The sequence below is a fragment of the Streptopelia decaocto genome (genome assembly GCF_964273445.1).
Source record: "Streptopelia decaocto genome assembly, chromosome: 7".
NCBI classification, from domain to species: Eukaryota; Metazoa; Chordata; class Aves; order Columbiformes; family Columbidae; genus Streptopelia; species Streptopelia decaocto.
In genome coordinates, this window is record NC_138661.1 from 44504374 (window position 1) to 44648552 (window position 144179).

Consider the following 144179-nt stretch of genomic DNA (forward strand, 5'->3'; position numbering starts at 1 on the left):
GAAGGAGGCATTATGGATTCGCAGCACCCGTCATACCTCTTCTATCGCAAACCCCAGGAGAACAGTCTTTTGTACTTTGCCAATACTATGGTATGAAAATTCTGGGTTTTTTAACCCCTTTCTGGCACCTTGTCTCCTAATTACTATTGTAGCTATAAATCACTATATGGAGCCATGCTAAGCCCATCAGTCATGATGAGTAGAAAATATATAGCTAGAATAAAATTATCTACAACTTCAAAGCTAACCAAAGCTGAACATCCTAAAGAGTTAGGTCTTATTTCCTAAAAAAAAACCACAAACAAACAAAAAAACCAACCCCACAAAAAACTTTGCTATTGAATTTAAATGGCATGTGCTCAGATCAACCTGGGGTAGCCCAACAGTATGGTATTCAATCAGATATAATCTAATCTCATCAAGAGTTTGAGCTTGAATATTCAAGTATTCTGTGATTAAATAACTATTGCAAGTAGCATGGAGACAGAGCAATTCCTGACACCACTATGGTTAATTAATAATGTCGTTGTTTATACAGGTGTTAAATGAATGGTTACATGGTGTTGACTGAACCAGTTGCCCTTTTATCTGAAGAGCTCCATCCTGCATGGTCCCTGGGGGTGGGAGGCCACTACCCATCCTTACCAAGGACAGCTTCCATTCATTTGCTCCTCAGCATCCAGCCTGAGGGCCATTACGTTTTGGAAAAGGTGATGGCTAGTTTGGAAAAGGGAATCGTAACTGGGGTAACTAGTAGATTCAAACTATTTGAGACCCACAGACAATGAACAGTTTTGAGCAATGCAATTTTTCAGCTTTTCTTGAAAGAAACACACATATTCTGCAGAAAAATAACATTTCAGGATGAAGAAACAGGAAAAAAAGTAAACCCACAGTTTATACCTTCTACATTAAAAAAATCATCACGCCTGCAGCAGGGAGCATACGAGAGGTAACTAGAGATAAATATGAACCAATGAAAATGGGAGTGAGAGGGGAAAGTAAAAGGCTGTGAGACACAGTTTTGGAGACACATGAGGAATACAGGCAACATGGAAGATAAAATTCAGAAGTGCTCTGAAGGCAAAGCAGCTCTTAGCACCTGCTCCACTACCCTGTATGGACAGGCTTAGATTAGGAAGTCTGGTGATGGCAGCAGAAACAAAAACCCCAGGCAACCTGCTGCCCTCCAACCCCCCCCAAATGCTCTGTGTACATATAAACCTTTGTTTTCAAATAAAAAAATCTATTTTACTTTAAAGTAATCTAATGAATTCTGAGTTTAAACCTTTTTTCAAAAAGCTTTTGGCTGGGAACATTGTACAGTCAAACAGTCTTGAGAAGGAAGAAAGCCTTATCAGTGGAAAATAAATCTTTTGGGTAGCACTCTTGCGCACATTCATTTTGAGAACTGTAAGAGTGCTTGCAGCACTCAGGAGCAAATTTCTGCCTACAGGAAAAATGTCCCTGCAGGGAGCTCTCCTGAGGAGATGTGGGTTGGAATCTCCTCTGCTCTCAGCCATTTCCTGCTGTCCCAGCAGGCAGGAGGTTGCAATCCAGGGCCACCTGGCTAGGTGACTTTTTTTGGAGGAGGTGGGGGGAGGAAGGAAGGACCCACAAGTTCCCAGCTGACAAAGAAACTTGACCTCTTTGCCAACTGTTCCTCTTGCAGCCAGGGCACTCAGGACAGGGGGAGGAACAACGCCACGTGCCTTCTCTCCACTGTCAACCAGATCAGGATGTGAGCAGTAGCACAGCCAGCACATGAGAGCGAGCAGCACACAGCAGACACCAGCAACAAAAGGGTATCACCCCAAGAGAGCTCCATAGCATACAGCATTTCTCTTACAAATAATTCTATTCCTGGAATTGAAACCTTGGTCTTCTCCAGGTCAAAGGAAGCAAAGAAACTAAAAAAACAATTTGCTAACATTATAAATTGGAACTGAGAAAGGAAGAGAAAAACTGTTCTTCTGCAGCAGTATCAGCCTGCAGAGCCCCACCATCAGTTATGTGCCACAGCTCCACTGAATCCAAATAAGTTGCAATTTCCATAGGCTGAGGTTTGAGGGGGTTAAAAGTTTCTGTCTAGTCCCCATCTTCTACTGTCTCTTGAGGCATGACTGCTCTTAACACAGTGTAAATAAATGTAGCTTGTACCAACTGATAAAGTCTTGTCAGAACACCTGAAGAAATTAGCACTGCCCCTCGGTGAAGGACAACCATGCTCTGTCAGCACAGCCAAAGCTCTGCACACACACAGGGATGTGCACGCAGCTCCAGTTACCCAAGGAAAGTAAACGTGAAAGTGTCTGCCTCCTTTAACACTCATTCTCAGGAGACACATCACAGAGCCTGGATCTCAGATTCGCATGCAAGGAATTAACATTTAAAATACTCACAAAACACATTTCTATACAAACTGAGATGAAAGTAAAGACATTCTTAGATAACGAAGTAAATTTTCTAATAACATTCATTCATTTTAGAAGAATAAGCTATTTCAAAAGCTGTATGGTGCTTCAATTAGAGAAGCTGCTTCTAGAGTTGTTTGATATACAAAGAAAATTATTTTGCCCAATTTCAGAGCAAAGAGATTGAAATGACCCGACAGTGCGTCCTTCAGGTCATCATTAAAACATAGGCATAATTCAGTATTAATAACTTGACTGCGCTCATTAAGTAAGAATTTTAAACTACAGCAAATGCTGGCCATTAAAAGACGGATATTTTCTAAACAACAAGTTATATTAGCACTGAGGCGGGACACTAGGTTGTGGCTTGTGAACCTGTTCCTAGTCACAGAGTATTTACCCAGGCTTGGATCGTACTTCAGGCAGAAAGTGAAGACAGATTACCAAACCCGTGTGTTGATCCAGTACTGTGGATGTCATTTAGCTGCAGCGAGAACTTAACCATGCAGGCAGCACCTGACTTACCATCCAGACAGCAGTTACCAGCTCACTGGTTCCTACCAACAGGTGAGACGTCCCTAGGGCAGGCAAGTTTGAAGAATCCCATCAAGTCAACCTAGAATCAGGTCTGAGCTGCTGACTGCTTCTCTGTAACAGCAGAGGTTCGAGAGATAACCCTCCAAGTAATATTCTTTAATGCAATATGCATTCACCGAGGAGCAACAGGACCAGACTGAGCACTACAGCTGGTGCTACGACACTCTACTTGGTGTAGCTTTGCAACTGACTGACACTGTGGTTATAATAATTTGAGTCCAAATCTTTGAACCAGTTATTCTGGGAATCAAATTTGGCAGCACAAGCCTAATTTTTAGAGATGCTGACATTTCCTGTCCAACCTGAAACCACTGGAAGCCACAACTTAGTTGTGCTAAAAAGAAACACAAAAAAAAGAAACTAAGAATTTGTTAGCAAATTCTGAAAGTAATGTTCTTCATGTCTTTGTGTCTATTTTCCTGCCTATGACACAAAGGTAACCAGTTTTAAGCCAGCAGGGATGGCGAACTGTTAATACTCCAGCAATGGGCAGCTTCAACCTGGCTGATAAGGCTCACGGTTAAGGTGTCTCTGTTGTTTCCCTCTGTCTGTCTTGACTGCACGGACAAACAGGATAAAGTCTGACCACAGAGTGCATAGCAGAAGGGAGCCCTGACCCTCCCTTCTACTAGACATTGGCATAATTCAAGTAGTTATATAAATAATGAAACTGACTGCTTCATTGGAAAAGACTTTGCAACCTGAAGATAAAAAGTAATGCACTGCCCCATGGTGAAGTGAGGAACACTCAGAGGTCAGCATTAAGTGCAGCTTTGTCATTTCTGTACACACAGCACAAATACAGTTGGCTTTATATCAGAGATTCCTGCCTTGTCGTTACTTAGACCATAGATCACTACCTAGGGGGAAAATGAGACAAGAGAAGGTGCAAAAATAACTGCTCACTGCATCTTTCTGCTCCAGTCGGTGTCTCTCAGATCTTTCATGTGTTTTGCGTTCTTTTAAGAATGATCATTGTTTTATTTCATAAACTTTAAGTCTGTGATTTAGTATCATACCATTGCTGAAAACAAACCAGCACTGTCCACATAACACAGGCAGCTTCTGATTATCAAAGACCTTCATGACATTCTTTTCCTCATCAGATATTTCACAGAACTCTTCCTGTATGTCTTTCTTTACATCTGTAGCAATCCAAAGTTATGGATCTGCTGTGGGTTTATATCCAACGATGCCCAAAGTGCCTCCTCACTTCCAAACTCCATCAGGCTCTGGATAAATGATCCTAAAGGTCAAGTTTATCCGTGCATCTCTAGAATGATATTCTTTAGGCACTCGATGCTGTAAGCAACATCAGAAAAAAAAAAAAAAAGCAGCATGACCTTGTGTATTTAAATACAGCTAATCAAACAATGTAAGAAACCTCCATTTCACTTCCTGTGATGGCTTTTTATTAACACTTCTAAACATTTAGGTAAGGCAAAAAATTCATGTTCTGACTGCTCAGGGCCACTGGAAACAAAGGGTCTTTGTAGACTTGTTAAATTAAGTTGCAATTATTTTCTATTCCAAGTTCCTAAACTGATTTTGCTCCTTCAGCTGCAGGCTGCAACCTTCATTGCCAAACTTAGATGCTGGAACATCTAAGCTGATTCCTATTACATCATTTAGCAGTAGAACAAAAAGCAATTGTTTCTGTGGGTGCTTTGAAAATCTGAGGCAGAAAACAATATTAATGTGGTGGGAAACAACTGTGTCACTGGAAGCAGAATGCCCCATACCTTTATGGGAGTGCCTCATGCGTATTTAGAAAACTACACTGCAAGAAAAGCACACAAATGATGTCAAGGAGTTCTTACCTGCCAATCCTCCTGAGTAGCTCCTTCCATCATCAGCAGAGTCCCATGATCAAGTGGGATTTTTAGTCTTTCTACGTAAGTATAGTCCCCATTTTCTTCCTAAAAAGAAACATTAGACACTGAAGAAACAGGCATGTGCATTTGGAAGAAAACCAGTTCTCTATAGCAGAGCTTAAAAAGCTGTGATGGGAAAGGAAGAAAGGAAGTTCTTACAAGATCTAGAAGTCTAACTAACCCCCTCTGTCACCATATTTCATAGAGAGTTCAGCAGCTGAGCATTTTAAGGATTAAAGAAGCCATTGTGTCTCACTGCCTGTACAACACAGATAAAGTTCAACAACCAGTTCCTACACCTAGTACAAAATTCTGGAGTGAGGTTACACACCTTTTGGAAACATCCACTCTTGAAATAAACAGTTCTGTTGCAGAGACATTCTGTGACAGCCGTGCTGACTGCAACAGTTACCTACTGCATCAAAAGTACATGTCTTCCTTCTATTCTGACTTTGTCTTGTTTAGGACATTTCATGTTGGTGTAGTATTATCTGCTAGATTAATAACTTTTTTAAAAAATCTCTTTTTTCTACAGTACCTTGTAAAACAGTCTTAAATTTTATCACCATTAAATAAAACAGACCGCTAAACTAGAACACAAGTAATTTGTGAACTTTTGTTAAGTCTTCAGATTACATACAACATTTTTTTTTTTTAAGTACAAATACAACTGGACTTAGTAACACTGCAGTATTAGTCTCACAGATGCCACATTTGTGGGAACAGCAACTTTCTGTTGCTTTGCACCATCCGGTCCCATTTTAAATAAGACTAATACACTGCTAAGTCAAAGTGCTCGGGCACGTCTATTATGCCAATACAGTTCTCTTTGTCAATTATGACAGGAACCTCACCAGGAAATCATACTATGCCTGTCATGAACGATCTGCCAGAATGCCACATGGGCAGGTATTACCATGCTCTGTGTACTCCTTTAATATTTTCTGATTTTTAGCCTTCAACAGCTGCAGAAAAAAATGCTGCAAATCTTGAACAACTTCCATTTAACATCTTACCTACTTAATGCTGGCACTTGGATTATTCATTGAAATGTGAATGGAAAAACCAGGATTTTCCCCAGATACAGAATGGCAGTATATATTTTGCCTTTTATAGATCTCTATTACCAACTTTGTGAGCTCTCCAGGGTGAGTGGAAAGCAACTCTCTGAAATGAGGAATTTAGGCAGGTTCCAGACAGAAAATCACCTGCAAAATACAGGGGTTCATTCAGAGAAAAGGGCAGTTAGAGTAGTATTTTAATTAGTGTTGAAAAGGAAGGGGCTCAAGAGGTCTTTTATTTTTAAATTACAGAAAGCCATAGATAAAGTGGATAATAAATGTCCTCCACTGAAAAAAAAGGGTACGACAGTTTCTGTCTTTACATTGTACAAGTACGAGGTTAACCTTTTTCTGAGCATACTGCATATAGCAAACGGATAGCCTGAATGCATATTGTTATTGTACCACTGCCTCTAGAAGCAGATACTGCCTTTTTTCCAAAGAGATCACCAAATTAGTTATCTGTTCTGGAAAGAAACTACAAAGAGATGAGAAAAAAATAATTAGGCCAGGTCTGAGCTTCTAAAGCATGATGGTGCTCCTGCAAGGGACCATACATCATGGACTGTTGCTGAACAAATGCTTCGGGTTTTTTTATTCTTTAACTAGACAGTATCTTCTCTACCAGTTTCTTATAATGGACTCCTGAAGTCACACTTGCTGAGTGTTTAGGAAGAGGCAGTGGTCAATTATTTCAGACCCAGCTGAAGGCAGCAATTACTCCAGACTCAAGAAAACCTGCTACTACCAGAGTGGCATTTGTCACATAAAATGAAACTGTATTTTGGAGGGGGACCAAAATAAAAAAAAAAAAAATATATATATATATATATATATATAAGAGAAGACTTATGACTCAGAAAATGGAGTTATCACTAAGATTTAACCCAGCTTGAGGTGCAGGTACAGCTGCTTCACACTGACACAAGTCTGGAGTTTCTGAAACAGAACCAAATGTTACAAGACCACCAGGCATCAGTTGTATGTTGAGCGACTCAGGAAAACGTACAGGGCTCTGCACTGACCTGGCAGCTACAAGAAAACATTAACAGGTCATAAAAAGGCAGACACAGTCTTCTGAGAACCATTAAAAGATCCAACAGCTCTCATCCAACACATTTTACTGCTTTTACAAAAAAATTCACATTTTACAAAATCTTAAATAACTTCCTTGAAGCTTAATTTTGCAGTGGCCAAACTTGATGCATGTTTGTCTTTTTTAAAGATCAAGGTTTGCTGAAAACGAGGCAAAGTCTCAGCTACTGGGAAGATTATGTCTTGGACTTAAAACACAGCCCAGTTTTCAAAAGAACAACTAGGGGTGGGGAGGTGTAAAAAAGATTAAGATAAAGAGAAGACTGCAAATCCTCTAAAATGCGAAGAGCCTGGTTGAGGTCAAATCAATTCCTGATAATAAAAAGCATCACTTGATATAACTGACTATATATTTGCACATTTGCCGCTTTCTGTTCATGTCTGGGACCAGAAGTCGCCATGTGATAGAACAAGGCTATGCAATTGGGTAGCACTGACTGGCAGTTCTGGATTTGTGCACTTCTTGGGGATACCTAAGGGCCCAGGGCTGCACCAGTGATGAATTAAGCTCATTAAACCTCTGGAATCAGGGAGTGCTGAAGGCACTTGGAATCATCTGTAACATGTATTCTTTGTAAAGACAATGTAAAATGTACTTTTAAGCTTCTAGAATTATTAGCCATTTATCTTGCTCTATTAAGAGTAAAGTGTAATGCCAAAAACATTTTCTTCAACTTCAGAGGAAAGAAGGAAAAAATTTCAAAAATTGTAAACATGACCGCTGATGAAAAGCAGAGAAATATCATTGCATGGTTGTTCTCTGTTTCACAGGATTACATCATTTCACCTGGTGGACGGACAACAGTGGACTTATTTTTATCTCTTGCTCATCTTGATTAAAAAGGAATTCTAAGATAAATTATTTAGGAGGAAACATCATTTTGGCTTAGGAAAGTCAGTGTGTAAAAGCAGTAGTTACTTTCTGCTTTAAATGGGGAATCTCTGAGCTTAGTTTTACTTAGAAAAAGAAATCTTTATGTCAATTGGTTTTGCAGAGCCGGTGCAGTTACACAAAACTTTTCTATTGTCTTACATGTTACTAACACTGTCCACCCAATCTCATTTCAGAACTTTATCTCTAGAGCTGATGTTAGACATTCAGAAAACTCAGTAGAGTTTCACAGGTCAAGAAGTTTATGAAGGAAATTAATTTTTGACATCCAAGGAGGAAAATACTTTTTTAAAATACTGACAACAAACACGGAAAGAAACGCACAGGATAACTTCTATGTGGTCAATTTGTAACTCTATGTATGTTTTACAAAACCAGCTGCTTCCAAGAACAGGTCAAGTAAAGCAACTATTCTGCCTCTTAGTATATTAGAATTTTCATAATCTTGAGTTGCACATTTAATACAATCGACACTTTACAGTGTCCAAGTACACTAGCTAAAACTGGTTTTTAATTTAAAAAATACTCAAGTAAATACAGTTAATAAGTGAGGAAACTTCAGCATGAGTTGATGGGAAGCTGTGAATATAAAATCTGTATGTATTCCAGGGCTTCATCAAGGTTTTCTTCTTAAAATGCTATCAAAATCAAGAAGGTAGGAAAAAGAAAAAAAATCTAGTATAAATGTACATAAATCAGCTAAGTTTGCTTTTTAAGTCTCAGAAAAGTTTATTGAAATGGTAGTAGGAAATGGGTTCTGTATAGTGTGGAAGCATTTTCTATAGTAAGGAAAAGTAAATGGAAATGTGTAAATAATAATGCAGTTACACATACAAATGATGCAAAATTATTTTTCAAGGCTAAAGTCAGAAGCTCTCATGGAGGCTGCTGGCTTCTAGTCTTCTGCTTTATCTATTTACACATTACAAAAAGAATTATCCTTACAACACTACTAATTTCACATTTTTCAGACTTCCATCTTGCTTGTGTCCTTCTTTTCCAGTTTACTCCTCTACCACCAGCTGCGGAAACACCCTCCTCTAATAAAGTGAGCTTATCTATCAATACTTCTGCATTTTTACTTGTTTATTCTCACTGCCTCTGGTGAAATCCTCACTGCAGCTCTTTTCTTTATGGATTCAGAAAGAATGAGTATCGGTCATACTGCCCTTTCCTCACGTAATTCACATGCCCGCCTCCACAGGACTATTTTAAACTCCCTCAGTCTTGCTGCAGCTGACCCAGCAGACTGCAAGTGCAGCAGCTCTGAAGCACCCACATCTTCCAGTCTGCTTGTCTATGGCTCCTCAAGTCCTGCCAGTCCTGGTGGACACCTCCTCCTCCTCCTCTGCAAGCCACTGCTGTTTGCAAGTCTGCTTCATGCCAATCTAAAAGTTCAATCTTCCTCGTCCTGATCCAAGCGTCAGTTTCTACTGTGCTCCATATATTCCCACGTTCGTCTTTAATTAGGCCTGTCAGGACATGAAGGGTTATTTGCTGTTTTCAGTACTGGGAGATCTTTCACTTCTGCTAGAACAGCTACTCAAGGACAGAAGAAAGGGACTGCGTTTTAGTGTTTCATTTGAAGGACAGACCCATCTGAAGGCTGATTCTGAGAACACCATGAACATCCTGCTATTATCTGACGCATGCATGAAGCTGCCTCCCTTCCCAGCACCCAGCAGTTTCCTTGGTTACTGACGGAAGACAAGCAACCTGACAGCTGCCCTTCTAACTGCATCCACAGCTCACACAGCACTTTGTTGGCCAACTGTACCAAACTGGTCCTCAGGTCACCCAGACGTCTGCTGCAGAGCTGCTCCCAGTGGGACCTGGGAGATTAGCGGGACACCAGGTATCACCCTTCACCCCTGAACTAACATTTCACACCCAGCTTCCAGAAAGACTTAATCAGATAACCTGGCATTATCTCACTGAGTTGAGCAGTGATAAGCAATAGCAAAAATGGTGGTGAGACTATCAGAAAGACCCATGTAAGACAGTGAAATCAGCTCCTCCAGAGTAGGACAATTAAGCCATGTGTGAGTGGGACAGGGGCCCTGAGGCTGAGGGGAGAACAGGAGGAGGTCACAGTGCTGCAGAGGCAACAGGTCTGATGTGGACAACTACAAGAGGACTTGTTGGCTAAACCAACAGATTATGTGTGAATTATGTATGAACCACAGCACCAAAACAAAGCATTTGCCTCTTGGTTTTGGTGTTGGCAGGAGCTACAGCAATGGGGGGGACCAGGAGGAAAGAAAAAGTTTAAGTAATTTACTGGAACTAGAAATAGAAAATAAAACAAACCAGATCACTTCACTGTAGACTTTGAACTACCAAGTAGGCATCCAAAACACTCTAGGAACCATTTAAATTAAAGGCAAAATATCAGCTACAACCACACGACAGGTCCAAATAAAGCAAAAAGGCAGTATTTAGAAGAAAGAATGCTTAAAAATAAAAACTCTAGCGAGTACAGTTTCAGGCATTGTGTTAATTTCCATGAAAAGTCTCCTTAATGCCAGTGGGGAATTTACTCCTGAGATGTATTTGTAGCTTTTTTACATGCACTGGGCTGAAATCTGAGTAAGAATTATTTCTACTTATCCACAAGGGATGCTTGTTAGTGCAGATTCAAATTGACTAGGCACTTCTCTGCACTCCTTTACCATCTATTATATGATGAACACTTACTCATCCAGTACAGTACTCACCAAAAGAAAAACAGAGGACTGAACCTTTCTTTCCCCATATCCTAGAACAATTTCCAGGAAAAAAAATACCACTTGCACCTACATAACTTTTTTTGCCCCACCACTCCCTCCATTTTTTGCCAAGGAAAAACGCACAGAAAGGATAGAAAGATTTCACTTTGTGACAGGTTTGGAGTAGCCTATATAAACACCACCAAATTCCTACCAGATGAGTGTCAAAATTCACACAAACATGCACAAAAAAACCCAATCCACCAACAGTACTGGTCTTCTTTGCAGATAGAGAAACACGATTTTATTCTCTCACAAGTTCATCCACATTTCAAGATACAATACAGAAAATATTTGTACAGATACTAACATGAACTGAAGTCTCTGAAGGCTCTGATCTAGTATTCTTCAATAGCCCTACACAATGTCACCTGACTTGTGGTACTTAGTGTTTTGCACCCAATACATGATCACACAGAGGCAACTGCTTTAGGGTTTTTTTCCAGTACCATTTATCTACAGTGAGCCACTACCATAGTATTTCTCATCTTCTATTTTCATTACATCTTTCCACCTTTCATCTAAGAATGCTTAAAAAGCACTTACAAGAACAGAGGGAAATGAAGGCCTTTGAAACTCTAGAATCTGCAATACTAGAATGATGGTCCTCAAACAGATTTAATTCTGGGAGGAGAAGGATTTACTTTCCCCTTCCCTCCTCAGTGAAGACTAACTCTGTACCCACTGTACTGACCCTGAGAGATCACAAACCAGGGAGAGACGGAATGCCTGTGATGACTGTTAATCTGAATCCCGTTTCCCTAGCCTACATTCCTCTTGCTGTAACTTGCTTTTGAACAAAGTAACGATCAAACTTCAAACATCTACCATCAACTTTAACTTAATGAAAGAGCGAATGCTACATTACAATAGAGTATGAAAATTACTTCTTTAGTGGTACATCCTGAAAGGCTGTAATTTCCATCAGAGCCTCTTGTAACTCCCACTTGGCAAACCATCTAGTGTCATAGGATGCTCTCAGAAAATTGCAGGCTTTGGGAATGTGCAAAGAATACATAATGTGTGCCATATAATTATTAAGTACGAGTTCCCTTAGGCACAGGATGCAGTTAGTAACAACTTATTCAAAGATCACCCTGCACATGGGGATCACACCTTAGAAACAGGTATGTCACGCTTGCAAAAGGAAGACACTTCATAGGTAGCAACACTCAGCTAGTGAGAAATATCAGATCAGAGGCACTGAAAAAAATGAGAAGAGCTTGAGAGACAGATCTATAGGAAATCATCCATCTCAGAAAGAAAACAGAAGAAATCGTGCAGTATACATCAAAGGTGGTGGCCAGTTATAAACAGCAGACTGAATTTCCTCCTTTGCTCATAGTAGGTGTCTTTTCAGGAAATAGAAAACAGAACAAAAAGACATCTTGGTCAAGAACTGGTTTGATTTTTAGGAGGGAAACAGCAAAGTTTATTCTGAAATCTAAGTGGCTTTGATTCTGATACATCACAGGGGATCACATGCACTTCTAGAAATAAATCCAAACATCATTTACAGTTTCCCAGAGGAATGAACTTTCCAGCTGACATTTTATTATCATCACAACGTCAAAGATACTTACTCATGTTATGCTCACTGATATAATGCACTGCTTATATGATCTCATGCTCAGGGACTAGGATTAAATTCCCATCAAACAACAAAGGATTTACAAATTAGACCACTGGTAAAAAATACAAAACATTTATTTCTTTTCTGGTTCAAATTCTGACCTTTGCTGTTCATGACTAGGTAACCCAAGGTGTCCATTGATGGGCAGACTTCAGTATGTCAGCACACAGTTTTCTCATAGGCTGATAATCATCACCTTTGCTTTCTGCATTACTTATTCAGAATAAGTAGCTACATAAGTAGACAGAAAACTTCTTCCCAAAGACAACACATGTAGAAAAGAAATCTGAAGCAGGATACCCTAAAATGAGGCCAGTATTCTCAGCATAGGAATGTGTGATTCCTTTACTTGGATAAATGTGAATTATAAAATTTAAGTTTGAAGTTGTCTTGTAAACACAGCATTCTCAAGCACAGCATTTTACCTAGAAAGAGTATTTGCTACCAAATCACCAACTGATTGCTGAAAGGATATTCCTCACATGCCTCCATACCAAAGTAATGATTTCTGTTTAGTCTGCGAAGTATGATGCGAGTGTCTGGTATTTTATGGAAAAGAAATGAGCTCCTTCCCTCTGCTCGCTATCCCTCCATCTGAACAGACACAAGTCAAAATGCAAACATTATTAAGAGGATTTTAACTTACAACAGCAGTCAGATCTGCTCTTCATCCCACATACACTAGTCACTACATAATATTTGTCTGAGTTTAAGAAAATTGTGTCAATTCTTTGGTTCATTTACACAGTGAAAGGCCCCTTCTTCCACCATCGCTAACTTCAGTTTAAGTTATGGAAAAGGCCCTTATTCGGGCAGAAGAGTGCCCAGGTTAGAGTTTCACTGCAACACTACACTGCTGCACTTTGAGTGGTGCCATTCCCATTCTCAAGCTGTCACGTTCCATGAAACGGACTTCTTGATCTCTACACTTATTCCACAGAACTTTATGAGTTGTGCTTTCTTTAACTACTATTAAACACTTTGAGTAATTAAGTTCTTTAAACAGAGGGAAAATACTAAGCATATTAGTAACTAAAGGACTCTCTGAATGTGATATGAACACTCACAGGGGAGGGTTTCTTCCTCATCTCAAAAGTCCGGGTAGCACCAAAGCTGAGGGAGGCAATGACGGGATTTTTTCCCAGTGATGGTTCATCATCACTGTGCCAGTCTACGCTGTCCTTCTCATTTCGGTAAAGGTTGCAGAGAAGAGAGTTGAAGGTATGGCCAGTGAACTCTTCAATGCGCTCCTTTAGCATGGTCAGCAGAGGATGCCACTGTAATCAGCACAGCAACAGGGTAAATACTATGAAAGCAGGCTGGCAGCAGATAACCATCAAGACACAAGGGCAAAACTACTAAGAAACAAAATATACTGCACCTCTATCACAATAAACTTGAAATCAAACAAATGCCTCTGAAAAATTCTGACTATATTTTTAGTAAAGCTGAGGAATGGTCTTTCTGCAAAATATGCATGTTACCTATGACCCGATACTAAATAGTCTCCAAAACTATGAAGCCAGTTTGCTTTTCACACCAATGTAGCCATCCACCCCAATTAACTGGAAGGTGAGAAGGCAGACAGAGTAAAACCTGCTTGAACTGACCATGGGTAAACATTGGGAGTTCTTATTGAGAGAAAAAGTGTGCAACTTGTCCCATGCATACCTGCTTTTTTAACCTCCTAGCAAAGCTAGAGGAGTTTAACACAGACATGGGTCTGAGTTACTTGGCCATTGCTGGTTTGCACAGTGCATTCAGAAAGTTCTAATCAGTGACTAAATGACATGCTGTCAATTGCCCGCAGCTGTTGGCACTGAACAAGAGACAACAGTTGGCCTAACACTGTCACAGTCCGACCTTCTGTCTCTGCTCTGTTAGTACAGCTTTTGAGCCCAGCTCCTGGGGTTTTGACTCTGACATTATAACTTTTCAGTGGTTCACAGAACCAGTGTCACAGGCCCTGAATTTCACCCTTCCCTCTGCTAACATCTTGCTGAGCCCATAGCAGCTCTGCACATTCCATTACAACTCAGTCCAGTGAATCACTATTTAATGTTATAAACTTACATCATGACTTTCATCTGACAGATGAGTGCTTTTATGTACTACATAAGTATATAAAAAAGTCAAAGCAATGTAGGCCAGAATTTTTGCCCATTATATAAGCGGAAACACAGATCAGGAGAGGATAAAGAACTGATCCAAATCTCCCAGTGCATCGCTGGTGAAAGGAATACACAGCAGGAATTAGTTGCTAGTATCCACCTCTAATAATCGAGTTTGCACCACCTTCTTTCCATGAATACCCATGTTTAAAAGATTTTTAACCTACTGCCTACACTGTAGGAGCCTCAACACACCATCTTTCTCTATCAGAGGTATTTCTAGCTAAGTCACCCCTTCAATGACTAAGCATCATGTGAATAATTAATTATACATAAACATAGCTTGCAGCTATGGAACATGTAAGGAAATCAGTAACACCCCAAAAAAGCTACAGTTTTTAATTGGTCTGCCTGAATGTGCAGATATGTGCAAGCCATGCAATGCAATGACAAGAGAGGCCAACAAGAATTACTGAAAGCACTTTTCAGTGACCAGCTAGGACTGGATTCCTTCAATTCCTATCACAAAAGTAGTTACTGCAAGAATTTTTACCATATGGTGAATTTTACAATTCAGTGGGAAGCCCACTACAAACCTGCAGCAATGGAAGTAATTTTGTCAAAACATTACTATTTCACCAACTATATCACTGCTTACAGAGAAACATTTTTCTAATACCAGAATCATTTAGGCACAAGCACTGGATTTTACCTGGGATGCTGCAATCATACCCAGTCTCACCAAACAAAAATGAGGGGCACAAAGGTACTTACTCGTACAGATCAAGTGTGCAAAACAGGTAACAGGTTTTGGCCAAGCCGTGCACTAAACTGCATTTTACTCAGGCTATTTTTGTGATATAAACCATATTCTTACACCATCCACTGCTTCTTCTAGGCTCCAGGAACTCCCACCTACAAAGCTGAGTGAGAGGACAGAGCATCTGTGCGTAGTCCCCCTGTACGTGTGTCTACGGGCAGCCACCAGCCGGTGCCAGCGCTGGCTCCCAGCTGCGTGAGTTTGCCACTGCACCCCAGTTTCTGGTGGAGTTCCTTTTGGTAAAAAGGACAATGATTCAGGGATAAAAGACTGGATCAGCAGGTGTGACTGATTTAGGCCTTGGACCTCTTGGATGAGAGAATGAAGCCAGTGGCCCAATGAGTGCTAACTCTGAACTTCATGCAAACCGAACTGAAACCATGAATTCAGGGTATATATTATACAACCTCCGAGCAGCAACGGCCTCCACACAGGCAATTCTGAACTGGATTTAAATCATTAGTATACAGCAGAATGATTCTGAAGAGGCACTTCCAATCCCTGAAGCCATTCAGGTTCTAGAAAAGTCAATTTAAAATAATATTCCACAAAGGAGTAAAAAAAAAAAAAGTCTACTTTTCCACCACAAATTCCATAGGTTACGGAATTTTTGAACCACGGTATTTTTGAGACTACCAAATCTTCACAACTCATCCTGTTAAATAACACTTTTCCACTTTTCCCAAACTGAGCTTTGCTAGGAGGTACCCCTTTTGGCAGCAGTTCTGGGACCTGGGACACCTCTCTCATACTATCCAGTCTTCAACAGTCACACTAATTTATGGTTCAGAACATTACAGCCTACTGCCATGGAAATTTCAAGCAAAGCAATACCAAAAGACAGGTCAATGGGACAAAAGGTTGGAAGCCAGAGAGAGAGAGACTGAACATGAATGAAACATCCATGAGTCACTCAGAAGGTTTTTAACTCTTTCAAAATAGCATGGGAAATTACATCATAATATCCAGAGGTGCTGAGCAGGCAGGTTGTGTGTGTGAATTTCATAGCACTCATATAGGAATCAACAATATGCCTACATTCTCATTTAAGCACTACTGAATCCAAGTGTTTCTGAAACTAACTATCTCAGTAATTGATATTACTGTACCTTACAACATAAATCTCAGTATGACTGTGTACATTACAATCTCCAATACAAAGACGCATAGAGTAAGTCACACAGAACAACTCAGAGTTTTGTCCAAAGCTACGGTGACCCCAAAGCAGAACATTAAACTCTGGAGATTCCTTTTGCCAACATTTAGCAATTAAATCATGCTCCTCTCAGTCAAAGCACTCATAATGCTTGTTTTATCAAGTCATCCACATTCCACTAGAATATGCTGCCGATCACAAATGAAATGCTGATAGATACTTTAGATAAAAAGAGATGACAGAGGGAATTTTTGTGTCTCATTTTCTGCAAAAGATTTCTTTGTAGATTATAAGAAAAGAAAACTGTGATCATATACATACGTTTGGGTTTGGCTGCATTGTTATCCTGGAGTATGTGTAAGGAAGTTCCCCGTACCAGGAGGTAAGCCTTGGTTCCTCAAAAGATACGTCTAAAAAAAAAGAAAAACAGAAGATTTTCTCAGTTGCCTTAAAGGGCTTAAAAATGGAAAGATGATGTAATTCTTCCAAGAAACTTGATCAAAAAGGGACTGTACACTCACCTAAAGTTAAAAAGCAGCCCCCCAAAATCCTTAGCCTGACATAAAGAACTCAAATGAAGGCCTGTCTCTGCAAGAGGAACTACCTTGCCAAAATCTTGGAATCACATCAGTTTTCTCATCCCTATACCAGACAGGGCAGGGACAGGACAAGTTAAAGACAGCAAAATGAAACTGAAATGTTATTTATAATTCTGGCTTGTTTTATAGTCTCCTGGTTCCAGTGCCCAACACACTGACATACGTTGCAAGATGTATCCACTGAAAAGGATGAAGTGGAAAGGACTGCGGCATCAATGGGACTTTACAGAAACAGAATGTCACAAGACTGGACAAGTAATATGTTGTCAAATACGTGTGTGCTCTGTGCTGTAATTCAAACATCAAGTTAAAAGAACTTTCAACTTCTGAAAAGTCTATCTTGGTAGCTACTTCTCATGCTTGACAGGTAACATCCTCCATTATACTGTACCTGTATTGCAAGCCAATAAACACAGATGTTGAAGGCGTTTTCCAGCCCTGTTCAATAACTAATCTGCTATCTTCTATCTGTTCTTGACTGAAGAGAAATTTAGCTACAACAGGTGCCCCTTAGTGAGCAAATCCGGAACTGCAGTCTCCTTACTGCATACTGGAACTAATAAGCAAAGACAAGGGAAAAGAAATGTGCTCTGCTGGGATTTTAAGTACAAGAGGCAAAAAACATTCCTGGTAACAGTAGACTCAAAGAACATAGTTTTTGCAGCATCACTGGGAGACAGTATGAAGGGATGGAACACAGACTTAATCTAAAAAAAGAGTGAGAAAAAGAACTGGAGATGACAGACGAGGCAGTAAAATTCAAATATTTTTAAGACAGGGAACATTGTGATAGAGACTAAAAAATAAGCAGCAGCACTCTTCAGATATGCATGGAAAACCTGGAAGGAAATATGTGAAGGAGTTGTAATATGTAAAATTAAAACCAATGATGAACAATGCATGGATTTTGCTATGGGAATGACCTGAAGAGTTGGTCTACGCACCCCTTACCCTGTCTGATGTGAGTTCTCTGACCCCAGGGTATGTCTTGGAGGAGCTGTTGAAACATCCAGTCTGCTTGTTCTGAGTCAATAAAGCCAGGAATCAAATGAATCCTAAGGAAGAAAAAGGTAAAGATGGAAATAATACACTCTTCTATATATGTTTTGATAAAATATTCTGATTTCTAGGATGTAATGCATCAGACCACAAGTCAAAGCCCAGTATCCTATTTTTGACCACAGCTAAAGGCAGTTGTGAAAGAACAGAAGGCAGCAGGAGCTCCTGATCAGTCTTCCCCTCATCAAACACATCTAATTGCTTTTAAAAACCTATAAAAACATATGACACCACCAATATCCTATGAGTTCCACAATCAGCCATATACTGTGTGAAAAATGGCATCCCTCTGCTTGTTATTAACTTCACGTCTAATAAATTACATAGCCCTGATTGTGGTACTACAATCAACATAAGTAAATAATTGCCCTCTATTCACTATCTCCATGCCACTGATAATTTGATAGCCCTTTATCACCACTGCCATCCTATCCTCTCTTTTCCAAGCACAAGACCCTACAGTATTTAACCTCTCCTATTTTTAAATTTTTATGTGTACATTTTATATGTTGACTGTACTAACAGCAGCATTCTAAAATTCCAGCCACTGTGGTGGGCTGCAGAACAGGAATGCTGTTCACAAAAGGTTACTCTCATGAGTATTCAGTGCTCCAAAGACATCGCAATAAGAATATATATAGTGAAGGTACTAAAAGAGATTCAAAATCTGATTATTAACTTTCCAGAAATGCATATATTCCACCAACATATTAATAAAACAAACTCCAGAAAATAGAAGAATAAGCCAGCTGGTTGTGTATCTTTTCTCTTTCCAGATGGTGCAAGGCTTTTACTTTTCAAATTGGTATAAAACGTTATTTGCAGCTTTAGCAGAAACCAAGATGAAAGCTTTGAAATAAATGCACAAAAAGTTACTGTCCTTGGCATTTTTCCACTATTAATAAAATCTATCAAATTCAGAAGGAAAGCGTTAATACTGATATTGCAGCTAAGTCAGCAAGATTAAAAAAAATGCATTTTAGTTAGTAGGAATCACAGTACAAGTAGGTTTTATTTGAAGTGTCCTGAAGCTGAAATAATTAAGACATAGCATGTAAGCAAAAGGGACAACCCTAAAGTTACCCAATCTGCCTAAAGTTAAATGCTTTTATTAGATTAATTTAAAACAAGTCCGATTTACATCTAAAAGGTGTTGGTTGCTCTTAACTACACCACACAGACATCATACCCTTGCTAACACAGGAATACTAATCCAAATTTCTAGCAGCAACTTACTCTGGATCATGAAACAAATGGATATAGCCCCTTCTCCTTATTCCAGATGAGAACACTAGATGCAGCAAGCATTAGACGTTAAGAGGTTCTCCTCGGTGCTCCTCAAACTGTGGACGTCTGTGCTACCTGATACTCAAAAGTATTTGCAGAAGTACTCTAAACAGAAGATACACAGGAAGGGCAACATGCACCTGCTAGAGTCCACATGCACAGTCTAGACTTGAGGAAGCTGAGTATCACCACCTTGTTCTGCAACAGCAACAACCATGTTTCAAAAAACATCCAGTTCACTTACCTAGAAATACCATTTGGTTCTTTGCTGAGCTCATACACACCAGGCTTGCTGAGGATGCAAGAAAGGAAAGAGTCATTAGATATACAAACAACAAGAAATTATCATTCACTGAACAGCATGGACTAGAGTTGCTGTAAGCCTGGACTAGGGAGAGTACTCTTTAAAAAGGAAAATAAAAAAGCTTCACACTACTAAGGGAAGCAGTAACGTTCTGGAGACAGTCAGAGGTCAGAGTGTGGCAGCGAGGGGTGTTGCAGAAGTTTGTGTGGACTTCCCACCCCTTGCTCTCATTTCACCAAAGGCTCAATACACAGTTTTAAGGGTCTAGAGTGTGGGATATCACAGGGAATCTAAAGGAAACAACACCACAACGCACCCTGTCTAGGCATACAAAGAACATAAGTGTAACTGAAGATGCAAAATCCAGTTTTCAGTCAGATGACTGATACCACCATCCTGCTAACAGCAAAGTGTTCATGAATCTGTGTGACACAGCAAAACTGAGTTACAGGTTATACGAGCAGTATTTTAAGTAGCGTAGCTGGTACAGGGGGTAAACAGTTCTTCCCTGTTACAATTGCATTGTCATGAAGTATTATTTAGTCTCGTACAATATGCTTGCTTCACCTACTATCTCATTTTCTTCTAAGCTATCTCCAACCTTTATACTGCTCTTTTTGCCAAGGACACTCCAGGAGTTAAATGCTCTCCAGAATTCCTTCTCCACCAACTCAGAGATGATCACACACTGTGTTTTGCATTGTGCTGTATTTAAGAAAGCTAAATAAACAGAAGAGTCTGATCTCTTCTATATTGCACATGCAGAGCATAAACCATACTATATTACCTACAGCACACTGTCATGATAAGAATAGCATCTGGTTTGTCTCCTCTATATTTTTATTTGATTCATAAATAAGTGTAACAGATGAAAGGTTAGTGAACCTTTAGAATACTTCTAAGTACTTCTAACATACTGAATTTACTTAATACCTAGATACTATGTTACTACTACTAATCATAAACAATATGCAAAGAACATATGGCTGTCTCATTCACACTGAAATGGCAAGCTAAAACATATGCAAATCTGTTACAATCCGTAGGTGCTTCTGGGAAATTCTGTAACTATTTCCAGCAATATTTTTCATTAATCTTGACAGAAACATCTCTCACAAAAAGTAGGTCTACTTAATGAAGTGTCCACTACCGTGCTGGCAGTGGGAGGGCAGCTGAACATCTCATCTGCATTATGCCTGCTCTGCACAAATACTCACGCAGCATCACACCTGAAGCTGCTACAGAAAACTAACCTCAGGTTCCTCCATGTAAAAACAACACACAAATTCCAGTAAAAGCTGAATCTGTAACTTGCATCTTAGGAAACTCTAAGTAAGAAAATTCTACCAAGATAACCAAATTGAAGCAAATTTAATTTTCAAAACCTGTAACTTCACCATACACCATCACACCTTGTCACATTTCACGGTAAAGTTATTCTGAGATCCCAATTTCAACACAAAGTGTAAGTGATCTACGAATATCTAGCTTCACTGTAACACTCACTAGCAGCTACTTTTCCAGACCTCCAAAGGAAGTGATGTTGAGCTGCCCTATCAGCTATATTTCTGAATAAGAGCAAGTAAATTCCAGCATAGTTTACACAGGGACTGTTCTAGAAAAATGTATACTGTTAATATATTTGAGATATATTTGAAGTTCTACTTATCTAGGACGTCCAGTCGTTCATTCTTACCAGCTCCTATAGCTACACTAAAGCTATGAAAAACAGTTACATGGACCCTCCTGATCATAAATCCAGTGCAGGATAAGAGGGCTGAAGGTCCATGTCCTGTATTGAAATCTCTTCCAAAGGCATGGCAGTGGTAAGTGGAGAAGGAACTTTTCAGCAGACTCCCACTGACCAACAAGACAGAAAAACCACAGGAAGAACAGTTAAGTCAGCAGTATGTACTCACTCTATCACACCTGCCTCAGGAACTTTGCGCTCCAGCTGAAAGGTAACAAGACAATACATGAGGAATATTAAACTTTTAAGTACCTCGCATGGTCTAGTCAAAGAGAGCTAACTGCCATCTCTGGTGACCCTATATAGCCGCATACTAGTATGTAAGTGAGAAAAACAACCCACTCACTCCCTCCACATCCCAGAAACTCTCAAATGCAGCTACCACTGCAGGTGGTTTTTAGCAATCAACTGCCCCCTAAGGGACATTAATTTCTAAATTATTTAGATTATTCCAATACTTGTTATTTATCAACTGCAACCAGAAAATTGCCTATCCTTCCATTTGGAAGTAAAGTTCTAGAGCAACTATAGGAGGGATTAACAAGTCTCAGGCCACAGGCAATGAGCAAAACAAAAGACAGACCAGACACAGTAGGAGCTAACACTTTAAAATTGTCTGCACAGCTTGAGATAGCTGGTTTTTGTTTAAACAAAACCAAAAAAACACAAACAGTAGTTTAATCCAGCCTGGATTATCATTCTGGTTGTCTCAAGGATTTGTGCTTCTCTTTGAGCTCAGTGGAGTGCTGAGATGCAAGCGGTCACTGAGCTGCGCAAACAAGAGGGTCAAAATATACTATTATGTAGATGCCAGGGCTCTGGCACAGGGAAAAGAGAATCTTCCCAGACCATCTCCAGTCCTTCCAAGCCAAGAGGACAGCCTTTAGAACACTTCTGGCTCAGAGAGAAGTGTTCAAGATTTTTTTCCCAAGCAAGGAACTGCCCTCTCATTGCACAGAGCACGATATCCTGTGTCTGCTTGACAGGACGTGAAGCAAAGTCTATAAACCAAACCCCATGCTCTTCCCCTGTAGCAAATGAGACAGATATCCCAACTGAGGGAAAAAAACAAGCTCAAATTATGCCTAGGACATTGCATCATTCTTTAGGAGAAGGTATTCTTCTGGCTCTCTGAAAAAAGGTAGTTACGAACATATACAATGAATACTCGAAGTCTGAGGTTAAACACAGAGACCATAACTTTGTCTGCCATACATGTAAGACAGTTGCAAACTCTGCTTGGCAAAAGCCCAAAGAAGTTCAGCTCAGCTGAGTTTTTCATTTGTTTTTAAACACAATACTATAATCTCAAAGTCTGATATTTTTCATCATTTCAAGTTGAATCAAATTCTTCTAGTTGCCGTGTAATTATTACCTCTGACGGCTTTTCAAAGACAAATTGCTTTTGAGTGTGAGAATGATCTTTCCTCCTCCATGCTGGTCCGGCGGCTGCAGGGGCAGGGCTGCTGGCCACAGGTGCCTCAGGTGCTAAAGCAAAGAGAAAAAAAAGGAGCACATGAAACAGAATTTCACCATTAAAAAGTAGTGTTTGGAAGAACTTATGGAATCATTCTCTGAAGTATTTTCCTCTGCCTGGCAGAGACTCCAGGGAACAGCGAAACCTGCACTACGTAACAGTTAAAAACTGCATAGAAACTGGAATTTTTACACATATATATTTGTTATCCATAGGCAAACAAAACTGAAAATCTCCTTTTATCAGAAAGGATGACCTTTCAATTCTACCACAAACACAAACTCCAGCCCTTTCAACTAGCGCTGTTTTGCAATGTTTTCACTATGATAAGAAAGACACATGATACATTTTATGAAGAAAAAACAACTAACAGTTATTAGAGACATTAGTTCCACCAAATTCTATTCGTTCCATCCAACTTGCCCCAGGACGGCAACAGCGCACTCACTGCGGCGGGTGCGCTACCGACAGCCCAAGTCGGTCACCCCCAAGCACCAGACCGCCCCTGGGGGCCTCGCACGCCCCGTCACACGGACAGAAAGTTCTGTCAGGGGACCCGCCCCGGGGGTGTCACACACACCTGTCCCGGGCTCGCACACCCCGCGCCGACAGAGGCTTCGCAGCTGTGCCGGTTGTTTCCGGGCCTCCCCCCGCGGCAGCACCTCGCTCCGCACCACCCGCAGGACACGGGCAAGGCAGCCCCAGCCCCCCCCGGTCCAGACACGGCGGGTGAGGCGGCTGTCACCGCGGCGGAGCAGCAGGGACCGGGCTCGCCGGCACAGAAGGGCCCTGACAAGCCCCGGACGCCCGCTCGCGGCGCTGCGAGCCCGGCGGTTGCGGGGCGGCGGACAGGGCCCCTGCGCGCCAGAGCCAGGAGCTGCCGCGGCGCCGGTCGTTACCTGCGAGCCGGGCCTTGCCTGCGAGCCGCCCCGCCGGGCCGCCGGCCCAGCCGCCCTGCACACGGGCCCGCTGCCGCCTCTCCGTCATGCGGCCGCCTCCTCGCCGGCAGGAACGCCGGCACGGCCCTCCCGGTGCGCTGCCCGGTGCGCCGCCCGCCCGCCTCCGCCGGCGCCGCAGCCCGCGCTGGGAGTTCCGCTCCGCGCCGGCTGCTGAGCGCCCAGAGTCCCGCCCGGAGCAGCGGCTGCAGCTGGCCCGTCACGCTGTTCCGGGCGAGGCGGCGGCTGAGCGGGCACTGCCCGAGCCCTCGCCCCCTGTCGCGGCTGCGGCGCACGGTGGTTCCCTGCCCCGGGCGCCCTGCGGAGACACGGCAGACGCCTCACTCAACTCACACCCTGTTTCTCCCATTAAAACAAGGGACTGAAAATTCGTTCCGGCTCCTGCATTGCATCAGTGGCAAAAGCACTGCAGGAACCCCTCCTGTGTTATATCGCACCCCCAGGGTATTGCAAAGTACACGTGAAGGTATTCAATACATGGCTGAGGTGAGCAGACATTCAAAAAAGTCAAGGCAATTTAGGTGAAAAAAAAAGGGATTCCCTGCTGCAGTTTGGGAAATGCAGATGAGAGCAAGGACCCAAACCTCAGCCTGGTACCACCACACAGCCCGGGGCAGAGGCTCCACCAGCCCCTGCTGGACACCACCTCACTGCCCCAGTGCCAGGCGGCTGCACCTGCTGCTCCCTCAGACACAGCTTTCCAAACACCTTCAACAGTTAGAAAATCATTATTCGTAAATAACTGCTTCTTCTTAATAGCTTAATTAATAGTTTATTTTGTATTCCAGTGATTTTAAAATATCAGCACTGTAAACATCACTGCCAGGAAGACAGATTAATAAAAGCTTTAGTTTTGGCATGTAAAAGTATAGTCAGTTTCACTGCATTATTATTTATGATAAAGGATAATCAGGCATTTGAATATACAGGCAAACATTTTAAGGAAAAAGAAACACATTAAAGATTCAGAGTAAATTCCATTTTATTTGTTTTACAAAGTCAAAGATACAGGTTGTTTAGTCCAATGCTTCCACATCAGATCCAGAGCAAACCAAGTCATGTGCTCTTACAGAACTAATACCACTGACTTCACCACCCCGTTCAAAAAAAATTAAGAAAACTATGGCGTAGAGTCTGTGTCTCAGATTTGATCAGCACCATTGCATCGGTATTCAGGTTTTTTCAATGTACAGAAATGTTAGCCCCAAATCATGTCTCAGTACAAGATGTTTCACTTCAAAATCAGAGCTTGAAATTATTCTCTCAAGGACGGAAAACAACCTCCACTCTTCAACCACAGGAAATCACCACAGAAGACACTGGTAGCTGCTTGCAATTTGATTTGCCTTGCAAATTTCAGTGCATTTTATGGTTATAAAAAGGAATGTCAGAGACCAAAATCTTTATTTAGACAGTGGGTAAATACAGACAAGTGCATACTTCTCATTTACTCTGATCCTTTTCTCCTGGAGTCAGGCAACTCAAGCCCCACCAGAGCACTCAGTTTTAGAACAAAACCATGAAATAGATCAGTTAAACACAATGGAATTTGATAGTGTTCTACATTTAAAGAAGTTTACTGGTTCTAATTTTTAAAGCCGTCTCAAACATTTCAGATTCACATTTCAAAAGGCCTCACCAAAAAGACAAACTAAAGGAATCATGGCTGACAAGGACAGTAACTCGTTTCAAGCTCTGCATTTAAAGCACCCATAATCTTTTACACAGCAACCAGCATGTAACACATTACTTGTGACATTTATCTACATTGTGTTATCACCATCTATTACAAAGATCAGGCACTGAACTTTTAAAAATATTATTTAAAATAATAAAGATTACATATTACCGAAAAGTTAGAATCCATATCCAGGAACCAAGAATTTAAATACTTTTTGCAATGTTATTTTATGTATATATTTATAGATGAGCAATTACACTCATTCTGGCTTTTGGCGCACTTCCCTCAAGTCCATAACCAAAAATCACATTGGACCGTGTAAGCAGGGGAACGCTCACGAGCTGGCTGACAAGGCAGAATCCTTGCAAGTACCCAAAACCTGAGCTGGGAAAACGTTACACTCTGTCAATAATGCTGGGTCACCTTTTTTTTCCCTGCTTCCTTCCCACTCATCCCCACCTGTCCAGGAAATACTTCAGAACTACTGTGTTTCTGTCCATCACCCGCACACAGTATGTGTGATGGACACTATATAAACCCAGTTGTTCCTCAACAGCACAGTGTGTGATCAAGTCCATGTAATTATTTCTTAAAGCATGGTGCAATTTTAGTCCAAAGCACTTCCCCCCTCATAATGTGTATAAACAAATAAAGCCTATTTTAAAATCAATATTAGAAGTCAGTCTTGTTTCATCTCTATCCTAAAAACAAGACTTATGCTTGTTAGAAAGTACACCTACAATTGGAGATGTTTAAAACATTAGGTCTACTCTTGGTGCTGCAGCACAGGTATGGAACCTGCAGGAGCTCCTTGCTTCCAAGGTCAACTTGCCTCCAACTTACTTCTCCTTCATTTTTTTCAAATAACGAGCCCGTATTCCTTTGTTTGTTTTCATGAGGAAATTAATGATAGTAGGTGCAGGTAGAAGAGAGAAGATCCATCCCTAAAAAAAAAAAAAAAAAAAAAAAAAAAGGAGGGAAGTCTCAGCTTTTTATAGCCCGTACTAAATGAAAAGTAACAGTTAGCAGCACACACAAACATTGCTAAATTATGATTACAAGCTAAAGAATATTTAATATTCAAAATTATTCTTTACTCTTCTTCCCTGATAAACACATTCCAGATTCTTGCGTTTTCCAAGGTGACTTACCATGAGCGCATGGGGTAGGCACCCGTTGGTCTGGGACTGCAGGCCGACCGTGCCCAGCGCAGCTCTGACATACGTTTCGGGACTGGGCTTATCAAAGGTTGGCTTGCGGATTTTGGACATTTTTGTTGCCACGTAATATGGTAGAACACTCTGCACATAGGAAAGATCATGTTAAGCAGAGAATGCTTAATGAAAGATTAACTTACACATCCATCAAGGAACTAAAATTGTTGGAAATCAGGTAACCTGTTTCCTGAATTCTAGCTTGAGCTAGTAGTCTTTGCCATTCTGGTTAAAAAAAAAAAAAAAATCACAATGTACAGTATCAAAAGCATTTTTAATCAGATATCTCGTAGGCCACATTTGGAATGTGAAGGATAGATGACTCAGTGGTCTGTTGACAGTCAGCATCCCCAGTTGGGGCCCTAGAAAAACTACCCCTGCAAGCCTATGGCTGAAAAGCCTTTCTTAAAATTTGTAAGTGCAAAACTTCATTCCAGCTGTTTAACAGGTAATACTGCAGTATCGCTTCTCTGTAGTAAACCCCCAATGCTTGCTTGGGAAGGAGGTGCAGGATGCAAGACAGGGAGTTTTATATACTTTAGTAACAGCTCCTCAGTTTGGTACCTGTACAAAGAGAAACATGGAGGCAGGAGGAAGAAGGAAAGGGAACGTCAGAAGCCTTGGAAAACTGAGCTTTTAGCTCCACAGGAGGGCTTGGAGGAAGGAGGAGGTGTCAGTACTAGAGCAGAAGACCTCAAGGACAGAGGGGGGAAAAAAAAAAAAAAAAAATCAGAAAGTGGGGCACGGTTAATGCACTTTTATAGCAATGCTTGGAAGAAACAGAAAAAGTGATGGTGGGTCTCAGAACTACCTGGCCCTGACATAATGGAAAAGCAGGAGGAAGCAGCATGGGTGACAGAGGGACACTGGTACCACAAGGGCATGCCTGTGGTAGGGCAAGATAGACCCGGGGGATCCAAAACCACATTCCACCTATCTTCAGCTCATGCTACTGGAGAAGGAACAGGAAATGCATGTATAGTTGCACACAGGGAAGCAACCATCTTTCCTCATAGTTATGGTTTTGGCATTGCTTTTAGCTTGTCCTGAATCTAGACTTCTAAAAAAAAAAAAAAAACCCAAACACCAAACCAAAAAGTCCTGGTCTATAGCCACTCAATCAGATATTGCCATAACAGATCTCACAAGCTTCGAAAGGTTGGAAGGTTACCACTTTGAAACGGATCTCCTAAAACACTGACAGTTTGTCTGTAGTTATACTAGTGATTCAACACATGCAGTCACTACTGCCCATCACAGTAGCGAGCACTGTGATCCATGTACCTTTACAGCAGATGCCCAAGAAGTGTGTGTCCAATTACACTACACTAATAGATCTCAAAATGAGAACACCATTTCAAAACTCAGTATATTCAGGCAAGTTACAGCTTGGAAACCTGCTTCCCCTTGTTAGCCTCTTAAAGAACAATGGCCACACATGCTTGACCTCAGAAACATCAGCTTTACTGTCATGCTCTCAGAAGCACAGCCTGGGGGGAAAGGATCACATGAACTCTCATTGACTAGCTATCCATGCCACGGCTGTGCACATTTCAACAGGAATCAGACCACCGCAAAGTATTGGTATATCTGCTCATTTCTTCACCTTAGAACATTAAAATTGTGCACTTCTCTCTATACATAGGACTTTCAAAAATATACTGCATGAGTCCACTTTCAAATGGAGACTTGAACTGCAGAAGCATAAGTGGTTACCATTGCCTTTAAAGTTGCCAAAAGTTTTCTTATCCAAGCATTTATAGCTATTCATTCTGTTACCATAACAGCATAAGTACCTATAGTTTCAGTTCCAGAATATGAACCTCATCCATTTTACAAATTACACTTCTAAACTCAATCTCTAGTTTGGTGTTAAAAACAAAAAACAAACAAAAAATCCAAAACCAAACAAAACCACCCAAACCACAAATAAACAAAAACCCCCAAAACAAAAACAAACAAACAAAACCCCCCACAAAACAAACCAACCAACCAAAACAAAACAAACAAAAAACCCAAACCAAGCAAACAAAAAAACCCACCAACCCAATTCTAAGCTTCTTATTCATGACCAAATTATATCTGCAACATCCCCATGCTGGCTGGCATGATGGTTATGGTTAAGATTTATTTCCTGTCTTCCTCTGCTCAAAACAGACTTCACAGGTGAACTGCAGTACCCAGTTAAGCCACTGGATAGCATGAAAGGGAAAACAATTGTGTGTGAGAATATTTGAAAAAAGCAAGCATACAGGAGCACTACTGGATAGCTATTTATCCACAGACTTCAAGGCACACAAATATGGATTACACTCCAGCACTTTTTTTTCCTCCCAAATGCTCTCTAGAAAACAGAGACAGGTATTTAGTTTCAGAAAGATTTACCATCTTCCCTTTAACTGTGCTATATTTTAACAGCTATGAAGAAACCTGTTGAATCCATTAAATTAGTTTTCTTCCTTTCTTCCTCCCCACAAAGATCTCAGACATTCATGAACTGTATCTACAACTAGCATGACATTAAAAGTCTTTTGCTGCCTTAAAGCCTTTTGGCATTTTGTATTCAGGCAGGTATAAACACACACCACCTGGGGCAAGAAACTGTACAGAAAATTCTTTGTCTTTATCCAGAATGAGCTTCGCCTGCTCTCCAGTTTCAAAACATGCCTTAAAAGTAGCTTATGTCAATACAATATCTCTTTCTACCTTAAAACACTTCCTAGTGCTTAACAGCTCTCATGCTTATTGAAACTGGCCAGTACTCAGAACTGGGGTCTTGAATATTTTATAAATGCAAGAACTACCAATTATGCTACATTCAAACGAAAATAAGCCCCCAAAAGTCAGAATAGTTCATTTACACAATTTTATCACCTATTTTACCTTACTTTTTAAAAAGACCTGAACTCTCTGTTTCCAAAGAAGTCTCCTGCTACTTCTCTGTGGGAAAAAGGAGGATGGGCACATGAAAAGGAAATGGAATAATTGCAACAACCAAAGCTGAGCTGTACAGAACACTAAAGAGCAAAGCTAAAGTCTTTGGAAGAAGGCAATACCATTAGTCTGGTGAAATCACACTTTTGTAAATACCTGGAGAGAGAGATGGGCTTGTTCAGTGTGGTGAAAAAAAGGCTTGTGGTGACCCCATACCTGCCTGTAGTTATTTCAAGGGCAGTTATGAAGATGAGAGCCAAACTCTTCCTGGTACTGCCAGATAAAATAGCAAGAGGCAAACCCACCAATTTTGGCTGTGAGCTTTCAGACTGGACAATAGGAAAAAGCCATTTGCTAGGAGAACAGTGCAACTTAAATATGAGAAGAAACTTCTTCTCAGTGAGGGTGACAGAGCACTGGAACATGTTGCCCGGGAAGGTTGTGGAGTCTCCTACTCTGGAGACATTCAAAACCCGCCTGGACACATTCCTGTGTAACCTCATCCAGGTATTTCTGCTCCGGCAGGAGGATTGGACTAGATGATCTTTTGAGGTCCCTTCCAATCCCCAACATTCTGTGATTCTGTGTGTGAGAGGTCACCCCCGCCCTTGAAGGCTTTCAAAGTCTGGCTGGATAAAGCCACAACTAGCCTGTGAGCAATCCCACAGCTAACGCTAGGAGAACAGGAGGAGACTAGAAAACTTGCTAGAGATCCCTCCAAACACACAATTCCATGACTCTGTCATCTGATATTTTATATAGTGGATATGGTAGAATAAAACAGGTGGAAGCTTTCAGTATTCCACTTTTACTATGGATAGTAATGAAGTATGGAGGGGGAAATGCTAATAATGACTGAAGTTTTTTAAAAAAAAAAAAAGTAAAAGAAAGGGGAAAAGAGCCAAGTATAATAATATTTTAGACATACTCAAAGACCAAAGGTTTCACAAGAGTCTGCAGAAACCTTTCAGAGTTTTTTCAAAAAGTCTTGGGACAAGTCCTTCTTTTCTTCATCATTCCTTTTATTTGCCTCTTTCTCTCCATGTAAACACATGCAGAATTTTAACCTATACTATTACTGTGCTGCTTCTGTAAAATTAAGCAGGACTGTCAGCCAGAAAGAATATATTTTTAATATAAAGATGCCTGCATTTCAATAAAAGCACTATATACTGTCAAAACTAAGGTTCCACAGAGAAGGCAATGCACTTGAGTAAAACCGATCTACCTTAGGTTGAAGTTCCGAGATTTGTAAAACATCACCTGTACAGTGTTTCTGCTTTTCGGGCAGGGGTACTCTGCAGGTATTGGCATAGTAAAAGTTAACTGGTTTAAATGGTGATCTCAACTGGAAGTGTAGGCCGGGAATTAAAAGCACTGTATTTCTGAGGGTCAGAGAGATCAACTTCAAAGAATCGATGCAGAGATGCAGTCTTCCAGAGGGCTTGAAGAAGATAGGTCAGGAAGGTACTTGTAATATTCATTAGTGGTTTATAGTGACTTAGGCTGGAACAAGAAGACAAGGACATGGACTGCAATAAAATTAGCATAACAAATTGAAGCTGTGACAGCTATCGGTCATCAGGCCCACATAACTCAGAATGACAATTTACTCTCTACATTCAGAGGCAAAAAAGCAGTGCTGTCAGGAACTCAGCACCCTTGGCCAATGCAGGAGTTACAAAGAGACAGATTACCACAACCTGTTAAGTTTTGTACAGGAAAACATAGTTGTTGATGCAAAAAGCCAGATGCAATTCTTCATTTGTTCAAAGTGTTAAAAATGTAAGACATTAAAAAGTTTTCTTCTAGCTTTTCCATATCCAAAAGCTACAAAAGCTTTCCCATACTACCTACATTCATATTGCGTTTAATGCCTTTAGCCAAGCACGAGTTACTAGGCTATTTACCTTTTCAGTTTCAATATGTACTCCATAGACATAAGCAAGCAGTACCTGCTCCTTCTTCATTTTCCTCTCAAACCTACAAACTAGTATTTAAGCAAAATTTGGGGAGGAGGAGACTGCCTGGTTACAAATGCACATAGGAACAAAATGTCAGAGATGTAACAACTCTCTCTCTTGCAAGCATCCTCTCCTAAATACTTTTACACTGAGGTAACTGTCAGCAGCTTTGTCTGAAAAAACACTAGAAATGAGAAATAGCTTAGATATCATACCACAGCGCGCACACACACACAAAAAAGCAAGCATCACACCCAGTTCCATTGCCAGTGAAGCTGTGTGGTAAAGGAGCCCATGCCTCCCAGTTCATAGGTAGGCTTGAGCAGGAAAGAAATCCTACCAGAAGACTTTGTATTATCGACGCAGGAAAGAGACATACTCTACTAGTTCCTTTGGTCTCATTTGGAGACTGTGACCACAGATTAAAGGAGGGTCTCATTGCATGTAGATGAAATGGATCAGAAGAACAGCTGTCTGATAATGAAGCTAAATCTGCACGTAATACAACTTGAAGCACACTGAGGAGAAGAGTAAAAGTAAAAAAAAAGCTGTAAGGAACTTCCAGTATGGTAAAAATTGACTTATAGCTCAATAGATTGTGGCTGAAGCCAAGAAAAGGTTTGGAAAGCTCTGTGAGAAGTAACAAGGAAACACAAACCACTAAAAATTGCTTCAACTTAATCCACTTCAAGAACTCAGAGCACACACAAACCACCCTGTATGCTGAACACACACCTGTTCAGAGTGCTGCCTCTTTGTGCATCCTCATTGCTGCACACTGATCTATCTGTAGGTACACCCCAGGTGCCAGGGCACAACACCAGGCACGCTGAGGAGAAGTCACGCTTTGGGAGCTCTGCAGCAAGTTATCATCTATTACCAACATTAATGTCACCTAGTCTGTCCTTGAGAAGGCCTATAACAACAGTAGTTAGAAGGCTTTCAGGGACCACTTTTGCTAGCTTCTCCACTGCCAACAGACCCCAAAATAAACAGCATCCCTTTAAGATGTTCGCATTAAAGGGTCAGTGACTGCATGGGTATAGCTCATCCAGCAATTGTCTTTTTTCTTAATGCAATCCTCCCTCAGAGACTGAGACAGGACATTATATTGAACATCTGGGCCTAAACACCTGGATACTAAACTGCAGGACATTTCCTGGTGACAAGTTTTTGTTTTGCTATGTATGCTTAAAGGGAAAAAAAAAAATCTAGAAAGTCAAAAAGGTAACATAGTCTTAAGGTGATAACTTCTCTATTGTTTTAGCCAGTAACGAAAGTCGTACTCTCGTACTTAATGATTGCACAAATAAGATAGATAACTTTGTGCCTTACTCCTCATAGGGCCTTCAGAGTTCAGATGTTTTTGAGAACTATGGTACAGAACAGGGGAATCGCAGGCACGGACATAGGCTAGTCCTCTTTTTAAGAAGATCTCTAACTAAATTTTAAAAAGATACACCACTATCTCCACAGTACAGGTAAGATCTTATACTGCCTTCATCAAACTGACTTGCTCTGGAGAGCAACAGGTGGAATAAGTAACGGAAAACCTCAGTGTTTGTGACCAAAGCTGGAAATTCCAGCTGCATTTTGGAAGCAAAAACTAAGAGTATGTGAGAAGTTATATTAAAGCAAAATCCCATGACGCTGTGCAAGACTGGCTTGGTTTCTTTTTATGCTCCAAAAATAATTAAAATCGGGGAAGGTAAAAAGTGAAGGGAAAAAAGCAAGACTTATTGGTAACATAGAAACCTAGTATTAAAGAAAGTTAAATCAGTCTATTACACACAAAGAGTCTTTGAGGCTTTTGTTTGTTCTTGCTACTATGCTTTTCCTAGCAGTTGATTCACTGACACTGCGGGGAACGGACTGCTACTGTCCGAGTCTTTTGAGCAGTTATCCATTTAATCTCTGTACAAATGCACTCCAAAAGTGCATTCCAGTAGATTAAGTTGTATAAAGATGTATTCTACAGAGCTGCATACAGTTTTATGATGTATTTTGTACTTAAAAGTTCAATTATCACCATCAGATTAAAAAAAGCCACACACACAACCCCCCCACCCCAATAAAACCATCACCACGGTTTTTGTTGCTTCAAGACACATTGTTTCAGAATAATTTTTAAAAGTTGCTCATGGGATCAAATTAAATCCTTACCTTAGTCTGTGTCACTTATTAATGAATAAGAGAATATGCTGATTCCTTTTTGTTACCAAGACACCGATGTTTCTGTGGTAACCACGCTCACACAAACAAACTACTCACCTGCACAATGATGCCCTTGCTCTTGTACTCCGCGTGGAGGCCTCGGGAGAAGTAGTCCACAAAAGCCTCGAAAGAAAAGGGAAACATGCAGCATGCTACACATTAAAATGGAAACTATAGTTTGCAAGTTCTTGTAAGCATATTTTATTTACTGTTTATAGTTCCTGTTTTCAAAGTGAAAAACCTTAGGTTTTCAAATAAACTTTGCAAATTGGAGCAATGCCATCTGAACAGAAACCCTATGCTTACAAAGCATTTTCACAGAAGTGAGGCTCAATCTAAACAAACAAAACCCTTTTTAATTTAGAAGGAAAATGAACTAGGTTTGTTACATAAAACCTACTTAGAAAAGGAAAATAAGACTTTGTATGTTCACATTATTCACTACATATGTCATCTCCAGAGACGACTTTTTAAGAGTGATTTCAGTAGGTTTCTCTTGTGCAGGGTTTTTTAAAGTGTTTAAATACTTCACCTTATGCCTTTACACTTTTAAGAAATGCCACCCTACGGTGATACTTCGTAGTCCTGATGTCCACCTCCACAGATTCTCTTTCCAACTTCTGGAAGTTTTAGAAATTACAAGACTAAGGGTTTAAAGAAAAAGTGAAAAGGCTTAAAAGGTGGATGGTAGTACCTGCCTTGAAGGTGCCCTCACAGCTGAAATAACCATGTCCATAACCATGCTGAGAAAGTATTGTCCTCATAGACCAACACAACTCAGCAGTTTAAACCAGCATAGATGCCCCTCCTGGAGTTCTTCTAAACCACCTTTCTACTCTTTTCTCCTGCAAAATATCAGGTTCCACTGTGGTTTCTTGTTTTAGTGAAACAATACAGCCAAGTAGGATGAATGGAGTACCTTCAACTGAAGGAACTAAACTATCTTATCCATGCTTGAAACTAAAACAAACACTAAATAAATTAATTTATGTATTTAAGAAGGAATTGCTTTAGACCAGTTTCAAAACAAACAGCAAAGCTCTAGTATTCCACTTCCTTTACAGTCTTCCTTTGCCGACCATGTCATCACTGGATTAACTGAAACCAGGGCTTAAAGTTTGCCATCCCCAGTGTTTTTCCTATTAAGGTCATCCTACTGAATTCAGTCTATACAAGAAGCTACTGGGCTGTTTCTACAGACATTTTTCTGAGCATATGCAAGATCTGAAAGAAAACTAGATTTTGCTGTGTAGCAAACAGGTCCTTTTATTCTTCAAGTTGCATGTACAAGCTAGAAGGAATCCCATTAAACCAAAAAAGCTTATCTTCTGTCCAACTGTTCTTTCCTTCTCCTTTTCCTCCAAGTATAAGTTCTTAATGAAACCCAGTATTCAACAAGTCTCTGAAAATCAGGCACAGCAGCAATGATGCAAGTGGGCTGGTTATGCTCATGTGACAATCAGGCAACTTGCATAGACATGCAAATAGTTTGGTGCAGTCCCCGAACACAGTTGCCAGACATTTGTGTGATAACTGCACAAAATATATCAATAAGCTATTGAAAATAAATTTAAATAACTATATTGTGTTAATCAAACAGCTTTGATCATTCAAATTTCTAACTATTTTTAAGTGGCAGAGTCCTGAAATCAGATACTGCCTCAAACAGGGAGAGACAGTATAGAGACTGTCACCTCTACTGGTTGCAAAGGGCTTGCAATAAGGAGAATGTTCATTTTACATTAGGAGGAAAAGCAGCTTCCAGTATCTAAATAAACATTGGAGTTTTTCTTCTTGAAGAGTTTAAGATAAGGTGTGTTTTCTGCCTCCAAATGCTCTAGCCTCCCAGCAGCCTCTAACTTAAAACAGTCTTAAGAACGTAATCTAATTAAGCAGCCTCTGAATAAGCAGACAAACATTGCATTAAGAAAACTTCTTCTTGGATATTCAGTAACAAACCCAACTACTACAGATGTGGTGGGGAAGGCAGGGAACAAAACCAAAAAAGTGCAGAAAACCAAGCATATTTCACTTCTCATTACTATTAGTGCAGGTAGATAGGTAAGCCTGTCAAAAATAGAACGATGATTACTTTTAAATTGTCTTGTTTCATTGTAAAATGGGAATTCTCCACAGCAAGGTTAAAGAGACTGTGTCTGTTCCTGTTAATTAGCCAAAGCCATTGACTTAGACCTGAAGGATACTATGCTTTAAAGCCCCTCTATACAGATGAGGAAAAAACATAGAAATTGCAGATACAGGCTTTCTATAGCTACATTAGGGGAGTCACTTTCATGCTTACTAATCTTGCTGTGGTAGAAGATGAGCAGTGCTAAGAATAGGCAAATTACTTAACCTGGAACTGAGTTTCTTAGGGGAAGGGGAAGAATATTCTTAATATTTGAGATTCTCATTTATAAAAAGACTAACTAAATCAGTGTCACTAAAATCAGAAGGTAAATTCTTTCCATAAAGCTGAAGGTACTACCACAACAAAAGTGACCTTTCATATTAAAAGAACCATGCTGTCAGGGAACAGCTATTTCAAGAGCAAATTTTCTCAGCTACAACTAATTCAGGCTTTCATGATTTCTCAACTTAAATATTCCCTCCTTGAGTACAAATAAAATAGGGTGCATCTGCTCCTTTCTGGAAATATGAAGACATTACTGACAGTCTAGAGGAAACATAGGTCTGTTCTGACATGAATGACACTACAGAAGGTTTCTTCATCGTGCCAAGGTTCTGCTTCGACTCTGAAATCCTTGAACTATTTAAGGTAATTATCAGGTGCACCTGAAAAAGCTGTAGTGCCATACAGCTTTAATACCAGTGTCAATGTGTCTTGCCTTTAGTTTTATCACATACACTTCAGTCCTGTACTGTGTACACATACTGTCTTTCCAGTGTTAACTAGAGATCTTTTAGGAGAACATATTAGAAGCCCCTATAATTATCTTTGGGAAAAAAAAAAACACAAAACCCAAAGCAATAAGACCAGCTGCAGAAAGACAAAACTGTCCCAGTGACACAAAGAAAAACCAAAGCAGATAAATTTAAAACTAAATATGGATCTAGAGTAGTAACTTATGAACTGGTAAAATAAACCAGCCTAGTGGGGAAGAAAAATGGAAATTTCAGTAAAAAGAGTGTTCGCTTAAGTAGGGAACTTCTTGATGAACTAAAATTGAGCATATAAGAGACAGAAACAAGGAGAAGTAACAAAAGAGAAGCATAAAACCTTATTAGGTAAAACAAAATCCAAGCTAGGAAAGACTAGCAAAGGACATTAAGGGTAGCAGTGAAAGCTTCAACAGGAAACTAGTTTGAAGAGGCCTTTTAAAGAAATCCGGCTCTGTTGATGAATGAAGGAGACAACCTAAAGGACAGAAAAAGGTTAACGTATTCAACACTTCTCTTGCCTTCACACAGCCAAAGCTTGCGCACATGCCTCTGCATGCACTATCTTTATTTAAAGAAAGGGATAGGCTGAGGCAGCAACAATTCAGGGGCTACTCAGAGAAGCTGGATGTATTCAAATTCATGGAAGCATCATGGATTTACTCCAGAGTGCTGAAAGAACTAGTCTGCATGTATATAAGTCTGCTGTCTAAGATATATGAAAAACTATGGAAATTGGGGGAGGTCTTTGATAACTCGAAGAAGGCTAATATATCCCTCCTTGAAAAGGCAAGAATGATTCCATCAGCTTTAACTCAGTTTGTGGAAAGATCATGGTGCCTTCCTCTTGGAGTTAATTTCCAAGCACATAAAGGACAAGACACAATCAATACAGATTTACCAATGGCAAATTGTGTCTAACTAAATTGCTTTCTACAATGAAGTGGACTAGCTTTGTAGATGAGGTAAACACATTTTTATTTTTTTAAATATTTGCATGTGTGTTTAGATATTTTCACCTCAGTAAAGCTTTTGACACCATCATCTACTGCATTCTCATTCTGAAGTCAAGCAGATATTTGCTGAGAGGACAAACTTCTGGCCAGACAGAAAATTGGCTGGACCACCAGGCTCAAAAGGGCCATGGTTAGCTTGACATCTGGCTGATAACAAGCAGAGAACCCTACAGATCAATATTGAGGCCCATATTCTTCAGTACCTCCTATCAGCAGTCTAGATGATGACACAGAGCACACCCTCAGCGAATCTGCAGATGACAACATTAGACGGAACAGCTGACAAGACAGAGCTTCAGTCCAGACAGACAGACCTTGATAAATTTTGATTGTTAAACATCATGAGATTTCTCGACTGGTATAGAATGAAGTGCAAAATTCCACATACAGAGTGGGATAACACCATGCTTTAATTTTGGTCAAGTAGCAGCCCTCCTGCAAAGAACCTGGAATTTAATGTGGCTGCCAGGGAGAATATAAGCCAATAATCCACTCACCGCAAGAACATTAAATGACATACTGGGCTACATTAGCAGGAGGTACAGTCAGCAGATCAAGGAAAGTTGACTGTTTGGTAATGGCAAGGCCCTAGAGCACTATCCTTTCTCTTACCTGAAACGATAAACTTAAGTCAACTAATAAAAAAGGAGGACAAATGTTCACTTCCAGCAAGCACCGGAGGAGTCCTACTTAAATAAATATATATACATATATATTGAAGATACACATTTTCTGTAAGATTAGGGGGAAAAAAGTTTTAAACTCAAAATAAGAAAGTGTTAAACTTAGTCAATGCCCTTTCTCGGTCTCACACTAAGCTTGCTTGGTACGCTAGCATTCTTTTCCATGTAAAAGTAGAATGCATGATGAAATATATAAAATAGTAATTCCTGTGCCAGTAAACCCTTGCACCCATCTTTCTCTTGACCTACCAGCTTCTACTATTGGAAAAATTTTGGTTAGAAGCTCAGTAGAGTAAGTTCACGAAAGCACCACTAGATGGACACCAAAACATTTATTCCTGTAGTGTTGGCTCATGTTTGACACTTGATTTTAGTGTGGAAAAGAACACTTACCTTGGTTGCAGAGTAAAGAGTCAGCAGTGGAGTTGGATACATCCCAGCAGCTGAGGAGATATTCAGGATTACCCCTTTTGATCTGAAAGGCAGCGAAGATATATTATCATGAAATAAAGGAAACATCTCTCATCTCTCTTCAGAAAATTAATGCAAGCCTAAAGAAAATCTTTAGGATGCAACTAAGATCTGTTTAAAAATCCCAATCAAATCCAAAAATCGAAATTTACTGATGTGACTCTAAGAACAATGTAAGTATTCGAACAGCTGGCATAAGTCAGGAACAACTCCAAGTCCAATATAGCAGGAGAATCAAGGTCCATACATATATATACACAGACACTGGACTGAACTATGCCAAACCAACTGAGTGAAACCGGCACAAATCCGAAATGCGACTTCTAAATTTTAGGCTAGGGTGGCAGAAATAGCAAAACAAGTTTGTTTCATAGTTTACACTTTGGATAATCCCTTTCATGTTCTAAATGTTACTTCATTATGAATCTTCAGGATAAGTAGTATCTGAATCTACTGCTCAAAACAGGAGTGTTTTAATATACTATGGAAGAATTCAGTGGATGACTACAAAAAATAAGAGTTGTTTTATAGCTGTACTACGGTAACACTGAGTGTATTCCACAATAATATTTTGGTAAGGGTACCAGCCTGAAATTTGCTACCACCTGCTCTGCCATGCTTTTCTAAAGCATGTGCAGGTAGGACAGAAAGTAGGACTCCTGGATTTCCCAACCCACTGACGGATTTTGAGCATATCTATTTCTGAGACTAGTTCTACCTACAAAAATAGACATATTATTTAGTACTAGGTAGAAAGAAGAATTAGTTTTAAAAGTTTCAAGGAAATTAGGGCAAATACATGGTTAGAAGGTGCTACCAGACAGTCCAACACAGTGAAAGATGCATCTCTGCTTCTTCCTACCCTGTACTACATTCAAGCCAGTTTACCTGAACATACTAAGTATGCCACGTTTAGTGCGGAGGGAGAACACGCACATGGGCAGGCATCATGCAGCTCAACTCCTTGCATGTTCACAGATTAGCTTCTCACCATATTTGTTCATCTAGGTGTATGCTATGCCACTGCTGCCACAATGATCTAAGCAACCATCTTAACAACAAACAGTTGAGTTTAAGAGACCATTAAAAATTAAAACAATATACCTCTTTCATGACTATAGGTTCAAACCTACATGGCTTCTGCCATGATACAAGTGTGCATTAAATCTGTGATTGATTCACCTCTAGAAACGAGATGGCTAACGTGACAGAAAAGAATCATTTTGGTCATTCGGGATTTCTAACACCTTCCTTTACCAATGTTCATTGTACTTTTCAGGAGTTTTCTAGAAGGCTTGGTTGGTACAGTAAACTAGCAACGTGGATCAAAATATGTGGCATGGAGAAAATAATTAATCATGAATTTTCATGACAACAAAAGGTTAATAACGGATGCCAGAAGTTTTTCGTATGAAGACAGGTGATGCTTGTGATATTTATTCATGAGCTCAAACAGGGATTAGCAGTGAAATGAGCATTTGTGCAGTTTTTAAGAGATTACCAGATTGGAGAATACTATAAGGAACTTTTAAAAGAGCTCAGACTGCTATGTGGATAGACTACAGAATGGCAGATTAAAAAAAAATAATAATAATAAAAAAAATCAGTATTAACAAAATCAACACTGCATACTACAGAAAATAGCTTGAATTAATCCCAAACTTTGTAGGACTTTAAACCAACCATCCACTCCCTGTGAAACCTGAACAAAGTCCACAGGGAGTTCTCTTTTGTGCAGCAGTCACCAAAAACAGACAACAAACAGGATGGTGGGAATAGCAGGGACAGATCAACCACCACTGAAATCTTGTATTACAGTCTACAGAACACTTTTATCCCTCTAAATATAGGACAGAAATATTAAGAACCTGATGATTTAAGAAAGGGGAAAAGAAGAAAAAAATAGCCCTGATACACTGATGAGGTAAAAAGATTGGTTCAATTTAGCTATTTAAGAAACTATTAAGAGAAGCCATGATAAGAGTATACAGGCTAATAAATGACAAAGATCAAGATCTTGATTTATCCTCTCAGAATACAAAAGAAGGATGACATTTATTTAAATGAGAGATTGAAATTTAGATCTGATAAAAGGAAGTGCTCTTCTCATATTCAGACTACAGGAATACTTGCCATAAAAATTAATTGAGGACAAAAACTTAACAGGATTCAAAAAAAAGGTAAGCATGTACATGGACAAAGACAAGTCTCATGCTTGTAAAACAAACTGTAGCTTTAGAATAAAGGTTGGCATTCAGGCTGTAAAGCACAGGTCTCACAGCATCTGGCTAGACTGCAACTTTCCAGCAGTAGCAACCATCATCTCAGTGCAGTGAATTAGTGGTCTGACCTAGTAAAGAAAACCCTCTTGGAAACACAACAAATTAATAGCAGCCACTTGCAGAAGCTCCCTGTATTGGTCTCTTTGAAGCAGTCAATGTCACTGCGGGTTTTGTGGTTTGTATTTTGTCTTTATAAAGAAAACAGTCCTAGTCTTGAAAGTTCGTAACTTAAAACCTCCAGATAAAAGGAAACTGAGAAGTGCACGTGTAGGATGAACACTTCCAATTACTGCAATTACAATTTTGCTGCTTAGAGGAATTGCAGAATGTTTTTAGGGAGGGATCTGAAGAACTACATGAGCATCGCTGCAGCAAAAAGAAATTTTGGCTCCATCAAAATCACCTGTGCACTTAATAAGAAAATAAATGAATAAAAAAAGTTGGTCGAGATGAAGAAGGCCAGGCCCACACCCTCACACCTCCCCACCATTCTACCTTAAGCGGTCCAGCACCAGGGAGGCTATATTTAGCCATCTCCCTGTTGCTGTGGTAACCAGCGCCTGCTCCAGCTGCACGCCAAGTGGAAAGAGCAAGCTTCCTCTGTAATGTAATTATGCACTTGCTACTTCCCTGGCAATAAATACCATAGTTTGATATTTCTCTAAAAACAGTCAACTGATTTTGTTCCCAAAGACATCGAGCCTCAGTTTTCAGTTTTTCAAGTCGCCCACCTTAGACAGTAGCCTGAAAATTTACAAAAGAACTGCTCATTTAAGCGTAATAGGAAGCCACAGATTATAAATTGTCACTTTAAGTGTTCAGAGCATGGGAGAAGAGCCACAGCAGAGAATCTAAACGCCATTACCAGAAGTGGCATTCACCTAATGCTGCTTTGTTTATTATAAATAAAAGATAACAAACACACCAAGATGCAGTTGTCTTTTCTCCTCACAGACCTGAGTGCAAGGCATGTAAAGTCTCCTCTATTTCTGTACTTGTCTTATAATGTATTGCCATAAAAGCAGCACTCACATCTGTAAAAGTATGCACTACAGCTGCAAGATGCTATAGCACAATACGTCACATCTATCTATTCAACACTCTATCCTCCTTGAACAAGTGAGGAATTAACAACGGGACTCCTAGTCTAGTTCTATTCTTAGAGGCTGGAGCCCTTCTTCCTAACCTAGGGTCCCGTGTTAGAAATCTATGGTTGGCCCAAAGAGCAGTCTAGTTCCTGCTCTTGGATCTGCTGGACGGACATGTCCTCCTGTGGTTACAGCCTCTTAGTGGCGTTAATAGCCTGTGAGCTATGACTATGTAGGAGCTGGCAGCTGCAGACATTGCTTCTGTGCACTGCGAACCCAACTGACTTCACAAAACCAAACAGAAAATGGAAGCTTTTTCAAATATTTTTCCCTGGGACAGAAACCAAGGCTTGATTCAAATGGAGCAGTCATTCAAAGTGGCTGCTCACACACAGGAAAAAGTTCCAGATGTGTACTTTTCTTTTTTTATAACTACTATTAACCTTTTCTTTCCAAGCTGCTTCTTAAACATTTATCCTTGAGATTCCCAAGGTAATCATGTAGTTAGGAAAAGTGAGAAGAAACATGACATAGGGTGCTCAAGGGTAGTCGGAACCAGAAGTCAGCAGCATCCTGGTTTGCTGCCTTTCAGTAAAATCATCTTATCCAGGTTAATACATAACAGAAAAACATACACAGGATATTCTGTAAGCAGAATATGCATCATTCTGTCCTAAGGAACTGAAAATATCAACTCTGCCAAACAGGTAACTACAATATCTCTTTAGACAAGGAAGAAACTGAGGCAAGAAATTGTTAGAGCTTCAAAGTTCCAAACATTGATAACAAAACAACACTAAATCCTTGGAAAGAAGAATGGCTTTGGTCATGTTGGTATCTTCAAAGGGCGGTGGTTTCACTAAAGGCAGGCCTCGTTATCTATCAATAACAGTATACAGACGAGGGCTAACTTCTGACTTACAAACCCTGAGTAGCTACCACCAATGTACTATAATCTTCATTCTATAGCTTTATTGGGAAATATTACACCCAGAGCCATGAGTCTTCTAATTCACATTTCTTTACATGAAATAAACTCCGTATCTCTTGGTTGTTTAACTAAAAATCTAAGCTTGCCATCACCCTGATGTGCTAGACACACCCATACTGGCCACTAGCTCTGATATTTTGTACCTACAAAGAAACTTCGTTTTAGATAGGAAACATTTGCTCTGCATCTGTGGAACTCTTCAGTAACTGAATCCTGATCTGCAATGAAGACTCCTAGACAGTGAGATGATGCAAGAAGTACCGGGTTTTTGTTGTTGTTGTGTTTGGTTGGGTTTTTTTCCCTGATCTTTGTCAGATTTGGAGGTTTGCCCTGTATATATGCTCCCCCTACAGTGTGTGTCCAGAGGCAATACCACTGGTGACTGTCACGCATGGTTCTACACAACCTTCCTCAGTATTGCAAGCATAGCTCAGATCTGACCTAGGGCAACCCCCAGCAAGCTGGGCTTAGTACCACAGAGACAGTGAACAGTCTGGCACAGTCAACATCAGCTAGAAAACAGCCTGGAGGGACTAGAGGGAAACTGTGCACCTTCTGGTTTCACCTGGGAGCTCGCTAGGAAGTCAGTACACATCTTCTGCAGTGACAGTGGTGTACATGAACTCTTATTATAAAGAGCTGGTCTCCAATTCTACTTTTCCAAATGATCACAGACTTTCCTCAATATACCTCCTACCGTATAATGAGAACATATTCTTTGCATCCATTTTACTTACAGTGACTTAGAGAAATAGCCTTAAGAAGGTTATTCCCAGGAACTGTAACCACCCCCTCAGAATAGCAGGTTGTTGAGTTAGTGCTGATGAGTCAGATGGGCTTTTTAATTCTGTTCTAAAAGGAATCACCACAACAGTGGAGAAGGGAGAGGAAAAATAAAAAGGGAATCGAGTGGAAAAGGCTTCCACCGTCTGATGATTCATGCACCATCAGCGTGACTCACCCGGCATTACTCTGCCATTAAAACATGGAGACTAGGCTGATTAGTCACAGTAATGAATTTTTCAAGAAAGGATTCTCCCCTATAAATAATGATGACTTTGTCTGGATAGTGTTAGTGTGACTCACCTTTCCAGCATGCTGGGCAGCACCAATCGTGTCATCTGCAAAAAGAAAACATTCGTGATGGCTGAGAATGCAGACACCAGACAGCCAGAGACCGAGGGAAGCCTCCCTTCCTCCCAGAAGCAGCTGCCGCCCCCTCCACCCTAACCAAGGCTCAGGGAAGCAGAGACCATACTTTGCGTAGGCAGTTTATTTTTATTCTACCTGGATAACTTGGCTCTGTCAAGTAGTGTGTGCACTGAATCTGGTGAACCCATCCAGCTAGTAGCTTAAGTACAATAAGAGTAAATTAAAAAAAAAAAAAAGTCTTCACTGCTTTGCAGTATTCATGGCCTCTGAAGAACATTAAAACACGAGAGTACTGTGGTAGGTGTATGATCTTTCTCTCCCCACAAAAAGCATCTGTCTTCCTCAAGACCGACTAAATTTTCCACCTATGCTAAGGCTCAAGATAACATCCAATGCATTTCAGCTAGGCTTACTGAGCTGCTGATTTTAAGTTAAATTGTAGAGCAGCAAAAGCACTGGACAGAACCAGTGAAGATAAGTTTCCTACACTACGTTACCTACAGAAAACACTTAAGACACAAAACATTTTTTTGCTGATGACACAGATGTTTTCAGACTGAAGAACCTTCACCCCCACAACGACAGTAGCTTTGTAAACCTCCTCACTGCTCTGGAAGCTTCTGCCTTTGTTAGGACTCTGAGCAATCTATTTACAACCTGGCTGAAGGATTCTCCAGAGCAGTGATCCTAAAATAAGCTTCCCCGTTGCAGACAGAGCAGCTCTGACAAGGGACGCAAATCAAGCATCAATCCAAACTTTGATGAATTTGTAAATAGTGTGAAATAGTTAATTTCCTTGTATTAATTGCTAACATCCTAAAATACAATTTAAATCCAAAATGTCTGCCTTTAAGAAATAACATCGAAGTCTGGCTTGTGCCAAACACTACCCTGCCCACAAATAACCCTGTTGGTGTCAGTGACATGACATTTATCAAAGACAGATCAGACAAGAAATATAAATTATCACTTTTCACATCTTTAAAAGATGCTCCAACAAAGTTCTTGAAAACAGTGAGGAGGGGGTAATAAAATACTAACAGCAGCAAAATGTAATATTACCACCAATGATACCAAATTACTTTGATAGCTTAAAATATGAAACATTTGAGTACTATGGGAGGAAAAACACAGAAAAAGAAATCAGCATAAAAAGGAACACAAAACTAAGAAACAAATCTTACTGTAGCAAGCTATTCATATTGCTGTCACCACTGCATTAGCCCTTACATATGACTGATTCTGGGTCTGCAGTTTGTTTTTTTAATTTTTAAAATTATAAAACGTACCTTTCCACAAAAGCGAAAAAAAAAATCATGAAAGAAACCCCCCAAAATTTCATTTGGTTACAGTTGGCACACGAAGAAAATGGTAGAGAAGGGCTGCGTTTTGTATTTTATTGGCATTTTTCAGTTGGGAGAGATTCTGCCACCAGCCATCCTGCATGACAGCTTCAACAAGGGACAGTACACGCAGGAGTTGAGCAGACCTTTCATGATGTCTGCCGTTCACATATTTAACTCTCAGCACTGGTCCAGACGTCAAACTAAATGTTCAGAGTTCGTAAACATCACCAAGTTAAACATATCTGATGCAACTTCAAAAAACCCTCTAACATTAAGTCTAAGTATACAAGAGCTTCTTCATATACTAATGCTTTAAAAGAGATATGGAAACAACTATTTATTTTAATGTTAAAGGATAAAGAATGATAAGGGCTAATTTTAAGACTAGTTCAAGATTGGCAGATCTCTTAACTGGTGCAAGCTTTATGATCTCTCCCACAGATCCCCTAGCAAACAGCAGCATGCTGTTTCTTGCCTCCCAGGGCAGTGTAATGCTGTGTATCATCTCCATAGATTGACACGTGGATGTGGACTGAAATTGCCTTACCCTAGGCAACCCATAAATGGTCTGAAAAAAACAGTACAGGATCTCCCATTGTATTACAGAGGGGACTCCACGTTTGAAACTTTGTGATAAATCCACACAAATACATTCATGGTCTAAATCCAAGTCACAGCCCACCAAGCAGCTCTAACAGCTTATCACAAACCTGCTGGTTATTACCAATACCCAAATCGGAGCACATAAAAACATGCCACAATAATTACTTGACTTACATAAATTCAAAAACTATGAAGCCATTGAGACATGAGATATAACAGGTACACAATTCAGGTAGAAATCAAGAAGTTTCTTGCCACCAGCTGTGTTAAGCAGCCTGTTTCTAAAGTTCAGCTAGACATGCAATCAATTTACCCCCCCACCAGAAAAACACTGAGGACAAAACTGATTTTCATACTCAACATCACATCCATTTGTTTCCATTAAAAATAATATTTTAAAGGAATTTTTAAAAATCTGTGAAATAGGGCAAAACTTTTTCCTATCTGTATTTTTACATCTTGCAATGTGTGAAGAAATATATGAATAGTCAGTATCTTTACATATAGAAAAAAACCCCACTTTTTCACGGAATAACATAACAGAAGGTATCTCTCTGAGTCAGTCTCACCTCATCCAGCAAAGTCCATGCTCAGACTGTTCCAGCAGTTCAAGAGCACTATTGGAAAAAATGCTGGCAGAGCATTCTGCAGCCATATTCTCAGCACTAAGTCAAATAAAATCTATAGCAGAAATGTAGTTTTGCTACTAATAAGTGTCCGTATGTGCTTGCATGATCTTTATCCAGAATAGCCAAACTCATTAACATTCTTGTCTTCTACAGCTATAATCTTAGACATGCCATTATGAAACAGGCTGTTGAACAAACACCTAGAATTGAATAAATATCTCCCAGATAAAGAATCTGAATTTTAGCTAGGTCTCATATAAAGACAGCCAGTTCTGTAATGGAGTGTATTTCATAAATGCCAAAGCATTGCAAGTCTGAGTCTATAGGAATTAGAACACAGGATGCCAGAGAACTCTATGGTCTATAGCAGTGTTTCTTTCTCTGAAGGTGATCTAAAAATGGAAGAAGTGGCAGGAAACCTAAAGGAGAGGCTGGGAACTACCCTAACAAAGTGCCTTCAGTTGGTGGTTACTAAGCTCACTCAGGCTTCCTTCACGTAACTTTTTCTGAACGAATGCTACTTTCTACAGAAATACCAGTGCTGCAGTTGAAAACAGGAATGTTCCCATTTCAGCCAAGTGGCCAGACAACAGGCTATGTGAAAACCACCAGCTCAAACAAAGCAAACTTTTTTCTTTCTTTAAGTTTGCATTAGAGCAGAGTGAGAACTCGCATGTGCATGTGTGTGCAGCAGCTGAGAAATTTGCTCAGGACAGTTCCCTCTACGTGAGAAGTTGTTAATCTTTTATATTTTATAAGGTCTGTCAAAAAAAGTTATATTTAGCACACAACCATTAAGCACTTGTTATGGAGGTTCTTGCTTGTTTGTTTTTCAATGATTTCATGTACACAGTATAGAGTTTGGGGTATAGTTCCTTTGGTTTGAGGGGCTGCATTATTTTTTTTTTTTTCAATCAACCTCTTTCACACCTAACACTCCAGCTCCTAAGTGTCAGGACACTCAGAGCAAATGGCTAACTTAAGGCAGAAATTCATTACAGACCATCCAGGTGGCCAAGAAGGCCAACGGTATCCTGTCCTGTATCAAAAATAGCGTGGTCAGCAGGACAAGGGAAGTGATCCTTCCCCTGTACTCTGCATTGGTGGGGCCACACCTGGAGTATTGTGTTCAGTTCTGGGCCCCTCAGTTCAGGAAAGACATTGAAGTGCTGGAGCGGGTCCAGAGAAGAGCAACAAGACTGGTGAAGGGGAGAGGCTGAGGGCGCTGGGGTTGTTTAGTCTGGAGAAGAGGAGGCTTAGAGGTGACCTCATCACTCTCTATAACTACCTGAAGGGAAGTTATAGCCAGGTGGGGATTGGTCTCTTCTCCCAGGCAGTTAGCAATAGGACAAGGGGGCATGGGCTTAAACTCTGCCAGGGGAAATTTAGGCTGGATATTAGAAAGAAATTCTTTACAGAGAGAGTGGTCAGGCATTGGAATGGCTGCCCAGGGAGGTGGTGGACTCGCCGTCCCTGGAGGTTTTTAAACTGAGATTGGACATGGCACTTAGTGCCATGATCTAGTAAACGGACTAGAGTTGGACCAAGGGTTGGACTCGATGATCTCTGAGGTCTTTTCCAACCCAGTCGATTCTGTGATTCTGTGATTTCATTAATCTTTACAGGCAGCTGTCATTTCTTGACATCCATTTATCTGCAACTGCATTTATTACATGTCTGGCAAGCACTGGTTGTATTGCCCACTCTTTCTCATCAGACCCGTCTTCTATCCTCTAATTTTGGAAAAAAAGACCACCACTGTAAGCCTAAAGGAGGAGAAATTCCTACTAGCAGATTTAAAAATGCACAGCCATATGGATAGATTTATGTTCTTAAACAGGTGCTAGTCTTAAAAGATCCTGTTAGAGGACTAACAAATAGTTAAGTTACAACCATGTATTCCCAGTGCTTTGGGTTTTTTTTCCAGAAAAAAAAAAATCTCCCATTCTTAGTGATGACTGAGTTGTAGCTTTTTCTCGCTCCAATCAAGCAATAACTCAAGAGCAGAGCTTAGGAAAAGAATAATAATTGGTAAAGTTTTGAATAACTTTCAAGTGGTATTCCCTCAGACTGCTAAAATACAGTAGGAAACACTGAGGTAAAAATTCAAAGTCTTCCTTCACATCTTATAGGCCACACAACTGTTATACAAAGTCAAAAACATACAACTACAGTTGTATATTTAGAGACAAATCATTCTATGGTAAGATGTTAGAACTACAAGTCACTCTTTCTACTTCCAAAAGGTATAATGATCTGTAATTAAGCCTATGCAAGTATAAAGGATGAAGATAGAGAACTTGGACAAGTTTCTGCTTTGTTATGCAGCAAAGAAGCTTCCTTCAGACATCATTCACAGATCTGGGGTGAAATTATAATAGCTCAAAACAGCATAACTTTTTAATGATCAGCAATTCTCTGTGGTGCTCCCACTCATGTACAAACACATCACTGCTCCTTAAGACAGTTCATAGTGCCTGGGCAGAGGATTCACACAAGTTCACAAATGCACTATGTGTTTCACAAATAGTTAACTGACACCATGTCCATGCAACCCTCCTCTGCATTCTTTACACTGAAAGAAACAAGGACTGTCCATATGCACTGGTAGCACCTACTATTAAGTGTTTAAATGTGTCCATTTCAAAAAAATTCTTAATGCAGCTCATGCCCCAAGCTGAACAAGAATGATTTATGTTTGCAAAAACTGGCAAGTAAGCCTGATGTCAATTCAACACAGTAACCTGTGTACAAGGTCAGTAACCATAAAGGGGAACAGGACATACAAAGGGAACTACAAACAACATGCTGCAAGCTTTGTTCATTGTCAGTGACTTTCCTTTGATCTAGGAGAAAAAGTTTTCCCTATTTAGACCCAAAAACTTTGGACTCCAGTTTACAAGAGAAAGCTCTCAAAATAAGCATCTTCCCACCCCTTCCCTTTACATAGGAAAAAGACTACTCAAATAATAAGACTGAACTTTTTATTTTCAAGATGTGGAATATGTATCTGTCTCAACTCCAAATCTACAAAAAGCCACAGAACTCCAGGATTTCCTAAATTTCTCCAAGTTACTTGTATTTTGAAGAAAAATCTCATGTGCTTCCCTGACTATTGCTGAAGAGTGTTTATCACAGCTACATTTCCCTTGTTCCAGCTGCCTGTGTATCATGCTCTCAGGTTCAAAGTCAGCAAGGTGGGAAACTGCAGCTTTTAATTTCTCCCTCCGGACCATCTGAATGATACTCATGACCACCTTCACAGAACACTTGCTCCTCTTCCAAGTGTTCGCAACTGTCCGTCTCTGTTATAAACTTTTATTATGTACTTGGCTAAATCATCCCTCCTTTGATTATGACTTTGAATATCAATGTAAAGAAACCTCTTGACTACATTAGAACACACAGAGTGATTTCTTCTCACAAGACAGGATTGCCACTCCCCTCAGAACTAAGTTCCACTTGCTGTGATCCTCTCCAATACTCAGCTAACACAGAAATTCACATAAGATTCTAGCAGAGCACAGGCAACTATCATCCAACTTCTGGTAAGGTACCTTTGCAGACACGGTGTTAGGCTGCACTAGTCCATCTGAACACTCATGGGAGAGAGATACGGCATTTCCTACTGTCTTTCAGGATTATTACTCCCCAGACTTTTCTTCTATCTATGTACAGGCCCACAAAACAATATTTTCCTCTGTCTCAAATACACTAACTTCTTTCCCCTTTTCAGTTTTATATCAGCTGCAGGTGGTTGTGGGGTTTTTTGTTTGAGCCTTGGGGAGGGGGGGGGTGTGTTTGGTTTGGTTCACAGAGTATTTATGTATTTTGAAGTCTTAAGCAAATTATAAGTTTTTCAAATACAGTGATGATAAAAATCCTCCATCTTGTAGGCCTAAATCCCTTTGTATTTGACACACAGTATACAACACAAATAAGGTGATCAAGGCAAAGATTAGCACATACACCAAGCCACATACATGTGTGTAATTTACTCCTCCCTTCCTCTGTCAACACCCATTTCCAACAGAAGCCTGGCCTGCAAGCCTAAAATTTACATTCCCCCACAACATAATACCTTGCAAACCAATTCAGTACCTTGCTTAATCAACTACTAAGCCAGCACTCCCTGAACTACTTAGTCTCTCATTTTTCAAGAGAACACAAGTTCATGCCTCACTCCCAATGCAATTACCATATTGTGATGCTGCAAACAGAAATAACTTACTTGCTGTTCCTCACATACTAAGTATCTCTTGCAGCTTCCCAAATGAGAAAGAAGGGCTCCCTGAAGTATGGGAAACTATTCTTTATGCTCATTATCTGCCCTGTTTTTTCCACTGGACAGCAAGCCTGGCATCCTTGGCTTTCAACACATTAATCCAACAGCCAAATCAAGGTCAACTGTTTTTCCAGGTTAAAATAAAGGCTGTAGTATACAAAGGTGAATTGACACAGGAAGATGCAGTTGATACAAAGGAACTATAGATGACAACTATACAGCACAACTATAATTTTGGCTCTTCAACACTGGCTGGTTAGTGAAGAGCCCCAGGACTTTTAACCTGATATTTTTTCAATGTCAAAAATAAGTTTAGCTTGTGTCTCAAAATTTGATGAGACATCAAAAAATAATACAAACCCATGTTACCTGAACTACCATCAACAATCATTAAAGTTCTGTTTTTTAAATCCCCCCAGAAGCTTGAGATGCAATTATGACAGGAACCATGAAACTTCACATACTACCCTGTCTTCCTCATTTATCTGTCAACTCAATCCTTGCACTAGGCTGCATCAAGTCTCAAGCTTTCCTGAGAAAATACCACAAACAAAAATTCTTCATTCTGTTTATGGCATCATCAAACCCAAAGCACTTCTAGTTTTGTATATTAAATGAAGAACAGACTAACTCCTGCACTGCACATGACCATAAAAATGTGGTATTTCCTGGAGAGCTTAAAAAGAACTTACTGCAGTGAGAGGGGGCACAGTGGTGTTTGACTGGGTTTTTAACCAGTATTTTATAAGATGTGAGATTTCCAATGTGTTTTCTGCATTTTTACATAGCTTGTTTTTGGTGGTGTACAGGGTGCTTTGAAGGCAGATCACAGTAATCACACCAAACTGTCCAGCCCAAAAATTGCAACACCATGGGGTTCATGGGAGACCTAATCCATCAGTGCTCTAAGGACACGATAGGAGCAAATAGCATCAAACAGGATTTTGAAAAGAAACATGTTTAAAAGCTCTGATGGGAAACAAGTTCTCAAACACATAGGGAAATTTCATAGTATTAGATTTTCTAACGGTTTGGGAAAAGTATGAAACAGCAGAACCAACTAGGCTGATAATTTATCCTGGGAGGTGAAGATGGAGGTCTTATCTCTCATTGTATCCCCTCCTGCTCAATGCATTTCCCCTAGGAAATCATTGAGCTGCCCAACAAAGAAAACAATGGGTCAAGAGGTAAGAGATGATTATCCTTCAAACAAGCTTTCACTTGTGGCAACAAAAGAGACCTTAACAATTCTGCAGAATCAAACTGTGCTGAATGTCTTCACTTTCCCACTCCAAGCCTAAGGAGCATTTCAGCCAGAAGCAGAGGTATTTGACATGAGTACCAGAAATGTTATGGTATCCAAAGAAGTGTTGCTGACAGCACAGGTGCAGGTTACTTAAAAGACTTGAAATATTGTTACCCTTTAAGCACTGAGGAAGTTTGGTCCCAAAGGCAAGGAAGTAGGTGGTAAAGTTCCAGAATGTAACAGTAGACCATTTCTGTAACACTTCTGAGGAGGATCTGAAGATACTCTGAGCCCAAATGGATACACAAAACCTGCTTTGCCTCTCCTGTACCTTTAGCTCTTCAGCAGGTCGTCATCTCCTTGCTGAAGGACCCAGTGCCATCCTCCATCCCAAACTTCATGTTTTTAATCAGGCAAGAAGGGTTGTTTTTGGTTTTTTTTTTTTTAAGCACACTTATACCCATGGGTAAGAGATTAAATCAGCCTCAAACACCAAACTACATGTTCACAGGATTATGTCCCAAAAAATCTAAGTGAAAGGACACACAGGCTTTCCCAAAATTGTTTTTCCTACCATGATTCCCCAGTTCCACGGGTTCGCCTGAAAAAATTACTTACAGATGGTATATATCTCTAATGTGTTCCTCTTCCCAAAACAGTAAGCATCTGGCATGCCTACTGTTTAATTACACAACAGGCTCATGCAGGATGAAACATTTTCAAGCCTGGAAGCTTATGCTCAAACTGATTATACGCAGTAACAGAAGCTGCTCACAGACAAGAAAAAAGTTTTCAAACATAAGGAAAAACACTGTTAAAACACAGCAAGTAGATATTTGGTTGACAATGCAAATTTTACAAGAACCTGTACAACAATTTTGTTAAATAGTTGAACACCACTGATCACAAAGACTCAAGCTACAAAAGACACTAGTTTACTCTGGAAACCAATACAATCTGGCTGCATCTCTGGAATTTTAGGTACATACCCAGTAAAGCAGACCTTAACAATTATTCTAGACTACCATCTTCAGAAATGCATATACAAGTAGTTGATTTGTAACTTTCATAGTCTAGCAAAATGCTCCCAGGAAGCCTGACACCCCAAATTCTTTAATCACTGAATAGTGCACTCCCTCTGCTGGCACAGCACGGATGTCACACCTTAGCAGAGGCATTCTTCTGATGACACTGATCTCTAGCTAAGAGGGCTACGCACAACACCACTTCACATTTACACCTGGTGTAGCTGTGTTAACATTAAAAAAATTCTGCTAAATTACTTTCATAAGAGAAACTTTAAAAGGTGCCCATTAATAACCGAATTCTCTGATTAAAATCTTTCAGGAACGCAACAAGACACCACAGACCACAACCCTTCTCAGTCAACTAAAAATCTGTACTTATTAGGCTAGCAGTCATTTTCAAGATGAAAAATTTCTGAAGACTCACTGTTGCAGCATTTCTAACTCTGCAACAAGTCAGTTTAAGATGTCAAGTAAATCACGCAGAAGTGAGTTAGCAGCAGCAAGCTGACATTAACAATCCCATTTAGTCATGCAAGGGTTGCTTTTTCACTATTTGCCTATGTTTACTAAGGTGTGAGAACCTTACAGAAGAATTATTTCAAGAGGTCCCGTGCCTCCCCACAGGGAAACAGAACACCTACACTTTAGACTCCCTGAGAGCACCATACTATATGAATTTAGTACTTAATCCAATCAGAACAGCTACAAGAATGTCAAATCTTTCAAGCCAGCTTTGAAACACGTAATATTTTAGCTTTGTGGCAAAAAAGTTAACCCTCGGCTAATGGAGATGCAAGGTGTGTTATGCATAGGAAGAGAAAGTTAATGTTTAGCAGTGAATAATCACAAGGAGTTTCTTCAGCACTCGCTGGTAATACACTGGCTCCCTGTGTCATGTAAGCAGCTGCTATTCCCTCTGTCCCTTTTAAGCTTTGAAACAGTAGGATGAAAATCTGATTTATGAGTGGGCCTCATGTTAATAAACGAGGAAACAGCCATATATTTTAGCCTCAAGTCAGGTTGATTTCTTCCTGATTAAAAAAACATACAGCTTAAATATCAAAAAGGGAAGCTCACTACTTCAAAAGTTAATGCACACTTCTGTGAACTTCGTTTTTCTTCTTGTTCATATATTTCACACAAAATATTTAAGTGCCTTCTCACAACAGTATACAAATCCTTAGGCGTACAAAGATAAGGAAAGCCTACCCCAAAAAACACACATACAAGTGGAGAAGAATAAACAATTACATTAGAACTAGAACAACCAGCATGAAGCAGCATTAAGTGTCGTTTCATGCACCTACCTGGCTCTACTAAATAGAATTTGTTGCAAAGAGACTTATCAGCTATTTCACACACCAATCAGAACAATCGGATACAACAATCAGAACCTCTGGGTTACTCCAAGATGAAAAATGAACCTGTGGTTCAACAGGTGAAAGTAATTGCTTCAAACAACTGGATTTTAATTGTTTGCTGCTTTGAATTAAGGCATGAAGAACAGGTGTTGGTAAGACAGCACTTACCTTACAAACAGCCATGATGTTAATGTTGATCATTTTGTCAACAGTCTGCAAGAAAACAAAGTTTTGGGGTTTGTTGTAAGTTATTTGATCAATATTTACACACCCTTGGGGTTTAAGTGCCAGGATAAATTAAACCTTACACTTACACATCCACCTGTACTCCTTGCCTTCCTGCTTAAGTACCAGGAACAGTGACAGACTTTCAAAGCAAAGTCTGTGAATGGCTGTCAGTCAAGTTGTATCTCTGATTAGGAACTCACCCCAATAAAGAACAGCATAGATGTCTCACGTTGATACTGTATTTCCTAGCTCTATTTGCAATATTTATGAACCTAAGTATATTCTGGTATTTTAGATATGTTCATAAATTAGTGTCTGTATTTTGCTCATAAGCATTTCCTAACAGTGTTTTAGTAACTTAAAGGTCATGGGGTAAAGAGAAAAAAAAAAAGTATTTTTTTGCTAAATATTATGAAGCTTATTTGAAAGTGAATGAAAAAACAGATACATCCATCAATACTTAACCAGAATGCACAAACCCACAGTGGATACAGGAGCTACAGGGCTTTTGGAAACAAAATCACGCACCACTGAAATTGTCCAGAATCAGAGTTTTCAATGTACCCAACACAACCAAGATTGTCCCCACATTACAAACTGTCTAAACCAGTCATGTTTAAGTTTCATACAGTGTTATGGAATATGCAGACAGGAGTGAAATTCAGATATTGACCCCACAGCATTTGTCTGAAATAGAAATACAAAATGAAAAAGCAGGGAACAGCATGAAGTAAAAAACAACACAACAAGAGAGACTGCCATAATCTGGATTGTGTTATGTTGTTTATGTAGATCTCCTAGCTTTTTGAACCCTAAATTCTAATCAGAAAACATAATTATGCGAGTACCTTCACCAAACCTAAATACTTTCGCCGTATCCATTAAGTATTTAGTGCTAAAAATGAGAACACCAGAAGGTACCACTAAAGCACTTACTTTATCCAGGTCTGGCACATCAAGAAAATATTCAGGATAAACATATGAAATTCCCACGTTGTTGACTGAAACAAAAATATGAAGTTTTAGTTAGATAGCTTGCATGAGATTTGATTTGTCATGCTCTGATAAGGGACAATTTTCAAGCAATCCTCTTGAAAAGTTGCATTTAAAACATTGTAATGAACACCATCACTGAGTTCCTCAAGGCTGTGGAAATGGGGTTTCAAGCCAAAGAAAAGCTCTTGGTGCCTGAGAGGGTATTAAGGAAACTTAATGCAGGCCATGCATCACGATCCCTCTCCTCAGCCCCATTCCCGGAGCAGCGGCTGCCGGGCCCCAGGCGCCACCGCAGCTGCCGCCGGCAGGTGGCAGCCGGAGCCCGGGCTCCATGTGGGAGAGCTTCTGGTAAAGTGCACAAAAATTCCGAGATTCCCTCGAATGACACGTCTTTTAGACCAGATCTCAGTGTATTTACGGAAAGCCTTAGTTCGTTAGGCATGTGCTGTGTTTCAAATTTTTAACTTTTAGATTTCAGCTTGGAGAACGGAGGGATTGAGGAGAATGGGGAGCTGGCAAATTCCCAGCAGATGTTCACTGTATTTAGAGAGTAAAGTTTTAAAATGAGGAAGGTTAAATCTTCCGGAGGGAGCCAGATTTTTTTTTTCTTCTTTGCATCTAAAATAAACTGGTTTTCAGTCCATCTCTCTGAGAAGAATTTTGGCTATGAACTGGCAGAGTTTTGGGAGTAACCTTGGTTATTCTCTCCAAATTTAGAGTATTTATATGATTCATGCTACAGAGACAGTCAGAAAATTCACACGTTTTACTGCAGACTGGGTCCCAGATATGTACCCTTCCACTTCCAGCTATCATTTTTTATTTTGCTGCAGTTTGGAAGAGAACATTTAAAAAAAAAAAAATCAGTTTGTACAGGCATATTTTGCCTACAGAAATCTCGATAACAACAGAGTAAGATCCAGTCCGGCTCAGACTCCTTTTGAGAACCACAGCAAAATAAAGATTTCCCACCTCTGCTTGTTTAACATATTGCTGTAGCTAGCACATGTTCGAAGTCACTGACAGACGCTGTTTTGAACACACAGCAAAACATTATGCAAACTCTTTTAGCCTTCCTATGTGGGTGAGAAGAAGCTTCCAAATAAGTTTACAAGGATTTCAATCTGTAAGTACTTTAGTTATACGCTGTGCAACTATATAATCAGAAGCTCGATCTTGAGGACTATATGTGGAGACTCCTGTGTCTCTAAGTATAAGGTTAAAAAATGATCGGCATTGATCACTGACAACTATGCTGTGCTACCAACGTTTCTCATACCTACTGTTCCAGATGAGACCTGAAAGAAGAAAGTACACTGGAACCTGAGACCTCATCTCTTATGGCTGTTCTCATTTAAACTCATGTTTTCTCTCACACAAATGTGAAAAATGCAGGTCAATAAGAGCTACATTCCAGAGTGCAACAAATGCTACAGAATTTTAAATAAGGTACTAAAAGCATGAAATTAATTGCCATAAAAAATTAAGATACAGTCTTTCTGGAGAAGCCATCATTTCTGTTGAAAAATTACATTGGCAAATGGTTTCTATAAATACAGCTGTATCTGGAGAAAAGGAAAAACCTACATATCAAGTAATCCGATGAACTCAAGCATGAGATCTACTAAAACTGCTAGTGATTAGTGAGAAGAGAGATGTCTGTAAACCTGCACTGGCAATAGCTGCAAGAAAAAAAAGCAAAGGAACTCAGCTAGAGAATACACAACTCCAGAACATCTCGTTGACTAAAAACATGGTAAAAATAGCAAAGTGCTCATGCAAATAAAAGCACGAACCAGGCTGTTTGAGGAACAGGCTTGTTTTCCTGTAATAAGCTTACATAAAATCCAAGACACATTCACTGCCTTCGTGTCCACTTCAAGCAAGATGATTAAGAGTCAGATTAATTATTTCGTGCACCACCATAACCTTACACAGTTTAAGAAATAATAAAATCCCTTCCAGTGTGGATACGTACCTCACACAATAAAAGGTTTGCTAGTGTTTTGAGACATATAAGTGATACACCATTCTGCAACAATCACTACGAGACAGGCAGCTTGCAAGTCTTGCATTCCCTGAATTGATTTTGATGAGACAGATTAGAAAAAACATTAAGTTTAATCTTCAAAATTTCCTTGGAACTAACTTCCTTGAGAAACAAGAAACAAGGCATCCACAGCTTTGTCAGAACTACTCTTCACACAAAACACACTGACAGTTGCAGTTACTCCAATGGATTTGGGTTTTTATAGCAATTAAGTACTGGACGTCGTGAGCTGCATGTGTTCAAATCCATAAGAAGTATTAAGGGACATTCTGAGATTTATCTTTTAATATTATTTTTAACTGAGTTTTTATAGACACTACTTTTTTGGTCATTATTTGCAGATGTTGTACAAGATTCATCTATTGGCAACAAAGCTCCTATACTGTATCGTCATGTATATAATGAACTTATTTTGAAATATGCTTTAAAAAAAAAAGTTTAGCTTTAATTAGTGCACTTCAGGTTAGTAAAATGAGCTGTCTAGTGAGAAGTACTCTGTCAGATGACTTAGACCAGTAGAAGTCTGAGCCATGTGACTTCATACGAATGTGAAGCCTTGTGTCTAACTATCATAGGTTCTCATCCCCATACTGAGTAACCATAAAAATACAGCATATGCACAGGTATATGTGCTCCTAAGGAAAGAACCAGAACACAGATAAGAAACTGCCTTTACCCTACTGTTCAGAAAAGATTAGTGTAAACTGTTCTTTGTTTGTGATAAATACTTTCTTGAAATCATGTAAGTTCTACATTTGACGTAGTAGCTGGAAGGATCATCTTGTCTTTTCAGGGACTAACACACCACCTACACTCCTGCAATATCACGAACCATACTCAGGCACATTGTGTTGCTACCAGCAGAAGAACCACAGCTTACCAACATGACCAGAACGCACTTACGACTTTTGAAGCAGGAGCCAGTTACTTGATGCTATATTGTAATGATTAAATTTTAACAGCTCCACAATTAAAAGTTGACTTTTTTTCCACCCTCACAGGACTCTACTGCTAAGCTGAATCTAAGTATCTGGAGCTTGTTTAGGTTGTAAGATGGCATTCAGTCAGGTCACTGTGCATGCAGTTGTAAGATAAAGAGCCTTTAGCAGTCACAGAACAACACATCAAACACATTCAGTAAGCATCACAGTTCTTGGAACCCAGGCACATGTGCAAGCACCATCTCATGTAGTATATCAACAGGAAGCTAAAAAGAAAAAGCCTCATATTGATTATGCAACAACACAGTTTTAGTCAGGCAAATATTAGCTTTTGTGAATTGGTTTCAATCAACTTCAATATGGGAAAAAGTTAGTAAGCATGTCAAGACAAAACATACGATGAAAGAAGATCAGATACAAACCTAAAACACCAATTTCCAGGCCTTCCAATCCCGCTTTGATTCCACTGTAAATATCTTCTCTCTCTCCAAAGTCTGCCACAATTACTCTTGTTTCCACTTTGTACTTCTCCTCTAGAAAAAGTTTTAAAGTTTAAGTTTGAAATAGTTGAATTACCATCCAGATACTAAGAATATATCAGTTATTACGGTTTTATAAAACATTAAGTTGCTAATATTACAAATTAACATTTTCATCTCTGTAATAAGAATCCTTGAATTTTAACAAAACCTGCACAAAAAGTTTGCAACAGTAAGCTGCTTTTGGTGCGAAGGTAAATTCTCAAATGATTCAGCATTTCGTTTGTAAGGGACAACGAAGATGGCAAGAAAAATATTTTGAATGGGTTTGGCACAAAAAAAAATGCAGAAATCTGAAAATGCATGAAAACCATGTTCAAGTACAAGTTGAAAAGAACACTTTATTTCCAACTTACACCAAATGGCAAATTAGTTTCTTCAGACCAAGCAAAACCATTCTTTATTTTACTGCACTCCATTTCCATTCTCCCTTCTGGTGCCATAAAACTTTTTGAATATTTAGTATTTTGAACATATATCAAAAAGGGAACACATGGGTGTAAATGAACAGAACTTCAAGTTTAATAATTCCAAAAGCATTCTGATATGCTGTCATCTCCATCCTTAACAGAACACGGAAAACACATGTAACCCACTACATTTTGAAACAGAAAAAGAAAGCAAGTATTAAAAACACTTAATATAAAAAACAACTCTGCTTCCCTCAAACTAAATTAATTACACTGAATTCAAATCAGTACAATGTCCTCTCGGAGTTCAAAAGAGCAGAACAGCAGCTTAACATTGCCACATCTGTGTTTTGCTGCACCTGACTCCAACCTCAACATCACATCCCTTGAGGAACCTGTATACAGCCCGAGAAGGATTTTGCAGCACTTTGCCCCCAGAGCCATTCATAAAAGCAGTGCCATGTTAAAGAAAAAGAATCATTCACAAAAAGATTAGAAGCAGCCAGATTCCCATGATGCTCCTTCCCATTCAAGGGAAAGCCGCGACTCCCATGATCCTGCCGTCCATTCATGCAGAATCATGAATCCACTGAACTCACTGGTTTGCTGGCTGCCTCCCCTCCCCCCAGCAACAGCCCTCATGGCAGATGAAATTATTTCTCCTCCTTTTCCCTCTCCCCACCCTCAACCTCTTCATCTCTCCTGAACAGCTGCATTGTTTAAAAATCCCCCGAGAGATGTTGCTATGTCAAACGACGACGCAAATAGCATTAAGCCCCTACTGCAGCAGCAGGCTTGTGATCACGTCAGAAGAAAATCTAGTTCAACATTTGAGGGGGAGGGGTGTGGTATAGAAACAGCCTATTTTTGAACACAGCTGTTCTAATATTTAGCATACATGTTTGAGTTCTTACAGGCACAACTAATGCGTGCAAGTGGACTAGGCGGGCAAAGCCTAAGTCGCACAGTTCCGCACACATGCTATTTTTAACTGGTTTATGGGTTCTGCAGCTGTCTTCACTGCCACTCAGGTCCCTCACAAAATGAGAACTGTTTGAAGCACCCAAATACCATCCTCACAGATTTGGTCAATTGTACTGGCCCTTCTATACTAAACTCTTCATTAGGATTGTTGCTGATCTATCTTTAAAGCTTTTTGAAATCACTACAGGGATACTGAGAGGATACGGCAAGGAGGAAAAAAACAACCCACACTGAAGATATAATACTATAAATAGCAAAACAATAAAAAACCCTTACACCACTGCTCATGTAAGACGATTGCTTTGAGCCTTTAGAAAATTGGCACAGAGCTGTTACATTTAAGACAGTTAAGCAATACACCTACAAAACCACACAGCACCCTTTGTGCACTGCAGGTGGGTAGTACAGTGTATAATAACATGAAAAGATGGCCTAGCAGCATGGCCAGAGAACACTGTCTTTGGGCAGCTGCTCACTGCAAACAAGAGAGACACCCTGGCAGGTGCCAGCCACTGACCAAGCCCTCCCTCCCCATTCACCACCGTTTGGATATTCCATAACTTGTGCATATCCTGTGCTGTCCCAGAACCTGCAACAGGTGGGATGATCCACTACAGAGAAAAGACTGGTAGATACACCTGATAAAATTGTTCCATGTAAAATGACAACGCAAATAGCATCAAGTCATTTCTGCATAAGCTCATCCTAGTACACAGAACACAAGGTGCACAGGAGGTGTGCTCTGCCGTCTATGAACAACAGAAAGGGGAATGTCCTTGATCTTAAGAAGGATTAAGATGTTCTCAAACAGATGGGCTAGAAACAATCCTTGTTTTATCTGTCAAAAAAGACTCTGAGACATCGTGCAATAAAGAAAGTAGCAAGCATGCTATGTCCTAATCCAGGATAGCTAGCAGTGACTGGCCTCTTACTAAGAAGAGACAACCTGGAACTCCTTAAAGAAGCTTTCACCTTGACGACAATGAGGTAATCAGGAGCCACATAGAGCAAAAGGATATCACACCAGTTTTTGCAGTCAGCAACTAAAGGAACCTGAAAGAGACGATATTATCTGCCAGTGTGTCCAGCATTCCTGATAATATATTGGCTAGTGAATCTGATGTTTTGTCTTTGGAAGCGGTGCTTCAATGTTTCTTTGTGTGAGACTGAATATTACACCACCACATTATCCATAGATGTGGGGCCTGATTATTACACCACCATGTTATCAATAGTTGTGCAACAGTCAGCACCTATACATAAGGTCTCAAGGATGGGAAAGGAAGTTCAGCAGACCTCCTTCACATTTTTCAACTCTGATACACCAGTGTTTTAGTCATCTCATTTACTAAAAATCTCAGGTGAGATGAGTATTGACCTTACAAATACATTTTAACCTAAACTTGCACATGTCAAGTTAATTTACTGGGCCTGTATGACTGTAGCCAAGACTTCTGGTAATCTAGCAAGAGATCAACTATGTACAGCTCTACCCTAGTAATCTAGCAAAAGCAGACAATCTTCTGCAACCACACATGGTTTGAAAAAATATTTGAAAAAATAAGTTATTGACCACAAACAAAGCCTTGACAAAATATCTTCACAGCAGTGGAAAGGCTGAACAAACCAATAGTCATAATGGTGATAGAGCAGGATGGTACAAATGTTGTACAATACAAAAAGGCAAAACAAACTTTTGTAGAAGATATTGGAATTAATTATTTCAAAGATACAGATAGCAATCCAAGAACAGAGACTGCAGAGACATAGACATGTCCCAGACCAATACCTATAGAAAAACAGTTGTCATGCAAATAAAGGAAGTATAAAACATACACATTAGAAGGGGAACATCATAACTGAAAAAAGTGCCACTTTTGCACAGTTGGTAAAGAAGAACTGACCTCTTGAGGCATGTTCCCATTCTGTGCATTCCTGCACAATAAAGAATGAAATGGTCTGGAGACAAGTTGGCTATTTAACCATGTTCCTCACACACACACCCCATCAGGAACACAAGCACTTTTATGGATAATGCCTTGAATAACACACTACCTTGGGTATCCTCAGAATACTCCTAATAGTGTTTCAAACTCTGTTAAGTGCCACTATTCAAAATAAGCATAAAGACATTTAAACAGTCATTCCAGGTCTGTCCAGAGGTCCATCCATGCAAGAATTGGTATTCTGTAGCAGATAAATAAGAAAATGCTATGAAGAATAAGGAAAGTACATAGTAATGTTTCCTCAATTTATTAGCCCAAGCTCCAGCAGTTTGTTGCTCAGAAACTTCCTGAGCTGGGTATGTCTACCTTGATGGCCTTCAGCACCTTCTCCTACAGCTCTCTGCCCAGTCACTACAAATCCTTACACATTTTCAGCACCCACACCACCTCCCTGCTGCCACGGTTTTTCTTTCAAACCTGCCAAGAGCAGCACTGACCAAATTTCAAATTGGTGTGCCTGGATCCATTCTGACTGCTCCATCTGATATTAAGGTTTTGAACTGCCATCTCCTCTTCTTTGGTCTTATCTCATAACAATGTTCTTTTCTTTCCTATTCCTGTCACTATGCATTGGTTGATACTGCACTGACATTTGGTTGCTAACACTGAACAGGTAACTTTCATTACTTCTCAATTCCGAGGCAGAAGACACACAGATGTTAACACTTACTTGCTTTCATTCCATCTTTTCAGTTTCCTATGCATGTCAGACTTCTCCTATGCATCTTCTAGATTTTTCAGAATTTGAACCTGCCCCTTTCAGCTTTTACAAATCTTATCATAATGATTTTCACAAGCACAAGGAAGGTGGAAGCGAGCCAGTAAAACCAAAAGTCATATCTATCCTTCATCTTCCTTCTAAAGAGTCTCAACTATGATGAACTTTTAAATATATTCACACTTTGAAAAGAAATGATGCATCATGTGTCCAGATCTCAGTAGTCTTCCTAAACTCATTCTGAATTTTTACACAGATGTTGTCTGCTGTTCATGGAAGTCCTTGCAGACAAACTTTATAAGAGACTCAAGTTTGACATCTTAAAATCAGAAAATAAACTGTGAAGTTCAGAATTTTTATTAAAAGGATATGCATGCATTCATACATTATTTAAGTCATCAATAGTTCATAGGAAAAGAATATCTACTTTCACAAAGATGTGACATTAGCGTTTAATTACAAATGCAAGAACGAAGGCTGCTAAAGAGCAGATTAAGCCCAGAGGGACACCCAGTTCTACCGCAGAATGGGAACAGTAAGTAACTCCAGATGCCAATGAAGGTAGTGTGCAGCTGGCAAGATCATAAGTGAAAGATGCTGCAGCACTAAGGTAGAGGGGAGGGGGGCAGAGGAAGGCACCGATACTCAAGGAAGACAGACTGGTAAAGCTGGAAACCACACACTTCAGCACAACTAAGCCAGCAGAGAACCAAAGACTGAAAAGTAGAGAAATAACAACTCAGTGGTGGAAAGCACACCAGCACCATCCCGAGCAACAGCAAAAGAGACACACTTAACCAATTTCTCATCTGTAAGATGGTTAGTTACAACCTCACTAGGTGAAGCAAAAGCTTAAGTAACTCCGAAGGCCAGGGAGATGTCTGACTGATAGAAGATGTATCCAGTGTCTTGCTACACAAGGAAAACACTACTCTAAAATGATCAGGCAAACTAGGGCATACCTTTGCTACTAAAAAGATTCAAATGGAAAATAGCACCACGTTACCTTGAACACCAGAAAAAAAGATCACACTGGAATTAAAAAAACACAAGTGGAAAGTTAGAAACTATAATGAGCTACACCCTGAACAGGGAGGCATGTTCCAAAAAAAAAAAAAAAAATTTGAAGGTTGCAAATAATTCAAAGCAGCAGCCCTCCCTAAACTGAAGTAAAATTTTCAGACACAGATAAACTGGGCTTGAAAGAAGGTTCCCCCAGAGGAGTAACCTTGTGTACTCAGATGCAAAAGCAAACAGACACCAGCCTGGTGGTCAGGAGAAGCAGCTCAGTTTACCCAACAGAGCAGTATCAGTGTTAAAGGGGTCTGTGGTACGACGTCTCCCCAGGAAACAGAAAAACAAGATCACCATCCCTAATAAAATAACATTAGTACTTGCACCACTTGTTTCAAAGCAGTTGGCTACAGCAGCTTGAATTTGCATTGAGCGTGTTCAAACAAATCCAGTCAACTTTGCGACAGAGAGGTTCAGGATAGAAGGCCCACATTGTAAACAGGTGCTGGGATCAGTTATTTCAAGCTCAGAGAAACTACATTAATAGCCTTTTGCTAGAATTAAAGTATCTTACTGCTTTACAATCAAAGTCTCTTATAAATATTGCTCATCACAGTGACATAATATAATGCAACTGCTCGCAAAAACAGAAAACCTCTCACTTGGTCTTTAGCTTCAGAATGGCCATACATGCAAGTGAAGCAGCAGAAAAATAGCTCTTCATTCTTCATCATACAGAAGGGGGGAAAATGTTTAAGTAATGAGATTCAACTACATCCACAAATGAAGATGTCATTACCGCAGTAGCAAAACTCACCCTAAACCAGTACCCAGCCTCCAGAAAGAGTTTGTAACCTTTCAATAAAGGCTAAGAAGCTGAGAGATGAAAGTAAAACATTAAAAGCTCCCGTTTTTTCATACTGTATCGATACAGGACAGAGATTAAGAATTTAAAGCTAGAGAATAGTTGCAAACAGCTCTACAAAGTATTTGGGTTTTTAAAGTAAGGGCACTCTTTTTGGGAATGTAACCAATTTGGGACTTAGAGAGTTCACAGAAATGGCACACTGACTGTCATGTATGGATGCAAGCTGTTCTCCAGAAGAATCAAACAATTTCAGATTGGTGATAACAGATTGTTATTACACACTGATATTATCCACCATATAAAATCAGCTGGATATAACAAGAGCTAGCTTCTTCTGATCATTTTGTAGGGAATTACAAATGCAAGGAATGAGCTGTTAATTACAGTTCTAAGTTACTCAATGAAGTCCAAGATATTGAGAAAAACATGTATAATGACACAGAAATCTACTCCCCACCCTGCCCACATCAGCCACAGTGAAATACAGAATTACCAGAGGAGCATATGGGTACTTACGGGCAAAAAGAGCAGAAAGCCCAGAAAACCTGCAATATTCTTCAGGAATCAGATCCCAGTAGCGCAGATAACAGATATAGAAAAGAGGATCTATGCATTTAATTTGTTCCAATTAACAAGTCCACAGACAACCTGAATACCTAAAAGGCTAGCCTTTCTGAAGGGACTCTATTTTCCATTTGTGTAGCTGTATCAATCCTTATCCCAAATGACAAATCATGCTTCTCATTTCTGTGAAAATGGAAACAAGAGAGACCAGGGCCTGGAGGGCGGCACAGAAGAGAAGGGAGGGTCAGTGCTGGACCCTAATCCAAAAGGGGTGCTGCACAGCAGAGACCCCATGCAAGAGAACACGAGCATTCAGAAGGAGAGCAGATATGCATCAACAGATACAGTAGAATTTTCATAATGATAAGTTAGACATTTTATATAAAACTACAAAGCAGAGTAGTGGTAACCTAAGCAATAATGGAAGTTGAAATTGTAGCTAAAAGAAAGCTCTGTTTGCAGCTGGTTTGCAAAGTAAGTCTCCAGGTAGGAATGCTATACTGTATCAGTTTCTGCACAGCACATCTGAGATGCCCATCTATAATTTAGCAGAACTTGCTATGTTTCAACACATTTTTAAAAGCATGTGTGTATGCATGTTTAGTCAAGCACTAACGAATAGGCTGAGATTCCTTTCATTCAACTACACATGCAACATTGCCAGGGAATTCCTTACATACACTGCACTAGTTGCATACATTATTTCATACACACAGCTTCCTTAAAAATAGGAATGTTTTAAAAATCTAACCACATAGAGAATGGATAAAAACTGCCAAACCTTATTTAAAAGGTTACGATTCTGTTAAACAGCTTTAAGTTTCAATATACACAAGTCAGTTCCTCACTTCTCAGCTTTCAAAGACAACACAGCAGAAGATGCATCTCTAAGACAAAGTCCACCAACCCTTGAGTCACAGAGGGCATTTAAGTTTTTTATGTGTATAAGCAGTACTGTTACTACAAAACATAGGAAGAAAACATGCTTTATTAACACATGCTCCTGACTCCCATTACATCAAAATACATTACAGCTTCTAAGATATACTTACCAAGTCAGAAAAAAATTCTTAGCAAGACACAGGATCAATCAATAAGCCCATTTACCCAAATATTATGCTCAACACCATAAGCTTTCCTAAATCAAGCTTGTCCTAATTACAAAGCTAACTAAAACCACAAAACCAAGCAGCCTGTAAAGACAGCTGCAGCAGCTGACAGCCAGGGGGGCTGCACAGTCAAGTCATTGCCATGTTTCCAAAGGACACTCTTTCCAGCAGCAAGGCCGGCACAGCCCAGGCACTGCCCACACACCCCTCACTCCAGTTCAGGCAGGCATGAGAGGCACCAGACACCACACATCTGACCGTCTTCATGTGGGTCAGGAGTCCTGCCTACTGAGAACAGCTTTGGTTTGCCTCATCGCTACCTCAAAATATCCACTATGGCTGAAGCTGCATCAGGATACAACCCCAAGCTGTTTCAGAGATAAGCACAAGGTGAGTTGTAGGAAGGTCACTACAGTGTGACAGGCAGCACCTCAAACTCCCTTCTCTCCTCCTTCTCTGGTGCTATTTTCAACACCCACACATGCCCCCCAACTTTTTAAAATATTCATTGGTGGTATGTTTTTTTAAATATAGCATAAAGAAAACTATTTTTAGTTTACTAACTCGTTTAGGAAGGTCATATGGACTATTTCCAATACTTCCTGTAACATTCCTTATTGCCTGTGACAATGTGTACACATTATATGTATATACATGTAAACATTAATTTTTCATCACTTTTTGCACATTAAAGTCTAAATTCACCATCCCTATAATTATTAGAACAGTAAATCTTTAAAGAAACACAGCTTTATTTAAGTTCAATAGAGTGAATCCCAAAATGACCAGGAGAATTACTTCAGAAGAGTTTAAGAGTCACTTACAGAGACTGAAAGTTACAGTATGGATTAATGAAAAAAAAAAAAAAATCCCCTTACTCTCAAGTCAATTTCATTACCTAAGTCAGTCACTCTACATGAATTAAAACTAATTTTAAAAGTGAAACAAGCTTCTAGGCTAATTCAGCATTTGTGTGTGTATGTCCCTGATAGATTCACCTGTACTCAGCATCCACAGAAAAGTGTTCACTGTAGTCAAAAGACAGACACTTAAAAGCACAGTTTTCAGTATTCTCTAAGTGTTTCTTTTTTGTATTAATGGATTTTTTTTTCTAAATATTTGTTGTGAAACAGGTGAACTGAGTTTCTCCATGAAGAGCTACTAACTAGCATTAATTATTTTCCTCACCACAACATATTCCTGAAAAAAACCATAAGTGATCATCGTCATTTCTTCAGCAGAGAGAAGTCTATCAGGGATTTTTACAGCTTTGACAGATAAAAAGAGCTTGGTGTAAAAGAACTCGACCTGCTAAAAAAATTGACAAAAGGCTAAAACACACATTCACAGAAGGAAGTTGAAGGGGGACAGCACCATCCAGTTCTTTCCTTATGCCAGAGAGACACCATTCCCTCTAGAGCTTTTTAAAAGTACTAAATTTAAGTGTCTCTTCAATAGAGCTTCCACCAATTGCTTTAAACCAGATGTGCAAAGCAGACTTTCACTCAGTGAAACCAAGCCAATACTAATTTTCCATGTAATTTTCTTTTTATTTTACACTGAAAGTGATAAGCAATATATTGCAGCTTTTGTGTTAACAAAAGATGTTTAATGGCCCAGAGACTAGAACAAGAGCTCTTGTTTTAGGTATCCGCAAAAGCCTATGGTACAAATAGGCTGTTAGCAGAGAGGCATTGAGTTTCTGTGCATTTTAGAACAGGCAACCTATTCCCCCATCCAGCTACTGCCAGGCAGTGACCCTGGATGCTTGCAGGGATTCCTGGTTCTTCAGTCCAGGTTTCAAAAGTACCAAGTCAGTTATCTGCCAAACTGATCCAATTACCTAGTGTGTAAAACAGACTCAGGACACCATCAGGTCCTAGAGTTAGCCCTGAACCTACAGTCACAATATACAGAGTATCTAAGGTGTAGAAGAGGATACTTCTGCTGTAGTTTACATTCAGAAAAGTAAACCCAAAGCACTTAATTCACATATAAATAACCTTTACACATTTCTTCTCCTGGACTTTATGGGTTTACAAGCTATCAACACTACAAATACTACATAGAAGCACCCTGGCAGTGAGGTTCACAGCAAGCATACTTTCAATCCTTCTTTCTGGAAGAGGCTAACTCAGTCTTGCCCAGAGTGAAAAAGCACCATCTGCTAGACCTTGACAGATCACTTACTGCTATGTGTAACCCATGACACTGACTGCTAAACTTTCTTAAACTGGTTTTCATCCTTAAAAGCAATTATGACAACATGGTTTGTTATTCCATAGCTGATGGTTGATACGTAAACAAAGTCCTGTTGCAAGGATGTCACTAGTCACCTGCAGAACATTCTACTTCTGGCTTATCCTACCTTGTTGCTGCCTCAAAATTCTCCTAAAAGGTGACACAGACCCAGGACTGCATCCTGCAGCTTGTGGGACATCTGTCAAGTGTTTCTCTCTAGGCATTCTGCTCAGTTTCTTCAAATTAATCCAGACAAAACTTTACTGAGAAAATGCAAGAGACCATGATAAAAAACAGGGACGGGGCGGGGCGGAAAAACCCAAACCACAGAAGCAGGATGCTTCTTTAAAAAAAATAACTTTTAAAAAAGGCTCCCTTCCCAATTGCTCTATGTCTTTTACATGATCTGTCGATCGTATTCAGGGTTCATCTTTTTCATTTATTAACAAATTAATAAAAATTAATTTGGCTTGACTCCTCTGTCAGCTCTCTACTGTGTCTGACAACTGCTCCTTTAGGAAGTGTCTGACACCACTCAAGGCAAAACCACAGGAACTTACTTCACTTCATCCAAGGGGAAACCTTTTCCAGAGATGAAAACCAGGAGCTCATTTTGAATCAAAGATCCTTACGCTACAACTTTATGTGAAAGGTGACTTCAGTGCACCAAAACAAGCCTAAAATACCTGAAGCCATTTTGTCAAGTCAAAGAAATATAGGGGGATTTCAAGTATGTCAAGCTGAACCTGGCTCAGATGATGGAAGGCTGCAAACACATTAATTTACCTTGAAATAGATCTCAAAAGGTCAAAATAACTGCCGGGTTCAGTTAGTCTTCAAGTTAAGCTGAGGAAAGAGAACCTTGTCATTTCTGTGCAAGAAAGTAAGACGATGTCCTCTTCCTCACAGAGTGTGTCTGCATTTCAGCCTCCTCTATGAAATGCAAATATTCCTACCTGCAAACCCCAGGATGTGAGGAGGGGCAGGAAAGGAACTGCAAATGACAGGGCAGATATTAAGGGACAAAGTGCCCAAGATAAATGTGGCTGAGCATCTGCAGGGGACCAATTTGCCAAGAGGGGCATTAGCCATTTGTAGCAGTAGGTCATGGTAACAGCTGAGGCACGAGCACAGTGCTCAGCATCAAGCCTGCTTCAGAATGCTCCCCACTATCTTGTTACCAAGAAAGGAGAAGTAATCTGTAAAACCCACCTGCCCAGGAAATGGAAAAGGAACATTTCTGGTTTTGGCACCACATCCCAGTCGTTTCATGTACTGACAAATCATGCCGGAATAATGAGAACACAACAGACCTCAAGTCTAAACATTATAGCTACCAGTTTACAATGTACCTGACATCGTATCGATGGATAGAGAGTAGATCCAGATGAAACTACCATGACCAAGCAATTTCAGGAACACTACACACTGAGCTCAGGAGACTTAATCGGGAGTAAATAGGCAGCTACTTAGATTTTAATTGCAAAATCCGTATGTTCTTAAAGACAGACATAGCAGAATCAAATTAAAGTTCTGGACACTAGTTCTTGAACAGTGTGAAAGGCTTAAAATCAATGTATTTCAGTTAAGTCATCTTTGTAAGAATACGTTGAGGAAAAAAAAGTATTTTTTCAGTCCAAACAATTCCTTAGGAGCTCGTATTATCACCTGGATGTAACACTAACCACCAACAACTTGAAAGCAGCAAATGGGAATATATACAGTAACTCATGACAAACTCCCATGTTGCATTTATATGTGCTTTCCTACAAGTAAGTGGGTACTTACACTTGCAAGTAGGAACACTACTTAGCTACAACTATTTTTTTCTTGCCTCCCATAGCTCACGTACAACTCCACTACCTGCCCTGTGAAGCCACCAGCTAATAATGTGCAACAATATCAAATTCTTGTTTTGAAAACTTCCCTATAGGCAAGCTCTCTTTAAAGTGTTTTCCCTGCTTGACTGGTTTTCACTGCATTCTTCATGCTACAGCCCCTAGGAAATGAGTTTCAACAGCAAAGTTCTTAAGTCTGCTCAGAACATCCCTATCACCAACAGTGCAACAATTCAAGCTTTTCTACTTGAAAATCTTGAACCAAATGATTATACAAAGCACATGAGATATCTTGCACCATATTCATTATTAAATACAACAAATCAGGGAACAGTCACAATACATGGTGTTCAAAGGATTGTCTCCAGAAAAATTTTCTTTCTGAGCCTTCCTGAACCCTTGAAAGTGTTTAACAATGTAATAGAACAGACACTTTTTTAAAAAGGTGCTGGCACACTGATGTAATAGGAACAAAACTAGACCAAGGATTTCGGATAGTGACCCCACTAGTCAGTGTTTGTGTACGAAAACTTGATTAAGAGATCAAATATGTTTCATAAAACCTATGCAATTCCATGCAGAGGTGTCATGATCACTGAAGAGGAAATACAAAATTTGCTTCTTGAGTCTGTGGCCTACATCCTGCTTCTTAGGGAACATAAAGCAGAATTTCCTTTTGCAGCAAATCCTACAGCACCTAATTATTCCACAAATTCAGCTTTACAACATGCTTGAAAACAAGCTGAAAAGTCTTCCAAAGTCTTTAACTACTTGTAATTAATCCACTAATTTTCAGTGCTCAAATTGAGCCACAAGTTCAGAATATCTGGCTGTCTTGTAACATTAGTACAGCTGGTTTAATGTACACAAGCACACACACAAAAAATATCAGATCCAGGTCAGCTGGCATTTAACATTCAGAAAGACCTATCAGTACTTCCCTTATGATAGTTGTTATGCAACTTGCATTTTGTACGTAGATATTACTCCTAATGTAAGCATATCCCTAGAGCACAAGAAGAGATTCTTCTGAATAGCCTGGACATACCTGACCCTTCTCATTATTTGCAGAGGGCAACTATCCATTCACTAGGATGATCAGGACTCTGATCAGTGGAAATTAGAAAGGAACAGAAAACATGCACGGCTCACACAGTTCAAAGAACTGGAAGTAGTCACACAGCCATTCTTCCTTAAAATAATTAAGGGTCATTACTCGAGATGAGCAAGCTCACGTGTATTTGAAGAACAATTGCAGGACCACCATAAAGAAATGTAAAGCTACTTTGGGAGCCTGCAAGGGAAACACCCAAGTAGTTACAGCCTTAGCTCTAAAAAGTCACTCACATTATATACAACAATATCTGAACAGACTGCAAAGACCACATAAGCCTGACTACAAGAAAATTCTGTCCAGCTAAAGTCTTGCAGGATCTTAATGTGCAACTCAGGCCTGCTTGATTATGCAGACTATCCTAATCCTTCAGCATATGCCACAGTGAACAAGGTATATATTTCAGTAGCTCAGTGTTGTCAAAAGAAATGTTCTGAAAACCCAACATGAGTCATCTCATTTCAGAATGGTTTAGGAAAGAAACCAGAAAAATGTTTGGGTGAGGCTTAACAGTAATTATGTATTACAGGCTGCTCTATACAGGTATATATACCTATTTTTTTTAATCTGAAAAACTCCCACAGCAGCTATCATGTAAGTGCTGAAAGCTCGGAGCAGAAGATTTATCTGTCTTGTCAGCATCATGCTTAATTCTCAAGGAGGAAGAGATTTCCAGACTGGTACAGAAAGGGCTATGACCACTTTCAGGAAGCTTGTTGCTTCATGCTTAAGTGTATGATTCTAGAACAAGTTATTTGTAGATACTTCTGTCAGTTACACTTTTACTTAAAAAGACAACTTTATACAGCACAGTAAGAAACGTGACTGCGTACACCCACGTATGCAGCAAAATACCATCCAGCTACTGCAGTGAACCAACAAAAAGACCACCTCTTTGCGACCCACGTATCTGCAGTAAGCTCCAATACACACACAGGCTGTCCCAGTAGTGACAGCTATACTGTTTAATTTGCACTGCAACTATACTGACTAGGGTATCACAGGTACATCCAAACATTGCAGGAACATCCTTACATGCAGGATACTAATGAACACCACTAATTACTTCCAAACCAGCAGAAGACAGGACTTGATGCCATCTTTGCTCTAAGGAATGCTCTCTACCACTTAAATATCGAAAGCTTTTTCTGTCTAGAAAAGAGTTTCATATGCCATCTTACACTGAACACTAAAAATCACACACCAGCAGCATTTACATCAAAATTGTACATCCTCTGTCTTTCAGTAAACTAGTAAAACATTTACCATTAAGCAAGTTGAAGTCCTTGAATCTTTTAGTCATCCTTACATTCACTAAGCAGCCCCTTACAACTTAGCACAGGACAGTTTGCTGAGGCTTGACTTGTAGATTTTGCTTTACAGTAAAGTGGTGCCACTAACAAATTTATTAAAAGTTTTAACTAACAAAGCCAAAATAATGCATTTATGACTTCTGAAAGAGGGCAGCTCTTACATTTATCTGCATTATGTACACAAATCATTTTAGGAAAGTCTAGACAGGGAGGACAGGAAAGTCAAGACAGGAAAGTCAAGACAAGGGAGGGTAAGACAGAAGCATAAGTTTAAAGGTTTCTTAACATCACTGTGCTGAAAAACCTGCTTTAGAGTCCACAAGTCCCACTTGTGTGTAGAAGTTTTTTGATAAGCACAAGGCTACATTCCTCACTTTATCTCAATATACTCTGAATAAACTAATAATCTTGCATTACATCTGCCTTAATAAAAGAGATCTAGATTCCAAGAGGAATTCTTGTGTGTTAGGATTATACTTTGCCCCAATTGGAAAATCATTTGTCAGCATGAGACTTGAGGAACCTTTCTCCTAATCTCCATATAAATATCTATTTTACATTTGTGATTGGAATACTTAAGTTGCCCCCTTATTTTTGCATTACAGTCATTTGTTACATGATTACTGAAGAAACAATCCCTCATACAGGTTCTTAAACACATTAAATGATTCCCTAAATTCCTATGACTATGCACACTCAACACCCCAAAAAAGCTTACAGCTCTCTAATCTGATCTTTGAGTAGTTGTCCTGGTTTTGTTAAAAACAAGACCAGTTCTTTTCAGTGAATTTTCCTTTCAGCAAAGTTCTTCTAAGTAACTGCATTTTTCTGAATTCAGCTACGTGTTTTCTCAGATACTGTGCTCCAGACTGATAAGACCGACCAATGGAATGCAGGAGAAGCCCCATGTTTAGATTTATTGCTATAACAACCAAGAAGACTGTTAAGATTTCGCACATCCCATCGTGAGAGGGGCATATTTGCAAGGAGAGGCAGACAGAACAGGTGACTAAAACCAACTGAGTATTCCATCCCATACGCGTCATACACAGTATAAAAGAGGGAGATCACAAGGGTCTTGCTCTCTTTAACCATGGCCAGCATCTGAAGAGGACACTGCCACTTATGCCTGTGATCCAAGGCCTAAGACCCTGCATCCCTGAATCCAGTTCCGGTTTGCTGTAAAGTCCTATCCAGGACTTGCAGGTGCCTGCCCTGCAGCTGCTGGAGCCACACCAGCTGCCAGCTCCCTCAGCTCTGCCCCCAGGACATTCAAGATTGGTTTTGTATATTTTGCATCATTTTATCTATTTATTAGTAGCACTAGTAAAGCATTTTAAAACTTTTCCAACCTTGCAAGTCTAAGTCTCTTTTCCTTCCTTCTTATCATCTTTCCCATGCGGTCAGGGTGAGAGGATAACAGAGAGCATCTGCCATGGTTTGTCACCTTGCAATTAAACCATGATAGCAGTTTATCCAAACAAAAAGAAGAAAAAAGAAAAAAAAAAAAAGAGGAGAAGGAGAGGAAAGCTACCCACAATAAATTTGTGCACTTCTTAATATAGCCAGCAGCATAAAGAACATGTTTTCAACAACTTTGAGTTACAAAGAAACCATCCCTATGGCTGAAGCCAATGCAATCAAACTTGCTTCAAGCTGAGGGAATAGTCAGATGAAGTAATGGCTACATGTTTTTCTCCTTACTATCATTTTAGACAGCTACTATGGGGATAGGTGGTATTTTGGTCTGACCTGGTAAGCTGTTCTTTTGGAAGGCTAAGAGTTTCAGAAGTACTTATTCCAGAATTAAGCCCTGTTGTTCCCAGAAATTAAATATGAACACCTGTAAAATCAATCTGCAAGGCCTTTACCACTTATATTTGTAAGATTTGCACTGTACACAAGAGCAAACCTTTTTCAAAATTAAAGTTGTATATACTATCATTATGAAATTCATGTTCAATCACGTTTATTTATAAGCATTCTTGTGAAGTTTAGGGAAGAAGTTTTCAACTCACTTATTTCACTTGCAACCTGGTCCAGTTTTTCTTTTGACCTACTGATTAGAGCCACCTTCATTCCACGTCTTGCTAACTGCAACAAAACAAAATAGGAGACATAAGAACAATCATAAATCGCTTTCAAGTTAGTATCCTGATTAATGGAACTGCATAATTAGTCAAACATCACAACTACTCAATTTTAAATACAGACATGAAGGGGTAAACCAAGACAAATGTTTCCATGTTACTTCTTACTTGATTCCCTTCACAACAAATGTATCGTCTTCTCAGTCATCCAATACAGGATGCAAAGAAGAGCAAAGAAGTTATTACCCATAATTAAGCTTAACTTGCCGAGTTAAGGTATCCACGGTCACTCAAACAATCATGTGGCAAAATTACCCTGGCATTCAAAACTTGCTGTCTCTAGTCAGGCTCCACTCTTACTTTGTACTAATCATAGTTAATTTACTCGTGCAGTTCTTTTAGGAAAGTTCTGTAACTTCAGCTGTGGCCAGAGTATATCTTGGTCATCAAGTCAGACCTACCACTGCAGGTTTGTAATGTGATCTAACAATTCCATTTAGAAGTGTCTGCAGAAAGACAGCTACTTATCTGAATTACTTAGCAATAGAAACAACTAATGTCCCAGTGAGAAGTTAAAACAATATATTCACAGTTCAGACACTTTACACCTACATATGAAAACCAGGTAAGTTCTCATTGTTCCAATAAAACTCCTTCACTGCCTTAGGAAGCAGATGAGAATGGGTCTTAAAGGAAAACTATAAACAAAACAAAAAATTAAAAAAAAAAAAAACACACACACACACACAAAAAAACCCCACACACACACGAAAAAAAAAACCACACACACACGAAAAACCCACAACAACAACAACAAAAATAGACAGCACAGTACAGCCACAACCTAAAGTGACTTAATCTCATCTGCCTTTCTAGAAGTACACAAACCAAGAAAACTTTCAGAGAAAAGTATAAGAAAATTCATCAAACTCCATACATCGTTCCCAGGTGTGATCTCTAAGCAGAAATCCCATACTAGGTCTCTTATCAGCTTAGAGTGAGGTGTGATGAAACCAAAGCCACTCACACTAGGAACTGCTAACAAACTTCGGCCAAGTTGAGGCTTATGGGTAACTTATGTTTTATGCTCAAGCAAATTATCTAATGTTGTAAAGACGATTGTCCAATAGGGATGAACACATCCACCTCCAGCTAAGCACTTGGCTCACTGGAATAAACTTTTAATCAAGCCAAGCATTAGGCTTGGATGGCAGGGGGGAGAAAGGAATAACATAGCATCCTTATTCCACAGGATCAAGGCAGTGAAGACAAATACTTCACCTAAAAGTATCTCAGCCTGTGACACCGAGGACAACCTGACAGTAATTTGCTCAGAGTCTGAAATGGTTCTAGTCCCATGGTACAAAAAAGCCCAAGAGATGTTCCTCATGGGTATAAGCTCCACTGTTGACACACTGTTTGCATTCTTTCAGCAGTCATAACTTCTGGGCTGCCAGATTGCTTAGGCAGGTGCCTGAGCTTTATGGAAAAGTATCCAGAGGTACTTACCTCTAAAAACTGAGTAAGCCAAGCCATCCCAACAAAACAAGTTAGTGAAACCTCAGCATGTTTAGGGAACTTCCACCACAAGAGTGAGCTTGAGAGAAACTGCTGCTATATTGACACTGAAGGAAGGCACTCTGAGAAGTGCATCCAAAGCCTGGAAATGGAGACCCATTTGCAAGAGGAATTCTGAGTACAGAGCACATAAAATAGACAAGGAAAGAGCCTGTAAGTAGCAATGAATATAACTTAAGAGAAGTAATGAAACTTGGGAAAGATACAGTGCTCAACAGCAAGTTCAGTCAGTCTGATGAAACTAGATCAGCTTCTGCTGAGCACTCTGAATTCACTGGTAGAGGTCTAGTGAGCTTTGGACAATTGTCCAAAGAGCAATAATGATCCTCTGAGGTACCAGTAACTAATTATGTTTTTATATAAGGAACAAGGAAGACCCAGTTGCTTTGTAGATAACCTGCCATTATACTTGGATCTTTGGCCAATGTCCCTATGGTCACGAAAAGGCTGAATGGGAAGACCTTAAAATGGATCACAAAAAGTCACCCAGACTACCAAACATTGGGAAGATGCTCTTGTAGCCTAAAGATTGATGCAAGCAAGAGTCACCATTCTAACAGAGTTCACAGATGTAGACATCTGATTTCCTTAAATCCCATGTTACTAACTACCACATTCTCCACTTTGGTAGCAAAGGAAAGGAAGGTCATTGACAGCCCACCAAAGCAGAGTTAAAGCTCTTGTTAGAATAGATATAACAAGAGGATCTACAAAAAGCAATACTAAGCAGCTGTGCATAGCAGAGCATGCAACAGGATCACAACCTCTAGTTTATCACTAGCATACAAATATATCCAGTAAAGCATTTGACACAGTCTCCCACAGCATTCTCATAGCTAAACTGAGTACGTGTGGTCTGGACGATCGGGTAGTGAGGTAGACTGCGAACTGGCTGAAGGAAAGAAGCCAGAGAGTTGTGGTCAATGGGGCAGAGTCAGGTTGGAGGCCTGTATCCAGTGGAGTGCCTCAAGGGTCGGTGCTGGGGCCAGTACTATTCAATATATTCATCAACGACTTGGATGATGGACTAGAGTGTACTATCAGCAAGGTTGCTGATGACACCAAGCTGGGAGGAGTGGCTGACACACCAGAAGGCTGTGCTGCCATCCAGCGTGACCTGGACAGGCTAGAGAGCTGGGCAGGGATAAATTTAATGAAATATAACAAGGGCAAATGTAGAGTATTGCATCTGGACAGGAACAACCCCAGGTTCCAGTATAAGTTGGGGAATGATCCATTAGAGAGCAGTGTAGGGGAGAGAGACCTGAGGGTCCTGGTAGACAGCAGGATGACCATGAGCCAGCACTGTGCCCTTGTGGCCAAGAGGGCCAATGGCATCCTGGGGCGTATTAGAAGGGGGGTGGTTAGTAGGTCGAGAGAGGTTCTCCTTCCCCTCTACTCTGCCCTGGTGAGACCTCACCTGGAATATTGTGTCCAGTTCTGGGCCCCTCAGTTCAAGAAGGACAGGGAACTGCTGGAGAGACTCCAGCACAGAGCCACAAAGAGGAAAGACTGAGGGAGCTGGGTCTCTTTAGTTTGGAGAAGAGGAGACTAAGGGGTGACCTTATTAATGTTTATAAATATAAAAAGGGTGAGTGTCACAAGGATGAAGCCAGGCTCTTCTTGGTGACAAACAATGGTAGGACAAGGGGTAATGGGTTTAAGCTGGAACATAAGAGGTTCCACTTAAACTTGAGAAGAAACTTCTCAGTGAGGGTAACAGAGCACTGGAACAGGCTGCCCAGGGAGGTTGTGGAGTCTCCTTCTCTGGAGACATTCAAAACCCGCCTGGACACATTCCTCTGTAGCCTCATCTAGGTGTTCCTGCTCTGGCAGGGGGACTGGACTAGACGATCTTTTGAGGTCCCTTCCAATCCCTAGCATTCTATGATTCTATGATTCCATGATTAAATTTAATTCATGATTTGCAAAAGCGAATAGCAGACAGCGAGAGGCAACAAATAGCAACCCCTGACCATATCCTTAAAAAAAAAAAAAGTGTGCTGCTTTGAAATGAAAGACTGGGTGAGCATTACCCAGAGAAGAAAACTTACATTTACTGTGGCACCACCTTTCATGAAGGGGTCGTCTAGTGATGAAAAGGATATCAGTGCTGAGCAATGAATAAAGATCTTAATATTGCAAGAGTGAAAAGTGTAAAAACATATCTTTGCTTGGAAAAGAATGAAAGTAACCAACAGAGCAGAGCATAAACAGAGAATCCACAAACATATAACATTCTTCCATAACTTCCTGGTGATGTCAAACTTTCAAAGAGACAATTCTCAACACACCATTATATTTCTCACAACCTCCTCCAAGGAGAAGGAAGTAATCTGCATGTTTATAATCACAGCCATCAGCACTCAAGCAGTTGTATGCCAGTGGCATTTATAGCAACCTGATGGGAATTTCTAGAAGACAGATAGGCCTCTGCTGGAAGTCTTATGAGGACATCTCTATAGATAATTGAAAGACTGGGAAGTCTTCTCAGGTATTCTACACTTCACAATACATTCACACTCGACTTCATGAAGTATTTTCATCCATGTAAACTGTCAAAGGGTTAAAATATTTATTTATAAATAAATAAATAACAACAACATTTTAAAAATAGAAATGTGTTTTATTCTATAGCCCAGGAACAAATATTTGTGCCCTTTGGGTTGCTTTTGAGGTGCTCCATGCCTACAACATCTGCAGCAGAAACAGTCAAGTGTTTTCCAGCAGGACTGCATACTTGTGATCAACTGTCTTAATAGGCGTTCATACGCAGAGGTCTGCCAGCTGCACACGCTTGTGTTTGAAGGCAGCCCAGTTCTCAAAGACACAAGCAGAACATAAACCAAGCTGTAGTTTCACTCATCCAATAACCTAACATACAGAGCCTGAAACTTATCTCTCATGATGTTCAGAAGGTGTCTCCCACACCAGAGGACTCCCTTCCAATAGTGCGATGCCCTTGGCACAATGACCTCCTTCCACTTGCCTTAGACAGTTAAGTGTTGCATCATTTGCTTCAGTCACGTATAACTGGGATATTTGGCCTGTATGAGCTGTCATCTCAACGCCAGAATCAGGCACTGTTGGCTTAATTCCCTTTGCAGCCAACTCCTCCTGTATTAACCCAGCAGGACAAGGTGCTACTTTCTTCAGTGCAGAAAATAATTTGTAGACTAGAGGTGCCTGTGACATGGCACACAGGGATGTAAGGGAGATTTGAAGGGCAAGGGCTACCTGAAACGATGAACAGTCACTTTCCCCATCTGCTCTGCAGAACAAAAAATTCCAGAAAAAGGGAATTTCTCAAAAAGTCATGCTAGTACTTCGGAGAACACAAAAATAAGTACAGATAGGCTCAATTTGGTACTGATGCTGAAGTTGAAAGCTGTTTTTGCTATAGATCTTTGTAGTCAGCTTTGTCATTATGTTCTCTGGGCTTATAGGCTAGATTGCTCCATACCAACAGGCACTTTCTGTCTTAAGCAATACATTCCAGTACCATATCTGGAGCCCACATATCCATAGAGAGCAAAAGTACAGTAAAAGAGATAGAGGTAAAACCCAGCTTCAGAGACTTCACGAACTATAGGGAATACCTGGAACATACTGCAGGCAGCTAGAAACGCTATTTAATTGGTGCCGGGAAGTACCAAGAGGAAATACCAGGGATTGAGGAAGCTAAAATACTTTTAACAACTAAAAAAAGTTAAAAAACTGAAGGACAAGGCAAGGGATGAGAATAGAATTCACAAATAAAGGAAACTAAGAAAAAGGATACAACTTTTGGCTGCTCACCTGAGGGAGGCTAGGCAAGAGACCTCTTTCTCCACAGATATCTGTATTCAGGTAAGGTGAGGAAATATGACCTGCTGCTTGACAGAGTTGAAACAGCATGACATCTTGCCAAGGATGAAGATAGACTTCAGAGTGATAAGAATGCTTACCTCTTCTGCATAGGCTTTTCCGATCCCATCAGTAGCTCCTGTAACCACTGAAAAAGAAAGACAGATACACATTAGTTGCTTCAGAAGAATAAACGCAATGGGTGTTCATTAACAGGCCATTAAAATACCCTTTCCAGCCAAGAGACACATCAAAGTTTCTGGAATAGGTGTACAACTTATTAACTCTCTTATGGAAATACTTTAGTGCAAGTTTCCTATGTAAGAAAGGAAAGAAAAAGAAGTTGAGTCTAAGAGTTATTTTAAGAATCACATTCAGCATCCCTCTCATGCCAGTCCCCAGCTCACTACGCTTCTTCAGAAGCTTTGCAGATTAAGAGAGATTTCTAAGTCATTTAATGGAAAAAAAAAAAAAAAAAAGCTAAGGTATGACTACTAAACAAGTTTTTTTTAAATATAGTAAATGAAAAAGTATCTTAAAGTCTGTAAGCATCCAATAAAACAAACATTTTAGGATACAGACAACAGGTCTCTATTAGTGACTCTCCAATAGATTTCAGATCCCTGTGACCATTGTGCTTACCAGCAGCAAGAGTGCCTGACACAGCCATCAGCTGCAAGCTGGGCTTCTACACAAACTTTTTCACCCATGGGTGACTTTCTTCACAATAAGGGAATCATCTTCTCACAAGAAGGCACTAATACCATCATTTTATTGGTGGCTCCACTTTGAGAAGGATAACTTTGTCTCCTGTTCCATGCTCTCACATCACCTTGAAGAGCAGCCACAGTGAAAGGGCTGCTTTTCAATGTACAGCGTAGAAAACACTTTTTTCAGGCCACACTTTTCTTCCTAAAGCCCTTCAAGAGAAGCCACCTAGCTCAGCTCTGATCCATTCTAAGGAAATTGATTTCCCATCAATAGCTCCACTGGTACAGAGGCTGCAGAGGTCAGTACCACAGTAGGAAACTTGCACTGACACGGACCTGTCCTTCTCCCAACCAGTAGCACCCAGTTCAGCCAGGGAGCTGCAGTTACTCCCATTTTTGGGATTATAGCCAGCAGCTTGTCAGGTCAGAAAGGCTGGCCAGACAGATACCTGCCTGAGAAGTACATTGTAAAAGCAAGGAAATGAGATGGGCTAAAGACAACTGACTGGACCAACATCACAAGAGTCAATATTCAACTACCTTATCTTCCTCCATGTTTTGGACTACCTAAAGTGTATATGCTACAGGGAAGGGGAGAACTATAAAAAGAGGCTTTGCTAAGACTTTTGCATTAGCAATACACTTTATTTTTCATATTGTTCACATTCATCTCTAGTCTGCACTCCAGAGCCAAGTGTTGCAGTTTTAATCACCCCAGCTACGTACAGAAGCTGTGCCAGTTTAACTAAATTTTAACTATCACCCTAGCATGCTGAAGCTAAATAACTCCAAGTGTGGATTAAGCTTTTAAATTGTTTCTTCTACAGCCTGCCTTCCAAAAAAAGTTAAACTGACAGCAGTTGGCAGAGCTTAAAGAAGGCAAAGCAAGTAGGGTAGGAATAAGTTATTGTCTGTGCAAGAAAGCTGTACCAGCTTGTAAGTGTGATTATACACATTTACTCAGTAGTCAGACTAACTGTAGTAGCTTCCCACTTCAGCCATCTGCTGTCTCCAGAAGAGAAACAAGAAGAGTGCCCAGGCAGCCTGTGTGTGAGCCCACCAAATGAAACTTTGAGCTGAAGCTGTATTGAAGGACTGGCTGATTTTAGGCAAAGAAGTCAACATCTTTCTTTCCCTGACTTTTGGGGCTGTAGAAGAAAAATAAGGAAAGGTGTTCAGTAACATGACACACTCTGAAAACAGAGTCTTAGTAAACCAATTACATGCACTCAGACTGGAATGGAGATGTTCTACCCCAGGAAGTTACCACTAACCAGAGTTCAGCAACTCTGGACACAAGTTATTCCACGAAATAATTAGACTGCATCCTGAAAAGACTCCCACCTCAAGACAGACTTTTTTGAAAATAGCGTATCTATAAGTATGGAGCCAAAACGTGCAAGAGTACAACATGTTTCCTCAGTTATGAAAAACCTTCTCAAATACTCCTGTTCTGAAACAGAGTCCACATAGCCTGGCCCTAATGAGTCGAGCACACTAAAAGGAACACCTCTTGCTCTTCTATGTAATGACACTTTCTTGACTGGGTAAGATTGTTATAATCATTATTATGATGGGTTACAGATGCATGCATGGGTTTCATCCTCTAGTCTCAGCTTTCATTTCAGTTTTGCATGAACAGTCTTATTTGTTCCTTCCAACCTACCCCATACTGTCCAAAATAATAGACAAGAAGTGGGAAACCTGGTAAAACATTTTAGATCACCATTCACACTAGCTACTAGTGTACACCACATAAAAATAAGTGACTTTGCACCCACCAATGCTTTGGAAGCAGCCTTACTGAAGTGTAATTGTGCAAAGAGAAACTTCCAATGTAGTGCCAAGGTCTCCAAACAAAGCAAGCAGTATGTAGTATCATTTGTTCACACTGCTGGAGGAGGTTATGCCATATGTAGGCTGGAGATCTTTGAACTGCCATTGTATAGGCACATCATCTGCACAAGAACTCAGATCTGCAGTTAAATTTTTAATTACAGTATTATCCTTAACACATCATGCAATTATTTCCATAAGTCAACAAAATCTCCACCTCAGGGCAGTATAGTACCTTTGCCCTAAAGACTGTGCCAGAATTTTGCTGCCTATACGGCATGGCAAGTGAGTTTACTCATGCATTTTTGACCTCTTACAGTGATTTCCTCATGGGAACACAACATAGCCCCTACTACTGAGCTAGTTATTCAGATGCAACTCACTAATTCTCTAAACCTTAATACCACCTAGTCACTTTGCCTCCTAATGTTTCACATGGTGTATTTCGCAGCTTTTGTCACATACACAACATATATGATGCACTCTATAAGCACCAGCATCATTTCCTGCCTAGTACCAAACTCAGAGCAACCCCTGACAAACACAGGGCAAAGTTAAATGAACTCAGCAGTCAGGTAAATGTGTGGTCTTGCACTAAAAGGGAAGATCTTTCCTGTTATTAAAAAAGTCACAAATCAAGCCTATGATAACTAGCAACTGGCTTTAGTCTAGAAGATAACACACCCAGTGGTACATGACTTTAGGGGCTAAAAATGTAGATTCTTCTCCACAAGGCTTACAGAGTGGTGAATATGTAAATACTTCCAATAGCAACTGCATCCTTCTGAATCCCACAGCCTATCATGGCTAAACATACATGGGATAAAGTATCACCAGTGGTGCAGGGAACTTGCACGTTCTTTCTTCTTGTAAGAAGTAACAGCCGCTGCCTTCTCAAATAAGAGGTCACCTAGAAAACATCCACCACCTCCGAAGTGAAACACTGGATAAACATTACCTGCTGTTAAAAGAAGGACTACTGTTCTACAGCCAGGCAAAAGCAGCACCCAGCAGACCACAGCAGTGTGTTTTGTGAATGAATATTCAAGACCCAGAAAGAACTCTTATCTGCTTCTTATGCAGCCAGGACATTTTAAAACAAAAGCAAAGAATGCTGCAGTGAAACATGAGGCAGGCATGTAGAAATCACCTCATCTCACGAAAGGAGCAAGGACCAGCATTGACACAGGGAGAGGGAGCAACAGCAAGCATAGAAAATTCTACTGCAGTTCTGCAGAGCAATCACGCTGAAACAAGATTATAGATTCGTGACTCCCCAATTCAAGGTTAGACTACAGTGAAGACAAAGCTTAAAGAGATCAAGCCTGCCTTCAGATACAGATACAAGTTTTCCACAGCAAAATAAGCTTTTGAGATACCTAATGGAGATAAAGCATGGAATACTTCTATCCATGTTGCTGCTAGCAAACAGCACCAGGCATATTCCTTGCACTGCTTTGACCACCTTCACAATGAAGCTAACAACTATTATGCATGTTCTCTACTGGCCTCTTCAAACTTCAAAAAAATAATTTCAGTTCAGCCATTTTCCCACTTTCATTAAGAAAAGCGTGAGTTTTTAGGCAATCTGTCAAAGTACTGCAGATGCACTCATGCACATCATTATCTTGGAAGACTCAAGCCACTAATGATGTTATTTGCCCTAGGAAGATGAGAGTCCAGCAATCTGGGAACACCTATACTCTTCTTTCCAAAAAATTGTGCTAACAAACAGATCAAGGAGGGCAGCTCAGCTACCTTTCTGATTCTGAGAGGTATTCAAATTTGTTGTCAAAATGGCCACTGCAGAGCTATTCTCTCAGCTACATTCTCCATTCACACAGAAGAACCATCCCCATCCTGCAAGACAGAATCCAGATCCGAGTGAGGGTCTGTCACAGTATAGCACCCAGCTGTAGCAGACATTGATGTAAAGAATAAACTAGGAACCTAGCGTGCCTTATTAAAGCAATACAGTTGAGAGAAACTTCATAGCACAGCCAACATTAGCAGAGGTTTAAAGTACAACACATAAATAACTGAAGACTCGAGATTCTTCTGCTACGAAACACAGAGGCTATATTAAGAATATGACAGCTCCTGGGGAAAACAAAAGCTGGCCAGGGGAAAAAAAGACTATCCTTGCTTGGCATCAAGCAGTGCTTCATTTATTACAGATTTATATAAATCACTGGCATATGACCAATACCAAGCTTCTAGATTATCTTCAGCCAACAAAAATACTTTAGCCTGTGTTGGTTAAAAATACTCTACTTTTTGTCCTCAGCTTGCTAGAAATGGCTATTTTTAGTAAGTGCCCAATCAACCTTATCAAATTCAAGGATCAAAAATAGACTGGAGAAACACTGGAAGCAAATACTATTTTTAGCTGCTCTGTCTATCCCTGCCGTTACCCACAAATTCTGACTGCACAGACCATGCATGAGTGCTTAGTTATTCTAGGCAGATCCCCATCGTGACCCTTCTTTTCCCTGAACACCTGAATGCAGAAAACACTCGATTGATTAAAGATTAATACAGCTGCAAACTGTGACAGCTGCCTTTCATCTGAGTGCTTTTGGGGAGGGGGAGAATTTGGGATGACAGAGAGCTTGCATCAGTATTCCTCTTGGGGATCTATTACATGGAAAGAAAATTGCTATTTCAATTCCCTTTTGTTGCTAAAAATAGCAGCCCCAATTGATTCAAGCAAACAGGGCACCGGCTTAGCAATGCCAAATTTAGAAACCACTGAAGTCCCAAAGAGTGAACGCTAACGCAGTCTAACACATGCCAGCTCATATTTAACAAAGAACAAAGAAGATAAGCATGCAGGCTGCAAGTTAATAAGACAGCAGTAACTCCCTGCATTTTTATTAAATAAAAACAGATAACTCGGTGCAAAAATAAGACAAACTTCACTTGTACTCTTGATTTAGCTTCCTGAAATAGAAAGCCTCACCAGAAGGATCATCTGTACCCAAGCCGAGAGATTCATTGGTTTGGGGTATTTTTCTGCACGAAGGAACTAACACCTAATGGTCAGGCTTTGACAAGACAGGCCACAGAAAAAGGTTCGGTTCCCAGAACCAAACACTTACTTGGTAACAGCTTGTGTCTAGGAGCTAGGATTGTGGGTAGAAAAGTATTCTATAAATATCAAAGCACTGACAAGTTCCCATTTCATCCAGAACTGGAACAAGGAAAGGTTTTGGGCAGCACACTCAAGATTTCTTTAGACTTGAAAGCTAAAAGCAATCTAGAAATCCCAAGAAGAAAACCACACAGAAGAGTTCATGAAAGTCACAGTCAATGCTTATGCAATATTCAGTTCAAAGTGCCTCTATGCAATATCAGTTCAAACTCTTCTGTGTAAGCTCTCCCAGTTCCAGGCTGGCCTTTTTTACCCACTCACACTCAAATCTTTGCCATGGGGTCATCTTCTCCTGTTAGTCATGGGCTGCTGTGTTGTGGACATGGGAGCCTGGGAAGAGAGGGGAAACTTTGACTACCTGTGTCCTGCATTCAGAAGCCCCCACAGCATCCTGTTACAAATTTAAGAACTTCGCTGCCTTCAAGGCTTCTGAACCAGAAAACATCAGGTGAACCCAAGAGTGTCCTGAACTTCTGCAAGAGTGAGGAAGTTGTTCAGATCACCTCTTAAGTCCCTTTAAGTTAAGCATATGCAAAAGCTATAGCTGCCTTGTGCTCAGTAACATACTACCACAGGAGTTACTACATAGTATTAATATTCAGCAAAAACAAACTGTCATTGTGAAAAATGTGACAGATGCTGTCACTGCAAGCACAGCCAGGCCAAGAAAGCATGGAGGTCATTCAGATTACCATTTCTGGTTCTTCCTGCCTCTAGGAGAGGGTAAATGCAACAGGAAAATTTTGAAGATTAGATAGGTCAAGACTGGCACCACGTGAGGGCTTTTAGTGTGTTCGCCACTGGAAACAAGCATAGCCAGCAGTAGGAGGGCCTCTGGGTTTGAAGTCTGCAAAGCTGAAAGGCAGCTCTACGTAAGAAGTCAATAGAAGAAATCAAGTTTGTTTTTCTTTTTTTTCCCTCTTTCACTATACATTTGTAACAGGCAGAAAATAAATTCAAGTCAGCGACATGGCAACAAAAAAACACCACCTGCAAACAGAAGAGGATAACAAGTGATCTTGTCAAACTATGGGCATATTCATTTCAAGTCAAAGCTATGCAAGGTCTCAGAATAATCACAAGCATAGGAAAAAAAAGTGGAGGTTGGGATAAAATGCAGTGTTAGATCAATTTTTAAACAGGCAAACTGTGCCCAACTTCTACAAAGTGTGATCAGTTTAGACAAGAACGCTCTATGAGGGGAATGCTCTATGACCTCCATAAACAATCTGGCTACTGAAAAGGATCATAGTGTCACACTTCAAAGAATTAGACGGTTTTCTAGACTACAGTAATAAAAACATAATATTGCCAGATATTACATGGTGACATGGCAGTACCAGATGTCAAAACATGTACTTGAGACTAACTTTCTTAGAGCTGAGGCAACCATTCTAAGCATGGAAGAAAGGTACCTGGACTGCAGTGGCTGAATATAAAATTAACTATAAACTGCCATTCTGATGCAGCTATAAAGACAACTTATATAACCCAACTGCATCCACTGAGGTCCTTCCCATCGTAAGAGAAAGCAATAATATATTAAGTAATTTAATGGGAACAGCTGGGGAAGAAAAAAAAAGCTGCTAAAATGATGAAGAGTTACTTGTTCTGTGAGATGAGTTTAAAAAGGTTTTGAGTGCTCTTCATATGATTATGTAGTGCAACCACCAGAAAAGGAAAAATCTCAGGTTAACATTGGGAAGAAAATAGAAGTTGGTCACAATTAAGACTGGAAATTAGTATATATCAAAGGAGAGAAAAAAAAAATGTTTCTGACTCTGAAGAGCAGAGTAAGCATAAGGAATCTGACCTGTTGGAGAAACTCTGAGACGCAAGACAGCAACACAAGTCAAGACAGATGTAACTCTGGAAACAGAACTACAAACTTGCGACAATAATCCGTTCGATACTATCCATTAATGGATCAGAAGGAAAATGGAAAACAAAATAAGCCTGACTGTAATTTGTTGAGTAGGTTTTGATACACTGTATTAATCACATGCTTGTTGGCTCTGATGCCCTCTGACAACCTGAGGAAGCCTTTCTCCTTTCTTCCCCTCCCCATCTCAACACACAATTTGACTTCCACAGTGTCTCTGCTTCATGAAAGTGAGACTAGATGCATCTAGAGATATGAGAGACAAATGATGACTAACAAATACACAGTGATCCTAACAGAACAGAGACTCTGGTTCCATGAAGAGGACCTGATCTGGGAAGGTGTTCCTTCCAGAACCCCTTATTGTGCTGCCAATAACTCAAATTATCTTACTCAAACACCTCCGTATTCAGAGTGAGGACACCAGCCGCCAGCCTCCAAAAGTATTTGGGGCATGAAAAGAAACACCACCACCTTCTAACAACTTTTTAAGATCAGATTGTGGGCATGAAATTCCTTTTTTTTTTGCTGTACATGCCAAGAGATCTGAGAATGCAGTGCTAAATACAACCTTTTCTCTACACCTTTGAAACATTGGTTGATCTTTCACAACTTCATGACTAGGATCTGAAGTATTAAGAATTATACAAAACAAAGTCTTGAAGAAATCTTTCAATGAAGGTTTGGGTACATTTCAAGCATAATGTATCATTAAGTAGAGGCACGGCACATGCCGATACATCAGGTCGTTAGAAAAATTTTTAAAAAAGTAACTTAATAAATACATCCTGCCATCATTTACGTGTTCCCTCCATTTGCACATACCCAACTAAGAAAAGATAGTGTAGAGAAGCTCTCTCAAAGTATAACAGTTTTGTCACAAGAACAGACCTCTCAGTTCAGAATAGAGCTAACCCAGGACTTGGTCTCTGGCAGTCGTCAGTAATAGGTACTGAAGGGAGAATTTAAGAAGAAGCCAAGCACATCCTGATACCTCTCCAGGATACTCTTCCTGTTGCCAGTTTGCAGTTCCACAATTTAGTGGACTACAGCTGGTGATTTTGGACAAATTCACAGGAGAAAAAGCCATTAAGATCTTTTACACTATTTTTTTAAAATCCATGTAAATCTTTACCATCTATTACAGCCTGTAACAGGAAGCTACACAGCTGAACTACATCCTGCATGGGACAGTATCATCTCCTTCTGTTCTTTTGGACCTGATCTGCTAGTTTGGGATTTGGTGCTTTTTCCACCATCTTCTGATTGTGGTAAACAATTATGTTGATTACTTTCCCTTACTTTCTCTCTGTCCTCTAAATTGGGAGTTGTGGATTTTCAAGTTATTTTATATATTTATTAAACAGGTAAATCCAAGGCATATTACAAAATTGATAAGATTAGACATTCAGCCAACCCTTGATGAGAGCCTCTATCAGAATCTCTTTGGACTACACATTTGGAGTTAGTAAATTAATTTTAAAATTGAATACATTTAAAATACCAAAGTGTTTTAAATGTATTCCATCCATTAGAAAAATAACATTCCTCCTCTGTCTCCTGCATTCATTCTGAATGCAAGTTAGAGTCAAATTTCAGTGCATCAACAATGCACCAAAAATAGACAAACTGGGAAAGCATGGAAAGACTAAGAAAACTGATGTTTTGTTTGAACCCCAAGACACAGAACTGCTCAGACATTTCTTCATCACCCTCATCAGCACCCTGCCTTGTGCCAAAGATAACATGAAGTATCTAAGTCTGCAACAAGGATCACTGTGCACAAGATAAAACATTCTCTGGGAAAGACAGGTAGATGGTATCTGAGAAAGAGCTACAGATGATCTCACAATTATATTCTCACCTAACATAGCCTGTCAGTTTTCGGCTCATAAGACCATCCAGACCCAAGCCACCTCCCATAGAATCATTGGGTGCCTCCATATGGAGCCTTTCAGACTCCCAGAGAGCAGAGGAACACCTTGGGTTCACACATGCACCCAGCACTGCACTCAAGTGACAAAGCTCCTTGCAGCACAGCCCCTGGGAAGGAAAGTGGAGCGCCAACACAGCTCCAGGTGGGACCCAGGCTGGGCTCACTCTGCTTGGTACCAAACAGGTACCAATTCCCCAGCTAGGTGCAGGCTGTCTGTTTTAGAACAACATACCTGCAATGCGCTCCTCAGCATATTTTTTTTTTTTGGACAAAACAGGGCTTATTAGCTAACCTAGATCTGCACAGATAAACTTGGCCACTGTTGCACCTTCCTGCTAAAAGAATGAGTGAGGCTGCACACGAGCAGCATCACATATGGACAAGGCTTCTCTCCCTGGCTCAGACGAACCATGCCAGGCCTGCGCTCGCTTAATGCAGTCACTAGCACATTGCTATCTTACCTGCTTTCTCCTTTAACAGTTCTCCAACCTGGACATCATTATCATTCACAACAGTAAACCATTTTAGGTACAGCCTCCAATCCTTAACCTTTTATTTATAATGTGGTTTCAAATTCACCATAGTTAAAACAGATCAGAATACTGAAATACATGGGTTACTTAATTCTTTCTGGAATACCACCTCTACTGCTGTACTTTTTTCCACAAGGTCACTTTCCTAGGCTTTACAAACCCTCATATGCAAAAATGAAAGAGTTCCACTTTCAGGAAGAAATGTTAAAAATCTGTGTAGAAGGAAAAATAAGTTTTAACCCGGAGAAAGGCATAGTGTTACATTATCTGGCACAGCAGAAATACAACTCAAAGTGTGTCTTTGATAAGCTACTTTTTAATTACACACACTTAGGGAGGTTACTAGTTAAGTCACACCACATGTTCAGTATACTAGAACACCATACACAAAAGATGCACAGTTGTATCTGAAAACCCTCCTTGGGCAGGTCTCAGTCTACAGTGTCTCTCCAAATAAAATAAAAATAATCAAATCCATTTATACCCCTTAAAGAAGGCTTAACACGTGTGTATATGTAGTCTACGCATACTGAGTCTCCACTTCTAACCCAAATAGTATCAGTAACCAGCTGCCTTATTGCTCTTTATTTGTGAATACTTACCATTACTTATCACAACAATTAAGTTTGTCCCTAACCCAACCAGTCAACTTGGGTACTAGTGCTCCCAAGGCTTCAAAAGTTTTTAAATAAATCAAAACTAAGCAGGACAGAGTTGACTCAGACCTCCAACTACTGATAGACTATTTGCACCATTTTCACCTGTTTCTCTCAGTCCTCTTTTAGCATTTGAGATGTGGCATCTCCCATCATTTGGGTAAAACCTAAGTATGCAGCTAGACTGTCATGCGACCCACCACCCTCTGGACAGGTCCCCCATGGGCTGTGAACCAACTCAGCTCGAGTGGCAAGCTGCTTCTGGCTGCCACCTCCCACAAACAACAACTCTTCCCCAACACCAGCAAAAGCAGCTAAGAGTCACTCAAAAGCAAGCTCCTATCAGGGCTACAGCAGGATCCCCATGTTTGGGTCCAGGGGAAACAGGAAGGGGCCAGCAGCAGAACCAATTGCTCTGGTGGCAGCAGTCCACAGTAAGCTCCTTGCCAACCTAGATGGCTCTTCAAGGACTCAAGGAGCAACTCTTCTTGAAAGCATCAGGGCAGCTGCACCATGGAGGTTCAGAAGTCCAGCACCCTAGAAAGCAACTGTAATATGTGGTTCTCCTGCCATGAAGATAAATTTGTGCTGCAAATCCATGCTTAGTGAGAGTTACTGCCTGACCATCCTAGAACCACGTCGTTTGGAGCCCTTAGTGCCATGCACTAGCCACTTCTCATATCCCAGACCAGAAGAGATCTCCCCACTTCTATTTTTAGAAGTCAGCTGACCTATATAAATTATTGCAAGGAGATCTTCAATAGCTTCTCCAGGAAGCAATTTTATACCTGATAAGTACCCAGAAACCATATATGAAACTATTTATTAAAAGCACTACCACATCAGGGAATTTGGGGGCAGCTGAGGCAGCAGCCTGGCAGCAAAGCCCTTCAGCCCCTTCCCGTGCACCCAGCCCAATGCATGGCAACAGTTCACCCATGGCAGACAATAAGCAAAGCTGCGTAAGCAGCTGAGTACAGATGAATGAACCATGTGATGCTAAAGATCTGTGAATTGAAAAAAATCAAATGCATGAATTGAAATCTGCACCCTTGTTCCCCCACATCCCTTTACCCCAAAAAGAAACATATACAGCAGGACATTAAAAGGAGAAAGGGAGAGAGACAGAGAGAGAAAGAAGTAGAAAAAACGTGGTCTGACACATTTATAAAAACCGATGGCCTGTCACCCAGACGCTGATGAATATTTTTTACAGGATAAAAATGGCAACCTAGAGTCTAAAAATAAAACACTGTGCTGCAGACCTGTCTGGTTCAGCAACACCACTGGAATACAAACACACTCCCTTGCTGGTACATCTTGACTAAGATTTCAGAATAAGAGAAGGGGAAAAAAAAACCCTCTAGAACATACCTTCTGTTTTCAAGGGATGGGATTTGGGTTGGGGGGGTGTTGTTTTGTTTTGGAGTTTTTTGGTTTTTGTTGTTGTTGTTGTTGTTAATAAGAATTTAGATTAGCATTATACTTTGCTTGTATTGTATAACTGCGATTTAGAAAAAAAAAAACTCCTACATTAAGTGATTGATGAGAATAGCAGACTACCTCATGCTGCACAAAGCAATTTTTTTTCTTTCCTTCCCCAGACAATTACAATATAAGAATATATTTATCAGTGTCTTTAAATTACAACTTCAGTAAGCTTCAAAATGTATTTTTAGAACCATGCTGCAGACAAAACTGTGGACGCTGCTATTTTCAAACTCACCTCACCCCCAGAGACAGAAAATAAAACCTTTTACTTGATTCTGCCTCTAAAATTTAGACTAAAAATCTGCTTAGCTGAAAAGCAAAAATGACTGAACATTCACAAGAAGCACTAATTCCTCAAGCCTATCCACACTGCAGACAGGCTGCCTCATGCAGTAAAGATGCTATTTTTGGCAAGTGATGCAATAGCTGCAAGGGCTCTCCCAGAACCTTTCATTTAAGAACCCAAGCCATATTAAAACATGCTACAAGATACCTAACAACCCTGCATTGTCACCTTCCCACTCCCCACACCAGCGCATTACCCACAGAAAACACCCTTTTTAAAGTTCTACCTTCCAAGAAAGAGTCAGATTTTACAAATGAAGTGAAAAAGTGTATGTATACATCCATCAGTAAATACAACTGCCCTGCAGTGTATATGAAAGTTACACAACACTGTAGAGGGATTTTCTGACCTCTTGATTTTCTATCAGAATATGAAGCAGCTTGGTTTCCTTGTTGAATTCCTGTGAAGATTTTGAAAAGCCCACGAAGCTAATACAACATCTAATCCTTCTCAAAGCTATTTCCATTGTTGGAGATCTTTTTAAAAGTTCTGTGTATAACAGACAACTGTTAAGACACGTTTCTGCTATGTGACTGTTTCAACTGCTCAAAGTTCTAAAAATGAGAAGAGTTCCAGAGATGCCAGGGCTTTTAAAAATTCTTTTTAAAATAGGGATTTTTCAGCCCTTTGGATCTGTGGACCCTTTAGCTTTTGCAATAGCCATGTGGAACTTCATGTAACAAATTCAAGCTTACTGTTAAGTTTTCCACTGACCCCTTATAAATTCAAATTCCACCTACTCCCCTCCCCAGAAATAACAAAGGTACCCCTGAAGGCAGAACTACCAAAGGCACTATTTTTGTTTGACTTCTGATCTCCAGGAGCTTATGGGGGGAGAAGACATGCAAGGGCCATAAAGAAAAAAATACACTTACTGTTTTGAATGTGTGGTCATGGACACAATATATTAATAAATCCATGAGCCAAATCCACTGCTGGGCAGAGTTCAATTCCCCTGCTTAACACATGCAGGGTATATATAGCAGCTCTTACTGCCTATTTCAGACCATTCAATTATCAGTCATAGCCAGCATTTAGGGCTCAGGAAGAATTCCCCTGCGTGTATCATGTATGCACAACTCACATTTGGCTTGGGTTTTGCACTTCCAAACCTTTGCTTTATTAAGCTATTTAAACTCCACATTAACATCCTGATTATGTTCCAGCCTTAGATTTATTTTTAAGCAGCCATAAAACAAAAACTAACTTGAGCACAAGTCGATTCACAACTTACTTCACAGGCCGGTTTGCACAGCCTGCAGTTAGCATTAACGTCTGTTTCAAGGTTTACACCTCAGCTCCTACAGTGTGTAACAGATCAGGAGATAGGTGTAAAGATGGATCAGAACCCAGCAAAAGCATTCACTTCATTCTAGGATATTTCCAAGATCTTCCCTTCTTCATGAGTTCTCATCATGTCATGTGCCATGCAAGAAAGAAGTAGAAAAGCTTGACGACTCTTTACTACTTGTTTGGGAAAGGCAAGTTCTGCCTCCCAACCACCCACACAATATATTTACTTCCTCCCGCTCCACCACAGGTGTGGGGAAGCCAGTGTACATAGAATTTGTAACACCTACAGGCTGGCTAGGGAAAAAAAAAATAAATAAAAATAAAAAAAAAAGGAATCCAGCAGCAAAGCAGTGAGAGCTTTCATTTAGAAGCTATATACAGAATCAGGAATGAAACTCTGAGATCCTGACTGCTCAAAAGTGGAAGAGAAATTGAGACAGGAAGACACCCAGTGATATTTTATTCATCTTGGCTAGAAGCAACATTAAAACAAGCTGTACACTGAGAAGTTAGCATTTGCTCTAGGGACACAGAGGTATGAAAATAAGGATTCTGCAGAATAGTTGAAGTGGTAACAAGACTCATGCCCAAACCATGTAACCTGCTTAAAAACAGGGAAGCTGAAGCACTGAGACATCCATACCTGAAGCCTCAAAACTGCAGTACAAAGAGCATCACACAGAGAATTTTACAGTGCCTTGTGAAGGTGGCAGGAGGATGACAACTGCAGAAAGCAAGCTCAGGCTCTTTAAGATGGATGCAGCAGAAAGTGGGAGTACAAGTGTATGTCTGCCTCACCCCTGCACCACAAGAGTGATTACAAGCCAGGAGACCAGGCCAGTTAGACACAGAGACCTCATGTTAGACACAGAGGTGAGAAACCTTCACTGGTGTCACAAGAGCCTGAAAGAGCTGCTCCCCTTCACCCAGCCCACCACTGCTCACATGAGGGTGCAGAACATTCACAGTTTTAAGTGAGTGGGTCATTCTGTCATACCCTTATCACATCTGTGTGCTGTTTGTCTAGGATAAACGCGGACTGAAACTAATGTGACCACTACAGGTGAAAGTCTCCAGCACTTAAATTAGGTAATAAAACTATAAGATTTAGAACACTCATTAGCTTAGATGGCTTCTTAAAGTAGTATACATTAAGTAGGAAGTGATATTTTCTTGTTTAGAGATGATATTGTATCTTCTAGTAAAAGGTTATGCTTCTATTCCCACAGAATGGGAAGACCCAAAATTTCAGGTCACCCAAGTCTTCAGTTCTCAAGTATAAAAAAAAAGGTGGACTAGACCGTTTAAGATGCCTGTTGCTACCAAAGACATGAAACAACAACAAATATGACTCTTCCTCCCTCCTTCCCCCATTGCAATCCTGCTCAAACCAACTGCTAAAGGAGCACTTCTGGGGAAAGAAGAAAGCACCCCTCAGGGTGTTCCCTCTCACAGGTTCAAGCATGATTGCATGCACTCCAAGACCCACAAGAAGCTGGTGAGCACGTTATGCTATGCTAGGAATGGCTCTAAACCTTTTATAACATCTCACTCTAAATAAGACCATTATTTCTGCTAAAAGCAGAGCCCTCTCAGTCATACTGGAAATAGCTTCTCGTGCGTTGTCAGAGACAAAGACGGCTTTCGGAGTATATTTAGTAGATAATGTGCTGTTAAAAAGATGCAAAGACAAGCATGGATAAAAGCTGACGTAGCTAGCAAGTCCCTATTCAGCTGCCAAGATTTTATAAAGGCAAATCTTAAAAACGTAGAAAAGTAGCGCAAGAATTATTTAAATTTCTAGAGCCTTTGGAAGACACCTAATTATGATGAGGTGCAATCTATTGAAATAGATGGTGCATTAAAAAAAAAAAAAGTACAAAGTCTAAAGTTGCTGAAAAGCCATTAAACTTATCTTCAAAAGATACCATGCCTACAAGTGTCAGGTACTCTGCAATATTTTAAGTCCACATTTTACATTCTAGCCTATGCACTAGAAACCAATACACAAGCACGATTTTGTTTAAATTAGAAGTCATCTGATTATCTTGCTTTTGTGCACTACAGTTCTCGAACAGACGCTTAAGCAAGCTCAAACCACACCTTTTCGAAAAAGCCTTTCTTCTCTGCATTGTCAGAAAGATTACTCAAGTGCTCAGCAGCACCCTCTAGCCCACAGACTTTAAGAAAGAACACAGAACAGACTCTTCAATCGAGCAAAACCTACCATTCATAAAAAGGGGGTCACTTAGAGCTGAAAGACAACGATGCAAAGCTAGAAACCGATCAAATCCAAAGAGTATTCTGTATTTTTTGGTCCTAAAATACATATATCTCTTTAGCTAAAATGAGACTATTTGGTAATTATTGTTCCACGGAGCTCCCTTCCATCTGACACTCTTAATTACATTTGCTTTAATTGAGGTATTTCTAACCTGGGGGAGCAGGGGGAAGGGATGAATGATGTTAACATGCTCAAGTTAATCAAATTGGAAGGTTACAGTTGTCTCATGAGAAATGCCCTCGATAAATTACCATCAAGCATTAGGGAGACTTACGTTGAAGCGATTTAAAAATCCTTGGCTGTTTTATTTGTATCAGCACTGTTTTGCAATAGGTGCTCACGTTAAAGATTGAAGGAAAACCTAAGGCAACACTGCCTTTTCCTTCTCATTTCTAAAAAAGGAAACAGCCACTGATGCCTTCTATATTTCACTCCGAGCCCTTGAAAACTTGCAGTATTTTCCCCGCTGGAAAACCCCCCAGATTTTCCTATGGAAACGAGGCTCACATCAAGCCTCTGTGAATGTTGCAGCTGCAATTGATGCGATGCCCTTTCTTCTCCCCGGCAGAGCAGGGAGGCAGAGGAAGCGCCTGCGGGCACTGCTTGGGCTGGCTCAGGCTGCGCTTGGTGGCCCCCGGCCCCACGTGGACCTACCACTGTCCCCGTCACGCGGGGCGGCTGCAGACCCCCCTCCCCGGCCCGGTCACATCCAGGCACGGCCCGGGCTGCCGAGATCCGGCGGGTGAGCGGCGCCCCTTCAGATCCACAGCCCGCACGGCCGCTGCCCGCCGCTAACGGAGCTCCGGGAGGAGAGCTGCCTCTCCGCCCGTCTCACGGACGGGGCACCCGCAGCCCTGGGGGCGGCTGGGCCGAGAGCGAGGGCATCCCGCACCTCGGGAATAACGGGCACCCGGGACGGGGAAGGCAATCCCACCCTCGCCGGACTCCAAAGGGCCCCACCGCCTCCCTGCAGGGTCTGTGAACCTGCCCCAGCGCTGGCCCCGGGCGTTTCATAAGCGGAGCGGAGGTAGAGCGTTATGTCACCCGGTTAGGTAACGGGCACGGGAGCCGCCGCAGTGACGGCACTCCTCCTCCCGCCCTGCCGGGGCGGCTGAGGTGAGGCGGCGTTAACCCTTCGCGGGGGCAGGAGCGGACTTCACCTGCGGCGGGGAGCGGATCCCCCGGGAGCGGGGCGGACTTCCCCCGCCGCCCACCGGAGCCGGCGTGGAGCGGAGCCGGCTCCAGCCGAGAGGTGAGGCGGGGCGGCGGTACCGGCTCTGACCGACGGCGCCAGCACCCGCAGCGGCCGCCAGGCGGAGCCAGCAGGGGACGCTGCGGCGCCGCGACGTGCGGGAAGGGAACACACACAGACACCCAGGCAGACACACAGACAGAGCGAGCCCGCGCCCACGCGTGGTGCCCTGCCCCAGCCCGTGGGCACTGCGCTGTCCTGGCAGCAAGCGTGCCCGGCAGCGCGGCCCCTCCAGGAAGGGCACAGGCTGCTGCAAGGCGCCAGCACCTCAGCCTGCAAGTCTCACACAAGGCCCAGGGTTCAATAGGTGCGAGGAGCACCTTTTACCCTTACACCTTCATACCAGTGTATCCATGTCATAGTACACAATATGATCAGTACTGACACTAAAAATGCACACTATCGAGGCGGTGGAGCCGCACTCCAGGCAAAAAGCTGGCACTTCCACAGAGCCTGGCTTCCAGCGGGACTGGCCTGGGCTACCAGCACTTTCTTCATAGCCAAGCCCACGCCACGCTCAGCTGCAGCAGGAGGCAGCAGAGCGCATTTCTTACACCACTAGCTATCAGCCTGCCCCACAAATCCCCTCAGTCGGATGTTGCAGAGGATTCAGCAGAGCCTTTGCCCTTAATGTGATGCCAACAGCCCTACGTGCTGCCTCTCCCGTAGCCAAGGCAGCAGGGCACACACAGCTGGCAGAGGGAATGGCCTCCACATGAATTTCAGGTCCCACTAAGCCCTGGCTCCAGAGAGCACTGGCACAGACATGGCACCATTCATCATGCCCTCAACACATACCCCTGTTCCTGGCAAGGTGGAGACTTACACCAAGAACGCAGCGTGCCCCCCATCAAGCTCCACCACAACGTGCTTCCAAGGTCTTCACTGCAATCCCAATGCCCTTTTCATTTAGGAAGTCCTCCACTCAAGTAAGTGGTGACAGGACTCTTCAGCTCATTTCAAGCAAGCTGACCCATCAGAGCTCAGAAGAATTTCATGCAACACCCTTTGTCCAGAGATGTAATACTATAAAGGGAGAACAGCATCCACCAACTGCTCAGGTGCTGTGGAAAAGATCTACAACAGGCTGCACCTTTCCAGCTCCCTGTTTGACTGTGTGAACCTCCTATGTCCCATCTCTCTATTTGCTGTTCTCCTCCCTTTTTGACATCTCATCCTTGCAGCTCTCCCAACTTTGAGGACTTTTTGACTTAGAAAGGTTTACAGCTTCCCTAGAGGAACATACAACGTAAAAGGTTTCTAGCAGTGCTCCTCTCATTCCCCTCTGAGTGGGACTGGGGCCCTGCGATTGTACTTCTCTTTCTGGTCCAAGAAAAACCCCTCCTTTAGAAGTCAGACACTAGGAAGGGCAAAGGAGGTTGCTCATACCACCTCAGCATATATAGACTGTGGTACCTTTAGTTTGCTGGCCAGAACCAGCCTGCCAAAGCAGCTTTTTTATGCCCCCGCCCCCCCCCCCCCCAACCCCTCCAAACCATCACAAAGCTTCCCCACTCTCCACAGGAACTGTTTGAGCAACTCAGCTTTCTGCTGTTCTCCTGCAGGTCCCACAGATCTTTCCTACAGCATGGTCAGCCAGCCAATGCCACCTCACCAAAACAGTGCTGTCCCCAAAGCAACAGGATATATACTGAAATGTCAGCACCCTGAGAATGGGCAACTGGGGCACAGCACAGTCTGGTCAGGTCACTGTTAAGAGGCAGAGCAGCCCCACCCCACCTGCTAATGCTCTACTGAATTTAGGAACATCATTCATGCTAAAAGTGTCCATTATGGAAGTAGCTTGCAAAATTACCAAGACACCTTGAGAGGAGAGGAAAAAAAAAAAAAAAACCAACACACACAACCAAAACCACACAAACACCACCCACTTTACTGCTCCAAGATTGAAGAACAAGGGCAAAACTTCAGACCACAGAAAGTTCGCCACTAGTAAGGCTATATGCAGTACAGGACTGAGCATTAAAAGTTACGACTAGCATCCCTTGCTTAGATGCACGCCATACTACTAATTCCCCTAAAAGGCTTTAAAAAAAATCATAATAAATCAACTTCTACAGAGAAGACTATTTTAAAACAATATGCACTTATCAAATATATCGTTACTCAGATATACTTCCTCTACCTGTACAGAATTTGTGCTGGAAGTTTGGGGGTGGAGGTACAAAGCTGCAAGGAGATAAATGCTAGGTTAATTTGTAAGAGACATGGTTTCAATCCAAAGCTTACAAACAGTGACTGAAACAAGCTAGTCTACAGTAGTAGGTCATACTAACATTTATCTGAACAAATGCATGCTTTCCTATGCTGGCAAGGCAATGTTACATATCAGAACTTCTACACTTTGATTTTAACTGCAATCAGCAACAGTGTAGAAGTGAGGAATCCAGCTGGGATGAGATCCTACCACAATTCTGTATACCTGTCAGCTTGGAAATCCACCTATTTCTTTGCAAGATAAGAGAGTTTAGTCAAAATTACTTCCAGATGAACAGATTTCCCACCCCCCTCACATTTTCAAACACTGTAAAACATCAAGATTTCAGTTCCCAGAATTAAAGTTTTAAATATAGCCAAATAAAACGGGTCTGTCCCTAGGGATAGGTCCACACAGAAAGAACAGTACTAAAACTACTGTGTAAGAAGTGGCTTAAGGTTTTCTTAACATTAATTCCATAACTAGCAAATCAATACAAGTCCCAGTCTTTGAAAAGGAAAGGAGCTTGAGAACTTGTTAGCAAGGCTCTCTGAAACTGTACTCTGCAACTCACAACCCAGCCTTCTCAACATACCCACAAGAGCACTGCACACATGCCACCCACATGGAACTGAGCAAAACAAGACTCTGGAACAGCCCATCAAGATGGGCCAAGCAACAGAAGGGACAACAGGTTCCTCCTACAGTTTTAGGCTCAGTTTAAGCCAGCATAGCTGCAGGGTATCACCCAACCATTCATCCCTTCCTGCTTCCTCAGCATCTGTTCACCAATTGCTTTTCAGGCAAATCATCAAGCTGCTCCAGCTAACCCTGCAGCTGGTCCTTCTTGCAGAGTGACTTGCCAGCCATGCTAGGGAGCAGACCTCACCCACACCACCACCCTGCATCAACTAGAGGTGACATAAGGGAAGCAGTGAGAGCTCACAGCCAGTGACTAGAGCACAAGCAATTCTTTTGGCAGCAGCCTGGTCTTGGAGCAACTCAAGCTGACCACTGGGCTTCACTGAATTCTCAACACATAGTTTCATTATACTGCCAAGTTTCCCTTCCATTGCACTAGCACTGGAACTAATTTAACTCACAGCAAAGCAGCCTAGGGAGCATAAATAGCTAAAAGTGACCAGTTTTCTGCAGGGTAGACTTCCTAACTAGATCATTGTAGAACAAAACAAACACCAGTGCCAGCACAGGGAGGAAAAAAGCAGAAGAGCTCTCCATCTACCTTTATCTCTCCCCCCACCAAACAATTATATCAGAAAGCCATGACGCAAAACCACATACTCAGTCTTCTTGTGACCAATGATATCTCATTTATAAACTGATATTGCAGGAGAGAGACAGTAAACTGATTCCAGTGCAAAGGAATATGAACAAGGCCCTGGAAGCTGGAGTGAACCTCCAGGCTATGACTAGAGTTGGCAAAAAATACCAAAGGTGAAGAACCAGTCAAGCAAATGGAGGATCTTAGACAGTGAATCTAGGAACAAATACAAAGCTGTGGAGCACTAAATGTTTTGAATAGATCTGAAGACAGAATTGGGACTACCGGGACAGAGACAGAGGTAAAGAGTTTGTATTAGGACAGGTACCTTGCCTTGAAGCACAACTGCAAGCTAATCAGAGCACACATCCCCATCTGCCACACCAGATAAACACTGGGTTGGACATGCAGCACATCTGAGGGCAGAAACGACCACCACAAAACCCTAACTGTAATCCTTTGTTCAACTACTGACAGGGTAGCAACTTCTTCCAGCAACGCAGCGATTACTGCCTGATCCTTCTCCTAATTGCTACTTCTTCCTCCTGTTAGAGATCCAACTCCTGAGCTGTGCTGAATCACTTCTACTCAATCGCACTCTAGAGATTGAAAGCTCCTGTGGCAGACAGGACTCAGACACCAGGAATACTGGGCATACACACCTCTTCAGAAAAAAAAAAATGTGAAAAGTATTAGAGAATAACGAGTTTATAGATCAAATACCCTTGCTGACAGGATAAGAATCCTGAGGAAGGAAGCAGAGAGGCCAAAGCCCATGGGAAGCAGGTCAGCCAGAAGCTTCAGAGGAGGTACAAGGGAAGAGTATTAGAGGAACTGATTGGCTGGTCACAGATGAGGAATGTGAAACTGGGACTTGCTGGAACAAGGATCTAGTGGTGAAGCAGAGTGCAAGCATAAGCTAGTGTTGGCTGGGTAGCAACAATCACACTGTAGATAGGTCTCTGCCTTCTGCTTTCCATGCCTACATATACCCTTGCACAAGCCCCTAAACCTCTGCATCTAACAGTAAGGACCAGAGACTTTGGAAGGAGACTGGACTCTTTAGTCTCTGCACAACAGGTTCTTCCTCTCAACAACAACAGCCTTTGCTTCACTAAACTTCACAGAATCACAGAACTTATCCCACACCTCACATTCCCCTTCTCTCACTAATGCTTTTCTCCCTTTCTACTTCAGCGGTAGTCTTCTAACATATACAAAAATCCCCTGGGAAAGTCTTTGTGATGTACATCCCTAGACCCAAATTCCTCAACCCTGCTCTTCCTCGTACACTATGTATAGAGCTCCCCAAGAAGTGGGAGTGTAGCTGCCTCACTGGCATGACTGATGTAATACACCCTCCTAGAACATGGTGGCTCACCACTACTTAAGAAGAGAAAACAGGAAAGCGACAGGAAATATATATGTGTGTGTGTGTGTATATATATATATATATATATATATATATATAAAACTGCAAACAAATCCTGTGCAGTCAACTAGACAGTAGGTTCTGCATGTATACAGACCATGTCCCAACCTGAGCCACACAGCTGTCTCCTGCCCTCTTTGGGACAAACAACTAAGTCATGAGAGAAGTACAAGAGAACTTGTGGAGGGAAAGAATCAGGGAGGGTGACATACAAATGGAAAAAGAAGTACAAGAAACCAAGGGGCAGGCACTGTTTGCCCCAAGGCTCTGCTTCTGGACATTTAATCTTCAGTTTTAAGAACTGCTACACAAGAGGTTTCTTTCAAAACCTACAGCTAAACCCCAGGATTTTAGGTGTCACCATCTGTTGTTGAGGGCAGGAGAGTAAATCAGAAGCGCAGCAGGAAATTTTGCATATAGCTCTTTTCCAGTGTTAAGTGAAAAAGCTTATACTGTGGCTCAGAACTTCAGCTCCGCTAATGACTCACCCAGTGGGTGATGGTATACTATTCTAGACTTCAACTCCAGGAATCTGGGAAGTTGCACAGATTTGGGAGAAAATACTACAGAATATTTTAAGTAGGTTAAGTATCAGGAGTCAAAATATAGCAGATTTTAGGCAGAATCCTTTTGTGCAATTAAATGTACTACAGTGAAAGAAGTCAAGTAGCCCTAATTCTAGCATTTTATGCCATTAGTGTACTCAGTATGAAAAGTACTTTGCTTTACTCTAGGAACCCAGATTCCCTAAAGCTTATCAATAAGTGAGCAACAGAAGTCATCTGAAGTTACAAGTAGCAAGCCTTAATCTAATCAGAAAGTGATTAAACTATGCAAGCCAACATAATGAGATGCTTTACCCACTAGCTATGCTGTTTATCCCACATTTGTGTTCTGATACAAGCCAAAGAATCACATTTGGCATTTGTTAGAATAATTAGGAAAGGTATTTTCTTACTCTCATCCCTTATGTAGCAGAGATGGTCTTTTCAACCCTATGGATTAGGAATCTAAATATTCATAAAACCAAGAACAACAACATTTCATCCACCCACCAAAAAATTAATTCCCAGGTAAACTGCTGTAGTTTTCCCAAACCCTGCTCTCAGCTCTGCCCTCACACCCTCAGGATCCCCTGCTAGCTCACATCTTCCTGACACAGGAGCCCATTTACCTAACTGCCTCTAACACCCAGCACAGTTGCAGTTGGAGTTTTCTGCTGGAAACACTTCCATGCTCCTCACTCCTACACACGGCCTTGCTTGCTTTCACAGGTAAGCTTCCCAAAAACGAGGGAAGTACACTAGCCAAAAAAGCAATATAAAGAAACTCAAGCAAGATAGTACTCTAGATTACTTCCTTGCATAAATTCCATGGGTTTAAGTAAGTTATTTCCATTACAAGTATTCCTACTTTAAAAATAGACATAAGTTTGAAAGAACAAGCTAACTTAAAATAACACAGCCATTCATCCCCCTGGGGTTAATAAATTTAAGAGAGTTTCCCTCTCAGGCTGCTTATCAGAGATGGGTATTCCTTCCACCTTCATGCAGACAGCATCTGTCCTCCACTCACAGTCAGCATGTTGGTTTTTTTGGAGGTGGAGGGAACATACTACAGCATTTAACTGTCCTGCACATCCATCTCTGTTCCTGCAGATAAACATGGCAAAGCCTATTCATATTCCAATTCAAGTTCGCCAGTGACATTAGTTCTGCATTACTGAACAATTCCACTCGGGATTTCACTTGGAAAATAAAAAGCATCTTAAAAAACACAAAAAAAAAACCAAACCAAAACAAACAAACAAAAAAACCAACCACCACACGCACCCCTACACAGAGCAAAAGTTTTCCCACCAAATCAAACTCTAAAGCTGGAGATTATGAGCTTGGTTGATGCTGAGGTCAGTGGTGCCTACACAGACACATTTAGTCTCAACAGCTGCTGACACAAGCCAGAAATGAAGTGCTGGGACTCTATACTTCAGCCCTCTATGCATTTACTCTCCCTCTCCTCACCAGAGAGTGGAAGAGTAGCACTTACCACAACTAGTGACGAGCAACCCTACTAAGCAGACATTTTAAACAGTCAATAGCATGCAAAAAACATGCAAAAGAAAACACCTAAAAGAAGCAATCAAGAAGCAGAAAGACAGCAAAATTGTAGAAAACAGAGTAGAGTGTGGTTCATTCCTTTATATTGTCCTAGAAGCAAAACTGATTTCAGGATAAGTTAGTTGCAGTAGCCTACATAAAAAACACTAGAGAACTTGCTCAACTTACTAAGAGCTGTATGGTCTCAAGAGGAGGCGCAGCCCGCTGAAGTACCACACAGTGCAAGCTGCAGAGCCCAGAGATCCCACCGCTACCGGGTTGCCCTGGAAAAGCAGTGCTTGCTTACTCCAGCAAAAAGCAGGCTGGAGGAAGACACTGACAGAAGCTTTCTAAATTACAGGCTATGAGTAGGATCAATGACTAAAGGAAGACAGTTTTGTGTTTTGTTTTGTTTTGTTTTTTTTTAACCAGAGAAAATTTAGGATGGATATTTGGAAACGTTACATGATAAACACAAAAAGAAAAAGCCACACACGCAGGAGCGCAGCACTTGTGAGAAGTTCAGAAAGGATTAGGACACTTGCACCAGATAATTCCCAGAGCCACATTTCAGTGCAGTAACCCTTCGGAAGCATTTCACAAATAGCCATACAAGAAAATACATGCTCCAAGTTCAGGCTGCAAGTTTGACTTGAGCTGTCATGGTCAAGACCTATCAGCAAGCTGACATTTTTTTGCATGTTCTTAATGTTACTTTCGGGGTTGACAGGTGCCATGTTTTATTTCATACAATGCTGGAAGTGTTTGTGTATTGCCCAAAATGGAATGCAAGACCAGAAAACTCTTGTCATGGATCTGAAGTGCCGAAGTCAGCAAATCCCTGAACAAGTGATTCTGCTTTAGGACGAGATAACTAAAAGCTCTCCCCAAAGCTCCTCACACATCAGGCAAGTACTCACATGTAGGGAAAGTGGGGAGTTGCAGAGCCTCTCCTCTCACACCTTGCAGCAAGAGCAGAGGTAAGAGAGGCTGACACTCCCTTTGTTTCCCCACTAACTATACCCTCACCACACATTGCACTAGGTTGATTGTTTTAATCTGCAGCAGTGATTTGTGACATGGTCTGTCAACTATAATTGCACATTGCCAAACACCTGCAAAGCAAGATTGCACTCATTTGTGTAACAGGGATCAAAACTTATTTGCAGAAAACAAAAAAGCCTTCAGGTAACAACTATTTCACTCGATGCTAAGTAGCTTGAAAAATGACATGGCTCATGAAAGCTGCTCAAGGTTATCAACAAGTTACCACCTGGTCATCACTAAAGCAAATGTCTTTCATGTGGAGTTCTTAAATTGTCATTAAAATAATTTATCATCCAATTTAAGGTTGTCCCAAGAACTTCATAAGGATCAGGGTCTGTTTTATAAGATGCTGTTTCTAAGAAGCACGGTTACATATATTTTTCATGCCTCCCATAGTGGGCCTGGTATGCAATTCACTATTTTTAAATGCTGGACTAGGCATAGTTAAATGTAGCCCCTGTTAAATAAAGTAAGTCAACAAGAACAGGCAGAGAGCATTCAACCAGCTTTGCTGTTGATGAAAGAACTTATTGTTAAGAATTTTCACAGGAAAATAAATAACAGTTTAAGACTGAATAAGGGGCTTTTGCCTAAAACCAAATTACAGAAAGTTAAAGGCAGTTTAGAGCACCATCCTGATTAATGACCTCTTACAGTTTCTTTTTTAAGAAATCTAGAGCAAATTGCCCATATTTAGTTATTTTTACATGCTAGTGAACAAATTCCAAGCAGCTTAATTAAGACAAGCTCAGCTTCACAAACATTTGTTAACCCCAGTACAACTGTACAGCTGTATTCACCACATGAGATAGCATCATCACTATCAGATATTTTGCAATCACTAGATAGGTGTTTATTCAAACATGCTTGTATCAAAGGCACTGTGGGAAGAAGAGGACACTTTCCTAAGCCACTGTGACACTTGAAAGAAAACAGGACTTTTCTTTGAGTGTCATATAGCAAATTACACAGCCAAAATAAACTTTGTTTATAGTTGACAGATCAGTTACAGTAAATTGGAAAAAGAAACACTTCTCATTAAAATATTTGCAACTTTGGTCCAGGAAAAAAAAGAAAGAAAAAAGTACTGAGATGACCAAGATATTAGAAGTTTCAGAGCATCAGATCACTCCAACTTGTAGTGCTGGTGTATTTTGAATACACAGAGTTGATTACATGCACATACCCAACTGGTCTGATCTCACCGCTGATTCTGTTCTGAGCAGGAGGTTGGACTAGAGGCCTCCTGAGGTCCTCCCCTGTCTGAAATACCGCAGGATTCTGACTTCGTTTCACCAAGTTACTGAAGAAAAGGGGCAGAAAAATTATTTCATCTTTTCCAGAAAAGAAAGGCAGCTTCCTAAATAGGAGACATGGCAGCTCTCCAAACGGGAGCCACGACAGCAGCAGACGGTTCCCTGCTCCAGACACTCCATACTCCAGAATACCCCCAACTGTCAATGGCAGAGAAGCAAGGTGGCTGCCTGCCACCGCCAGCAATGGAAGAACAGGACACTCTCATCCGACCTGAGGAAATACCATTATGGATCACAGTTAGCAGCACTGCCAACAGATCTGCCTGTCAAGAGGAAGGCTGTATTATTTGCGATTTCAGAATGACTCCTTGGCACTCTTGCTTCTGTCAAGCCTGTGGTTTATTTAGCTAAACTGTTATCCAAGGAAGGGATCTGTTATCTTCTGTTCCCAAATTATGAGGCACACTAAAGGTACAGAGCACTCCACCCAGGGCTTTTCATTGTGTTGTCTCTCAAGATGCACCCAGAAACCACACATTGATACAACATCCACCCAACCTCCATCACTGTCCAGTAGCCAAAACCAAGCCAGATATGAGTTACAGGGAGAAAAACAGAAAAGCTGCATACAGACCTTCACCCATAAGCACAACAGAAAGTCAACTTTTTGTCATAACAGCTGCTGTTTAAAGTAGTGCAAACCTAATTTTCTCAGAGTACATTATCAGCTTACATATGTCCTCACATTCCCTCCTTCGAAGTAGCAGCAAACTAGAGCATAGACAGAAGCAATTGCATATACGCAACCAAAAAACCACTAACATAACAAGGAAAGAACATGCAACTCAATTTCAGTTGTGCAGAAGTTAAAGGGGAGTAAGGAGGCCTCAGAAAAGGGCTTGTAAAGGTTTTCTAGTTTTTGTAAAGTTGCTTTCTAGTTGTGCAGCAGAAAGAATACATTGTCACAGTAATCACAGCAGCTAATTAGCATCAAACCCATTGGTTTTTAAAAGACCAGGAGAGAAGGAAATGTACTTCTTCCCACAGTATGCTGTAGTAATTTGCTAATTCTCAAGGTGACCCCATATATTGGCAGCTGTGCCTTCATCCTCCTTTCCAGGAGGAGAAAAAACAGAGCCTCCCCAGTCTACTGCTTGTGCCGCAATGCACTTTCAGGGCAAAGCACCCCAGTTCTTATTCAGACTGGGAAAACCTCTCCTCATTTCAGCTGGAGCCTACAGCAGCTGCCCCAGTAAAGCAGCAGCACACAGAGGACTTAAAACAGCTACATTATGATGGCTGTGTGTCTTTCTACGGTGACAGCTCAGGTCCAAGCTATCAGGCACCATCATCCTATTTCTCTATCCTCCTATTTCTCCATTCTCCTTGACACTGCAGCAGTGCTCCCACTTCAGAGCAGGAGTAACAAACACAAGGAATTTAGCTGTACTGCCAACACCCCTCTTGCTCTATGGCTTGAAGATTTTTATCATGGCAAAGAGAAAGAAAAATTCTTGTGAGCAGTCACTGGTCATATACAATGGTCTGCTGCTGCTGCCTGTGCTTGTACAGAGCAATAACAGGACATTTGCATCACAGTTCTCCATTCATGGGATGTTTGAGGATGTGACTGAGGAAAGATTCATTGTCTACAGATTGTGATTCCAGCTGATAAGCTGGCATTTGGCTCAAGCACTGCAAGTTTCCATGTTTGAAATAATGCAGAACAAGCTAAAGTGGCCACCACGACTTCTGTAATATAAGACAGGTCAGCAGGTAACTGATAATGCAGTAACATACTCAAAACCAACATTAAAAAGTCAAAGAGGCTTTGGGTCTCCCGTGCCAACCATCTCTTTAACAGGTATACCATTTCTCTAGCTGGAACTATGCAGTGCTATAACTTGTCCAAGTTCTGGGATTATGAATACTGCCAGTAGCATTGCTAGTTTACTGGTGTCTCACACAAGCAGAAGTTAATCACTTGACCATGTCATCACATACGAGTTCTGTGTTGGCTGTTGCAGAGGTTATGGGGAACCATGTTCATCAGCCCTGCAAACTATCAGGTTGCTGCAGGGCTGCTGTACCTCCACGTCTGCCACTTAGAAGCAGCTGCAGAGTCTGAACACCTGATGCCTTCCTACTCCCCTTGAGGGAAGAAAATACTTTTTTTAGTGCCTCTCATCTCAAACTCACAGCTTTACAGTTTGCAATTATTTTTATCAATTTCACCTTAACAATACCCAACCAGACACAGGACTTTCCCTTCACACTGCCTTTGGCAGCAATGGATTTGAAAACTGCCTTGCACTGAGCTGTTACACTGGCAGAGAATTCTAACTCCTCACCATTACTTAAGAGGGAAGGAAGGCTCTTTCCCCAGCATGGTTCCCGTGACTAGGAGGCAGGGAACTGAGGTAAGTTAGCACAATGCAGCACTGTCAGTCTCCTGGGAAGATCCTCTCTACAGTCCCACAGTGCTCCTGCACTTCTGGGATGCCAGTTAAATGCTGTGGCCACCGCTCCTGTCATCACCTTCACCAGGGATGAGCTCGTGCTACAGCCCTTCCCTGAAGGGTCCTCAGCTGCAGGCAACCACGTCGCAGGGCTCAAGAGGGGCCGATCTGCAGGGGGGGCTGGCACAACTTTCGCAGCGCCACTCGATTCGTAAGCGCCTCTCAGAGCGCCTGTTCGCTCCCCGTGGCCGGCAGACGCCGCTCGGCCGCGCACCGGCTCGCAGAGGCGCTGCCACCCGAGACTGCCGGTCCGCGCCGCCGCCGCCCCCGCTGCCGGCGCGTGCGGAGGGAAGCGCCCGCTGCTCCGGGGGCGGCGGGACGGGGCTGCCGTGACGTCAGCGATGAGGTGCGAGGCAGCGCGCGCGGAGCCACCCGCCAGCGCCGGCGCGGAGGGGGCAGGCGCGCGCCGAGCAGCCGCGCTGGGAACGGGAACCGGCAGCGGGACCGGGACGGCACCGCGCGCCGCGCCTCGGGCAGCACCGCTCTGCGTGCGCGGGGCCCGGGCCCGCCCATGTGGCCCGAGCTGAAGTTCAAACACGCCGTGCCCGCCCCCAAGTCCCAGCAAACGGCGTTTCCCTCAGAAACCGCTCTGACCGGCGCCCTCCGGTCCCGCAACTTTCGCGGCAAGCCTGAGCCCGACTCCCCGTGGACGCGGCGGGAGCAGCTGCAGCACCCGGCGGCCCTTCAGCCGCTGCCTCAGGCCGGCCGCGGGGTGCCGCCCAGAGCCGCTCCGCCGGGCCACCGCGGTTCCCCCGAGGGCCCACCCGCCGCCCGCTCTGCCCACGAGAAGCGCACCCCGCCCCGCTCCCGCCGGTCCGAGGCCGCCGTCGCGCTGCCCCGGGGGGCCTGTCCCAGCCCCGGAGGGTGGGGATGAGAACAGCCATCGCGGGAGCGGCGCGGCCGGCCGGGACGCGCACTCACCAGCCCAGGCGCCCAGTGCCGGTCCCACGGCGGCGGCGCCGCTGCCCAGCACCCAGACGCGGAAGCCGGCCAGCAGGCGGTAGGAGACCAGCGCCGCCGCGTAGAGGGCGCCCAGTGCGCCCACCCAGTAGAGGAGGCCGGCGGCCGGGAGCGCGACGGGAGCCACCATGCTGCGGAGGCGGCCGCGGCCGAACTGAGCCCTCCCGGCCACCGCCGACCCACAGCCGTCACGGCGCCCGCCCCCGCTCGGTCTCCATTGGCTGAGGGGCCGCTCATCTACCGGGTAACCAGGCAACGCGCCCGGCCCCGCCCGCCCCCGGGCCGCGCGGCCCTGCCACACTCCTGCCGCGCCGGAAAGGAGGGGGCAAGGAGAGAGCGGCCACACGCCCCCGTACTACTTGCGGCCTGTGCCCCACGTGGTCGGCACGGCACTTTTACGGCCATTGGTCGACGAGGATGGCCGTCACCTGGCAGCCGTGCTTCGATTGGTCGTGCCTCCCGGATGTCTCGCAGGATTGGTGGAAGACGGAGTCTCTCTTCCCACCCCAATGACGTCATATGGGCCCATTCATAAAATACCCAGGCTCCGCCCCACACCCGAGTGCGTCCCACGGTTCCCCTCCCCCTCTCTGCGCTTCCCCACGGGGCGCCCCCGCGCTGCGGTCGGCACGGCGCGGGGCGGGGGCGTCGCAGGGGCGCTGATCCGGCCGGGGAGGCGTCTGGTGCCGAGCCGCCGTGCCCGGGCGTGCTCTTCCAGCCCCACTGCCCTTCCACAGCCCCTTAGCCGAGGCCTGGCCTCCACAGCCCCACGCGGGATGGCTTGGGAACCCCAGGACATGGGGGAGTGTAGGAAACATCCCCGAAATCACCCCCGCCTTGGTGGCTCTTCCCATGATGGTGGAGAAGAGCCCAAAGCTCTGCTGTCTTCTGCTCCATCTCCACCACCTCCTGGGGCCATGCAGCCCATAGCCCATGCAGGGGCCTGGGGTTTCTCTTCCTTTCTCGCGAACACCAGCCTGGGGGCAGTGAGGAGATGGGACACGGGGGGCTGTGGGAGGCTGAAGCCCCAAAATAGCCCGTGGTTGAGGTGTCCTGCCTGAATGGGCTGAAAGGACAGGAGTGGCCGAGGAAGATCGAAAATCAAGTGACTTGGTGCAACGAGTGGGTTAAACAGAACGCCACAACAGTCCAGCAGCAGGGCAGGTGATGGGACCTGCTGCTTTTAAAAGTGGAGTTTTGTAACTCCCAGTGTCAAAATCTTTTTTCTAGAAAGCAAGCATTTCATATGATTTGACAATAACCTCATTGCAAGCGGCAAGAAATGATCTTAAGATGAGGCTTTCAGAGACCCAGACCCATTGAAGTTGTTAAAACAGGTAGTATGAAGGGTAGTTTCATATGTTGCATTTCCTTTCTCCCCTTCCTTAGAAAACAGGTCATACCTAATCCCAGCCTCTACTGCTGCAGATTTCCAAGCTCTACCAAAGCACCACTCTGCTTCACAATTCATCCCCTTTCTGTGCTGCTCTGACACCTGGAAGAGCCTACTGCAGCCTCCCCAGGTACCGCCACCAACCCCAGCTGAAACCAAACCAGTCACAGTTGATCCTCCTCATCTACCAGTGTTGCTGGGTTGCTCTTCAATCACTCACTGGCTCTCCAGCTGCTGACACAGCCACTCAATCTGGTGGCACTTGTGCTCCCTACATGTCATTTTGCCATCAGCTGGTTTTCAGGAACCTCTAGTTTTCCATGCTCTCCTTCCCCCCGTGAAAACGCTGCTGTTAGGCTGCAGCCATTTGCCAGCTCCCCTCCATCCCCTCTTCTACCTCACTTCACACATGCCACACTGATGCTGGCTGCAGCCTCCCCTGGCACGCTTCAGATCCAGCTTCCTTTTACAGAACCCACTTACTGTAAACTGAATGGGTTTACAAGCCATCAACAATGTCTCACTCCCTTTCCCACTCCACATTCCCTAACTTTTGCCTGCTGCATGTTCATAGGGTGTGAGCTCCTCAGCTCAGGGATTATGTTTTGCAGAATTTGGAAAGATCTTGTATTAGGCACTACTCTAAATCGAACAGGTGACTAGTGCCCCTAGTGTTGCACCTGAAGGTCCCAATCAGATTATGGCACCATGGGGACGCAGTTACAAAGAAGACTGTAACCTCAAAGCTCTTATTTAGAAACAAGAAGTTTTTGTATGACATCAACTACCTGATGCAATGAGCTGTGTGTCCTGAGATACACAAGATTATGCTTAATGATCTTTCATTTACACTGCAGGAAAAAAGATCAAGGAAATTAAATGAAAACGTGCTTTCATAGGTTTATCTGTTTTATTACTTTAATAAAAATAAATGTTACATTTCCTGTTATTAAATGTAAATACATACACAAAAGCTTTTCACTCAAAGATCCATAATTAATAGACATCAAAGGTCTCTGTTCATAATCTACTGTGCAAAACAAATTCATAGTGGGATTCGAACTTGCATTCAACAATACACTGTCTGTGGTGATGCCCATTCAAGGCATGAAACTGTCATACACTTTGCAATGAAAAATTTGTCAAGTCATCTTATTGGCTGACCTACAGGTTTACAGTTAGATGTTAATCTTTATGATACAGCAGTTGTATCAGATATAATGGGAGGGAGCATATAACTGGATTTCATTCTAATCCACAACAGGAGGCACCCATTCTCAGGGCAATTTAGCTCACCTTTTTTTCCTTTTGTTTGTCAGTCACTCAATTGTGAAAGGTGACACACAGAGGATCAAGCTCTCACCAGGTTTTCTTCCTGCTTCTTCTCAAGAGCCACCTAACAGTGTGATTACCTAGGGCTAGTTCCTGAAGTCTTTACATAAGGAAAAATCGCATAGGCCTCATGGAGTGTGTATCCTGCAAAACACCTGCCACAGACAGGACTTTATTACAGGAAGTGCAAAACTGCTGGGACAATTTAATTTTCATTTCGTTCCATACCAGCTATTCCTTAATTTGTAAGCATACTTTAATCTGCATGGACAATCTTGGCATTTCTGCGTGAAGATGTGTGTGTTGGAAAGAAACAATGCTGTTACAGTAAGAGAAAAGAACACAGGTAATCAGAGGGAGGTTTGAGCACCACTTCTCCTTGGAGGAGTGCAACTCTACATTGTTAGAAAAAGCATGCACTTGCTGTGGCCACAACGCACTATTTTCTTCCACTGGCCCTCAAAGCACTTCTCACGCTGTTTGCAGGATAATAACAGAGCGCTGATTCTCACTCTTTTGTCTTCCAGAGGACCAGGCAATAGAGAGACAGGATATGACAAAAGCATCTGAAAAGCAAAAAAAGAACCAGTTTAGCTCTAGTAAGATATCTGCTACAAGTTAAAGACAAAACAAGAGCTGCAGTGACGGACAGAAGGTAACAGTATGATCACCAGGATAACCAGGTATTGAGAACAGAAGTGGACTGGGCAGCTGGACACATGGCAGAGATCGGAGGAAAGGAGACAGGTCTTGGGCAACCTGCTGAAGGGAACAGACAACTTCTGACTGGATGTCCATGTAACCCACACTGCAGTCACCACAGGAAAGCTGCTGGTTTCCAAACGGGTCAGAAATAAGGAAGCAAGTACTTGGGTGCTATGGAAGATTCATTGGCCTTTGTCAGAGCCAACCTATCTTTTACAATCACATCCACCGCCCACAGTACTGCAGCTGTGCTGCTCCTGAGACCTGTTGTCTGAATGACCTTCTTGTTGTGGGTCAGGACAGAACCTGCTCTGCTGTTCTGATAAATCCCTTGACAGAGAAGCACAGATACAGCAAGGTAGTCCTCAAGTTTTTTGTGTTAAAAAAATAATACTGGTTATTCAACAGTGTAGCTATTTTTTATGCTCCCCTGTTCAGAGAGAATGGCAGTCCTCTGAGAAGCTTACAGTCTACATTTAGAAGATGATGAGTCACAGGGAGGGAAAGGGACTCATTGGAAGGGAAAGAATTATACAAAGGTCAAGCGAGGGGTTTTGGATCTCTTGCTTATGGTCATCACACATTGCTGGGCAACAGACTTATCCTCCTTTTTAGGGTTAATCCTGATCTTCCCATGAGCTTTGCAGGTCTGTTGCCATTTCCCATAAGCTGCTCCAAAGCCTAAAAGAGCACCCAGTCAGCTAGGATGATGGGACTGACAGACATCTTTAACATACTCACACATCAGCATGCAGGGACATGTACATGAGGATACCTTGCCAAGGCCCCAGAGATTCACATTCCCACAGCATCTTTTATCAGTTCGGGCATGTAGTCAGTTCCAGATGACTGCAGGTGCAATCTGGTTCAGGGTGGTGATGCAATCTTAAGTCAACCTGCAACTCAGCTACATTGCTCCATCGCATGGAGGGTGGCCAAACTGTATGGCAGATCACAAGAGAGACAAAAGGGAAAGTATTCAGAAAAGCTAAAGGAGTGAAGACGTGCTGGAGTAAAAAAAGCAACAGTAGGTAAAAATGAACAAACAAAGATTTAGAACTACAGAGAGGAAGATATCAAAATGAGACATAAAGAAGGCAAAAATATAGCAGAAAGGAGAAATAAAATACAACAAATAGGGAGTAAAAGAGCATCCAAAAAGAAGAGCGATTCATTTTTTATTATTACATTTTTCCGTGACTTTGCTGCCACAAATACAAACAATCACACATCTCAGCAAGACCACATTCTCACATCTCACATGTACATCTTCCCTCCTGCCCCGCTCTCCCACTACCTGAAGAAGACACCTCCTCTCCCTCCAAGCTCCACAGCTGGGAACCACAGGCAGCCACTCACTGCGTGTACAGCGAGGCACGGCCAGGGGCCTCAGCGCTGGGGTCCCCTCCTCACGCCAGCCTGGCCAGCTCAGCCAGCAGTGCTGTCTGCTCCACAGCAACCCTGAGAACAGGATGGGGGACTGCCTGTTATCTGTGATGTGTCACACTTTTTCCTGCCACTGGGAAGAGGTGTAGTCATTTGTTTCATTAAATGGCATTCTTGTACCCAGTGCTAATTTAATCCTTTTACAAATATGTTTTTCATTCTTGCGAGTCAAGTGCACCTCTCCCTCCTGTACAGTCATTCTGCTCTCATGCCTCTCTTACCACATTACTCACACTTATTGCAGTGAGGCCAAATGCAATAAAGGGTCTGGCTGTTGCAGTGCTGAGCACTGCGGTGTGTCTTTTGCCTAAGTCCACAGCCCCAAATTAAGACACTCTGCCTCAGTGTACACTGAAGGCAAAAAGAACAATGGCATCTACACCGTCCCTCCTGCTAAGTGAAGAACTCTACAGGAACCAGTTGAACATGCCAATAAATCTCTCAAGACACCTCAAACAGCAGTGGATCCTAATTCTGGGGTGAGGCAAGATACCTCATGTGGAATTCCCAATCCTCAGCCTTAGGCACCTACTCCATCCCCTTGCAGTGGTAACGGTACCCCTCCGAGCCTACACAGTATTTAGCACTGACCCAGGAGCTCAGAATTCCCTCCTCTGCCTGACAGGGCTTTCACTAGCAAAGTGTCTTAAAAGAACGGTACAGACACATGCTGGGCGAGATGCTCTTGGCTGAAGCTGTTGCACAGGACACAGAATAACTGGTTTTCCGTCAGCTGCAATGATGGGAGGCGAGGCCAGCAGGCCTGGAGGGGCTGGAAGAGACATTGCCAGTTCCATCCCACGCATAAATCTTAAGTGTGTGTCTTTCGGCATGTCTGGAAGCAGGTATTTACGTAACCCTCCTCACTCTTGGTGTGCTCCCAAATAAGCAGGGGTTTGGGGTCTATGTTTTAGACTCGTGCCTCAACGGCGACAGCTCACTGGCTCTCAGCCCTTCCAGGACTCCTGTGAGCCTAACACAAGGCACCTCAGCACTCATGAAGGGGCATCCAACTCACCCAGACACTGAATAACCACAAAAGAGCTGATCATCCCTGCTCTGGAGAGCTTACATGTGCAAGTGAGCCAGACAGCAGCAGGCTGAGAGAAAGGGATGGAACTGGTACCATTAAGTGCAATAATAAATAAGCAAGCAAGTACAAATTTTTATTTGCATGTCTCCAATCTAGCAATTGCACACTTCTGACTGTAGTTTCTATGAGGACAGGAACCTGCCAACACAAGTCAGCTTTCCAACACAAGTCTTAGCTTTGAAATGAGTCATCCAGGCATTTTAGGTTACCACACTGTGTTAACAGCTATCCAGTCCTTGTTTCTTTAATAAACCTTGGGCGTCTGCAACCTGTCCTATTTCAGGGATTAAAGTCCCACATTTCTCAACAACAAATGATTCCAGACAAATGTGGCAATGGAAGCTAAACAGAACATAAAGCAAGACAGTAGTTGGCATATTAACTAGTTGAGTTCACAGTGTAAATTTAACATGCCACACAGATGCACACTGCTCTTCATGAGAAGGTCCAATCATTTCTCCTTAAGAACAGGAAACAATGCAAATGGCACTACAAACTTTATTACTTTATATAGGGATTTTTCACTTTTACCTACTACAGATTAACAGGTGAGTAATTAACTTGTAAAAACTCAAAATTCCTCTTTTTGTTGCCATTCCTCGTGTAAAGTTCTAAGTTATTACAATGGGGAGCTCCTCTCATCATGCAAAGCAAGGAAAGGCTTGAGTAGGACATGCATATAAAGGCAGGGTTTTTTTTTAATCATGAGCAATGCTTGAAATCAAGTACTTCTCAAAAAAAATTCTAATAGTTGTGCATGCCACCAATCCAAGTGCAGCATGTGTTTAATGGAGAAACACAACATGGGCCATGGCAACAGAAGATTAACCTTCTTCAATCCTACAGCCCACTGAAATGTATTGATTTTGAGCTGAAAATATCATCTGTAGAAACAAAATTCTGTGTTCTCATTGTTTCATCCTTGATGTCTCTGCTACCTAGTTTCGTAACTGTAGCTAAGCGATACAGATACTTGTCCAGATAAAATTAACAAAGTTCAGGAATGCGTGTCCTTCATGCCACTGTCAACACTCAGTGTCACCCTGCATGATGTATTCACTTTCAGATGCGCATGATGGACTACATTTGATAATAAACCTTTGTCTCCTCGTCTATAACCTATTGTTCATCCATTGCACCGTATTATATACACTCAACCCTCTTTCACTGCATCCTTTTGTGGAGTATATTGAATGTGAGATTGTGTCTCTAGACCTCCCTCCACCCCCTCCAATGCATCTATTGTCCCTGAGGGAGCCCACCTAGCACAAGCTGGTTCATATCCATGGGACAGGAATCACGCGACATTCCCTCTCTTCCACGTAACTACTTCACCTCTTCCATATCCCCGTGTGCCAGCTTTGCTATCATATCCTTTTTAAAAAGATCTGTCTTCCACGAGTGTCTGCTCAAAGATCCACTTGCCAGAGACTTCTAGTGCCCAGGCCCTAATCTGGTACTTCTAGAAGACTTTGTCTGGGTCACTCCCAGTATTTCACGAACATGAATTATGCTTTGAAGAATGCCCGTTAAGTATGATGTATCACTCCCGGCTTGCACATGAGAAAATGTGAGAGCAGAGATTTCAACTAGGACCCTACCAGGGACAGAAGTCGAGAGCATTTAAAAAAAAAAAAAAAAAAAAAAAAAGTTTCCTATCTTTAATACCCAATTGTACTTCTGTATTTTTTCTTCAAATTTTCCATAATTCTTTAAATAATGTCCAGCTTCCAGACTTCCTGAAAAGTTTTACCATTGAAGTTTTAACAACGAAACCTGGCATCTTAAAAACACCCTGGGAGATTCAGTCATTCCCAGGACTGTATATTGCTCCCCATTACAACACGGATTTGGACCCCTGGTTGCTCAAACCACTGGCTTCAGCAACGTGGCATTGCCCTCTCCCTGCCCAAACAGGAACACTTCTTCCAACATGCACACTCATCTCATACTCATCTTTTCCCAAGTTGGAGAGAGAACAGGGGAATGCAAAAATTCCAGTTTCTCTTCTTGCTATTTCTATTCCTATAGATGCAGCTATAACAACAAACCCAACAGCTTTTGTACCAACTGTGTGACCACTTCAGAGGTACTGAGCTTTTTTTTTTTTTTTTTTTTCCTATGGAAGGAGCTTATTGTTACCTCTCCTTTGACTCTGTTTTCTTTCTGGAAATCAAAGGAAGTAAAAGATGTAAGACAAAAGACACCATAATAATGTCCCCACCCAGAATGCCATCTATGCACGGGGTGTATGTAAATCACTATCCTTCTGGAGACATTAAATAAAATCTGAAGATTTACAGCAGTGATGATCTGGCTCCAAAGCATTCCTACAAATAATAACTAAAAACAAACAAACAATAATTTAAAAAAAAAAAAAAAATCAACCCAAAAAATGCTGCTGCAAGCTGCAGTGAACCATCCGTTCCCCAGTCTACTGCTACCAAACCAAGCTCTGGCATATTTTTATTTTTTTCAGAGTGTAAGTTCCCAGTACTTTCATATATTGATCCTCTGCTATTTTTACTCATCAACCAGCATATGCAGCAGCGTAGGTGTATGTGTCCATATACATGTGTGTGGGTACACACATGTATGCATTCCTCTCAAACTAGTTTATATAAAAGCAGCAAAAGAATGGATTAGTCCTACTCTTAATAACAGCGTAATATTAAAATATTAGCTGGTTTGCTTTTGTTATTGAATCATGCAGATGTATTTATCAACCTTACCACATGAATGCTTCTCACTCCCATAACTTTGCTCCTCTATTTCAAGAGGTGTAATACAGCACAAGAGAACGAAAACCTGGTGAAACTACTGGAAATGCCTCTTTTTGCAGCCAAAAACCTTGTAGGATGACATGGGCAAATCAGGTCAGAAAATTTTCCTTTGCTGTAGTCTTAAAACTGCATGCCCACCACTTCAGCAACTTACTTCCGATTCAAAAAGGTCAAGAAAAGAACATGAGAAAGCATCTGCTGTCTTTATGGAATCAGACTTATGATGGAAGAGAAAAATATTTTTCAGGAATTCAGGTTAAATAATGATCAAGTGTGTTTCATTCCATACTCAGAATCACTTTATGGTCACATTTCTGCCCTGTAAGTTTCAAGATTCTGTCTGTAGCTCACATCCTACCATCTATTACAGAAAAAAATGTGCAAGAAACCATTTAGACATAATATATACTTCTTTTTTTTTGTCTTCCAAGTCTTTCATACCGTGTCCTACCAAATGAGCCTTTCATTTTCACATGACTTGTTCACCTCTAGGGGGATGAAGGAAGTTTAATCCTTATAATCCATTTACTCCTCTGCTTCAGCAACTAGTAAAAGTAGCAGTGGTAGCACTTAATGCATATATTGATGCTTAGATTGATTCCAGCACTTAATTTTCTATTGACCACTGAATGGGAAGTTAGCCCCAAATTCCTTCTCTTCGAATAACATGTGACAGTTGTGGACTGAAAAATAAAATTAAAACGGATGACTGAGCAATGATTGTTCATCTCCCCGCTTTGTGGAAATTTCCCAAATAGCAAAAATGCCAATTAAAACCTAAAATGTCTGCCTAGAGTATGGTAACCTTGCTGGAAAGAAATGCTCTTTAATTTTAAGGTTCTTCTGTTAATTCTTCAGTGCTACATATAAAAACTATATAGTCTAAAAGGCAGAAAAAAGATACAAGGTCTCAGGTAACATCCCGAGGGAGCTGATTATACACACATTTCAGAAGGCAATATTGTCTTGCCCTAGACGACGTTAGGTTTTTCACTGAAATAACTTTCCTAAAAACTGTTCCATGAAGACTCCTACGACTAGCCCATGCAGGGACAAGAAGTCAGGCTGCACCGTGTGAGAACACCTTCAGCCACAGTGTCCAAACCATGCAGTTTGTCTGCTCCCAGTGTTAAAGCCAGTGAGGTGCGGAACATCGCTTCTCTTCTGCCAGCACAATTCGGAGTGTACAGGTAATCAGCAGCTGACAGCAAATATACTTAAATAGTTCCCAATAGACAGCAAATACTTAAACTTCTTTCTCATTTGAAACCACTCCAAAATACTGATGGTCTGATAGTTAGAACTCTTCCGGTAATTTCCAGCCAACTGTGTCCATTATCCCCTTTATATGCATTCGTTTTGTTTGTTTACACTAATCTTGACCTTATATAATTATTTCCCTTCCCTATGTGAAAACTGCATAATTGTCACTTTTGTATCTCTCTGTAAACAGTCTTTCTACTCCCCTGAACACATTCATGTGGTTCTTTTCTGCATCTGTCCTATCTGCTTGAATCCATTTATCCGAACATTGGTGACAGTTGGGCTACATGGGTGACAGTTGGGCTACAGATAAGGTCTCACTAACACCGTATACTTTGATATCAATATTTTCTGTACATAATGGAAATCCCTTCCCTAATAGGACACCACCTTTTTTTTTTTTTTAATTTTCTCAGCCACATCACATAGCAGTACAGTATCATTCTGCTGCTGACTACTACACAGACTACCAATTCGCCACTAAAGTAATGAGCTCTTCTAGAATAAATTGTGATTAGCTTCTATTTGCATCCCTAACGCTCACTTAATTCTATTAATCTGAGTTTTGATTCATCTTGTTGGTACACGAATATTTCAATCCTCCTCTCTATTGATACAGTCCACCAGCTTTGCGTCCTAAGATTTCATGACCACAGTTCTTTTTCACTAGGGTCACTGGCAAAAAAATCAAATAATTTAAAATATAGTATTTGAAAAATTCATTTTGCAGCCTCCTTTTCATTGCTATATTCTCTTTCCACCTATTATCTGCTAAAACTACGTCGCATTTCACCCCACTTTTCTTTTTTCTGTCTTTAAGTTTGCCCTTCAAAAACTGCTCTATAGCTAAGTATATTATGACTATTAGATTAGATCATCTGTATTACAAGTCTTGTCCTTCCATTTGGTACCCTCAACTATTTGGCACCCTTTACATGTATTTTTCACTACTTATATGTTATTTAAAGTTAGACCGTACATTTTGTAAAGGGGATATATTGTATTTATTGTGCTAATACACTCCCATTGCCACTGAAATAAGAAAATATAATCCAGTAAAATTAAAGTCCCATTGAAAGACTGGAAAGCCAACGGTTCTTTTCAGATGGGAACAGAGTGGCCCATACACTAGAAAGTTTAAAAACACATTACAATGGATTACATGCATTTTCCTTGTCTTGAAGGCCTGTATTTTATTTTATTCTGGACTTGATGATTTTGTATCTCAAGTCATCTTCAGCAGTTTAACTCTGCAAGTCCAAATCACCAGGGGTTATAAAGCAGACACTTGGACAATTATCTCTTTTTTGTGTCTACCCCAATAATTTACTACATACTAGAACAACACCTTCCCTCAATTTTTTTTCTATTTCTTTGCCACCTTTCTACTAAGAATTACACCCACCTGCATATACTTTAAGGACTGTATTTCAGGTAATGATCACTGGGAAAATCTGATGCGCAAATACACAAGTGTGTGTAGAGCTCCTCATATACCTACTCACTGAACTGTAATGTGTGCAATAGAAAACAAACTTATTACGGCATATTTCCCTTTCTTGTTTCATATCGTGAGTGTTACTTTCTTTTCACACCTTCATTTATCAGTTAACCAATAAATTATGGTTTCTTCTGCATTTCAAGAGGACTGCTATTACCAAGAAAAAGAAACCACCTAACAAGAATCCTTCCCATTCCAGTCCCATGAGATGATTAAGCATTCTCAGCTCTATATGCAGTTAACGACTGATGCACGGCATCACCCTCTTTCAACATTTGCCTTCCAAAGTTGAGGAAAAACAAATAAAATTTACTCTATTTACTACACACTGACTGATTTATAAAAGAAGGTACCTCCAGCTAATTAACAAACTCCTTTAAGACATCAGAATGTTTAACAAGAAGCTGATTTTGCACTTAGGGCCCACTATTAGCATAAATTAAATTAACATGTAATATTTTTCCTCCCTTTTTCTTCCCTTTCTGTTTTGTCCTCAGAGAAAACACCTTGCTATCAAGCAAACTACTAACTCCTGTTAGCTTCATGGGTTTGTCCCTCTGTAACTTCAGCATACATCAGCAGCTTCATGCATCTTAATTCTTCTCTTTCACATTACAGAAAAAAAAAAAAAAGGGGGGGGGGGGGGTGGCGAAAAACAACAAGCCACCAAGCACAACACACTTGTAGCTAAAAACTGAGACCCCTCCTGCCGCTTGCAAGTGTCCGCTACCCGAACGAGCCGGCTCCCGGAGGAGACCACGGGAACGCACGGCTGCCGGGTTTGACGCAGAGCTCACCAGAAAGTGGCAGCCAAACTGGGCTGACGCGGAGCCCGTGAGGGAGCGTGTCGGCCGGGCCCCGAGCAGCCGCAGGTGCGGCCCCGGGGACGCAGAGCTCCGAGCAGGAGTCGTGCAGACGACCCGCGTTTGCAGCTGAAGAAAAGCAAAGTCCCGCTCTGGAGGAAGAGCCTTTGGGCGAGCCCGCTGGCGAGCGCTCCGGGCCGGCTTTCGGACTGGTTCTGCGCCCCCACCACCCACGGGCCCCCGCCCGCCCGATCGGCAGCCGCGCCCGGCCGCGGGGAGCTCACTCGGGGCCGGTGACTGAGGGGGACCCAGCCGCACGGTCCTCACCCGCTCCCCGGCGGGCACGAAGGGCCAGCGCCTCCGCCGGCACCAGCGCACGCCAGGACGAGCCGGAGACACCCAGCCTGGCCGGCTCTGGGGGAAAGGGACAAACCGCCACTGACCTGCCGGCGCCTGAGGCGGGTGTCCTGGCTGGGCCGCGCCGGCGCCGCAGGGCCGGTCCTCACGGAGCGGGGGATAAAGCCGGCGCTCCTGAAGCTGCACCGGCCAGGCCCAGCGGACACGGGCCGCCTCAGCACGGCAGCTGAGAACAGGCGGGCCTGGGGCGCCCAGCCCGGCCGCGCTCCCACCTGGCAAGAGAGCCGGCCCGCCATGCCTGATGGGCGCCGCGACGGCGTTTACGACAGCTCCCGGCATGCCGCGGCGCCTACAACTCCCAGCCTGCCCGGCCCCGCCGCCGTTAACCCTCTGCGGCGCCGAAGCACCTCCGCAGGCGCTGGCCCCCCCGCCCATCGCTACCACTTCCTCACGGTGGGCCCTGCGCCGTCAGGCCGCCCCGGGCCCCGGCCCAGCTGCGCCGCGGCCCGCGGAGGGAGGGCAGCCGTTCGCCCCCGGCCCGGCCCGCCGGCGGTGCTCGCTCCGAGCGCCCGGCCCAGCCCGGCCCGCTGGTGCTGTGGCCGGTTCCTGCACTCCTGCAGTGTGGTGTCTGGTCCCAACTACTGCTGTGTGTCACTCGCCGCGGTGGTATTCATTGCCCACTCCCTGCCAGCTAATAAAAAGCAGGTGAAATAAACATCTTTTTTCAACTGTGGTTTGGTTTTATTTTGTTTGTCTGTTTTCTTAAAAAAAAAAAAAATCTTTCAAAAGACAAATTGTAATAAGTAAATTAACTCAAAAAAATGGCCTTACAACTCCCAGAAAACTTCGGGACAAAGTTACCAGGAAATGCTGGGTTATCCAGCAGTGAAAACAGTGCGAAAACTCGGTCACGTTGTCATGTTTTGTCTTCCCTCCCATATACTCGTCGTGTAGGTTCTCAGGGTACATATGACTAACACGTACAGCACTTTCTCAGCTCCTCTCTCAAAATAGGTAGCAAATGATGTGAATACAACTAACCCGCTGCAAACTAAAAAATAACCCAGAGAGTCAGAATCCATTTTTAAAGAAAGAGAGGGTCTGGGGCAGACAGCCCAAGTTATGCAGAAGCAGCACTTCAGACTAAAATTCACTGGGTCTCACACGAGCCCCCTCCACGGCTTGGTATCCGCGCCCCGAGATGCCCTCAAAAGCACACAGAGCTTCTCCCCTATACGTCTATTTTATTTGAGATATTTTTTATGAAAGCCTTGTGCAGCAAATACAAGTCAAATGGCTCTAATTTGTAGTGCTACAAAGTGTAGCATGCTCAGACGTGTAACTGCTTGACAGACTACACAGAAATCTGGCTTATGCTCCAACCCCTGAAACAAATGCAAATACCCAGAAATATTCTGCTCTTTCTCCGAAATTAAAATATAAGTAAAACAAACCTACTGCCAGATTTTTCTTGCAAATACTTATTTTTTAAAAAGAAACCACTACAAATTTATTTCAGACCATAAACAACACAGAGGAAAAAAAACACGTTTCTTTTTTTTTTTTAGAAAAAAAAGTATCTATAAGAAACACATATATATAGCTCTTTTTTTAAAGTTTATTTTTTAATACCTTGTCCCTTAAATCAGCCTACAAGCCAATAGCTTTATCTAGAGAAAACACAACTGGAAGCCTTTTTTATGTTGTACTGTTTTTCAGACACTTACAGGAGGTTTTTAAAGACAATTCACAGCTACAATATTCCAAATGGCACAAATAAAATTATTTAGAATTTATTCCTCACTGTAGCAATTTTTCCTTTGGTATATTTTTCAAAATTTCCTGGGAAAACACAGTCAATTGCCGTCTAGCTTAGCGCACCTATGCTGTTACCTCTTTCTCTAAATTTTCTCTTTACAAATCCACCACAAAGATTTTATAAGTATTTTACCTATAGATAATGAAGACTTAAAAAGGACAATACCACAAGAGAAATGCTCGAAAACAAACTGAAGGTGTAAATGACCTCCTCCCATGTTCCAGATGTACCTACAAAATCTCTGCTTACTCGTACAGGATTATACATTACATTATGAGTCTGGCCTTTTTAAATTTTGTACTATTTTAAAACCCCAAATTTATAGATTTTAAAAATTGGCATGTTAAAAGGGCTTTATTTAAGGATTTCAATGAAAACAGTGTTATGTTTTGTCATATTACCATAATCCTTCTTTTTAAATCTCTTAGAATTTCAGTATAACCTAATTAAGTAATTTTAAGTAAGTCTTAACCCAAATACATAGATCTAATAAAAATGTATTTTGCAAACAGGGAAAATGAACTTCTAAAATAGATTCCTCAGCTATGAACAAAGATGCTGAAACATTTTCTCCCCACAAACTTTGAGATCTGAACTATTTCACAGCACTTACAATTAAAAACCTAAATACTCATAAGAAAACAAATTTCACCAAATAGCAAGCATAATGTTTCGTTTTAATTGTATTTGTTTATTCCTTTTATTTTTTAAATAAATCTTTCATTTTTCCTTGTCAAAAAGGAGGGAGACTATGGGAAGGAAAAAAACCTGCAAAATCCTACGTACCTATCTTCACATATTGTTTATTTCAAAGCTCTTCTAACAGCAGTTTATGCTGGTTTTAGATACTGTATATTATTTTGCCAGTGGAAATATTATTATTTAGAATTTTGCCTTTTAAAAAGCTACAGAACAACATTATAGATTTTAGAGACTTCTAAACATTTTAAATCTCTCTCTTTTTTAAATGTTACAAACAACCCATTTGGTAAATGGAATTTACATTTCTCTCTTGTCTAAATTATCAGAGTTGAATCAACAATTCAAAACAGAAAGAACAAGTGATGTACCGTAATATAATAGCAAGCCCAACACTTCAACGCAGCTCCTCTCTCTATTGGTGTATAATAAGCTTACATGAAGTATAAAATATCCCAGAAATATAGTCTCTTTCCACATCAGAAAATTGTACTTATTGACTAATTTGACCTCAAGGAATTGCATTTACTCAAAAAGCATCCTATCTATAGCCTTATGCCATTTACTGACTCTTGCTTAATTAACCAGCATGCTTTGAAAACAAGTATCGTTCCTTCAACTTAATCAAAACAGACTATTTTTAATTGCTACCACAACAAATATGTTTGTCAACAAAATAAAGCCACGTACAATCAGAAAGAACTATACTTTTTAGCCCTGTCTTTGACCAACCACAGATTACAGCATCCACTTCCAGTTTATTTGCTATTCTAATACAAGGTGAACTGAAACACGCACTACAGCTCACAAATACATCTATCTTTCTATAATATCCTATCATTTGCATCTTTTAACGGGAAAATCCAGTACACCACCATCAGCGCTGCTGCTCTCCTGCAAACAACCGGCCTTCAGAAGGACTTGGCATTAACTTCCCTCCCTCACAACACTTTGCCTTCTCACCTCTCTCAAAATAAAACAAAAATATTTGGTTTCTCTGAAATGTCAATAAACTCCAAAAGCGGAAAGGCCAAAAGGTCTAGTATTATTTAATCCAAACAGAAAACTTATTTTCTCTCTGTCTCGAAAGCTGTCAGTAACAGCATGTTACCTGAGGAGTGATGCTCGCTTCCCTCGGATGACCGTCCTTCTGTCCGGAACATGGGCTGTGCCACGCTCCCTATAACATAAGAGAAAATACATTAAAATTATTATATGCTTAAACCCATTTCTGCACATTCAAATTATCCGTCCCTCACAAGGCTTTGTATCTCTTGGTCTGAAAAGCATTTTTAAAACTCCTATTTAATTCTAATTAGGACTTTCAAAATTGCTTTTGATAAGTCAGGTACATGTGTCAAAAATTAGCTCCATACACGGCCAACTGAAGTACCAGATTCTCCGCACCTGTTTTTTGGTTCTTAGAGGCCTGTATACTGCTGCATGCTCCGTGTCATCCGCAACATTTCAATCTGCAAATGGCATGATCTTATTTTAAAATAGAAAAAAAATAAAATGTTTTACATATATGGAAATCTAATTTTTTTAAAGCCATTTACATGAGGGACAGAGTCCTGAGATACTCCCTCCCATGGTAACTTTTCCTTCTCCTGTTGTAAAAGCTGAATGCCTTCTCAGATACATACAGTGTTTGCTTTACTCAATTTTCTGTGATTTGTGTTATTTTGTACTTATTTGTGATGCTGCAGAATTTATACAGGCCTGTAATTTTGACACTTTTGTCTCCTCCCCTCACCTGTGAGGAAACTACCAGTTAAAATCACTGTACACCATTTTTATGCCCTTTTTCCCTCTATGCTTTTTGAAACAAATGTGAGAGAAAAAAAAAGTTAAGATAATAAGTACAAATTTACAGTGTGCTAGATTTACAGAAAAGCCCTTGTTTCAGTTTGTCATTTAATAAGCATTATCAATGTACGTCATGGTCAGAAAGCCTCAGCACTGTTGGGTGTAGTATTTATGACTAAACTGCCATTTAAAAAAAATAAAAAATAAAAAAATCTGCCTGTGTTGAAATCTTTTCTTCCATCTTTTACCCTTTTCCTTCCACATATTTTACACTTCTTATACTGCTTAGATCCTAGCAGACTGTTGCCACACGTGTATTTTTCCACCCAATTTCCTAGACATTGACAAATGTGAACCAAGGAAGCATTTTGCACGACGTTAACTTATCTAAACCACTTCTTTCTTCCATTCACTCTTTTTCTCCATGGCACCCTATGCTTTTTTTTACCCTCTGCTGTTTCTGTGTTTGGTCTTTGCCCACTTTTCTGTACTTTTGTCTCCTGCTGATCCTATCAGACCGGGCAGGAAGAACTGAATGTTTCTCTCTCCCATTTGCCACACTGTCTCTCACTTTTTTTTGTGTTTTACAAATCCAACACATTCTACTGCCATTTTCATATATTTTTAGAGATACTTTTTCCTCTCTAGGAACTTGCTGATTACAGTCACCCATATTTTGCAAAGCCAGGTGAGCCCTGTCCTGCTCTAATACATGCTCCTGTCAGCACACTAAGTGTAAATGACTTGCAAGCCTCTAAAGCAACACATGAAAAAGGAATAGGGGGTAACCTGTAGAGATGCCCCTTAACATCATAGAGAAAAAAACCAGACATTTTTAACTGATTCTGAATTTTAAGAGATACCATCAAAAGAAAACACCTATCTTAGAGGAAATCTTTATCTAGATCACTAGCAACACTTTTCTACAGTAATAAAAGTAAAAAGAATTTAAAAATTCAAATTTACTGTCCAGCATCACCTGTTTAGGATTAACTTTTCTGTATGTCACTCAGCCTGAGGAGTGAAAGTTGCCTGTTGGTTTCACTTTTGTTCTCAGCCAGTTTCACTTTCATGCACTGGCAGAATCTTCTATATTTTCAGTTCAGCAATGTTAAAGACATTTACATTTTTAAACAATGCTCATTACACTTGTAATATGAACAATTTATGGCCTTCCCTTTCCCAGGACACTTAGAAAAAATAATTTGAGGGCCTCAACGTAATGGGCAGCATCCTTCTAAAGGAGCAGCTTTCCCCTGTCTTATATTAGGTTGTGGTCTGCTCCTTCTTTCCCTGAAATAAATAGGAAACACACCATTAACTTCACTGACAGCAGGATCAGGCCTCTCAGTTAGTAATCTACAACAAAAGAAATGCCATATGCTGACCAATATATTGCTTATAACATACAGTGCTTGCCTTCAATTATTGTCCTGTGCAAACTCAAGGGAAAAAACAGCTCTTGCATTTATTTTTCTGTATGCTTTTAAATTAGTGATAAATATCCTTCTTGGCACGGGCCATAGGAAATTAGAGGGCGTCTATTCACTTTGGCTTGCGTGGGGGGGAAACACTGTATCTCTCTGTTACCAACTGCAAATGAGTATTTCTCCTCCTCATGCCAAGCGCCAGCTCTATGAAACACTCCAGCCGATACGGAACTGTCACTGTCTTGCACCAAGACCTTGTTTAATCAAAGTTTCCAAAGCATATACTTGTGTAAACTTCATTTTACACAATGCTTTCAGAAACCAGAACTCTCAACAGCAGGGGAAAAAAAAAAAAAAAGGCTTCCATTTATATTTTCAAAACCTGCATGTTCCTTTCTCTATTACTTTCCCCTCCCTATGGCACAGGCTCCAAAACGCAGCCGTGAACTCACACGTATGTGCAGGTAGGCATATATTCATACAATGAATACGCTACCAAAGCACTGCAATTTCTGTCTTTGTAGACATAAGGGTTTCTGAGACATTGAGACTTAATGGAAAGACTTAAAGGTTTATAGGAGCCATGCAACTTTCACTTTTTCAACTTCTTTTCTAGAAATTGTGTGTCCCACAAGCACATACAGACACTGTCACTAGCTGCTTACAGATATTATTGTCCTATTTACATGCCAAAAGTTAAATCTTAAAAGCTTACGTATGCAACTCCTGTGAGAATACTTATATCTCAGTTTTATTTACCCCACTGCTTTATTTCACCATATGAAATGTGAATAAAAAATGGGGAATTGCATTGTGATCACGTACCCATCTGCTTCACAGACATACACTTTTCTATCCAAGTAGACTGTGATACAATAAATTTGACTTATCCCCACACACATCTAGACACGAGCAGCTTCCACAGCACCACATAGCACGTGTTCCCATTCCCTCTTTTCCCAGGTGCCACTACAGAGGAGTAACCGCTCTCTCAAAGAATTTCCCTCTGCCCTCTTTCTCTACCTCCACCTCTCCTCCCCCTTTCCCAGAAGACATCTATGTTTCCAAGGCCAATTAAGCATGAGACTTACACACACACACTTAAGTGTATAAACACACTCCCCGTGTTCAGTGGGGTTATTCACTCGCCTAGGCCAACCGTGCCTTGCCGTGCTCTAGTGCCATACAAAGACAGACCGCTACAATTGCCCGGGTCACAGCGAACACTGTCTACTGGAAAGCATGGTCACACCACCAACTTCTGCAGACTCACAACATGCTACCTGTATGTCCCAGTGTAGCCACAGACCTCATAAATGCCCAAATTAACTCTTTCCTAAATGCAATGTCTAAGCCTCGTTCGTCCCCAATTTCCTAATTTGCAATGGAGCTGTTGATACAGTGTTTTGGTGGGAATTAGCTATCACACAGGTTTTGCATCAGCCTTTCTCATGGGGCTGCATCCCCCCAGTGATAAAGTGTCCTGGGAGAAAGATCTTGCTACCACTAGTTTTCACCGCATTAGCTTTTAGGGCAAAGACCCTGAATTGTAACAATTTCTTTAAGATATGATGAAGCTTAACTTCAGTGCACACTTGCGATATCAGTAAATATCCATCAATTAATATTGGTGTATCGTTATAAATGACATAAATAATTACAGGCAAATACAATGGCCTGTTTCAAAATGGTTACTTTAAAGGATGTGTTTTGTAACTTAGCCTTACTCTTAAATGCTGCTCTTGATGGACTCTTATAAATTCTTTCTTTCTGAAACATTCTGCCCCGTATTTTACCTGGCTTTATATGAATATTTACTATACATTTTTGTGTTACTTAAACTAACCAGATAATTTCAGCTGTGAGATTACTACTTATCTTTTGTCTTCCAATTTTCAGGATATTAAGGCCTCGCAGCAAGTATTATCTTGAATAAACCCTTTGAAATAAGTGTGGCATAGGGGCACACAAGAAAGACAACGGAAAGAGGGCTGGTGTTCTTTCAAAGACAACGTTATACTAATTCCCTAAGTGCAAAGAAGGGAGGTCCCCTGGAGGTGCCTTGCCGAGCCACACCAGCAGTCCTGAAGGGCTCTGCAGTCCCCACTTGGGGTTCCCAATGGCCTGCAGCCCCCTCCTGCCAGGTCCTGCTGCAGTACAAGAGGTTATTGCAGGGCCAGCCTGCTCCTCTCTCCTTTACTCAGCTGTGAACAGGGAGCAGAGCAACTATTAACAAATACTCATTAATGTATTTGTTTTGGAAGGCATCAGGCATAACCCCTAGTGCTATTAACAGTCACATTATTAATAATAATTGTAGTGGAGGGTAACTGTCATGAGAGGTAGGTTAAACAGAGGAACCGAGATGTGAACAGGTCAAAGAGTATCAGTGATAGGTGTAGAAGAGTACAGCCTGGGATCACTGGCTTTTCGCCTCCTTTTCACTTTACTTCAGCCTCAAATTCACCAGACTTTTGCTGTCTTTACTTTTTCCTTATCTCTTAAGCAGTGTCCTGGTCCTGGCTCAATGGGGCATTCACACAGGAGAGACCAAGACGAGCAGTGCAATAGCCCGGCCAGCTGCTGGGGTCCATGGAGAGCATCCCAGTCACCTTAAGGACCCCCCACTCATGCCTGTGAGCCAACAGCATCTCACTGTTTGTACAATGGGGTTGACAGAGGTACAGTGAATATGACAACACCGGTATTATATATGTCACAGTATCACAGTATGTTTGGGATTGGAAGGGACCTCGGAAGATCATCTAGCCCTATTTTAAACAACCAATGTAACACAATAGATTTCCAGTACAATCTTTTCCAACTTGTAACTAAAGACCATCTGAGGAAGACACCTAAAACAATATACACACAACATAAGGACAAAACTGCTTCCATTTTTTCCTTAATTTTAAAACAAATATACCAGCATCAAATTTTAAAACAAATATACCAGCATCAAACCCTCTTTTTATCACCCATATCCTTACCAAGAATAATTTTGTTTGAAGAGGAACATGAGAGAAAGATGGCTGTAACTCAGATAATCATATGGACTATCACGGAATTATGTAGGTCCTTTGTCAACATCAACAGACCTTCACTGCATCCAGGTTCAACAACCCTGGTTTATGTCACTTTCTAAAGCAGTGTTGGTAGGGAATTCATCACTAGACGGGATGTTCACCTCTGCTAAAGAAGCTTTTCTCAAACTATAGGTTGCCAAAGGACGTAACGATAATCACAGTGTTAGAAAGAACAAAGTTTGTCAGCAGTAGCTCAGTTTTTGACAGCAAGGGACTGAGAAGTTCCTGCAAGTAACCAGGGTAGCCACCAGGCTGTGGACTACCTTGGCTTTCTGGCAGCAAGTCCAGTCACCCTGGAAAAGCGAGAGAGTTCTCAGGCAACAATTACAGAATCTTAGTCCCTATTATTGCAAAAAGGAAGAATTTAAGACAATAACAGGGAGAGAGGTGAATCAAAAAGGAAGTCACAGATTCAAAAAGTTTGATAAATACTGACCTAATGAACACAATGACACTGCATATAGCAGATGGCAGAAAAGGAAATATATATAGTGCCTGCTAACAGGAAAAGGAACCGCAGCACGGGTACTGAGCACTTGATCCCTATGAGATTAGAAAAAAGAAACACAAAACTTTTCCTAGTGATGGGCTGACTGATAAAGATTTATCAGACTTGATCAATTAACAGCACTTCATTTAGTGAATACCTCTTTGCCATATATTCAGTATCCTTCTACAATTAAAAAGCAGGACATGATCCTCATAGTCCAAAAGCATTAGTCCTCTGAATGAGTTATTAGTGGAGAATGGGAAGGAACTACACACCACTCGTCTCAGCTGGAAGAAGTGCTCAGCATGTCTAAAAATCCTGCAGACTCTGAATGTCTCAAAATGTATTGTGACCTTGGTACCTGTCATTTATTTTGGCTTGTAAGAAGACAGCTGATGAGCTTGCTCAGTTTCCCTCTCCCTTTTTGAAGGGCTTTGGCTATGAAAACAACTTATTGCCAAACAGCCCTTCTATTTTCTTTTGTGCTTACACAAGTTTTGTACACTCTCAAGGTCCTTCCCCAACTGCAGCTTGGGGAAGATGGGATGTCATTTCTCCTACAGCCAATCTGATAATGATATATTTTACTTATTTCTACATGTCATTTGACATTCCAGGGCACCTAGGCAAATGGCATATATTCAACCCACCATAATAAATTAAAGTGCTTGCAAAAGACAAAATACCCCTTATTTCTCCTGCTTTCTTAACAAGCTAGCATAATAAATAACATCTCCTGGTCAAAAAAAGGTTGCTAGAAATTTTTGCTTTGTATCATAATGAAGGTCAGAAGCCAGACCAACAGAGGATGACCAAAACATCAATTTTTATCCTCAGGATGACCATGTGAAAACACACTATATCTAGTCCTCAAGAATGCATATTCATGGGTTGTAAACCAACCTGTGTCCACCTAAACTTGGACAGCCATCCCTTTCCTGGACACCAAGTCTTGCCATTCGCAAAGAGCAAAGCACACTTGTTAGCACTGAACAAGTGAGGGGCTTTCCAATAGTGCAGTGCTAAGCATGACATAACAATTTAAATTGAATGAAACAAAAAACAATAGGCTTCCATGAAAATTAAAAACAAAAAAAAGTGCTCTATAAAAATTACACTATCAATCCTACAGATTTTTATGAAAAATGAGGCTCTGTCGGTCTTTCCCATGGACAATTCTTACTGTCCTGTATGATTTTGCAGCCCCTCAACATTAATGGTTGAGCATTTCATAAAAAAGGTTTACATTATTTGTCTAAATACTGTAGGACTTTGAGTCGTGGCTGACAGCAACCTAGTCTTCTCCAGCTGCCCAAACATAGTTAAAACAATCAGGAATCAGTCAAGGGCACAGAAGAAAAAAATTTGGGCCTGAAATTTATCCACACATTGTCAATTAATTACAGGTATGTCTGTAAACGGTGGCTGTGAACCCAAGTACTCAGTCCTGATCAAAGCAGTATGAAGTGGCCACTTCACATAGGTTAAGGTAAGGTATTTCTGCTCAGGTTTTATGCCTCTCACAATAATGTTACTGAAGCTGGTCTTACTGTGTTTTGTGAAGGGACCCAACTAGCTGCCGAGTATGAAGTCAAACAAAAGAGAAGGTTCAAGCAGATTAATCCAAACTTCACTCTGTTACTCTTCTCAAATAAACTAGACACAGGGAGAACACTCATCTGTGTGCAACTAGTGGACTCTGGAATTCCAGAAAAGGACCTTCATATACGGGAAAAGTTCTTAATTTTAATTAAGTTTGGAAAATGAGGCACATGTGGAGCCCCCACAGATGGCAAGTGAACTTGTCAGCATCCACCTGCTTTTTACCAATTGTTGAACAGTTTAAGTCAGCCATTAATACCTTGTAGCTTCATGTTACTTTCCATCTCACATAGGTAAGGAAAAAATGCACCAGCAGCCAGGTGACATATCATCTATTTTATATGGAGTTTGTTCTATATATCAATATTGGGGAGGGGGGAGCAAAAAATAGTAGCTTTCTATTCCTAAAGCTTCAGTTTCATTTAAGCAAGCAGACAGACTAACCACAGAATCCAACCTACATATAATCCCATACGCAGAATTACTCTGCTAAATACAACCTGATTAAAACAACTGCGCTGTGCACTAGAATGCAACCAAATTATTTTTACCCCAAATTTCTGGAGGACCAAGCAAATGCAGTCAGGTCCACGGGACATGGCCAGGTGCCCATGGCAGAGGCGGCAGTGCTGAGGGTGACGGGCCTGTCCCCAGCTCGGCCTGGACCTCCGGCCCCGCAGGGCCACACGCCATCAGGCTGCAGCACAGCAAGTCACTGACAAACTGTTGGCTGTATTTATGTACAGCAGACAGTCCATATAATTTCTCATCTGCACACCTATGATTTTAGATGAATTTAGATTTTATATCTTCAGCAGTTTACAAAGAAGTTTGGCGTTAACGCACTTAAATCCAGATACCCTTGTATTCTGACTGCTTTCCTTTCGGTTCCCATTAGATGTCCTTGTGCACATAGTGCCACCTCATCTTATATCCCTACATCATGAAATACAGATTTGCTGCATTATTATAACAAAACAATGGTGAAGATTATTTTAATCGTTGCTTTAAATCTTAAAAGCATGAGGCCTGGTTGTTTAAACAACATTCTATACTGTAAGTATAATGACCATTAAAACTAAGAGTTAATAACTAACACCACAATTTGCAACCTCTGATAAACACTGCAGCCAATTAAATGGATTTTTTTTCAGTGAAATAAATGTATGTAATGGTCTACTTAAGGTTAAAAAATGCATATTAGTAGCAGCCTGTGATTATTACCCCACGGATCTGTGTTACAGAAACACAGGATTTGATGTGAGTTGGGAAACTATACTAATCAGAGTCCTATTTCTCCCCTCTCCCAAATTAACCAGGAGAAAAAAGAGAAAAGGAAAACTTATTGAAAGCTATATTAATCAATTCTCATCCTGACAGGATGGATTTTTAGGCCAGAGACCAAGCAATTGGGTAGTCTTTGTTTGAAACACATTAACAATGAAAACTGTGCCAAAAGTACTAGTATTCGTAAATAGACTAGAAATCTAGATAGCTGTAGTAGAAAGAAGTATTAAAATCTGAACCTCTAATACAAATATTCCTCTGGTTATAAGGTTACAGCCACAAATGAGGATATTGCATTACAAATCCTGCAGTATCTGCCTTGCCTAATCTTATGCGATCATCAGTAGAACTTTTGACTGCAAGACTTTGTCTTATATTTATGGTGTCCTATAGAAGAAATTAATATCAAATTACATAATAATGGTTTACTGTAATAATAATCTATAGCAGAATCTTCATCACTGGGAATTTTTAAATTAATGGATTACATTAAATCATCTTCCACATCTCCCTTATTTTAATGTGAAATATTGAAATTTTAGGAAACTTTTTTGGGGACTTAAACTGGAAATATGTTTGACCCTTTTAGCAACTTTGGCATTATTTCTAGGGAGCAAAAAGAACACATAATTTGTGTGACAGGAGAACAAAACATTTTTTTTAAAAAAGAAGTTATAGAAGTATGCATTTGTGAATTTGTTCTGGAGAATTTACAATTCGCCTCTAAAACTGCTCATTAATAAATAAAGAATGAAGCATATTACTAATACATCAATTCTGTTGTCCATATTGGGCTTACACTATGGCTCACATAGCTCACTTTCTAATGAATGAAATATTTAATAACTTAATCATATTTAAGCTTATTAACACATCTTTTAAAAGCACACAATTTAACCGAAGCACATACAATTAGCAAACTCAAATTTAAGGTAGCATTTCAGTGGAAACTGCAGTCAAAGAAGTTGGACATTGTTCCTAACATTTATGTTTATGTCCTGCCACTACATTGAGCCGGCTCTGAGCTTGTTCCCACTTCAGATCATACTGTACCTACCTTCTATTTAATTTGTAAAGTCTAGCTTATTGTACTGATTATAGCACCAATATGACCATAAACAGATGCCCACTGATTTAAAAGTTACATGAAAATAATTATTTTCCTTGGAAAAATCACTTTTGTGAAGTTCATGTCTCCATCGATCAGATATATGCAGTTATTCTTTTCCAAGGTAAATATTTACATTTACTTAGTACATTAAAACATTTTTTTTTTTAAGTGGTTTCAATTAAATTTAAGGAGCTGACCAGTCTTCTGAAAAGCTAAGCTCTGTGGTAGAACTCTCATTATGAGTTTTAATGGCATTCTTTGAATTTGAACACATTACCAAAGTGAGAAAACTGTCTTCCCCTCTTAAAAAATTTCAGCAGACATTTAAAAATATTTTTATTTGAATATGGGGGGTTTTTTTGTTTGCTTTTGTTCCTTTAAATTCCTTCCCTTACTTCAAGGACTTCAACTGCCTAAAGTTACTTGTGCAAAATTGCTCTATATCTCCTTCTGTCAGTAATTTATTTCAATATCAAAACAAAATGAATATTTGTTCTTTATTATAAATTTCAGAAATAACACGAATACCATGTTTATTATTCTGGAAGCCATAAAAGGAAAAAACTCCAAGAATATGAAGTAGAAACTGAAAAGAGAGCTTCCAGACACATAATCCTTATGGGACTGTTGACATATATTAATTACTACAAATACTTTTATTTGGATAAAACTTCATGTAGACTATTTATATAGCTTATTGTTCTATTAAATAAGTCTCAGTTAAACTTACAAATAAGTATGATGTAACCCTGTCTGCTCAGTCGGTTTAATGAGATATGAACTATCTATAAATAGAAATCTTTTATCGTAAGAAGATTTATAAATAACCTATACACAATAGGCAAAAATATATCAAACCACATTTAAAGGTTTAGAAATATTTTTTAAGTTTTTAAGGAAGATTTGAAACAGATTTTTTAAATCTCAGTTTATTTTCATTGCTAACTGCTTAAAAGCCTTAAGAAAGGACAAGCCCCCCACTAAGATTCAACAATGCAAATTAATGTTCCTAATAATTGTAACTGTATCTACATCCATATGTTTTTTTTAATTATTATGTACAGTATTCAGTTTGAAAAAGGGCTGTATTCCAGCTGTAGTCAGTTCTAAGTAAGATAATATTATATCTTTCAAAAAGCTTCTTATGTAAATGAACTTTAAAAAACTGTTCAAATAATTTCCTATTAGTAATTTCAAAATTTAAAAAAAAAAAATTCTTCAGAAGAAGAATTTGTGAATTATGATCGAGGTTTTTTTTTTCTTCCCTGTAGAAAAAGTCAATGGCAATTTTTGCCAAAGAAGAAAAAGCATAACTTTTTAATAGAAATAAATTCAGTAAGGAGGAGTAATGATTCTAATATTTTAGTCTGTAAGTCACATGAATTATTATGAACTGGAGGAATCCACAGGATAGTACTGAACCCCAAACTGACTTCTGTTTATATGTTTGTCCTTACCAAAGTATTTTCTCTTTGTACAAACTCTAAGTTTTAATACTACAAATTACCCCTCTTTGAAGGTTGTTTCTGCCTGCTATTTAAGCAATGTATTTACTAAACTATGAATTTAAACTCACAAAAACAATTTCTTTTTAAATGTCTGAAAGACAAAATTTCTATATTTTATGAAAATAAGTTCTTTCTTCATTAAAAGGTATCTCTGCTTTATTTCATACTGCTAACATTAAAATGCCAATACTTAAATAACTAAGTTTTAGATTCAACAGCTAGATCTAATTGTTCTAATTGCCAAAACATATTTCTGCCTTTATTTTACAAGAGCAGGGCTTTATTTGTTTCAGATTCTATATGAGTTAAATGGAGAATGTTAAACATCTAAGTCCTACAAACCACTGAAAATCTACTTTTAATCAAATTATCAGCTGATAGGCTAATAATAGCAACCACCTAAAAGCATTTTTTACAGTATTTGCTACTCCTGTTTGCTTAGATTTTAATCTAATTTTTTTTTGTTATTTTGATTTTAAAGAAACAGTGAAGTTTTATTCTTCAGCAAAATACTGAAGAGTTAATAAAACACATTTAAAAAGCTGACATGAAATTCAGCTCCCCTTGAAGCCAAATGGAATTCTACCACTGATTTCAGGAGAGCAGGATCAGTCCTCAGGAATTTAAAATCCAATTGTCTCCTAAATTTTACCAGATAAATTTGGTAACAATTAGGTATGCTTACTCTTTGGACACATTTGATAATTTAAATATCTTTTATTACTGTTAGAAAATAAATCCAGCAAAAGGAAAAAATACTGAGCTGATATTTTGGCTAAAGTATACAATATTCCCACTTCATTTTTTTCCTCCGTATATTAAAGTACAAAACACCCCACCCTTGCTCTAAATAGATTTCACAAATACTTGTATTTATATCTATATTAGATAACTGAGCTTACTTTGTTTTATATTTAGCTGCATTCTGCGTAGCACTTTGGCTATTATGAGTCTAACTTCCCAGAATATAATATAAGAAAATATCTTCCCTGAAAATGATTTTTCAACTGGATGCCATTGAGTATAAATATTCGGTTAAAAAAAAAGCTGCCCACTGAAATTATCTGGCTGATGGCTCTGGTCCTATAGCATTTCCCTAAATTTTAATTTATTCTGATTTTTCATTTCCTTCCAGTCTGAATTCTAGACAATTAAGAGAAGCTGCCTCTGTACGTCCATCTTTCATGATATGTAATATATAAAACAAAGACTATATAAATCATAAACCCTTTTATTTTTTTCACCAGACAATTTTTTTTCACAGGCAGTACATTTAAAGACAGTATATTATTTTGCCTAAGTTAACTATGGAGGTCAAAAGACCTGTATGAAATTTCTCTTAATACTGAAAATATGTTGGTTTATGATTATGTGAAAATAATGTTTCTGGTAGACAGTATGTTACCAAAGCAGCTTTGAAAGCTTATATAGTTACCTTTTCTGAATGTTCTGGTTACTTCTGGTTCTCCCTCATCTGGAAGAAAAAGCTGTTTTCCTAGTTAAATTTGCAAATTATTGTTACAAATCCAATAATCAATTTATTTCCTTTAAAATCTCAAGTACTTTGCAACATTTTGTTTATTTAGTTAAAGAGTCAAGTTGCTTGTCCTGGAGATTTTAATTTTTGTAGAACTGATTATAACAGACCCCAAATGTCCGAGGAAAAAAAAAAAAACAAAACAAAACAAAAAAACAAAACAAAACAAAAAAAGCAACAGCTGAAGGCCTTTTTTGATGACTTGTGTTACAATTAGTTTGAAATACTTAAGGCTGTTTGATGTATACTGCATTTGGAAACATGCAGTTAAAAGTTTTACTTTTGATTTACTGCTTCCAAAACTTAGCTCTAAAAGCCAGGTACTATGAGAGGAAGCACTGCAGCATTAGCAACTGGAGGCTCTATCGGGGCTGTATGATGCTAACCTGTACTCTCAGGAATAATCCCGACCCACAGCAATGTTCCTATTGAGTTCCATGAGATTATTTTCATGAATATGCATGAATATTAACTCGAGGTTGTAGGATTTAGCCTCCAAATAGCCAGCAGAGATTCCTTACTTTTTAAGGAAAGAGCAGAAAGCATCTTTAGTTCTGATGTTTACAGAAGCTATTTTAACGGGACAAAATAATTTTGGAAATCATTGTTTAGATTATGCCCCCAGGATTTATAAACTACTTCAGTAAGCAGTGCAGTTTAGCTTAGTGTGACAATGAGTCCGCAGGCAAGGAGGAGCGGATGGTGCAGGGACAGGGCAGGACACTTGTGAACCCCCAGCCCTGCCTGGTCCCCACACTCAGGTCCCCTGCAGGCTCAAGACCCAAAGCGGGGCTGAAAGTCGGCTTCCAATCCACAAACCTGCCGGTGTCAACCAGAGAAGGAAACAGGAGGCACAGAAGGTTAGTCAGGATCAGGCCTGCGTGGTGCACACTCTTGCTAGTATATAGCTGAGAAAAATTAATCATTTCATCTAAGTTACCTGTGACCCTGATGCCTCTGGTCTATATGCTGGTAAGCCATAGGCTTCCCTTCTCCCCCCCAAAAAAGAAGCAAACTGGCGAGAAATTTCCCCAGCAAATATGGAAAGTGTTGAACCAGGAGGGAAGAGGTAGAATTGGTGAAAATTCTTTTACTTTCTCAAAAAGAAAGGAGTTAAATCAGGATTGTCTGGTAAAGACTAACCAAACCAAGCAGCAAAACTTTCCACTGCAGGTTCTTCGAATTTCTGGAATTGACGCAAGTCTTTGAGAAGGTGCTGGGCAGAGAAGGGTTAACAAGGTTTTTGTTATGGAGAGACACACTGATGGCTCCATTTGAGGTGACAAAGGCAGTTCTGGGCCTGACCCGAGGAAATCGGGAGCACTTTCAGCAGAGAAAGAGCTTGAAACTACACAAGGCATAGCAGACTACACCTTGTGTAATTTTGTAATGCTGTTGCCAAAAATAAAGCTTTGATAACATTTCCATTCAGAATTACCCTTCTTTGAGCCAAAAACTGTCTCACTAAATTAAAACAGGACATCTAAAATTTCAGTCTAGATGTGTAAAAAACTTTTAGTTAAACTAGATGTGAAATTTATTTAAAATGTAATTCGTAAGTTGTCCTATTTTTAACTTCTAGAAAATAAAGAAATGCATTACTAATAAATAGAAATTAGTGCTATTGAGGTGATTTTGAATATTTCTGTAATTACAAACAAAGCAAGTTTAAGTTCTAAGCCTATTAATCGTTAATAAAGACAATTATTTAAACTAGAAAAGGTGCTTTATACATGGAATGGAACTATTACAAGGTATGAAAATAGTTTTTCTCCTTTAAATGAGTACCTGCTCCACAGGCATTATGACCCCTGGAGCTGCCAGTTTTACCCTTTATTAGCTCTTTCACGGTAGATCATGATGCATTAGTGCTTCCCTGGACAAGCTACCCGCCCTTTTAAAAGTCCAGACTTCCAAAGGGTTAACCAAACACCTCAATCCCAGATTTTAGTTTTCAAAAGGTCTGTAACTTAACTGGAATCTAACCGTCAGCGTTTGGTCTGTTGCCCGTGTTATGGCTCTTTTGTGGAGCTCTCCCACTGACAGCAGAGTCTCAGGTACGTCGGCTTTGCTGTGCTTTTGCACCCCCAGCCTATCATGAAAGTAGCCAAGCCCAGAGGATCACACGGTAAGAGAGGAGTAAAAACTACCTTCTGAAAAGTTAAAACATTCTGCATTAAGCAGCAAATATCGTTTTAAACACACTTTTCCCCCTAAAGCCAACAGTTACTAATTAGTTTTCAAAAAACACAGCTGAAGCCCCAATGCCTTACTTCTGCAACATCCTCTTGGGATGTGATCACAAAAGCCTCTTGGGGTCTGATCTGCTGAAGTCCACTGAGGTCAGCCTGCACTGTGATCAGCCCCCAGGACTGTTAACTCTTTGCTGCAGGTTTATGGCATGTGCCTTCCAGAAAAGTGACTGCAAAAAACTACTCATTCCTAGCACATGCACTCATTTCCCTACATACAAATGCAATCTATTACAAACTAAAGTTATGTGGAACACGGCACTGATCCGTGGCAGAAAACTTTCAAACATTTTTAAGAGTAAAGATCTCCATGTTTTACTGACAAACTAAAGTCAAAGTAACTGATGCAAACATCTGCAGCTGCAATGATTTTAGTAGCTGCTCTCATGTGTGCCAGTAAGGATTCAGGTCCATTGCATGCACTTGTGTCACTCCAATGCTGCCAAACTACCCGTACAAGATACAGAGAACGGGACTTCAGTCTGCCTGGTAAAGCACCGCGACCTCTTACCACCAGAGCACAGAGATCTGCAACAAACGAGAGGCAGCAAGACATAACTTGATTTTCAGGTCTTGGGGGCTGCAATGTGGGTAATAACCTGTTTAAAAAGTTACCCCCTAACTCTGTGGCATCATCCTCTGTGCTGAGAGCCAACCTGCCACCTTACACAGAGCCCTGGTCCAACCCTGCAGAGTGCCTCCTGGTTGCACGCTGTACAAGAAGCAGGTTTTTTCCCGGTTAGAATGAACTAGAGATGTATACAAAATCTTGTAATTTTCTTTACCATTACTACATTCAGAAATATTTTTCTTAAACTTAGCTCAAAGAGTTTTCTTCATATCCTTCAAAAAAGCGGAAAACATTTTGCATGTACATTACAATATATTTCTCCTTTTTTATGTTAGGAAACACAATTTATTAATATTATTTACTGCTTAGCCTGCATCTTGATGTTACTGTTTAAGGAAATGCTTAGCTGCCAAATTACACATAATTTAGGTATTTATTTGCAAAAGCTGTGTTACAGAACCTGCACTTTTCCCCTTTCTATGAGAATTCTGCCAGAGTCAGCCCCTCTGAAGCCACCCAAAATTCCACTAATTTCACTGTTTGGAGATGTATCACCCTTTGCCTCTGTTGGTAACTGGGGCAGGGATGGGTAACCTTGTCATTAAACAGAGAAGACCTGCTAATCTTTATGTCAGTCCCCACTGATGAAACTGCCTCCCCTGTTTCCCACCTGTTTTTCTCTCTCATGGCAAAACATAACCTGTCTTTTAAAATGGATTTGACACGTATT

The 144179-nt window shown here is 41.0% G+C and overlaps 2 protein-coding genes and 1 long non-coding RNA gene across 4 annotated transcripts; all 3 read right to left on the minus strand.

The window, feature by feature from the left end:
- Positions 1–505: 505 nt before the first annotated feature.
- On the minus strand, positions 506–23938 carry ALKBH3 (alkB homolog 3, alpha-ketoglutarate dependent dioxygenase). Of its 2 annotated transcripts, XM_082059114.1 has the most exons (9): positions 23797–23938; positions 22796–22908; positions 21590–21624; positions 19611–19658; positions 17972–18075; positions 16743–16831; positions 13402–13611; positions 4832–4930; positions 506–4313 (listed from the first exon to the last, which is right to left on the minus strand). In XM_082059114.1, exons 1-9 carry the CDS (start codon positions 23882–23884, stop codon positions 4221–4223), a joined length of 879 nt encoding a protein of 292 aa, XP_081915240.1. In that variant the 5' UTR covers positions 23885–23938; the 3' UTR covers positions 506–4220. The 2 variants fall into 2 exon arrangements, with proteins under 2 accessions (XP_081915240.1, XP_081915241.1); XM_082059115.1 differs by lacking the exon at positions 13402–13611.
- Positions 23939–24817: 879 nt separating this feature from the next.
- HSD17B12 (hydroxysteroid 17-beta dehydrogenase 12) lies at positions 24818–111977 on the minus strand (the record flags this gene model as incomplete). Its single annotated transcript, XM_082059214.1, is given in 12 exon segments — positions 24818–26478; positions 26686–26835; positions 33918–33983; positions 38854–38935; positions 44379–44413; positions 55111–55155; positions 56107–56171; positions 59580–59690; positions 75894–75969; positions 81491–81537; positions 111534–111905; positions 111908–111977. Coding segments are annotated over 12 exon segments (1224 nt in total). The 3' UTR covers positions 24818–26373.
- A 1890-nt stretch (positions 111978–113867) lies between these two features.
- On the minus strand, positions 113868–124822 carry LOC309442461. Its single transcript, XR_014184619.1, has 3 exons — positions 124335–124822; positions 115778–115942; positions 113868–114863 (listed from the first exon to the last, which is right to left on the minus strand). It is a non-coding gene; the product is annotated as an uncharacterized lncRNA (long non-coding RNA).
- Positions 124823–144179: the final 19357 nt, after the last annotated feature.

Bases quoted from the DNA above. Each gene is read 5' to 3' on its own strand.
- ALKBH3 (XM_082059114.1), bottom strand. From the start codon at position 23,884: ATGACGGAGAGGCGGCAGCGGGCCCGTGTGCAGGGCGGCTGGGCCGGC. The intron at 21,625-22,795 runs GTAATAATTACA...GTTACCTTTCAG, and splicing joins TCTTTGAAAAGCCGTCAGAG to CTGGAGCGCAAAGTTCCTGA. The intron at 16,832-17,971 runs GTAAGGGGTGCG...CTTTTTTTTTAG, and splicing joins GAGAACTCACATCAGACAGG to ACGTATCTTTTGAGGAACCA.